Genomic DNA, 135,708 nt, shown 5'->3' on the forward strand with positions numbered 1-135,708 from the left:
TGTGAGTGGTAAGTAAGGACATGAGACTTCATGCAGAGGATTGGTACCAAGAATGCAGGTGCAGGTCCTGCAGCACTTCAGAAGATGCTCGGTCTGGTGCACAGCACAAGGGAAACAATTCCATGGCTCATCCACTGTGCTCATGTATCCTGTCCCACTAACCATGAAGAAAGGAGTTTGGGAGAAAGGGGCAGTTACTAGGCAAAGAAAATAGGCATTTCTGGTTTTATTGATAACAGGAAAACATATTCATTCTTTCTTGAACGTGAGTGGACAGAACTAACATACAGAAAAGCTGTGATGATCTCCTTTGCTTTTCCACCTCAATCCCTGATCTCTTCATTTCCTCCTCTACGGTTTAGCAGATGCACCTTCTGCTTTCCACTGGGCTTTCTTCTCCAAGTTTATTTTCGTAAGAGATTCATGTCTTTTCATGGCCTAAAATGTAACAAGATCATCAGTTATCACCACGTGAAGGACCACGGAGCTGAAACTTGAATCAATAACTTACAAAATACCTGACCTATCCTTGCCAAGGCACAGTTCTGTCAGCTTTAATGCCAGGAAGCCAAGACAGTTAAAATAAAATATTGAGAGATTATTTTAGCTGGAAGTAATTAGTTCTCTGGGAATAAATGAAACCCTTTTTTCAAGGCACTAGCAGATCCATTCTGTGCTTCTGGTCAGCATTTAATACTGATCTTATTTTCATGAGACAGAGGTACTAGAAACAAATCAAAAGTTAAACATAATCCCAGACTCACAGAATATTTTGAGATGGAAGGGACCACTTGGATCATCAATTCCAGCTCTTCAGTGAATGGCCCACTGGGGGATCAGACTTGGCATTACTAACACCATTCTCTGGCCAGCTGAGCTCATTGCAGGAAACATAAATAATTCCAGCTGCTTTGAAAACAAGGATTCCAAAGTAGCTGTCCTCTCTCTTGGTACTTAAATTCATACTCCTCCAGTACAGAGGAAAATGCTCTGGGCATCATCAGTGATTGATCTCTGCTGTTAAAACCAGGAAAAGTCCTTCCACTGTTTCATTTCAGAGAGCTGCATCTTTTTCATTTAGTGGCCAAATTGTGTCAGAAATAGCAGGTGCCACTCAGTAGCTCCCAGTGCTGGGGTTAAGACTCACTGCTTTTAAGGTTTCTCTAGAACACAGAAGTCCATAGGAACCAGAAGTGAACACTGTCATCAGAAGAAAGGCAGCATAACACGTAAGGTTCTTCTGCCACGCGGATGCTTTAAGCTCAGGGGGTTTTGTTAGGTTTTGTTTTGAAGGAAGCATATTAATGGTGACATCATCCTTTTCTGATGGAATTAGTCAATGAGGGTCACTTCTGGGGAACCAGGAGGACTTGTTAAGATTTTGTTCAGTGATAAAATGATAAAAAGCCCCAAAACAAAAAACCAAGCCCTCAAAGCAAGACAGTACTAAAAATCCACAGAGGAGCTAAGGAGTTTAAATGAAGATTCATTTGCCCCCACTGACTCAAATTTTGTGCTTACCTCCTTCCCTCTGATCACCATGATGATGCATCCCACTATTGTCAAGGCAATCATGACATAGCTGAACTTCACACGCAGCGTGGTCTTTGCTGCTCTCACCGTGTCAAGCCTCAATAAAGAAGAAAAGAACAGACTCATCAGAGACCCAAATAATTCACTTGGCTAATTATTTAATTTCTCCTAGCGTGCTGTCTTGGTAGCTTTGTGTAATGCTAACAGCACTTGGCTCTTTGCACAAAAAAGTTTTACAAGAACAGGAAAGGCTGGTCCCTAAGTACCTCGGGAGATACTTGGTGACAGAGGCATTCCTCTCAAAGCTGGAGGCAAACCCAACTTTTTAAACATTGGTTACTCAATTGTTGAAATACTGCAAAGGCAATGCCAAGGAGGAGGGCTGCGGTGTGCAAGTGTTCAGGATGGAAAGAACAGGAAAATGAGAGGGATGGTTTTCCTAACAGAATACTTTTCTTACTGTCAGCTCCCTCTGTGCTCGCTACCATGTTCCAATATCTGCAAAGTCAGAACTCATGGTATTATAATTGTGATGTATTTAATATAGTAAAACATGTGATTTCTTTCAATAGCAGGAGTCTGGTAAAACCCCAAAATACCGAGTTCCTTGGGCAGAGGGAAGTGTTGGCACAGCTTTGCAATTTCTTCTGCCTGAACTTCAGAATGGTTTCATTTACGATGCAGTCTCGTTTTCCAGCAAGGCGCTTCCTCTGCTACAGGACTTGTAAGTGCAGTAAGTGACACCCAGGCTGCTGAATGCAACACTCAGTCCTATTCCGAATAGGACTTGGTAAAAGACCAGTGGTCCCCACTCCTGCTGGAGTAAATAGCCTTGAAGTGATCTGCTTCCCTGAGGAACTAAGGAGGTGTGGAGATCCTAAGCTTTCCAGCATCAGCTTTGGACAGAGGAACTCTTGAAATATTTTTTCTTTTTTTAATTCCAGGGGGCTTAGCTAACCACACCAGTAGCTATACCATCCTTTTGGGAAACCTGTTGCCTACTCTCCTGTTATCTTTTAAAAACCAGAAGTCTTCCAGCAGAAGAGTAGCAGTTATTAACACCTCCCAGCTGTACACGTGAAGAGCAAAAACGAGATCGTTTATTTTGAGTTAAACTCTGAAGATCCTTCTACCCAAATGACATCTTGGTTACAGCAGGTTTCTCTCTGTGTTAGAGAGAACAAGGCAAGAAGGGCCAGGGCATTAATGCTTTTTAGAAGTGCTTTCCACAATAACCAAAGACCTACAGCCTGTACATTTAGCTCTCCTTGCAGAACTTAGGGCAGATAACTCCATTCTCAAGGAGGGCTGATATTCTCACTGATTATATTTGGCACATGATAAAATTCCAGAAGAAAAGCAGCAATGTTGTGTGACAAAAAGAATAAACGCATCAAACTAGGTTCATTATACCCCAAAACTTAACATGGAGAATGGATTTAATGGAACTGGGAAACTATTACTGTACATAAACATGAGTGAATATGGAATCTGTTACTACATTTTGGCCCTTACATTTGGAAGAAAAAAAAAAAAATACTTAAGGATCCATGGTAGGTCAGTGTGGTAAATCACACAGGACCTGAGAGCTGAGAAGTTTTGTCCTTGTTTTTGTCAGAGTATTGATTTGAGTACGAGATTTCTGATCATAGGGAACAAACACATCCATCTACAGTGAAACTAATGGTTAACTTTAGCATCCAGGTTATTTGCTTCTGCTAATAATCTGCAGTGAAAGCCTTGAGTGCAGGCTGCAATTAAGCTGAAATGCACAGTAGTAGGATTTTAAAAAGTTTGCTAGTTAATTTTGGAAATACCTTAGATGTGTTAAGAATTTACGTGAGCAGAAGGTAGATATCTGAACACAACTTGCATTTTAAATCAGTTCAGTGGCTGAGTTTAACATTTGTTTAATAAATAGGTTGCTTCACCACGTTTTACAAGATTACTGAGTTATATCACAAGCCCTTACAACCCACAATTAATCTCAGATTAATTAATTAATCTCAGAACAGGAAAACAAGTTTTTGTGCTTTTATAGTTCTCAACTGTCTTCTCAGATTTGGCTGAATTATTTGTCTAAATAAAAAGAATTCCCTATGCACTTGCAAAAATGGTCAGCTTTTATCAGAAGTTGGTTTGTCCTTTCAATAAACTACTGAAATCAATCACTCTGCTACCTCTGTTTTCTTAAAAACCCTCATGACAAGTGTTTGGTATGCAAAAATACATGAAGTAAGTTTTAATAATTTACTCCTGTATGTATTTCAAATGTAGTTTAAAGAAAAATGATTTAATACGAAATGGAAGGATTCCACGTTTAGCAACCTTCATTGTGCTCCATTTAAATACAGGGGTGGATTTTCAATTCCCATGCGGTGTATCCAAACAAACAAAAAATATTTAAGAGGGCAGCTACATCATTTTCTTACTTAAGTAGTGCAAGATTTACTGTTTCTTTTAAATTTAAATAAATACATTTAAAAGCATTACGAGCATGTTTTAAAAGGTAACTACACTACCACTAGGAGTGTTTTCTAGACTAATAGTTGTCTTGTTAACAAGTTTGATCTTCATTTTTGGTGTGCAAACCAGAACATCCAGTTTTGTTTTGTACTTTTCACACTGGACACAGCTTTGACATTTGGACTCAGCAGCGACAGGGAAATTTTGACCATATATAGTTTGGGAGCCTTAGCACTGTTTGTTAGTTTAAATTCCAACAGTAAAGGAAGTTGGCCCATGCCCTTTAGGTATTCATTAATAAATACTTTACACGAGTTTCAGTTATTTTATAGCTGCATATGAAAGTTTCCCACAGCGAGAGACTGACATATAATGAAAAACACTGGAAAAAGTTCACATTAATGTTTGAAAAAAGCTTTCTAATCGTGAGAGAAGAGTAAAAATGAACTGATCTGACACAGTTTTCTAATGAAACAACTGATAAATGCTGGTCAACCCTTTGCAAAAAAGAAAAACAACAAAAAACCCAGGAGGGGTACATTATCCTAGCACAAGAGAATTGCTGAGGTAATTTCATCTCCAAGGACAATACACAAAACACCGCAGGGGGAGATTTTTCAGCTGTGCAAACCCATTCCTTTCTGGAAAATTACTCTGGAGTTGCATTCAAGTAACTTAGTTCTGTATAGACAAAGTCTCTTACAGCTTCAAAAGCAGCACTTACGAGACAGTCTCTGGTATATCCTCTGGCTTTTTGAAGTGACCTGCCCACAACAGAAACCTCCTGTCCCACTCTGTGGGCTTGTACCCAGGCACCCCCGAAGCAGATCGACCTGGAAAACGCCAACAAAACGCACAAATAAAGACAAAATAACAAAACCACCAAAAGCCCCAGTCAGAGAGGCTGGAGGGTCAAAGCTGTGACAAAACCAGTCAGGGTGAGCAGTGCAGAACTCTAAATGCGATTGCCAGAGGTACTCAGAGAATGAAATGTGTATCACAGATTAATGAACATGTAAATATGGATTAAACTGAAAGCCAAGTCCTTCCCAAAACCTTTGTATCTGCAGGTCTAAATATGCAGAAGCTGCTCCACTAAGCTTCTTTAGGTGCTGCTTTTCTATTTCATTTAAATAGGGTTAAAGAAAAAATCAAATGGAGCAGCTCTAGAAAAGCCACATGCTGCACAATAACAATGAAAGCCAATATAACATCACAGAATGTTAACTTTTTCAGGCAGTGTAAGATTTTAAATTATCTGAAGGGATAAATAAACAGCTGACCATAAGCAAAGATTGGACACATAATTTTCAGGTCAGTCTTTCAAACTCCATATACAAAATACTCATAATTTAACAGGGGAAGCTTTTAATGTATAACATACCATTAAGAAACAAAGTGCAAGATAGACAGCTTTTTCCTTTTCAACCACAGGCAGTATCCTGTATGGCCATGTTCTCCCTCATGGATTCATGAATTATCAAGGAAGTGGGGTGGATACAGTTTGCTGATAACACCAGGTTATTCAAAATCATGAAGAGGGCTGAGCCCAAAATGCGACAGGCTTCCGAACCCAGAGTCAATGAACTGGCCCGGGAACTCCCTTGTCCATAAACAGGAAGCAATTCCAGTTCCCACACAAATGACAGACTTTGCTCTCGCTCATGAATCGTTACCCTGAGCAAAGCCTTGGGGTTTCACAGTGGTGTTGGCAAGATGCTCAGCAACAGAAAGAAAGGAGTGTGACTGTCCATGATCAGGGACTCAGACAAACACAAGGGCATTGCTGTGCCTCTGTAAAACCGTGACTCCAGCTTTTTGAAAAGCATGGGAAATACTTAGAGGGAGCAGAAATAGAGCAGGCACAGGGAACACTGTCAGGACAGCCACAGGTCTGGAATGGTCATCATGTAGGAAACAGACTTGTTTCTGTTTCCGTCTAAGTGTCTGACACCGTGCAAGTGTCACAGACTGAGACCCTTCGGCCTGGCAAAGCAGTGGCTGGAGCTCTTGAACCCAGCAGAGCACTGCAGGAGACACTGGGAGTGTGGGTTATGATGAGGTCTTGGCTTGGAAGGGGGGCTGAACAGAGAAAAATCAGATTGTAAAAAAAGTGCACATTGGGTTAAAAATCAAACACACAGCTGTAGCTGAGGAATTTCTTCTTAGAGAAGAAATTCTTAGGGCATTTTAGTATCCACATTCTTAGAGAATGTGGATACTAAAGAACTTCAAGAAACTGAGCAAATTTGTGGGAAAAAAAAGTCCAGTGAGGACTATTAAACAGCAAGATGCCACCTCTGGGGCGGCAGTATAGCAGAACCCTCTTCCCATTGACTTCCTTAGGTTCTTGCTGTGGGTCACCATTCCCACTTCACAAGAACACAGGGGACTTCCTTTACTGGCCCCTGCTGGAGACATCAGTTTTAAAGAGACTTTAGTCCTGCCCAGTACAGCTGATTCATGTTTTTAACAGAGTCGTGCCGAATGCTTCACCTCTGTGTGTTCCTTGCTCCTGCATGGCCGGGCCATAAGGAACCTGTGACACAGGGAGCACAGGAAGTGTCCCATATACAGTGAAAAAATGGCCTGAGCTTTCCCTGAGCAGCTCCACCCTTCGCCATGACCAATTCAGACTCTGCCCTGCAGTTTTTGGAACGGCTGGAGCTGGCTGCACTCTGAAACTGCCAAAGTCTTTCAGCTCACACAACATTCCTAAACTATTCATGTTTACAGTGGGGCTGAGCAGGCAGCTCCGAGCAGAGGAGCCCTGGTGTAGGAGTGTGCACTAGATAAGGCTCTGGTGCTCTGCTACAAGGTGAAAGCTCTGTGACCGTCACAAGTGGAGATATTGACCCCGGCTTTTTGTTAGAAAACAAGACTTCACCACAATTAATGCTCCATTTTTCAGTCCAATAGACCAGAACTCTCACAAAATCAGGGATATGAGCATCTATGCCAGCCAAATTCCTGTTCAGATGATTGTAGCGTGGATATTCCATGGCATGAAACATTCCATGACCTTATTAAAGACTCTTACCCTTTGGCTGAAGGTCTTGCTGGGGTTTAATGCACAGCCTTCTGCTTATCTTCAGGTCCACTCCCTCAGTCAGTCTCAGAACTGAGGGAATATTTCTTCCCAGCAGTTTAATAGCCCTATCTGGAAGAGAAAGCAGAGGAAGAAAAAAGGCCAAATTTAACTCAGAGCGGGAGAAAGCGGGAACCAGCTTTTCAGTGGAAGCATTTGGGGGTTTTTTAACACAAGAGGAAAAAAAGAAAGAAAACCAATAGGGACAAATGAAGGCAAGAAGTACCAGATTTAGTTATAACAGCCTACCAAAGAAATTAAAACTTGTTTATAAGGTATGCCTTGAGCTGGCTCTGTAATCTTACGTAGAAAAATGTGAACACAAATTAATTTAGGAAAAAAAAAAATAAAAGAATGCAAGAGAACATCCTTCCAGCAATGTCTACAACACACCACACATCACAGTTTCCAGGAACTCATCTATACATATGCTTCAGATACACTTTGGAGGGTGCTATTTCAAAGACTGCACACCAGCATTCTACCAATCTTGTTACATCCCAAGAGCATTGACAGAGTCAAGTCAAAAAAGCAGAATCTTTAGAACTGAGAGGTAACTACCTTGTTGTGCATTAGAAAAGGCCAGGGCACCTTATCTACAAACACATACTTTAAAGAAGGTGTTTTAATGCATTAATTAATATAATGAAAAAGTTCTGGGAAAAAACCCCACAACCACGCAAACTAACTCAGAAAGGCAAAAAGCGCATTTCTAACAATATAAAATTACTTCCTTTTTTCCTTCGTTATACTGTCTGAAGGTGTCCCTCCTAAGGGCCTCTACTTTCCAAGGTATAATACACTCCCGCTCTGAAAAACCTGCGATTTACATTTACAGGCGACACCCCCAACGAAACCGGACCCTTTCCAGGCTCCTTAGGGGCGCGGACCCTCACGCTCGGCTGCGCTCCCGCCGCAGCTCCGGCCGGGCCGCCCCGCTCCGCGCTCCGGGCCGGCCCCTCGGGCTCCCGGGGCGGAGGCGAACCGAGGGCGGCCCCGGCCCGGCCCGGCCCGGCCGCTCGCCGCCCCTCACTCACCGGCGCGGCCCCACATGGCGCTGCCTCGGGCCCGCTGGGCGCTGCTCAATGTCACCGCTGGGCCCCGCCCCGGGCCCGCGATTGGAGGGAGCCGCGCCGCGGGGCTCTCGGGGCCGCCGGGGCCGGCACCGCCTCCGGTGGGGCGGACGGAGCTCTCCCAGCGGCTGGAGGAGGCCGAGGAGCCGCGAGGCCGCTGCCGGCGGAGATGCCCGGCCGGGGGCCGCTGCGCCGGGGGCCGCGCTCCGGCGGGTCCCGCCCCGCTCCGCCCCGCGCGTCATCCCGGCTCCCCGCCGGATTGGGCCCCGCCGCGCCCTCGGCCGATCCAGGATGGCGGCGCCCAGCGGAGCCGCGAGCTGCGAGGACTTCGCCGAGTTCCAGGTACCCTCGCGGGGCGGACGGGCCGGGCCGGGCCGGGCCGGGCGCTGCCGCCGCCGCCGCCTCCCGCGCCCGCGCCCCGCGCGCTCCCGCCGCCTCCCGGCGAGCGGCCCCGCGGGAGCGCGCGCCCCGTGCGCGAGGTCACCCCGCTGGTGCGGCCGGCGGGAAGCGGCGGGAGGGGAGCGGGAAAGGAGCGGGGTCCGGCCCGGCCCGGCCCTGCCCTGCCCTGCCCTGCCCTCATCCCAGCGGCAGCGGCGGGGCCGGGAAGCTCCCCTGCCCGCGGGTGCCTTTCCCGGCACGGAGCCCCGCGGGCGGCGGGAGCTCCGTGAGCGCCTCCGCGGCGTTCAAGGGAGCGTGAGGGGCGGCCGTGCCTTCGGCGGGGCGAGCGGGGCGCAGGCCGGCGGGGCCCTGGAACCCGCCTGGTTCTCGAAGGCGAAATCCCAGAACATCCTGAGCAGCTGGGGACCGTCGGGAATCACCGAGTCCCGCTCCTGGCCCTGCGCAGGACGCCCCGATGGTCCCACCATGTGCCCGAGGGTGTCCAAACACATCTTGAACTCTGTCGGGCTTGGTGCTGTGACCGCTGCCCTGAGGAGCCTCTCCCAATGCTCAGCCACTCTCTGTGTGAAAAACTTTTTCTTGAGATCCAACCTAAGCCTCCCCCAGAACGGTGCAGGGTTTTATTCAAAGTTTGGCGCAGGTCGTGCCCAGTTTCCTGTGTGGAAGCCGGGACGGGACTGGGCAAAGGCTCTTCAGCCTCTCCTGCTGCCTGCATGGAGGCCGGGGGACTGCAGGGAGCATGAGTTACCCCTGCTCTGGTCTTTGCTGCCGAGGAAACTCTGTGGTTTGCAGCACATACTCCCAGAGGTGGGATTGTTCCTTTGGTGTGCTTCCAACTCTTTGTAAGGAATCCTATTTAGTTTCTATTAAAATGCTTAACTATGCTTTTTTTTTTTTTTTGTCATAGGCTTTTCTGAGAGATATAACCAAGTATTTCTCTTTTTTAATACAGGAGCTGCTCAGGGTGATGAGGACAATCGATGATAGAATTGTTCATGAATTGAACACTACGATTCCAACAGCTTCCTTTGTGGGGAAGGTTGATCCTGGCCAGACGTGTAAAGAGCTGTACGAGTCTGTGAGTGTGCACACCTTCCACTTCCAGCTCCCTTCCTGCTGATTTGTTGTGTGCAGTAGCCACCAGTAAAGCATCCTCAGTGTCTGAGGAAAATGCTGCCTTGGTAGAACCTGCGCTGTGCATTCCTAACTGTCCTGCTCAACATCTCCACACAGTGCTTCAGTTTAAAACCGTGCAGGGAAGTTCTTTGTTCTGCAATACTGATCCTTTGAGGATCTTTTAAAAACAGTGCTTGCTTTTCCTGCTGCTCTGCAAGACTCCTTCCCATGCTTACCTAAGAGCAATAACAGCAGGATAGCATGAGTTGAGAGTAGCTGCTGCTCTTAGCAGTGTTGTTTCCCATGTGTGGATTATGAATTCCAAGGGATTTCTATAGAACAGCAATACCATGTCTTCAGAAAATGTCTCTTTAAACTTAGGAGGGTTTTATATTCTGATGAGTCACTGTGACTTCCCTTCTCTCCCCACTTAGTTGATGGGTGCTCACACTACTAGAGAAAGAATCATCAAAAACTGCATCTCTCAGACTTCCGCTGTAGTGAAAACTCTCAAAGAAGAGAGGGAAAAGGTCCCTGAAGATGCAGCATTATTAAAGCAACTCAGGAAAGAGCAGACAAAGGTGAGTGGTGAAACCTTACAGTGGAAGAAGTGGGCACCTTTCCCAAATGGAAAGACCAGTGTGATGGAGAGAACCTGAAGTGGATCCTGAGTCGAGCAGTCTTTCCCAAGGTTCTTGTTGGCTCTTGTTGGGTCTTGTGAGAGTTATTTTCCCAAGGCCTCAAGGCAGAGAACTGCTTTTATCCTGCAAGTGGAGCATTTCCTGAGATTCTTTCGCACAAAAGCTGTAGAAAAACACACATTCTTTCCCATGGTGGATTCTAACCTTCACTGATTGACACCACTGAGGCACAGCTTTAACTTCCCTTCCTCTCTACAAGATGCTCCCAGGCAACCTTGAATTCCACTTACACAACATTTGTGCTGTTTGGTATTTCTTGGATTAATATTTGGAGTACCTTGTGATGATGTGAGAGAGACTTCTGGGTTTGCATATGCAATTCTAATGTGCAAATGCCCTCTCAACCTTCTGGCCAGTGGCTGGAAAGTGCACTAGACCAGAGGTGATCAGAGGGGAATGAGTATCAGAAGTGGAGGAAGGAGCCCCACTGAAGTTCTCACCCCACTTTCAGAGCCCTTTTTGTAAGGAAAAGGAGACTGAGAGAACCGTGTGGCAGATGAGCAGTTTTATTCTTAAAGCCTCACTTATTGAACTGCTAACAAGCATGGATATTAGTTTGGAGATCTACAGTGGTAGCTTAGTATTTTCTACAAATTTTGTAAGCAGAGCCAATCCTTTGAGCCCGAAATCTCTCACTGAAAACACTGTGAGGATCACAATGACAGTATTTAATGATTGGAGGTGGCTTCAAAGGTTAAAAGCAATCCATGATTTAGAAACAACTCAGAATGTTTTTATGAGATCACCAGATTTGTATTTGGACCTTATGGATCCCCCTGCTTTTTTTTTTTTTTTTTTTCTTTTGGCTCTCCAAAACACAGAGAGCTATGTTTTTTCTACAAGTCAGAAAAGCTATCTTGACAGAACATACCCTAGTTTTAAGAGTGGGAATTTCAAATATCTATTCACTTGCTTGCAATACAAATTTCTTTTCCCTTGTTATGTGTGTTTCTTATCCTGCTAGTTGTACAACGTGGAGAACTTCATGCAAAATTATTACTTCAGGGTCACTGAATGAGCAAACTTGGAGCAGTAGTTTCTTTGAACTGCTAAAGATTCTCTGAGGGTTTTTTTATAGAGACTTCCCCTGATTGTCCAGTCACTCTGGATGCTGGATTGTTATTTCAAGGAGACTGAAGTCCTGTTGAGTTGGGGAAAGTACATCCAACAAGTATAGCGTGTATCTGTGTCCCTGGATATCTTACTTGAAAGGTTTCTAGTGGGATTGCTGTCTTGGTTTGCACCTGTTCACCAGGCCTCGGATTGGAACCATGTATTGAAAATGGTTCTTTGTTGTGTTAAAGTCTCCAACAAGAATACATCCTAAATTTGGGCAAAAATGGGAGATGCTTCTTAAATCTTCTATTGCTTCAGGACCAAATCACCTGAACACAAGTGTCAGAACAGCCCCTTGGTGTTTCTAATAGGTGTGAAACAAAGAGATTCTTACCCTTCTCAAGGGATCAAGTGAGTGCTCAAGAACTGTATATTGGTGGTAGTTCCTGCCAGAGCTTTGGCATCTGATTTGTCCTGCAGTGATGACATAAAATATGAACTGCCAGGCAGCAGTTCAGACAGCACGAACAACACGTGGTCAGACTGCACACCCTGTTTGGTCAGCGCACTGAGGAGATGGCAGATGAAACAGAGAGGGTCTGTTCACAACTTGAAATCCAGAATCGTGGCCGGATTCCTAGCTTTGCTGCCAGCTGCATATATGACTGTAATAATGCAAGAGTGGCAACTCAAGGCTGCAGAGCTAACCCCAGCCCTGGAATCCCCTGTGCTGAGTGCTTGAATTAGGTGCAGTTATTTGTGCCTGTGAAGCCATCAGTGTTAATCAGTTAATTGCTAGCAAATCTTGATGGACATTATTTAGGAATAAGTAATGAGTACTCAGGACCCACTGCCAGGCTGGCTTTGTGAGTCTGCCTTCACTGTGCCCGTGCAGATGGGTGTGTGCCCTAGGGCTGACTGGAAGGGCCAGGCTCCCAGGGCGATTACACATCCTGCCCTTTGGTTTGCACCATCAGAGGAGGCGTGCCTCTGGTGCTGGGGTTGGGAGCTGGAAAGTTGCATTGGTAGTAAAGTTGCAGGGAGACCTGTTTGACAATAACCTTTTATCTGTTATTTTCTGCAGTTGAAATTGATGCAGTCGGAGCTGAATGTTGAAGAAGTGGTAAACGACAGAAGCTGGAAGGTACTCAGTCATTTAACAGGGATGGTGTTCTGTCCCAACAGACAGTCCTCTCTGGAGGTGTGGGACTGGTGCCGTATGAAGCAGGTTAACCAGAAATAGATGAGGGCAGTGCGGGGGGAAATGCTTCCAGTCAGTCATTTTCCCAGTTCTGGGTGCAGAGATGAAAGCTTTTTGGTTGCATGGCCAAGGGAAGAAAAGCATCTGATTTAGTGGGGAGGAAGGACTGTGGATTATTCCCTGTGTCTCTTTCTCCCCCTTGCCAGTGGCTGAGCACTTTGTAGGCTTTTCTATGGCGATTTCTCTGAAAAGCTTTGCAGGGCCTCTTAACAGTGTCAGAGAGATGGGTCTTTCACATTTGCCCGTATCTGGTGCTGATCACAATTCTGAGCAGAGCCCACAGGAGGGTGAGGCTGTGGAAGTTGAACCTTTTCCTGGTGGAATTTCTTCACGGCTGAATGGACACTCCCTGGTGCAAAGGGCAGCCGTGCTGTTGCTCTCCTGTGTCAGCAGAGGGTGCAGATCACCCTCTGAATTGATGGCCCCGAAGTCTGTCTGGTGATTTTAACACTGAGCCTAAATTCTGAGGTGGCTCTATTGTGTCACTGCAGCATTTCACATCTGGCATCCTTTTCTGGTTTGGTGTAGCTTTTCAGAGCTTTCAGTACTGCAGAGAGAACCTCTCTCCCTCTCTAAATGCAAAAGGGATTTGGCAAATAGCTAGTACCAGCTGCACCTTCCTTTTTAATCCCTGCTTCATGATTGTAGTCCCCTAGATTGCACCAGCATAAAACCAATACAGCTCTAAGTCTTGGGTGTTCGTCAGTAACCTCAGAGCAGGCTGATGAAATGAGCATTTACACATTTTTTCCCCGTATGCTTTGCCATGAGTACACCTCTGTACTGTCCCAAAAAGCTAAGCATGCACTTCAGTTTAATTTTAAACCTGCTCAGATCTGACTAAACAATGCCACAGCCTTAACAAGAACATGCTGCTGGTCACCAGGGGCAAATATTTCACAGTGACTCTGCTATAGGGGAACAGCCCCCACCCTAATCTTCATTCTGGAGCACCAAATTGAGTAATGATCCCAGAGATTTCTTGTAGCTGCATTAAGCTTTTACTGGTGATAGAACTGTCTGATTTTTCCTGGAGAGTTTATAAGCAGTGAGGTGTGCATGGTGCAGGGGTACTTTAGCCTGCTAGTGTATTCCTCAGCTAGTGTTCAGAGTGGGGCTTGAAGAGAGAAATATTTCTGGGTTTTATCTTCAGCTTTGCTGTCCTGTGCTCTGAATATACACACAAGTGCCTCCTTTAGCTGCCCATAAAAATGCCACTGATGGGATTAGAACCAGTCCTGGTTGCAGATCGAATGCAATTTGTTACATGGAAGTGATTACTGGTGTGCAGGCTGCTGTTCTACTGTTGTGGACTTCTGGTTGGGAAGTACACTTGTGTATTGCCATTAATCCTAAACAGCTGAAAACTAATTGGAAAAATCTGATGAGGAAACAGTTTTTTAAACACTGGCTGACTGTAGCAATAGTGGCATACAGAAGGATGACTTCAGAGAAACCACTTTAGAGAAATGCTTGCAAATGAATTGACTTTCAAACAAGACACTTGCATTAGTCTCTGTCCAGCACCTCCACACTGGAGTTTATTGTTGGAGTGGTTTATACAAATACATAAAAGCCAGCAAAATCAAACTTTTGTGTAGTAACATGAATTTTAAGGTTTCTCAGCCATTGCTTTTCCTGAAAAATGTCTGAAAAATGAACAGCACTTCACAGGTAGACCAGTGGAGTTAAGTGGCCTGAATAACACACTGAGATCTGTGAGTTAATGATCCTAAAAGAAGGAGGCAGTCTTACTGTTAGTAAGACTGCAGTGTTGATCTTCCTGACACAGGCTGTGTCTTTGATTGTTGAAGATACTTTGAAAGTTAGCATGATAGCCAGCAACTGGTGTGTTGTTTGATGCTAGAGACCCTTTAGAGAGTATTTCCAGCACCCTTTTAGACATACATGCCATTAAAATGTCATTAACAGACAATGGACAAAAAAAGGTACAATATGTTAAGTAGTAAAATGTTTCTGAATTGGACTTGCTGTTGCTTTTAAACTTCTACAATTTCCTCCTATCACTGATCTCAAACCTTCCCCTTGTCTGAACTCTTCCAGAGGTGTTTATTCCATGTGGCAACATAATGGCCGCACACTTCTGTGTGTGAAAGAAACTATATCACAGCTTTTGTTTTCTGCAGTATGAAGCACTTTGTAATACATGTCTGTTTCTTAAAATAAATTAAATTTGATAGATAGTTGAAAATTACTCCAAAATTGTTGCAATGCTGTAACTAATGTGTGCTCCAGGCTTCACTTTTGCTGAAGTTGCCATAGGTTCTGAACTGTGAATAAGATCAGCTGTAGAAGATTCTAGGAAGATAGAGCTTGAAACAGTGTATTTATATAAAGTGTTAGATAACTAAAAATTACAAGATCACTCACTTTGCACATAAAGCCAATGGGAGAGTTCATGAAACTTCATAGCCTGATGATCACAGGCTAATGATTTGGGTCTGCCAAATCCCTGGACGGCTTGGCAAAACATGCTCTTGTGGGAATGCTGATGGGACATCCAACTCCTGCCAGAGCCTCAGCTTGGTGCCAGGTGGTGCTTGTGTCACCTTCAGGACTCGTGCTGAACAAGTTTGGATAAAAACTGATAAATAACTAAATGGCTTGTGAAGAGCACCTGCAGCCTTGGTGGGAACCTGTGTGTTTCACTTTGGATTCAGGCTGCCTTACTTTAAATAGTCACCTTTCTTGGCCCTCCTTAGGGCAGGCCGGCAGCAGCTCAAGCTAAATACACACGATCCTCAGTATCCAGTTCTGGAGGCTAAATTTTACCCAGAGAAGGTGTCAGAGGTGAGTGAGGCTGTGCCCTTTGCAGGGAGTGCTGGCAGCACTGGCACAGGCAGGCAGATCACTGAAGTGTGCATGTGGCTTCCAGGAGCCCTTGCCCCTCTGCTTGGCCATCATGCCAATGTAAAATGTGCCTGGTCAGGAAAGACAGGAATGCAGCACCCAGATTTGAATGCCAGAGTGAACCTAGCAGAACACAACTATTCAGGAGCCTTCCAACGATTATTTCCCTCCCTTTTAAAAACAAAAAGACATCAGCATTTTTGATGATAACAGATGATAACAGGATTAAGAATCTGCATTATCTGAGGGAGAACACTTAGTGCTTTGCAGTCTCCCAACATCAGCCTGCAAAACTTGGATTTGCTAAGCCAGGAGAGAAGATGAATGGAGATGGATGTCTTGGCAAGTGCCATTTATTGATACCTCAGAGCTGGGCAGCTTGAGATGGGTGCTACACGAAGAGGTAGTTGCCTGAACTGTCTGTGAAGTTCTGCTCATTTCCTGGATGGAGCTGATTCACTTTTGCTCTTCTGTTTTGGTGTCTCAGGTATTTAATGAGCGGTGCCGAATTCACTACAAGCCTCCGAAGAGTCAATGATGATGTGGGGTATTTTCCATCAAGGTGGTCCGTAACTGTGAGAGCCAAACTGGAAAGAGACCTTGGGTGAGCTGAATTGGGACCCTCCAGAACCAGTAGAACCCAGTCTTGTTTTGTTTTGGACCTACTTAGCTGAATTCTCAAGCCTGAAATGATTCTCCTGTAATTAAGAGAAAACAACTCATCTTTTGTACAAAATATGTGAACAAATGAGTTTTATAGTATTAAACAATTTTCAAACAGAGTGCAAAACTGGCATCTTTTTTGAACTTACACAGCTTCAGTGATCCCAGAGGGGAAGAAACAGTAAAACCCATCATGAGCAGGGAGGACAAGGCTTTCCCTGAGCTGGTGCCTGCTAAAATATCAGTGAACACGGTCTTTTTGTGGCAACAATCTGCTGAAGTCTGAAAGGAAATAAAAATTGTAGACTGATCAGCAAATGTAGTAGGTTCAGCATCAGTGAAAGTAAGAAGTAACCAGCCTTGTTCTGAACTGCTCAACACAAGCAGCAGTGGTTAAGAGTTATGTGTGGGTGAAGGTTTGCCATTGCTCCTGCATTGCTGACAGGCAGAATCTGTTGCTTACTGCCCTTTGGTCTGTGTTCTGGAGTTTTCCTTTATATAGGGAATGTGGTGTCGATTAAAACCACTTTGGATTGGAGCTGAAGATGTGTCTCTGGCCATTTGAGAATGAGACTGTCCAGGGACTCTTTTTTGTCCCTCCCTCTGAACCTTTAATATTAGTTCTAAAGGTGAATTGTGTTTGAGCTGAGGAAACAGCTGTGCATATATCTGATCCTGTTGGTCCTGGCCATGGGTGTTGTGTTTAGAAAGCTTTAATGCAGCACCCCTGCAGTAACACAGCATTTAAAGGCAGATGAGTAGGAGGAAAGCTGAATTGCTGTGATTGCACCTGTATATTTTACTTTTTATTTTGTAGTTATCTCAGATAGGCTGACAGTCAAGTGACAAGGTCTGTGTGGTTGCCAGCTGATCTGATCTTAAGAACCACTGAACCTAAACAGAGCCCTAAAAGTACAGGCCCTATCTTGCAAACACTTTGGAATTCAGCAACAGCAATGAAATTACTGGATATACTCTCATATCCCTAAAGCTTCGCATATACAGGGAGTGGGAAATCAATGAAGGAATGTACCTGTGTTACTGAGAGCTGGCAAAGATCTGTGCAGCAGCATCTGTTTTACAGTTGTTTGTGCAGTAGAGACTCAAACTGCTTGGAGGCCTTTTAATTTTAGGCACCAGGGTCATTTAATCTCACTTTTTTTGAGAATGAGGTAGAAATATATTTTAAGTCTTTGAGGATGTAAATCCTAATGTTAAAACTTCTTTTTTTTTCCTTTTTTTCTCAAGGTACTGCAACTGCTTTATGCAGAACTTTGAGCTGAAGTACTCATTCTTGAAGATTTCTCATTGTTTTTCTGCAGCTCTGAAAGCAGAAAATGTGTTTGTTCTTCAGTTGTTAAATTCTTATAATACTTATGATTGTTTATCATCAAAGTGTAAATTAAATACTGCTCATAACTCTGGGCTGAACTGGCACTAATGAAATTTCAACAAGAGATGATGGTCAATTAATGAGATGTTGAAAACAGTAAGTTTTGATTTCAAAGTTGGTACTTTAATATTGACCTCTAGTCTAAAATATTCTCTCCAGGGCTTGGATCAACTGCAAGGACAAATTTTCCTTTTAAGCCAGTTGTACAATAGAAACTTCTATGAGTGTGTATAGACTTGGATCAATAATCTTGAAATGCAATTTTTTATTTCTGTATAAACTAGAGATCATAATGAGAATTAATCATTGTCTTCCTCTATCCATCCAGATGTTTGCTCAGCTGTTGTGGAAAGCTTCTTCACTTAAGCAGATTCTGTGATAAATGACCTATGAAATGGATGTGATACACAGATTTTTTTTTTTCTGCATTTGTTAGGAGGAAACTATGTTTAAAAACCCCAAAACCCACAACCCCAAAAAATCAGCCCAACATAGAGTTATTTTCAGTTTGAATATAAGGCCAAGCAAGTAGTCCTGTACAAACCTGAGTATGAAAAACTGATGCCATGAGAAGACTCCTAAGTGCCCAACCTCCCTTCTTGGGGCGTTTGCAGCTTGCATACAGAGGGTTGCACTAAGACGTTGAATTGCTTTATTTAGTTTGAGCACAGAGGGCTGTCTCTCACAGTAGTCCATGGCAAAGCAGGTGCTCAGAGGCTGTTTGATGTTGCTGCTGAGCTCCATGGAACACGAAGGTGAGTACATGGAATTGCATGCCAGGCTTCGGGCGCGGGGCAGGAGAAGGCGGCTCCGCTGGTCCCTCAGTGCCTCGGAGCTGTGCGTGGAGCGGGGTGTTTTGGCGTGTGGGCAGAGGGCATTGGTGTGAGCTGTGTGCCACGCTGAACCTCTACAGGCAGGTAAATTCTGTGGCTAGGGATGCCTGAGGATTCAAGGATCCTGTTTAGTCAGGGATTGCACCTTGCTTCAAGGTTACCATTGAGGTGGTTACAAAATTACTGGGCTGTTTGCTGTCATATGGGGGTCAAATAGTGGACCTTATGAACAGCAGGATTTCATCCTTTCTCTGGTTTTAACTTCTGTTTCTGCAAGTAAATGCCTGTGTCCAGAGTCCTGTGGGTGCCTTGCCTCCTCTGCTGGGGCTTTCCCATTGCCTGCAAGTGGTGAACAGAGGTGGGCAGATCCCACTTGCTTGGAAAGTCCTCTCAAGCTTGTGCACCTTTCCTCCTGTGAAATAGAGGTGTTCTTTTTCTACCATTCAGTGCTGTTGTCTTCTGCAGCCTGTAGGCATGAAAGACTGATGAAACAGGTAACTTCTTCAGAGAGTATTTTTAACAGTAGATTTCAGTTGTCTTGAAGCAGACTGAGAGGAAGAGGCTCAGCATAGGCTGGGTATGAGAACTTTGTGCTGCTGAAGGTCAGGTTCCTGTTGATCCTTGTTCATGTACAATGTCAGAAACCTTTCAAAATCAGGATGGGTAGCAGCAGGGGAAACCTTTTTTGCAGACCAGCATGTTGAAAATCAAGGCTGTTGTTCCTGTGATGATGAAAACAGATCTTCAGCTGGTATGTAGAGGGTTGCTTTCCTCTAGAAGCTCTTAAAGACATTCGACCATGTGTCGTGTCCAGTCACAATTACTGTCTTGTCACTGTGAAACAGAAGACTGACCTTATGGCTTGGCTTTCACAGTAGTTTCTACAGAGCTGACTTCATTCCTGGTTTAAAAATGACTTGTAAATACATAACCCTGGGGTTTGGATTTTGGTGGAGGCTTTTTTAATATTTTATTTTGTTTGCTTTGTTTTGTACTGGTGTTTTTTATCAACAATAGCTTGCACCTCTTAAAATTGCTTAAACAGGGCCAGGGAGTAGTGGTCTGCAAGAGGTAAAGATCTGTTTCTACTGTGTTGGAATAGTACATGGTGCAAGATGTTACTGGGCTTCAAAGCTGTACAGAATGCCAGTAGTGGTGACCCAGCAGAGATTCTCCAAGACAACAGCAGCACGGTGACTTGAGGGGAAGCTGCCAGCTGTGCTGATGGGAGTGGAGGCTGGCCTGCTACGTGATTCCAGCCATGTCTCTAACACTGCAAGGAGCACACTCACTTTGTTGTGCAAGAGATGGCCTGGGGCTCTCTGTTCTTCTCGTGGCAGTGTTCCAAATCCTGGTTCATTACATCCAAAACTCAGTGTAGAGAGGGGTGGGTGGAGGTGGGGGTTGCCCAAGATAGGGTTGATCAATTGCCTCTGATCATTTTTGATCACAGGTCTGTGAAACGTCAGCACTTCAAAGCTGTTTCATTGAATACTTGTGCAGGATGAGTACTGCATCCCAGTCTTAGAAATATCGCTGGATTTTGGGACAGCCATTAGCACTGCTGTGGAAACAGTCGGATTTGCCTCTGTAAACTTCAGCATCAACTTGCTGACAATTAGTCTTGATTTTTTTCCCCTTCTGCACAACTGTGCATTCCAGGAGGAAAACAAAAAGTTGTTATGCTTTAAAGTCAAAAACCAGCAAACCCAGAAATATGGAGACCAGTGAATGATTTCCACACAACATCTTTAGTTTCACACCTAGAGTCTTTCCAAGATTATAAATTAACCCTCCTAGACTTTGTGCTCAGTGTTGCTAGACAGAATCAAGAGTACTCCAGGAGTGTACTGCTGCCCTGGGGATCTTAGCATCCCTTCCCAAGGAAGTTAGCAGGATCTGTATCCTGGTGAGTGCACAGGTTTATAAAATACCCTGTTTTAGCACTGGTGCTGTGCAGTTTTTGGATTCTCTGATTTCTGGCCTCAGTAAGGTGAGCTGGCTCTTCCAGTTCCTTATCTGTCCTGTCCTGCTGAATAAGACACAAGTGGTGAACCATGGTCAGCATTTGAGTGAATCAGCATCTTACACAAAAGAAGATTTGAGTTGTCATCAGCTTCACGAATAGGGCTCTGAGGAACTCCTCATCTGGAGAGGAGAGGTTGATGAAAGTAGCAAAATTCCAGTTTTAACAGCTGCCTCTCCCTTTATTCCTTCCTTAACAGGAAGGATTTTTCTCTCTGTTCACAAAAATGTTGTCTCAGGACGATTTTTCCTCAAATGCTTTTTGTCCACTTCCACTTGAGACTGCTGGTCAAGTTTGGAAAATTCTGCAATATCTTTTTCAGTAACATGCTGTAATGCTCATCAATACTGTTGAGTGTAGGGCCCCAGTTTCTCAATCTCATGGGCTTTGTACCAATTCCAGGACTTGAAGTCAGATCTTAAGTACTTTTTAACAGTGTCTTGCATCACTTGTTATCTGTGAGAAGGAGGGTCAGTAGTATGGGTAGGACACAGATAAGTTTGTTGCTTTGGCAATAAACCCACCTGCTCATAATAAATTCCCTAATGCTGGTCCCAGCAGAAATGCCCATTACCTGTGTGCAGCACATTCTCATTTCACCTGCTCCCATGGACCTGCCCCTACAGACTAAACAGTGTCTGGTCTGTTGCTGCTTCTCTGGTCCTCGCTCTGGAACAACATTCCTCTCACTTGCTGGTGAGGGGGATGGCAGGAATATTGATGGGGAGTAATTTTTCTGTGGTCTTGAAGTGTTAGTTCTCCCTTCCCAAGGAGGGCTGCTAGCAGTTGACAGCCTTCCCCAGTAGGTTTTGAGCTTTGTACATTTGCATTCATCAATGTTACTGTAAGTGCAGAATGAATACTTCTGACTATATGGTCTCATGTTTCAGTAGCATACGTTGAAATTGGGACAGCTTTTGTGGTTTTTTGATTGTACTCTGTCTTCCAGGAAATTGGCACTAGAGTTAAAAAGTGGATTTTGCTGCACATTCAGTTGCTATTATGATTGCCTGAATGCAGCTCTCAGTTTTATGGGATAGAAGCAGAAATGCCTTATTTGCAATACTCATCTGAAGCTGGGATTGAATTATTTTCTACTTGTGGTGTTGGTGTTTACCTTGGTACCTTTTTGGTCAGGCAGAGGGAAGTCAATTCACTGAATGTAAGATGCCATCTGCTCCCATTTCCCCACTTAGAAGGATATTGAGAGAATAAAATTTCAAGTTGAACAGGACCCATGCTAAGGCAAATCCTGTATCCTTTCCTCTGATCAGGAAAGGTGTTGGGAAATACTGGGTGTGTCTTTGATCTGTTTCCCAGGAGCTCAGCCTAGTCATCTGCACATGGGTGGAGAGGCAAGAGGTTCCAGCTGCAGCCCAAACCAAATCTTTAAGATGTGGGTGACTGGTGGCTGATGTTTGCTTTTCGTTTTGATGTGCAGACCATAAACACTTCTTTAAGTGCTTTTTACATTTATTAATAATACTGCCAGTGCTTTACATTGCTTTTCCCCCCTTTCCCCCATTTGTCTCCTCCAGTTCAGTAATGGTAGGCTCCATGTGTTTGTTGCAGGTCACATGATTCCATGACGTGTGTGTGTGTGTGTGTGTGTGTATATATGTGGGATGCCTGGGGACTCTGCTCAGACCACGCTGAACTTCCCTCTTCAGAGCCACTCATCATTTCAGAGAAGTCACCCGCCACCATGATGCCTGGGGGCTTATCTGACACCAAGCCAGCCACTCCAGAGGTTCAGCACCTTGTTAACCAGGTGAGTTGCACCCTGTCTAGAGATTAAGTTACTTGTGTGCAAAGAGGCCATTCCTGAAGCTTGTGTAAAGCCTGGGAGACCGAGGCAGGTTTTAAACTGAAGAAGCTCATGCTGACAGTGGGAATCCCCTTGGCTGGCAGTGTTTTCTCAGCATTCTGTGTAGGAAGTGTCTTGGTAAGACAGAGACAAACCACTTCTCTGTCTCCTCTCTGTCCGTGGCCAGGCATGGCATTGGCTACCTTCAGTTAATGTCCGTGTGAAGTTCCCAGCCCAGCTCTGCCATGCCAGCAGTGAGGTCACTTGTCTAAATGAGAGCTGGCATACAGGAAGGGAAAAGGTTGTACCTGGTAGAATTCATTCCTCAGTCAAGGACTCCACAGGACAAACCACATGCTAGTATGCAGTAAAGAATTACATATGCAGGACAAAGCTATTTTAAAATTGTGTGTTCCCTGCTGGCATTAAGGGTTTTCTAGAGTCACAGCTGTGATGCAGGGGCTGTTGGTGGGGCAAGGTGAGCTTGGCACAAGGCAGGCCAGTGAGTAGCCCAGTAGTCAGGTGGTTGGTTGCAGACAGTGGTCCTGTCCTGGAGCAGCTGTGTGAGCAGCACCTCTGCAGATCCTCTAATGCCCTGCAGGGCAGCAGCCCTTTTAAAATAAAGTCTAAAATGCATCCTGAGGAATGAAAGGGGAACCATACATGATGGGAAAACTCCCATCTTATGTTCCCACCCACCCAATCATCTTCACCCTTCTGGCTCTGAAAGATGAGCTCTTCTCCCTTTGGCAATTGCACTCAGGCACTCTTGGAGGAAACAAAAATAGGAAGTAGCAGGGCTGAATGCATTGGCCAATGCTGCTGCACACTCTATACCTGATGTGCAGGGCTCCCAGCTCTCCTTTGCTGTGCCACCAAGGACAGAGTTTGCACCAGCATCCTTCCACGTCCTCTGCAATCTTGCACGCTGAGACCAGGCAGCCAAGTACTGTGACAGGGCTCTTTTCTGTAGTGCACAGGAGGAGGGGATAAACTTTAACATCCAGTTTATTCATTAGGAGATACTCCATGTTACACCAGGAGTCTGATTTAGCAGAGTGATACAAATGTACTGTAACTTGATACTGGTCTAAGTTACTCTTAGCAAAATGTAGGAATTGCAATCCCAGTTCCCTGAGGATCCCAGCCTTTCTGCACTCCTGGTCTGTAAAGAAGCTCTGTGTCACGGCACTGGGCATCCTCAGTGACTGGGAAGGGGGATGTGGGTTGAAGTCAGCTCTAGCTCGTGGTTTTCTTCAAAATTCTTTTGTCAAGCCATTTTGTTTTTATACTCAGGATTGGGCAGAGCCATGTGTTCACTCCCCCCATGCTGGTCTGGCTAACTCAGGGGAGTGTTCACTGTCTTTTATTGAACTGGGGGAGTTACACCATCCCATAATCCCCCCCACTGACAGAGCTATTTATCAAAAACACCCTGTGATCAACCTTTGTCTTGAGATAAAGTCAGCTTATTTCCAAAAGTTGTGGTCAGTCACACCCTGCATTATTCCCTCAGTTTCACTGGTGGCATGTCATCCTCCCCAGCTCCTCTGAGCCACCTGGGCCACCTTCCATTGTAGGGCTTTATTAGTCAGTCACAGCTGGGGTCACCACAGCTGGGGACATGTACATTAGGGAGGGCTGGAGTGTGAGGTAACAGGTTAGTCAGAGATGATTTACTGCAGAGCAGAAAGAGAAATTGATGATCTACAGTTATTTGGGGGGCACTGACTGAATTACCTGGGAGCAGTATCACTGTTCCTTCTATGCTGGCAGGAATGTTTGAAGGAGCAGTACTTGCAGAGATCAGAAATTCCCTTTTACCTATGGAGGAGAGACCCTAGCAAGGGACTTGTAGCACCTTTGTGTATTTGCCATTCTTGTTTCCTCATGCTTAAGATGGGACCAGCTGAGGGCTGTGAAATTTAATTAATGAATCTGTGAAATGGCTCAAGCACCATGCCAGATACTGAGCTTTGTTTTCAGTGCTGGACTGTGTTATTTATGGGTCATCAGAAGTCTTGCAGTGCGTACTGGAGGTGAAACCACAGCACTGGGGTGTCCGTGAGCAAACAGGCACTTGAAGATGGGAATGCTGGTTTCAGGCAGTGCTAATGTTCCCAGAGTACAGGGCTCCTACAGAATCTGAAATGTGGATAGCACAATGTTTCTGTTTCATTCCAGAAAAGGACTGATCCTCATTTTAGTGTTCTTTGGTTCTCAGTAGCTGTGGGAAAATGAAAACAGATTGTTCTTTGCTCTTTATTTTCTGCAAGATGAAATTTCTGCCCCATGCTGAGTGCAGGAGAGAGAATGCTTCCTGGTCCTTTCCTCCCTTGCAGAGGCTTTGGTATAGTTCTCTAAGGAAAATATTCCTATGGAAACTTTACACTGGGGAAATCCTGCTACCCTTCCAGCATAAGTGTCACCCCTTCGTGAAGCAGCTCTGTGGGCTTTTATGCTCTGCTGAGCAGAGAAGCAAATCCTGTAATTTCAATGAAGTTGTGAAGAGCGTCTGCAGATCTTGGGATGTCCAAGGTCTGTCTGTGGGATTACATAATTACTTACTTACACTTGTGCCTTGTCTCTAGCCATCATTAGTGAGCTGAGGAATGTTATTTATTTGGTCTCCTTGTTTTACAGCTTTGCCCAAAGCTGAGGAATGTTTTGGGTTTAGGATGCTGTTAGACAAGAGCTTAGGAATGTTACATTCTTTCACCTGAGGATTAAGAAGCTGTTTGCCTGCTTGATTTTACTGAAGGCTCAGTCTGTAAATAACAAATGGGGGACATAGTGGCCAGAGGAGAGAGAGAAAAACTCGAGAGAAGTGGCTTTGGTTTGTTCTGAGAGAGGAATATGGTGCACTAAAAGTTGCCACTTAGGAGCATTCTAGGAGGCCCCTGCCCCAGTCAGCTGGAAGGGTGTTGGGAATTAAAATTTCCCTGGTTTGCCAGAGTTAGCAGCTCCTCGGCTGAAAATACAATTGTCAGTTCCTGGGATTAGAAGCTGCTCAGCAGAAGAGCAGAGTAAGAGATCATGAGGAAGCTGAATGGGATGATAATTTCTGGCTCTCTGGAAACGATCTGGATGCTCCTTGGGTGCTTTCTGTGGCCTTCCTGCTAGGAGCAATGTCATTTGGGAGTGGCAGCCAGCTGTAGGCACTTGTGCTGGGGAAGTAAATTAATTCAGTGCATGCCTGTGGAACAGGTGGGTGGTGAGAAGCGCTGAGGTGCTGCTGCCCCGCCCAGGGCAGCCTGAGCAGGCTGACACTGCCACTGCCCCTCTGCCCAAACTCAGGAATGCACCCAGTCATCAGCATGGGTTCGTGTGCACCCAGCCCAGGAAAGATTGTCTCTGCTTTCTGTGTGGTGCTCATGCAGAGATCATGAAATGGGAGAGTTTTTAATTCTCGGAGAAGTAAGGAAAGGCAACAACAAAACCACTGCCTTGGACTTCTGGAGGGAAGACTTTGGCCTGTTTGGCAGACTGGTTGAAAGAGTCCCTTGGGAGGCAGTCCTGAAGGGCAAAGAGATCCAGGAAGGCTGAGCATTCGTCAAGAAGGAATCCTAAAGGTGCAAGAGCAGGCTGTCCCCATGTGCCAAAAGACAAGCTGGTGGGGAAGAAGACTGGACTGGCTGAACAGAGGGTTTTGCCTGGAACTCAGGGTAAAAAATAGAATTTGTAAGGTTTGGAAGATGGGGCAGGCAACTCAGAAGGATTACAAAGGTGTTGGGAGGTTATGCAGAAAGTCAGAAAGGCAAAACACCTATTAGAACTTAACTCTGGCCTCTGCCAAAAGCAGTGACAAAAGGTGTTCATATAAATGCACCAGCAACAAAAGGCTGATGGCTAAGGAGAATCTCCATCATTTGATGGATGTTGGAGAAAGCATTGTCACATAAAATAAAGGCTGAGGTACCTAAAGTCATCTTAACTGCAATCATTAACAGTCGGACCAGTTGTCCTAAGGGTACCAGCTCCCTGAGCTGGAAGACAGAGACAGGGAACACAATGAAGCTCCCACAACCCAGCAGGAAACTGTGATCTGCTTCTCTACTTAAATCTGTGTAAATCTGTGGGGCTGGATGGAATTCACCTGAGAGTACTGAGGGAGCTCATGGAAGAGCTCTCCAAGCCACTGCCCATGATTTACCAGTGGTCTTGGTGAACCAGGGAGGCCTCACACAACTGGAGTTTGTCTAATTTGATAGCCCTCTAAAAGAACATCTACAAGAATGGCAGGAAGGAGGATCCAGGGAACTACAGACTTGTCAGGCTGACCTCAGTGCAGGGAAGGTCATGGAACAGCTCATCCTGAGTGCCATCACACAGCATGTGCAGGGAAACCAGGCATTCAAGCCCAGCCAGGACGGGTTCATGCACGGCGTGTTCTGCTTGACCAACCTGATCTCTTTCCACGACCTGCCTAGTGGACGAGGGAAAGGCTGTGGATGTTGCCTTCCTGGATTTTAGTAAAGCCTCTGCTTTTAACCAGTTCCTGCAGCGTTCTACTGAAGAAGCCTGAACAGGTGCACTGCTCACTGGGTGAAAGACCTGGATGGCTGGGCCAAGGGAGAGGTGGTGGAGTTACATCTGGCTGGTCAGAGGTGGTGCACCTAGTGCTCAGCGTTGGGGCTGGTCTTGTTTAATACCTTTATTTGTGATTTGGATGAGGGGTTTGAGGGTGCCCTCAGTCACTTTGTGGAGTTTCGTTAAGGGAGTATGTTTGAAAGGATGAAAATTGGAGTGATGTATGTGAAAGAAATCCCTAAATATCAACCTGCCAATCATTCTTCCCTTTCATTTTACAGGTGAAGCCACAGTTTCAGAGCCGGGCAAACACAAACTGTGCTGTCTTTACAGCCGTAGTATATAGGACTCAAGTGGTTGCTGGGACAATGTACTTTATTAAGGTTTGTATATATTATAAGAGGGAGTGTTTTGGAATTAAATTATACAGGTGACTTGCAGAGTGGCTTAAAGGCTAGAAGGAGAGGCAAACATCATAGGAAACCATCTGATGTGAATAACAGAAGTGGGAACTACCTCCAAATGCTTATAAAATTCCTCTGTTTGGCACTACTGTAAGCAGGAATATAAATATTATAAAACATGCCCTGTGCTTATTCAGACGTGACTGGTAAGCTTCTTGGGATCATCCCCCTCAAGGACTATAGATCGCCTTCCCAACTCAAATTATTTCAACAAGTCATAACTGGTCTCCTGTTCCCTTTCAAGGAAAAATAATGTCTGAGTCCTTCAGTTGTGTTTGTTGGGATGACATTTAAGACAGCTTGAGGGACTACTGGAGAGATAGAGTCAATTTTGTAATGCAGTGCACGCATGTCTGCTGACTAGCTTTGCATGCAAGCAGGTGTGTCGATGTTTTGGTTGTGTCAGGTGCTGCAGAGGTCCAGCCTGCCTGCTGGTTCTTTCTGTATTTTCAAAACCCCCTCTCTGCTGCAGAGGAAAAATGGGTAATGTTTATTTGGAGCCCTCTGATAGCACCATTCCTCCTCTACTGGAAACCCTGACTGATGGCTGTGAGCAGATTTCTGTGAAGCCATTTCTTCTTTCACAGAAGAAATGGCTGGGTTTATTTTTCATTTGAAGGCCAGCAGGCACTGCTGAGCAGCAGGCTGGCCTTCTGGAGCAGAGCAGTCATGGCCTGTGATTGCTGAAACCCCACATCTCTGTGGACATGTGCCTGCCAGGGTATGTTCCATTGACAAGGAAATTGGAAGAATTTTTTTTATCAAAGAAATTTTCCTGTAATGTTTAGGGGAGGGTAATTCTGCAGAGAGACACTGTGAGCATTAGCTCCACGTTTCTCACACGTACTTGATCCCAGGAAGGGCAGATGCTGCCAAACCTGCTTCTTTCCCAGGTGCTCCTTAACAGAACTCTTAAGTCAGAAATGAAGATTGATGTATTACTGAACTTGGAAGAAATCCATTTTTTACACTGGAAATGGATGATTTGTCTCTTCTTTCCCAATTTTACCAGTGATGGAAAATAGTTCCTCATTTTAGCATTAACTGGAACAAACTCTGCCTCAAGATTCATTCTTTATTATTTTTGAATCTTCCACCTCAATGACGTTTTACCAGCAGACTTAACAGCTGAGATCCAACCCAGACCAAGCATAGTGCCACACTGCAGCCACCAGAAAGCATGGAAAAACCTCTTGGAGTCTAAGGCATTAAAGTTTCCATGTCCCTCATCAAGGGAGAGTTTAGCACCTGTTGTGCTTGGCTCTGTAAGAATGAATTTTTACAGCATCCTACCAAGTCTTTATGTGAGAACTTTCTAGGGGGGGAAGATGAATTTCTTTGGAATAGTATTTATTCCAGGCACTCCCATGCACTCCCAAAAGCACCAGGATGAGTCAGGTTCCCTGTTCAGGCACTGATGTATTTGGAGTAACCCTGCAGACCAGGGATCCTGGCTTTCAGGTTCTCACTGCTGCTCAGGAACATGCTGATCTTTCTGTACCCTTTGGGAGCTGACGTGGTGTCTGCGCTGTGTCCCACCCCCAAGTGATGGAGGTTTCCTCATTGTCTCTTGTCTCCTGGAGTATGCCAGGAAGCTGTGAGCAAACATGCTGGCATCTTGGTGACTGAAACAGGACACCAGCAAAACCTTTCTCCTGTTGCATCTTCTGGTGCTTCCACACCAAAGCAGTTCTGCTCATTTTCACTTCACCTGAGTCTGAGGGTTTTTAATACAGTTTTCTATGGGTGTTTCTGCCACCAGTTACTATCCAGATTTGGATAAGAGCTGATGAAGTAAAAATGAAGGTACATCTAAAATTAAGATCCTGAGCAAAGACGTTATTTTAAGATTGTAAAGAACAGCCTTTTGTTTGAACCTACCTTGAGCCCATGATCCTGACTTCCCTGCTCTTTTGGTTTCTAGGTCCAAGTTTCTGATGATGAATATGTCCACTTAAAGGTGTTTCTGAGTCTTCCTCATGAGAACCAAGGTCCCAGCCTTGTCGATTTTGAGACTGGCAAAACCAAAGATGACCCTCTGACCTACTTCTAAAACATGATGAGGTGCAGTGCCTCACCTCTGCAAATCCCATGGGGGTTCTGCCTGTGACAGTAAATAAAATAAGTTTGGAAAGCTATGGTCCTTTTGCTGCTCATATACCTGCAGAGGTCTTTCTTGTTATCTTTCATGTCTGTCACAAGACTAAAGTATTTCTAATAGAGACATAGAATAAACATAAGATTATCTGGAATATAAAACACACTTAAGGAAAAAGGGCTGAGAAAGATAATAATCAATAGTGAAAACCAGTGAATAGAACAGTACGCACCAGTCAAAGATGCCATCTCCAGTCAAAAGAAATGTTTATTGTTATAAATGCAGAAATGCTTGTCCAGCTGAAGTTCCTTTCCAGGACTTTTCCACGGGACTGAGAACATAAGCAAGCTGGTTTGGTATTTTAAACTCACACACCCTCTACAGGACATTACATGCTACTGCTGCAAGAAGATGAGCATGATTACCAAGGGAATGTTTGGTTCAAACTACTGTAAGCCTCTTTCTCTTCCTTGCAAAATTGCTTCAGCTCGAGTCTCTCATCAGGTCTTTGCCCATAAAATACAAAGTGCCATTTACATCTACACATATATTCACAATTGCAAAACAGCACAGAAAAGACTGAGGCTTTCTTCTTGTTCCTTGCTGCAAATATATGAGTGCTGGTGTCATTCCCCTTCTGCTTTCCAGACCACGGAAGTCCACAAACAGGACTCAGCCACAGTATTCTGGTTAAGTTGCACTAAAGCCTAAGTTAAGTTGCAATAAAAGTAGGGTTTACATTAGTGCAGGTAATAGGAGAGCCCTGTGACTCTCAGATTTGGATATTGCACAGGAAGGGAATGGCATAAAAGAAATGGATTTTTTCCACCATGACGTTTTTCCACTTTTTTCTGCCTTTGTTGGCACAGGAATCAACATTTTGCAGCCTGTAGAAAATGCACGTAAGAACCAGCTTGGGAAGCACAGCAGAGAAGGTTGCTAGAAATAAGCCAGTTCATCGTGCTTTGTCTTGCTGCCCTGGTAACTGTGGAGGCTCAGCTGCTCATTCTCGTGAGGGAGGCTCTTGAACACCCGCAGGTGCATGAACTCGTCATTCCCAACATGGACCTGCAAAGCACGGAAGGCAGTGAGACCCCTGCAGGGGGAGCAGCTGCGGCAGGAGGGGTGGCAAGGCTGGGCTGGTTTGAGATGGAGCAGCAGATAGGCAGTAAGAAAAACCACAGGCTTGTTTTAAACCAGACTAGGAGCCGTGACTTTGCAGAAATACCACCTAATCTTCCCATGAAAATGGAGAAAAGAGAATCTCTCTATTTAACAGACAGGGAGAAGGTTGGAGGTGGATATTTGTGGGTTTTTAATGCACAATTTTTTTTTCTTATTAAGGTCAAATCGTAAGCATTCTCCTCTAGTTAGGAAAGAAAAAAACCCCATCATTCCAAAGATTACACACATTAATACAAGAGAAACAACCCAGCATCCTCTACCTTGATGAAGTAGTTTGTTCCAGCAACCAACTGAGTTTTAAACTCCACTGCAGTGAAGACATCAAAGCTTTTCCCTTCTTTTTCTTCTAGCTGAGCTTTTACCTTAAGGAAACAATAGGTTCTTTAAGAGTGATGCAAGATTCAACTATTTAGGACTTAAGGCTTACAGTTCACTGCTGCTGAATTCCCAGACACAGAGTTCATGCTTTTCCAAGACATTAAAAGATCAAAATGAATCATGTTAAGTTTTGTGTGAAAGCAGGGCCAGGAATCCAGGGAGGTGGCAAAGCTGAGACCGAGGTGGGAGTCAGTCACTACAGGCTGACACCCAGTCTGGACAACACTTGACAGTTCTTTCAGTGAATCTGCTGGAATCTGTGTTCTCAAACTGCAAAACAATGCTTGAGAAGTCAAAATAACCTGTCCAGTACCCTAGAGGGAGCCATGAACTCCTGAGATGCAGCTCTTCTCTCCTGCACTGGGCACTCTAGCACATAGTGGCTCTATGGAAAATTCTTGGTCAGGAAAGCAGAGGATTTCACCCTTTGTTTTGCAGGGCAAGATGAGTTAGTCTTGGAGTCCTTGTTTGCAAGTCCTTGCCTGCTGCAGGCTGCACCTCCTGCACTGCACCATTGCATAGCCCTCCCTTCACTCCCAGGGCAGGAGTACCAGCAATGAGTGCATCCTCCAGCTATATGATGTACTTCTCCTTCCTCCTAAATTCAAGGAAAATAGACACTTCTGCATTCCCACCGAAATACCACATGCTTCCCTGGGAAAAACAAGTGCCAGCTTGTCCTTGCTTAGGTACTGTAGGTGACACAGGAACAGAAACAATTCCTGAACAGGGTATGTTCTCCCACCTCCCCAACTCCTAGAAGTCTGGTGCCTTTTCAGTAACCACCCTGTCCCTGCTTTTTATCTTCTTTTAGAGGCCATAACTCTGCACTTCCTCCAGGCTATGACCAGTATGTCATAAGCAAGATAATAATGTTTGGGTACTTCTCTGTTCATTTTTTGCCATATGGAAATCAAAGCTGCATTCTAAGAGCACTGAAGGGCACGGCCCCAGAGAGCACCGTGATTCAGGCCTGCCTCCTTCCCTTCTCCTGCGTCAGAGGCTGGAGCAAGTGGTTTCTGTTTTCATCACTACAGATACTTTTACGAATTTTAAGCAGAGGGGAGACATAAGTCTCCCACTGACCCTGTTCTGTGCTCCCTTAGCAATCCTTGGCACTGTGCAACTTTGGTTTCTGAGGTCACTAAATCGCCCCAGCTCAGCACATTCTGTATTTCCACCAGCAAGCTGAACGGGGCCCTGGGTGCAGACAGCTCAGAGTCCTGCGGCTGCAAGTTTGTCAGGGTGTTATCACTTGTGGCAGTGAGTCACCACAGCATGTGACTAACCAGCATCCTGAGTCAGTGTGGAGAGGGAGATCCCAGACAAAAATGCTCTCCCAAAGACGTGGTTCTTGATCTCAGTCTGGATCTGGGAGTCCTGGTGGTACCAAAGTTAGTGGCGTACTGGGCTGCATCAGCAGGAGCCTAGCCAGAAGATGGGTGAGTAATTATTGCCCTTTACTCGGCCCTTGCTAGAAAATGTGGAACCCTGTGTCCAGTTCTGGGCCCCCAGTACAAGCCAGACACCAATAAACCGTAGTGAGCTCAGTGAAAGGTCACCAGGAGCCCTCCATGAGCACACCAGGATGGCTGGAGCACTTGTGCTGTGAGGAGAGGAAGAAAATGAGCTTGCTCAGCCCAGGGAAGAGAAGGCTTTGAAGAAAACTTTCCAATACCTTCAAGAAGCCAGGCTCTTTCCAGGGATGAAACTTTCCAGATGGCAGAAGAATGAGACACAGTGGTCATAAACTGAAACTGGAGTTTCAGACTGGATATAAAGAGAAACATTTCCCCTGAGGACATTCCTGCAGCACAGCAGGAGTGTTCAGAGAAGCTGCACAGTTTCTTGGAAGTTTTCAGGACCTGACAGGACAAAGCTCTGAGCAGCTTGACGATGCTGACCCTGTGCCCAGGCAGGAGGTGCAGTCCCTTCCCACTCAGACAATCCATGATTCAGTCACAGGGCTGGAAACAATCATGCCCTGAAGGCTCTCCACTGCCCTGCAGGCCTATCTGCCATGCACTCCCAGAGCAGTTAACTAAAAGCAGATGGTTCAGAATCACCCTGAATAAGCCCTGCCACAGGTACCGGTGAGAAGCCAAAGCTGAACAGGCCCGGGTGGAAATCCTTGCTATGAAGAGGCTGTTCCTATGGGAACAGCCAGACACTGCTGAAGGAAGCCTTCCTGCCCTGTGTGACACTATACCCGCTCTGGGTCACAAAACTGAACAACATTCGGCCATCACAAGGATTCTTACGAAACTGTAAAATGAAGGCAAGAACTGGAAAGGCAGGAACAGGGAATATGTTTATGGCAAGCAAACTGACAGGCTCTAACAAATCTCCACAAAGGCCTGACTTTAAGCAAACAAAACGAATTGAGAAGACTACATCGATTTAACAAAACTAATGTTTTCTCCAGCAGTGTCTGGATGAGGATATGAGTGCATGGGCAAGTTTCAAGTCTGGGTTTTCCCACCTGCATTTCATTAAAAGAAGTAATTTAAACTGGCAGTCAAAACAAGCTGGATGAACTTTAAAGTATTTAGGTGATTTAAATGAAAACATGAGATTTTTGGTTAATTCGGTTCACTTCTGAATCCAACAGGGTTTTGTCTTTGAATTACCAAACCACGGCAGTCTGCTACAGAACAGGAAGTCAGGATTTCAAACCTAGTTTTAAGCCCATGCTAATTGCATATCTGCATTACCTTTAACATGACATGTAGGCCTTTTCAGGTCAAAGCAACAATCAGGACTCTCGGCAATTCTCAATCATGTGCTTATTACAGCAAACTTAGGCTGGTGCTTAGCAGATGCACATCTCTCCCTTTTCCTAAAACACAGACTCCTCAGACTGAACAAGCTAAATGTTAATTTCAGTGGCTGCTGTGCCTTTGGGTGCTCTGTATGTGTTTGGGAACTGCTCCTGCCTGGGGAACAGGCCCAGGCAAACACAGAGTGTCAGAACTGGAGCGCATCCTTCATCTTTGCTCTCCAGGTTACCACCTCCTAGCCGACAGTGCCAAAAAGCAGAAGGAACTTGAGTTTCCATGACAAAAAGAAGAACACGAGCTTTGACACAACTTAGTTGCACACTGGCACTTTTAGAGTAAAAGCATGTGTTCCAATAACATGAGCCGTAATCTAAGGTACTGTAAGGAGTATCGGGATTTGGAGCTGGCAGTGGCTGGAGCTGAATTCTGTGTTGGGGAAAAGCAAAAGCAGGAGCAGCAAAGAAGCTTTCTTGCTTATTCCACGTTTCACCCCCTCAAAAAACCTAAACAATTCCCCCCCCCCCCCCCTTCCCACGCAAACAAAAAACCAAAACCCCAAACGTTTGCACGAGGTTCATTCAGCTTTTGTAAGAAGCATGCAGCTCCTTCCCCGAGCTCAAGGCAATGGCTCCGTCGGGCTTCCCCGCGCACCCAGCGCTGCCCACGGGTCCCTCAGGAGTCAACAGGGCCACGCCAGGCGAGCACAGGGAAGGAGAGCCCCGGGAGCCGGCGACTGCTCCGTGCCTTGCCCGTTCCTCCCCCCTTTCACAGCGGGGGCGGTCCCGGCGCTCGGCCGCGCACAGCGATGGCCCAGCGCGCCCTGGGCCCCGGACAGGCCTGCACGGCCCTTCCCCGCCGGCGGGACCCTCGCCCCGGCCCCTCACCTGCTCCGCGATCCGCTGCGTCTCGTCCGTGGCGGGCCGGGCCGCCGAGGCACCCCCACACAACATGGTGGCACTTCTCCGGTCTTCCCCGCTCGGCTCCGGGCCGATCCCGCCTGTGGGGCGGTGCCGGGCCGGTGTCGGGGGCGGTGCCGGGCCCGGGGCTGGAACCCGCGGGCGGGGGCAGCCGGGCCGGCACCGCCCAGATGGCGGGGCCTCAGCGCGGCCCGGCGGCCGAGTGAAGCCAAAGCAGCCCAAAGCGGCGCTTGCAGTGAAAGCTGCCGGTAGAATTGATTCCGAAGGGCTGCAGCCGCAGCGGCGCTCTGCGACAGCCCCGCGTGGGGACAGGGCTGCCCCCGCCGCTGCGTTCCCCCTCCCCGTGTGCCGCCTTTCCCCGCAGCGGCGTGCTCGCTGTAGCCGCATGGAAAGCTCCATCTCCAGACTCCCTCGTCCACCACGTTCATCATTCCCTCTCCCAGGCTGATTTTGCCGCTCCTCAGCTAGCAAACCGAAGGCGGTGGTGAATTAACCAGCCTCTAGGGAGATTCCAGCCTGAATGTTCAGGTCTTTACCTAAATTTCCCCCCAGTTTAAACATCCCGACTCTTGCAGAACCAACAACAAACACCTACCTTCCTCCTCCCGCTTTGCAGCACCCCTTGGTAAAGTTGCTCAATATAAACTGAAATTTAACAACAGCAGGTATTGCAGACTGAACAGAGCTCATGGACCGACAAGGAGGGCATGGTGAGAAGCATGAAATATAATGTAGAAGGTTTTCATTCCTCTAGTATCATCTATAAATAAATTCTCTACTGGGGCTTTGGGCAGGCAGAGTTCTGCCAGGTTTGTTAGGAGACTGAGGATGAAGGGTTGGACTCTTCACTGGGATGGTTCCCAAGTTTTCCAGTGGAAATCCCACCAGAAATCCCACCACTGTTGTTGCTCCTCTACTGGACTGTTCAGGAAACCCCACATTGGGACAAGTTTTCCAGAGGATTTTTGAGCTATGGTGGGTGTGATGAGGCAGCCACTCCTGTGGCATCTTCTGGTAGAAATGTCAGTGGAGGTTCTCAAGCTCGTGCATTCAACAGAAGAATGTTCCCCAATCTTCATCAGTGTTGTCATGTGTGATACACCGACAGGCTTTTGGACAGGTGCCTGACCAAGCCTTCTCCTCTCCTGGACTTGACAGGATGAGAACATATCCTGCTCTCCGTGCACGGGAAAAGGGGTTTGGTTACAAAGCGCCTTCCCAAGGGGGTCCTTCTTTACTGAGCTTCCCTTGTGTCCAGTGTGTGTGTCACCGATCGGCCGCAGCAGCAGCAGCTCTCACCAGCACTGGAGCTGGAGGCTTAGGGCTCTGCCTAAGAGAGCAGGGAGGGTGGAAGGGGCTTCCCCAGCAAATAGAGTTGGCCATGCTAAAAAATGATTGCAGCTCTTGGACACTCATTGTGTGCCAGGGTATAAATTCCTTTTAAGAAAATGTAAAGAATGAAAACCACCCCAGGAATGAAAAGCACCCAAATGTGAATATCACCTACTGTAGACATAGCTAGTGAATATTGCTCTCCCAACAAGGCAGCTGATGGTGACTTTCTGTTTCTTACATTGCCTGTGTTCGTACACAGTCTTTGGTTTGTAAATCGTGTCGTTTTCATTTTACTCATTGAACTCTTGCATGTTTCAGTGCTGTCAGCTTCACTTCAGGGACTACTGAGCTGGGTTTGCTCTAATAGGAATGATTCACTAGCACCAAAACTACTCTGTTATTGGTATTTTTGGAAGTGTAGGCCCTAACCAAAAGGCTGTTTTTAGCCCTTTCTGCCATCTAGTGCTCATCCCTGTTCGTGCAGTTAGACTGAGGAGACCCCGGGGCTCAATTCCATACTCCGAACTGAGTCCACAGTACCAGCAGCCTGGGGAAGGGACCTGGGTTTCAGAAGCAGTAAGCAGCTCTTACTGGGTCCAGGGGTGAAATGTGGTTTCCAAAATTAGGGCTAGAAGGATTTGTGTTTTCAAAGTCACTCTTTTTTTTCCCCAACCATCTGAGCCATAGTTTTAATCAAATAACATCATTTGCAAGCCTTACAATTATAATTGGGTTGGTTCTTATGTGGTGTTAAAATTTGAGACCACTCCAAGGGAGATGTAACAGATCAGCAAAAGGGTTAAAATAATTTGTCGAATAGCCTGCTTCGTGGAGTTCTGGACTTCCACTTTGCTCCTGTAGGTCAAAACTCCTCTTCCTCGTCAACAAGTGGAGGTGGCAAAACAAAGTTTTTATACAGTAATGTCACCTGTAAATTTTATTTGCCTGCCCTGGCAGAAGAACAACCAAGCAAAAACAGTAACAAGAGAATTGTGGTGTTTTTCCCAATGCATTCGAACATAGTCCTTTTTTCTCTGCTCACATGAAGCTGCAGGCCCATCTACCTTTCTATAAGAGCTAGACTACCTTCATGCTTAATGAGCAAGGGTACTGACATCTTCCTGACAGATGCTTGTTCTTCCATGGGGAATCTGAGAAGAGGGAATTAAATTCTGCAATGTAACCCTATCCCCTCCCACCAGGCTGTCCAGGGTGTTTTTTTGTCTCATCAGGCTGCACCAAATCTCTCTGCTAATGACTCTCTTCAACTTTTCCAGCATGAATCAAAAAGAACCAGGCATGCCTTGAAAAACCAGGAGCACTTTTGTCTGCCTTAGGAAGAGTGGAACAAGAGTAATCAAGTTTTGCTATGCTCTCTTCTGAAGACCCTACTGTTTTTCTTTAGGTACAGTCCACCATTCTTGTGCTAGGTGTCCTGTCTTCAAAATGGGAAATAACCTAGTAGGTGGCCTTTAGGAGCAAAACTGTATCCAGTTCATCCATTTGTCTCCATGTGTGTCCAAGAACCCAGGCCTGAATGTCTTTCTCACCCAGTCATCTACATTTCAGATATTCACCTGCTCTGGTGATCCTATTACCACAGCTGGGGGCTCCTCCTCCATCCCTAACTCCTCCATTTCTCCTTGCTTCATTTGCTGTGTCAGGCCCACCGGTACCGCCAGGACTGGCGCAATGCTCCGTGCAGGTGTGAGGCACATTAATACGGCAAAGCACAACACTGACTATGGTGTGAAAGGGTTAGCCTTGTATGCCGTGTGGGGTAGTACAGCAGCAACACTCGGTTAAGCATACAACTACTAGCGGCATAATCAATCAGGGATACATCTCATTGTGCTTCTGCAGCGTTCTCCAGGAGGGATTTACAAGCTGTTCTCCCCCTCCACCAAAGCAGGCAGGCTGGAGGTAAAGCTATTCCAGCTGGAGGAAACCAGCAGGAACCTAAGTAGCTTGGTCTAGTGCAATGGAGCCTACGGAGAGTATTGTCCAATATTTCCTGTTGGACAGAAAGGAGAGACTGGGACATTACTAAATATAAATAGCAGGGCGCTCTGTCACATTAAATACTTTACATGTTCACACCCTTGGCTGTACACAGCATGCAGGATGCTGGGGGCTTTTTTATTTTCCCCATGACTGTGCTTTCCTGAAGTGAAACCGTGTACCTTGCTTTTGTAGAGCTGAGAGTTCTGATGCACATGGTTACAGATCACATATACTGCATAAAGAGGGGATATTATACATAATGGGAAAGAGGAATATTATACATAAATGTAAAAGCAGGGTATAGTGGAATTGCCTAGTGCCTCCCATAGTCAGCTGAGTTGCAGTCTGGCAGAAAAAGCTTACGGAGGCAAGGCAGCATACAGATTTCTGCTTAAGCCCCACCAACGGTGATCTTCACTTGTCCTACTGAGATGTCCTGGTTTCAATAAAGCAAATTCAATCCAAGGCTCCCCAGACACAGTCCTTCCTCTGGAGGCACATGTGTTACCCTGCCGGCGCTAACATTATGTAGTGGGGCTGTGTCACAGCGGTGTGTCTTTGTTGCCTTTCCCATTCAGAAGCAAGAGGTGAGCAAGTTCCTCTTGGGGGTTGGTGAACTTTTCACAATCTTCTTTCGTTAGGAATGTACCGTGTTCTCTGTGACAGAGCCACCTCCAGTGCCTATAAAATTTCGGGAGTTAACCGATGGCAGGGAAGGCTCTGCCTCAGGGCTTGGTACCTCTTCTTTGTTGTCTCCCACCACTGACTCCTGCGAGCTGGTCTCCGGGCTGGAAGCTGCCTGGAAGCTGGGCTCAGCCCCGAGGGGCTCATTGATCTGCAGGGGAAGCAGGGCCCGGTGCCGCATCAGGCTGTCGTCACTGTTCTGGGCCTCCAGCGAGTTCCGGCGCTTGGCGTTCCTGTTGGCCATGGCGTTCTTCTGCGGCTCCTCGAAGCTCAGCGACAGGGTCACCGTTCCACTCCCAAAGCTGACTTTCTGCTTGCAGCCGCGCTGCTGCTGGCGCTGCCGCTCGGCGCAGGCTGGCAGAGGGAAAGGGTCCTCGTGGTTGCTCTTGCTGCTGATGGAGGAGGAAGGGGTGGAGCCGGTGGAGCCCCCCAGGCTGTTGGAGCGCTTGCGGGACACGTTGCTCCGTCGCAGTGTGGCCCTGGCAGCCACTTTGAACGCGTGAGCAGCTGTGCTGCAGCGCACCTCCTCGATTGTGTTGCGGGAGGGCTTGAAGAGGATGATGTAGACTTTGTTGAAGAAGATGCAGGCCAGAAGCCCAAAGCTGGCAGCCAGTATTGCAATCACCTCCACGGCAGACACAAACTTGCCGTACGTGCTGGCGTAAGCAGGGATGAAGGAGATCCACACGATGAAGAATATCAGCATGCTGAAGGTGATGAACTTGGCCTCATTAAAATTCTCAGGCAGCTTTCGAGACTTGAAGGCGAAGAAGAAACAGATGGCCGCCAGTAGGCAGGTGTAGCCAATGAGGAAGCCGAGAGCCATCAGGGAGCCTTCATGGCAGGTGATGAAGATGATCTCATCCTCCAGTTCATGGTTTCGATAACTGGATGGTGGGGCCGTGTAGAGCCAAATCACACAGATGACAATCTGCACAAATGTGCATAAGAAGACCAGGAGGAACTGAAGGTTGAGGCCCCACCACTTTCGGTGGAGACTCGTGGGGATCTTGGCCTCGAAGACAAGAAGGACACGGTTGGTTTTCACCAGGATGCAGGAGATGCAGAGGACAAAGCTGATGCCAAAAGCTGGCTGCCGCAGACGGCAAGTCCAGTTCTGAGGCTCACCAATGAAGAACAATGAGCTGGAGAAGCAGCATAGCAAGGAAAAGAGGAGAAGGTAGGATAGCTCCCGGTTTGTGGCCTTGACGATGGGTGTGTTGCGAAATTTGGTGAAGACTCCCAGAACAAAAGAAGTCAGGAAAATTCCAAGCACAGCAAAGAGAGTCAGAGCAATCCCAAAGGGCTCAGTCCAGGCGAGAAACTCTATCTGCTTGGGGATGCAGGATGTGTGGTTCTCATTGGACCAGTAATCCTCAGGGCACTTGTCACAGGCACTTGCATCTGAAAAAGAAGTGATAAAGAGAAGGAAGGTTTGTCAGAATTAGAGGCTGAAGTGTGGGATGACATATATGGCAGCTACACACTGGCCTTGATCTTAAATGCACAGATGTTCTGCTCCTGTGTGCTGCTCCCCGGTGTCATATATTGATGTTTCGGAGTTTCTCACCCTGAAACAACCAACCTCCCATGGGCTATATAGCAAAACCCAAAGCATGCTTGGTTCCAGTTTAAAAGAAGTCCTGCCTCTGCACTCATGTTTTTTGTAATCCATTTCTTTCCAAAACTTTGCAAACTTCGATTGCTATCAGCTCTTACACAGGTTCTGTTTTTCCTTCTTCCTTGTTCCTTCACTTTTATCTTCTACTTCTGTCTGTCTTCATACCTCTCGCACTTTTATCATCATTTGAATATCCTGCCTTTTTCTATTACAGAGAAAATTAAAAACGTGCTTGCCTCCTTAAATGCTTTGAGAGCCTATTTCATATTCCATGGAAGCAAGTCTTAGTGTTTAAATTGCTCTTCCCTGAAGGCAGGCAATGCCCTTGACTCCCAGCACATTCTCATTTCATGTTGCAATGCCAGGAAAAGACATGTCTTAATGATATCACTCTCCTTACACCCAGCAAATGTCCCACTAATACTTGCAAAGGGAAAACTGTGCCTCCATCTCCTTCATGAAGGTAGTTGTGCTTGCTGTGATGGCATGGTCATGCCAACGGCTTGCATCATCAAAAAGCAAGGACCTGCTGCCTCTGCTCTTCTGCTTTGACTCAAATTGGTCTTGTGTTCCAGCAGGGAGGGTGACGACTCTTTGGATGGCAGTAGAAATGGGTTGAGAGCAGACAGTTGGAGGTCTCAGCTTACCTCTGCTTTTGGGATCTCAGCAGGATAGCAAGGGGCTGTAGTGAGTCCACAGACTCCTTTAACAGCAAGCACCCTGAATTTTGCACCTGAGCACAGACCTAGACTCTGACCATAGCTTCCTGAGCAGAGATTGATGCTAATGAGAAAGTCAGGAATGCCCAGCTAACAAGGCCAAAGGTTTTCAAGCTCTCTTGTTCTTGAGGTGTGGTTGGAGAGACCATCCATGACCTGATATAACACTGCTTTCCTAAGGACTTCTTGCCTCACCTCTAAGGTGTTTATTTGAAAATCTGGCACTAGATGCAGAAGGTCAGTCAGAAGCTGTTATCACTGTTATCACCAGGTCATTTAATTTACATCCATTCAGCCAATAATTCTTACTTTTCTTGTGCCTTTTACCTGGAAGCTCATTACAAACTGCAAGCTGCAGAGAAAGCGAAGTTAATTTCGTGTAGCAGGGAATCCAGCAGCCTCTGCCAGAGACAGGGGCAGCTTTCTAGCACTGAGCTCTAAACACACACTTTCACTGCTGTCTTGTGGTGGCTTTGACACCATGCTGCCACTGAAGGGAGCAAACCAAGTCTCCCTCGTCCTGCAAGGCTGCTCATTCTTTCCCCCTCCTTGGTGTTGTTAACACTAGAGGGCACGCAGCTTCTCATTCTAGTTGGAAACTCAGCCTCCCAAGAGCTTGTTTTCAGAAAGGCCAAAGACCTGATCCAACTCGCTCTGTGGTCACACAAGTACCAGCACTGCTCCCAGACAAAGTGTGGGAGCAAACAGCTAGGAAAAGACAGATTGTTTCCTCTGGCAGCATCACTGTCTCAGCTGGATACAACTGGTTATAAAACTGCTCTCTATGCCTATAAAACTGGCAAGCACAGGAAATAAAGACTATTACTGTCAGCTGAAATTGCACCACGAAACTGTAGTGTCAGAAAACAGTCACAACCTCAGCCCTGTAAATTTCACCTCCACACCAGAGCTAGCTCCCAAAATTTTGTGAAAAACACTAGAAGACCCCTATTACATATGACCAGAGTTGTTTCTTTTCAATCTGAAAATGCTGCTTCCAAGCATCCTGTAGTACTATATGAACATGCTAAAAAAATATCATTCCTGTCTGATAGGACACAAATTAGACTCTCCCAAAAACCCAGTTGTTCAGTTTTGCAAGCAGCTTGCTGAACTGTTCATCTCTGGCAAGGTCTGCAGTGTTTGCTGGGACCAGTACACTGGCGAGGGTATGAGGAGGTCCTGAGTGCCTTATAGTGTGGAGAGGATTGATATCCTGAAAGAATTTACTTGTCTTCATTACTCTGGGGATGCCCAGCACTGAGGGAGCACTAGTGGCGTTGGAAATCCAAAATTTTTCAACCATTTCTAAACCTGAGTTTATCTTTTTAGTCTCCTCCAGAACCTGAGTGGCTTGATCCAAACTCCCAATGAAACAAACAAAAAACATGTCCATGGGTGCTTAGTAGGATCCACAGATTCTGATCTTTTGCAGTGCTAGTGATCAACAGAACCTGTAGTTGGTGAGTCCCTAAAGGGAAATATTCCTCTCTGCTTGTGAAATCTGGCATGTAATGGATTTTGTTTCTTTGTAAAGCTTGAAATAAAACCCTGACAGTTTGAGGAAAAGATGGAGGCAGACAGATAACTGCAGAATTCAGGATGAGGAATCAGCTACAGTGCAATAGCGTTCCTTGTGGCAGCCTGAGACGCTTTCTATATGCAAGTTGTTTTTCAAGTTCTCTGCCTTAATTTTCCTTAAGGGACAAGCAGGCTTAGCAGTAGTCAGGACCTGAGGACCACAGGACTCAACTCCTGTAAGCTTTTCAGAAGTCCCTCAGACTTTCTGTGAAGCCTCCAGCCCTGCAGGGAAGCGGTTTCAGCCCAAGTGCAGGGAGCAGCTCTGTGGTGTTACCTGTCTCGTCGCTGTACTCCCCGTCGGGGCAGTCCACGCACTCGAAGCAGCAGGTGGGCTCCCCCTCAATGATGCCCTTCCTCGTGCCCGGCAGGCAGTCCCTGCTGCAGTTGGAGAAAGGCACCTGCAAAACAGGAGTCCAAGTCTTACTATGCCAATTGCTTGGCTGGCATGCTGGATGAAAAGCCTCAAACGCTCACCTCTTCCTCCCACAGAACAGACACATTTTGCACAACAGTCCCTCCCCAACCCACCGCAGTGAGATTTCTTTGAAAGAACACATCAAGGGATACTAGGGAAGATCAGCAGATCTTTGTAATCCCTACTGTGTTGTGGACATTGCAAACTGGAGTGTGACCATGATATATATTCCCCGAAACAGTCATTATTAGATGCTTAGAAGAAAAGGCAATCAATCTGTGCTGGGCAGGAATTTGAGTCAGCCTTGGAGATGATGGGCCCTGACGATTGATCCCCAATCTGATATATTGCATATTGTCTGCTAATTTATGGGAATCAGAATGGTTTTCTGAAGCTCACTTCTTCTTTAAGAACACTGAACATCTAAAGATGCTAATCAGTAGCACTTTACAGATCCAAAGGTTTCCAGGCCTCTGCTGCTGTAAATGATGTCACCTGCTGGCTGTGCACTCCTGCTGTGCCTGAGCCCACCTGAGCTGTTGTGTCCCAGCAGGAAGTGGTTGTATGGGCCTGCTCACTGCATGCCTGAAGTACACCGACACAAAGACTTCAGCATCATGAATGGAAGCCTGGGCCTTTGGCACACAGAGTCATGACCCGAGGCTGAGCTCACCTTTTCCCAGCTAAATTAAGGAAAGAGGGTTGACACAGAACATGGCTTTCTAATCTCAGGAGAGTTAAATCTACAATTTCCACTGCTGGCAAAGCACCATGATCCATACATAGTTAATGGCTGTTTTCTTTGGAAGCCTCCATTCACCTTTTTTGGAAGTTTGATACTAGTTTACCCAAGTGCTGCCAACCTGTTGATCTGCAGGAACCTCCTGTGTTGGTGCAGTTATGTAATGAGTCCTACCTATGGCTTGGAAGTCACCTATGTGCAGGCATCAACCTTAGCCACAGGCGAAGCAAAGCCCTCACTAATGACAATTGCTATGCAGAGATGACCGCTCTGTGGCTCAGGTGAGGGCAGTCTCTGTTGCCTATCACTCTGAAGTGCAGCTGCAGCACAGTTTGGGAATGTTGTTCCTAAGCTGTTCATCAGGATTACGTCATTGATGGGTCAGACATACACAGGGCAAATCCCTGCAGCTCCCAGCTTGAAGCACTCTTTGCTGTTAATGCCTATTGCTATGAACACAGTGATCCTATTCCTTGGGACAGTCTCTGAGCAGGCACTGCATCCATCAAGAGGACTTATCAGTCTAGGCTGTCTTTCCCTAGGCTGCCACCAGTGATTTTGAACAGAGCTGAATTAAAGGCCTGATGAAGTCACACACTGCTTCCCCATTATCTACTAAGTTGATTGAGCTTCCAAGGAGTAAAATTAAAGTGGTTTGGCATGATTTTATCTTGACAAATACATGTTGCTTTGCTCTTATCAGTTTATTATCCTCTAAGTGTTTATAAACTCTTTTTTAAATTTTTTGTTATCAAGTATTTTAGGTTACTGAAGCTCAACTCAATTGTGTGTAATTCCCTTGGTTCTCCTACAACTGCTTTAAAAACAGGTATTACGATTGCTCTCTGATCCTTTGAGACATCACGCATCCTCCACATTTCTCAAAGATGAATTGCTAGTACTTTTGTGATTGCTTTGGCTGAATTCTTAAGTATTCTGTGGGGAATTTCATCAAGTTCTGCCAAAATGAATCTATCTATCTTACCTACTCTAACTCATTCTTTTTGAAGTCTGCCCAATGCTGAAGTTCCTGAATGTTAAAAATACCTACGTTTAAACTTTTGTTGGGGATGACAAGAGGCACAGTGGGTGAAGTGCTGGCTACTCTTTTTGAACACAGCCTTTTATCTGAAAGAAATCAGAAGTCTATAAACTGAAAAAAAAAAAGGCTGCAGCAGACACAGAGATTGCAAACCCTTCCACTGCACAAAATTTACATGCCCTGGCATTATACTCGGCAACACCCTGTCACATTTTTAACAGTTCAGGACAGAGAATGAAGTTAAATACTGCACTGCTGGAGAAACTTAGACCAAGAGAACACAATTACTCAGTTTAAGTAAAAAAAAAAAAAATCCTAACTGTTGGAAAAAGTGCAAGATGCATTTGCACTAAATCAGAAGGAGGGATTATAATATCAGGGGTTTTTAAGTTCCATTTGTAGCTTGCGCTTAGAGACTCCAGCTGGGCTTAGAAAAGCTCTGAGTTCAGTATTTCTGTGGTAGTATGCTCTGTTCAATTCATGTCTCCTTCAGAGTGCTCTGGACTTGAACCAGAAGGGAAGTTGGAGTAAAGGAAAGGCTGAACTCATGCTGTAACTGTTTTGGGCAAGTAGCTACGGCAGAAGCATTACCTGATCTGCCAGCCAATGTGAATAATCAGCTGGAAGTGAATTGCCTGGTTCATTAATCAGGTGCTGGTTTAACACATTGAAACATCGCAGCAGGGCCTGGCAGTGACATTTCTGAGCTAATTCTACTACCTGTGTCAGCTCCCAGACCACAAACCATATGCCCACTCAGTATTCCCTCTGGGAGTCAGAGTTTCTGCCTAGCTGGCTGCTGCCAGCTATGACAGCAGTTCATCTGGCTCTGCTCTGGAGATGGCTGCAGCATGTTTCCAGCATGTGGGTCAGACACAGCCTGGCTGCGAGTGACAATGATTGTGCTGAAAAGATTTAACATATGCAAGACAGTGGAGAAGGACTCTGGCCTGACTGAAGTCAATATATACATCTTGAGATCACTAATTCTGAGACTGCAGAAGCATCCTCAAGGAGAATACAAAAAATAGGTAGCAGGTGCTGGCATCTTCCACTATTTGAGCACCATGTCCAAGTCAACCCAGGCAGATTGACAGGGCTTGTTCTGTTGGTTTGCAAGGCAAGGGTGTGAGGAAGGCTCTGGGACTTGGTGGGTGAAGCCAGCAGAAAGAGTTGTAAATAAAACTAAGAGCAAGAAGAGACACTTCTTGATACAGAGATAATGGGAGTGAAAGAGATGGCTCTTTTCATCAATGAAACTACTGAGCTCAGGAAAAATTGATTTAGTCAACAAACAGACTTGAGTAATGAATTTCTCATCCCTTTTGAAACACTGCTATAAAATTCTACTCTATCTGCTTGAGCCAGGAAAAAAAAAATCAATTAAGAGATTATGACCCAGGGTCAACAAAAGTACAGAAGAGGAGGAGACATTGTCTGTTATTTCAGTGCATAAAGGGTATGAAAGGCTATGATGGAGACTGTGTATACAGTAAGGTGAATGGATCCTCTAATGAGACGTGGAGCCATAACATGAGGAGTGTGCAGGGCTAGTTCAAATTTCAGGCTGTGGATCTGGAAAACACTGTTGTGAGGATTTATGCACTTACCTCCTTAGAGAATCCACCCCATAGGATCTTGTTTTCATTGATGAAAAGCCTCTCCCCTTTCTTGGCATAAACGTTGTAGTGCCCAACCTCTTCAAAGACGACTGAGCCATCCTCCGGAGAGAGATGCCAGTTGATTATTGAGTAATTTCCTACCAGGTCCCCAAACTCATCAAAATCCACTTGCTCCCCCATGTTATTGGTGAAATTTAAGTGTCGCAGATGCTTGAGAACCTAGAGAGAGACAGAGAGACAGTATGAATGCCTGTGTTTTACAATCCTACCACAGCACTCATCTGCTACGGGGACAGAACTGGGAAGAATCACTTCACTACAAACCTTATCTCTTCAAATCTTTTAATAGCAGCAGTAGACGGTTTTCTGTGAACACACAGAGCCTGTACAAACCTTGTAGACAACACAAGGTATCGTGGCCCTCTGGGTGGTTGGCAACCCACTGATGTTACCCCATTATCCATTTAGCATTCCTCTTTGGTCCTATGAGTCACCTCTGCATGCCTAGAGCTCCTTATTAGGGCCAGGGAAGTGGGAGCAGCCTCTCATGTGTTTCAGTCACCCATGCATCACTCTCACCCTGCTCTTGCAACCACTGCACGATCACACAGAAACAGGAGTGCTTGAGAAACAACTCAGACCTTATTCTGGATTGAAAAAACCCAAGCCCAATGCACATCAGTAAGAAAACCCCAGCAAATCAAGCTCATTTGCCACATGGCAGACCTGGAGAATTCTTATCACTTTTTTTGGCTTTTGTCTCATGGTTGCATAGTTGAAAGTAATCACATTCTGCCTGTTCCCAGGAGTTCTTCCCTGTAATTTTCACCTCATGCCTTAAAGTGTCATATAGAATCATAAAATCATTAAGACTGAAACATACCTCCAAGATCATCAAGTCCAACCATTAACCTGCACTGCTGTATTTACCACCAAAATATGTCCCCAGGTGCCATCTCCACATGTTTTTTGAGCACTTCCAGGAACAGTGATTTCACCACTTTCCTTGACAGCCTATTCCAATGCCCAACCACCCTTTCAGTGAAGAAATTTTTCCTATTATTCAATCTAAGCCTTCTCTGGCAGAACTTAAGACCATTTCCTCTCATCATGTTACTTTTCTCACCTGTGAGAAAAGACCAACCTCCTCCTTGCCACAACCTTCTTTTAGGGAGTTCTAGAGAGTGATAAGGTTCCCCTAAACCTCCTTTTCTCCAGCTAAACGGGCCCCTCCTTCCCTCAGTCGCTCGTCATCACTCTGGTTTTCCAGACCCTTCACCTGCTCTGTTGCCCTTCTCTGGATGTGCTCCAGCACCTCAATGTCCCTCTTGCAGTGAAGGGCCTGGGACTGGGCACAGCACTCGAGGTGTGGCTCCACCAGTGCTCCGCACAGGGGGACAATCCCTGACCTGGCCCTGCTGGCCACACCATTGCTCACCCAGGCCAGGTGCCCTTGGCCTTTCTGCCCACCTGGGCACAGCTGGCGCATGTTCAGCTGGCTCTCAACCAGTATGCTGCATGTCCCTAATCCCAGGGACAACTGTAGTTGTGAGGTTCATGATCTAGATAGCCTGACAAGTAGACCTAAGAAACTGCAGCATGAAAGAAAGCCTGTACTGACAACTGTGATACAATTCATCCACATCGTATTTCTATTTAAAAAATAATTGCTGGTTTATGCACTTATCAGATTTCTCCCCAAGCTCATCTATGGAAAGATGAGGTGACTCTGAGGGCACCTGGCTGTCAGCTGCCCCTAGACCCCAGCAGCATAGTTGCTGCTGTGGTTCTACTGCCTGTGACAGTTTGTAAGCCCAGTCTCTCACCTGTAAGTGCCCAAACAGACAACTCTGGATGGCAAAATGTAAGAGAAACCAAAACTAAATCAATTTGTCTGGACAGGCAGAGCCCTCTTCACCCCACAGACAGAACAGACAATATTGTTTTGATAAATCCTTTTCCCCTGGAAACACAGGGACAGGGGAACAGAATCACTTCATTAATTCCTGTCAGTTTTGCTAAATTGTCTCATTTTTCGCTGTTTCCTTTTGGGGTACTCCTATCTCAAGCTAAAATGCTCAGAGCCACAGATACCCTCCTCCCACTGGCTGTTTCAGTGCCAGCCTGAGACAGTCTGGAAAAATCACTGTAGTACTACAAAGGATGTGGCCAACAATACCTTTTCAGCTTGTGTGATGTTGATGGAAGGATATCAAAATATTGCCACAGTACTCAGTCTTTGAGTAACAGGTGAGATAGAGAAGGCAGGATTTTTTCTGTCTTTCTCATCCCTGTTGCCCCTCCTTTGGAGACCAGCTCACCCGCAAGATGTGCAGCTGGAATGATCTCACCAAAGAACCAGGACCTGTCCCTGGAAGATCTCACCCTCTGATGGACACAGCAAAAGAAGGTGCTCTGTGCTGGTACTTTGCTGTGGAGAGCTGGGGCATTGCCCACTGTGGGTAAGGAAACAGGAGACTGCTCCCCTCTCATTCCTCTTATTCCAGAGTGGTACCCAGGAACCTGCTACTTGCCCAGCTCCCTCAGGGGACAGTGAGAACAGAGCAGAAGCAGCTCTGAGGTCAGAACAGGTGACAGGGTCTGCAGCTCCACAGTGATGTGTTGTACTGCCTCACCTCACTTTGGCCTCATCTGCACAGGGGCTTCAATCTTGGTCTGGTTGTTACCAGACACTTTGTCCATCAGCAGTGCAGGTGCTCAGCAGGGCAGCTCACATTCCTCTGCAGGCTCTGGCACCTACCACAGGGTGACAGCTGCAGCTTTGACGTCCAGATCAGGTTTGTCCTTATGCTGAGCCTAAAGCCATGTTTCTCCTCACTCCGACTCAGTATGACACTCTTATGCAGCACTACCGCATCCTTCTGAACAATACCAGGATATCCTGAATGAGTATCACTGCTGGGTTGATTGTTACCTCTATAGACAGGAGACCTTGCCCTTGTTTTGACTGCAGTTGCTACACACACTAGGAGACAATCTTGCAAGAGCCATAATGAAGATTCTTCAGTTCAAGTCCTGCCTCTCCTGGCCAGCTGCAGCAGCAGAAGGCTCACTGATCTTAGGGTCAGCCAGATTAATGGTGGAGAAGCTTCTGGATTCCCTGAATGCAATTTTTTGTTTGTTTAATTTAATAATATTCATATCAATTAGTCTGTTCCTTTGCCTTCTCTCCTGTCATCAGGTTTCTTAAAAAGTATACATACCCCTGGCTTTTAGTGGGGTTTTGTAGGATTTGACAGGATCTTTCCCTTGGTCACACACACTACACCTGAGGATTCAGGTTATAAATGATTTCATGTATGATCTGATACATCTGTCCAACTATTAATTCATATAAAAGTGCTGATCTACAATTAATGTTGTCTTTCCCCAGGCAGAGAATAACAGCTTCAGCTCTGCAACTGTAGCTAGTGGGTACAAAATGTGTATCAGTTCATGCACGAAAGTCACAACACCTAATTAAAATCCCCAATGGAGAGGTAACAGGAACAACAGAAATAACAAAGCCCGCTAGTTTTTTTTTTTCTTTCCAGGAAACAACAAAGTTTTTCTGGAAATCTAAATTTATGAGGGGCAGCTTGTAAAATGAACCAGAACATGTTCCTTTTATTTAGAGAGCAAGAAAGTCCCACGATCATATCTCTGTATCTCACAAGTTCTGCTCTTTACAGGGTTAACAGACAAGGAATATATAAGCACTAAACTTTGAAAGAGGAAGTTGTAGACTCTGAATAACCACAGCACTATTTTTTAGTCACCAGTCCATCAATGATTAGCTAAAGGCTTTACAGTTAAAAATGTGTCACTATGTTTTGTAAGTGAAGATAGAAATGTACATAGCCAGGACTCAATCCACAAGGACCTAAAAGACCCTGCTTCAGCCAGGCCAAGAGCATGTGTCAGGGGTAGGACTATCATATCCTGGAACCAAGAGTATATGAAAGATGTGCTGACCTGGTGGCTTGGATACACTGTTAGGAGCTGGTGGAAGCCTGTGTTAAGCATTGTGCAAGCTGCTGTCTTCAGATATTTCTTTCTGTAATTTTTCCTTCTTTTGTCTCTGTCATAGACTTCATGTTGAATTGCAATACCTTTTAATTAAAACACCTATTATCGGAAAGGGCTTGCAAGCTGCCCTCTAATTTACCCTCCCTTTATTCCTGGTAAAGCCATTCCCAGCCATGCAGCATCCCATCCTTTATCCAGGCTAGATATTCTGGGTCACATGGTTTCCACTTTTATGGGAGGATCATAAAGCTGTAACATAAGCACAGTTGTATTAGACCAGGCTGGCAGCTCACCTGCCCAAGGCCTGTTTCGGACCGTGGCCAACAGCAAATACAACAGGAGCACAGGGGCTGTGATACTTTCCCTGAACACTCGCACCTGTTTTGCAGCTGAGTGACTTCCTGGGCCAGAGGTTTTGTACCCAATAACTTTCGAGTGGATTTTTCTTCCATGACACTGCACATCTGTGCTCTGCACCTGTGCCAACTTTTCACATCCACAGCCTCCTACAGCAGAAAGACCTACATTTTATGAGACAAGCACCTCTTCATCCCTTTAGGAACAGAGCAGCTATGAACCTCTTTTGATGACCTTTGTGCTGATATTGGCAAAGAACTGTCATTTGCCCATCATCTTTTCCATGCCTCTCAAGACTTTACGATCACCTCTCTTCAGACACCTCCTTCTCAGGCTGCTGAGCCCTATCTGATGTTGCTACATCTTGTACAGAAGCTGTTTCACTGACTCTTCTTCAAATATTCCTGTCTTCTTCATCAGTTCTGAGTCTTGCACATGACACTGAAGTGAGATGTGCCAGAGGGTGGAGAAAGTGGCCCCAGGACACTCTGTTTACCTCTCTGTCTCTTTCCAGTGTGACTGTTCTTAAAAGTGCATTTGCTTTTTTTGACTACTGTTCAGACAGACCTGAGGAGTCCACCCAGACTTCATAAACTTCATTTGTGATAAGTCAGGTCTAATAATTTATTTTTATCCTCTGCTAACTATCTTTCAACCAACACACACATAAGTTCTGAATTTGCTGACAGACTACCAGAAGATGCCTTCAAGAAGCCTGAGCACACTCTGTGAACAGAAGTTCCCTTATCCATACACATCTCAAAGACCTCAAGGCACCTCAGGAGGTTTGTGAGGTACAGCTTATCTTTGGAAAAATCATGGTCACTCTTCCTCAGTATATTTTTTTTCCTTCCTAATCTTTTGAAACTCCAATTTCTAATAATAGGCTCAATCATGCTCTGCTGGTTCCTTGGATCTCCTCCAGAACCCTTTCAGAAAATTGACGTCTCATCTGTCAGCTTTCTAGGCCTCAGGGCCTAAGATTTTTTAAGTGAGGAGATGGACACCCAGCCAGCTCTTCAGCCCCTTCTGTGAGCTCTGACAGACCCCTTGGGTGAATATTGTTCACTTGCCCTGAAGTATCAAGGTTCCTCTTGCGACCCATAGTTTCCTATATAGTCTGATGAATTAGACAGATCCTCCAAAAGTCCCCCATAAATTAACTAAACCTTCTTAAGTTTGTCCATGAGGAGCACACTTCTCTTCTGTCATGGCCTTACCTTGTTTTTTGCAGTAATAATCTATGGCTCAACAGACAATCCTACTCCTGAAATGTTTAAAATAGGATTTATGAGCTTTTACCCCATTTCAGGATGTTGCTCATTCATTTTTCTGGCCTGCCTTATTTTATTTTTGCATTTAATCTGCCAGAGTTTATGATCTTCCAATTTTATTCACTGGATGTAACTCAGTTATTTGAAGGATGCTCTCTTACTTTTAACAAACACCATCTAATACCTTTGTTTTGCCTTGCCAGCTTCTTTCTGCCCCTTTTTTTAAATCTGCAGTATACACTCATATTCTGTCACTAGTATTGAGGCTGGTGGCAGGCAAATACATCCATTTTAAATTTTTGATGCTGTCAGATAGCAGAGAATTTTGTGTGTGCATGCATGCCCAAAGCTGAATTTTGAGTTGTTCCTGGAGCACAAGCCACAAGACTAGTTGTACATTTTGACAACAGCTGGACTAAATAATAGTGGCATGAACTAAACACTCCAATTAGTAACAAGATAGGAGATAGATCCTATCCTTTAGGAGGCTGATTGCAACCAAAACCCAGGGCTCAGGGGTAGAAACAAGAAAGTGAAGATCATGTTTGGATGAAAAACACTGGAAGTAGGGCAAGATCCTGGAGATGAAGATGTGTGGAGACAAATGTTGGGGGATGCTCAGGAACCCTGGCAGTAATGCTTGAGAAAAGCAACTGAGAGGAGCTGCACAGCACAAACAGAGAAATTCCACCTTGACAGACCTCCACCATGTCCCTAGCTGGAAGGGAAGGTGAGACCTGGTGATGTAACACTGTGGGGAAACCAAGAATGTGTGAGAAACCAAACAGTTAAAAGTTGTAGTCTTGTTAATTCTTAAATCAATGTTAATTCTTAAATCAATGTTAATTCTTCAATAAACATAAATAAACGTCAGTATCCACATGTGCTATGGGCTCTCCTTTACTCTGGCTCAACTGTGACAGGTCCTTAACTAGTCTCCATATGCAGTCAAAGGTTTAATATCCTTGGCTTCTTTCTGCAGTTTCTTTCTGATGTGTTTCCTCCCTAGGTCAAAAGGTCCTGCAATGGAAGAGAACCTGGGCACATTATAGGTGTCTGTCACCATAAAAGACAAACAATTACCCCTCCTAACACACAGTTGCAAGCAATCCTGTCTTGACAGTTAACGTACATTTTCCCATGGTTAAGTTTTAATTTCTGTCTACCTGTCTCTCTTCAGGCCTGTAAAACAGTTCTGGACTGATAGGTACCAAATGTTTTTCTCTTTGGTTTGGTAGAGTGCCCATGCTGAGAGCAGCCAACAATACCACATCATGGCTCAGTGAGAATGAAGATGAAAGCTGGCAACTGTCCTCAAGATAGCAAGCCCTGACTTCCACTTTGAATTGCAGAGGGCCCAGTCTCCTCTCTTGTTTTGGATCTCTCATCAAGCACATGGAGAAGGTGCCTTCATAACGCTGTAACAGGCGTAAGGACTTGAGAGATCAGCTGTTGCACAAGGCCAGGGGTCATGGTGCACCAGACCTTGGTTTTGCCAGTGGTCAAGTATCATGAGGAAATATGCCCAGGCCAGTTCTGAAAGAGCCACTCATAAAGCACTTTAAGAGAAATGTTGTCTGAAGCAGTAGTTTTTTGTTGGTTTTTTTTCTGTCTTCCTTTCACTTTCAAGTACCGATGTGTCAGTCTTTGTTTACAGTCTAGAAAACTCAAGTTTTTACTTTTTGTATCAAATCCTTAATTCCCACTGCATTCTCTAATCTGCAATATCTTGTTCTGCCCATTTTTTATGTAGGGCCAACTCTTTAGCTTTCTGACAGGCAGTGCTGTCATGCCAGCATCAACTAGTTCTGACACACAGGAACTGAGCAGGCAGGAAGGTGCTGGCCCTGGCCCCTTGTGTCAATAATACCTGTTTCCAGAAGCCTGAAGCAGGGCAAGAAGAATTTCACCCTTCTGTCCAAAGCATTCTTCTTGCCAGCATGAGCTGAACTTTCCTCCCCCTCTATAACCTCTCCTCTTTCCCTGCTGCCCTTTGTACACCAAGAGGGACAGCATGTAATGCTGATGTTGTTTCTAAAACCAAGATGTCAGAATACGCCAACACCATTAATCTCACCTTTTTCCAAAGGCCATCCAGAAGATAATGGAATTCTTCAGGCAGTGAAGGATGTGATTCATTGCCTCACACTACTTGCTACATTCACAGAGTTGTAGAATATTCTGAGTTGGAAGGAACCCACAAAGATTATCAAGTCCAGCTCCTGGCTCTGCACAGGCCACCCCAAGAATCACATCAGGTGCCTGAGACCATTGTTCAAATGGTTCTTGAACTCTGTCAGGCTTGGTGTTGGGACCACTGCCCCAGGGAGCTGTTCCAGTGCCTCATTATCCTCTGGGTGAAGAACCTTTTCCAAATATCTAATCTAAACCTTCCCTGACACAGCTTCCGGCCATTCCCTTAGGTCCTGTCTCTAGTGACCAGATTCCACCTCAGCTGCCTGGTTTCTATTGGTTTACTGCTCCGAAGAAGTGACTGGTAATACTTTTATCATGATAAGGGTAGCTTAGGTGGAGAAGCTGGAAGGTACCCAGGAACAGAGCTGTGATTCTCACTGTAAATATCTCACAAAAAATTTGTATGTCTCCCTGTTATACACATCCAGCTTCATGCACAAGGAGTGCCTGGTGTGTAGTTGGGATACTGAGCACTTCATCTCAAAATGATGAAAACCAGTCAGCACCTACTGTGCAAGGCCTGGGCTGTACTCCAGGATTGAAACTGTCAGGTTGGTAACAGGGCAGATGAACAGAAGGAGATAGACTCTGGAAGAAGGGCTGGTGTAGAAGAGAGAGGAATTGATGGTCAGCCAGAGATACACAGACAATACTCAAGGGAAATTTGGCAAGATGGGATGGACATCACAGCTCTGGAGAAATGCTAGATCTGCACTGAATTGAAAAACAGAATGAAAGCAAAAGTTCATTCAATACTCAAGAATAGCTGTGTGAAGCCTGAGAATAACCCAAGAACATTCAATGTTGTTATGCTTTGATAAGAACTGAATGATTTCCTTGTAAAGCTAGGAAGGTCATTGGATAACACAATTAAATGTGTATGACAAAAACAATGTGCCATATGTTAGAAGTAATAATTTAAGCTATTCATAATCTTTATGGAAGAAAATCAACTAACCACTGAAGCCAAAGACATGTTCATTATTGTAGGCAGCTCAGTAAAAACATTCTGTGCCCTATGCAGTGGGAAGAGCAAACAAAATATTAGGATATGAAAGTAAGAAAAAATGGTACTGAAAATATAGCGCCAGCAGTACAAGTGTCCTCTAAAAAAAGCTGTTAGTTCTAGTCATTTGATCAGAAAAGAAGAATTAAATTAAATGAAGATAAGAGATGTCCATAGGTGGTGATGATAGCTCTTGGACAGTCTTCCATTTCAAGAGAAATGAAAGCATGGAATTATTTAATTGTTTATGACACACGTAGTGATTTGTGGGAAAGAGGTGATATATTCTCATAGAAGTAGAGACCCCTGTCCCTGCAAAGGCAACTGACCTTATTCAGGTCTCCAGAGAAGTACAGGATATCCAGCTGATATGATGAGATGTGCTGATTGTCATATTGTAACTGATAATTGGATCTGTTCTGCTTCTGTCAAGGATATGATCCCCAGGCAGATGAGGGCTGGATCTCTCTCTGCCTCTTGCACTGACCAGTGCCCTGTCCTTGAGGAGGGGCAGCACTGGTGCTGACATGGGGGATCCATGCACACATGATATCCCTTCTTTGTGAGAGCAAAGCGGGATCTCCAATAGAAACTTGAAGAAACTGGGAGAGGAAGGAACTCATGGACTGGGTTGGAAATACTCTCGCTGCTCAGAGGAGGGCGCTTGGTGCTCCCCGTGTCTCATTCGATGCTGTGAGTGCCTCGTCTGCTTGGAAGCTGGTGAAGCCTAGGGTTTCCTAAAACAAGGACCAGTTTTACTGCCTGTAACTGGGCTTGATGGGTCAGCTTATGTGGTGTTCTCACCAGCGACCAAGTGACCCTGCTCTGCTGCTTAAAATCTGCAGCAGCTTTGATGCTTTCTTGCCAATGAAAGGTGACAAAACAAATGAATTAATGGCTACTACCACAGCAGTAGAAGGAAGTAACTTAAACCAAAAATGCCAAAGGCAAGCATTTCTAAATGGGACTTGATATAAAATGGGACTAATCTGATTCAGGATTAGACTTACTACTGTATCATATTTACAATGATATCCAGAGAGAAATCAAACCTCAAGCCTAGTGGATTTCATAACAGAAGCTTCACAAGTCAGGTCCATCTGTGATACTTCAGAAAAACCCATTTGGTTTTGCTGGTGGTTGCAGATGCCTCAATTGATTGCAAATCTGAGTCTGAAAGACTTCTGAAAGACCTGTCTGATGAGTCACAGAGGTTCCCAAGGGAATCAAGAAATGATCTTGCAGCATTTTGGCATTGCATGGCTGCTTTTCCAGACTGATTTAACCATCAGTTAGGAGGTTGTAGGACACAGCAAGGATGTGACTACGATATTTTGTTTCCCCAAGGTCCTCCACAACTCCTGCTGGCCCTGTGCAACCTACAGCTCTAAACACAACTGTCCATAGAACACCAGTCCTGAGCCTGTACTGTGTAATGCTTAGCTGGTAGTAAACAGCACCTCACATAGGTGTGCTATGGTAAAGAATAATGATTTCGCCCAGTGTGACCAAAGATTTACATGGAGAAACATGTGAAATCCTGTCAAATGAAATTCAGCACAAATGTATTTTTTAAAGTCAAACTCATAAGTATGACCTTCAAGTGACAGCTCTTTTTTAAACTGTAATTACTTTTTTTTTTTCAGTGGGAAAAAGCAGAAACAATTCATTTTGAGTCTGTCAAAATGCTAGTTTGGACAGTGGCATTTCCATTAACTGCAATTACTGACTTTGACAAGTTCTAGAGTAGAAAAGAGATACTCTTTTACCTCTAACATTTTGCCTTTTTCTGTTTTAAATTAAGATCCAGCTGTATGATGGTACTCCAACATATTTGTATGGTCCAAAGCATGATAGTGTAGTATTAGTTCCCTGGAGTCCAAAAAAATCCTTTCTGCAAGCAGCTTCAGGAGTTAGGACATCTGGAGTAGCCTCAGTCCCAGTTCAGTGCCATACCAAACAGACTTGATCTGATCTACTGAGTGCAGTAGGCTTCTTCTGGGGAGAAATAGCTGAAGTGACAGCACCTCTCCCCTCCTTAAATTCAGTGAGCATTAATTCAATTCCTAGGAATCACGACAAAAATTATGGTAGCAAAATGAAAAATAATGTTAGTGGAAAACCTCTAAATGCAGGATATAATGCTGTATAAAATCAAGGAGGCTTCTGACTAGTCTCTGCTCTGGTGATGTACAAGCATAGGACAGTGATGATGGAGGCCTCTGAGCTCCATAGAATGAAAAAAATCCACGGACAAGCTAGAGGAAAGGACTGAGTGACTGTACCATGTGCATAATAAACCCATTATCAATTCAGAATATTGCCCATGCTCGTTAAAATAAAAGCTCATTAATTAGAGAATAATGATATGTTGCCATCCTCATCATACAAATAGAGCTCAAATAGCAGTATTTATTATGGTGGGCTCTAAAAGCACTAATCCAACACAGAACATTCAAATAAGACTGAAAAGCACAGGTGTTGTATTGACAGAAAGCAGAACATAAAAAATCCTGGAGAACAAAGAAGAAAAAAATCACCAGGCAATGTATAAGAAATTCCTTGAGCATATTAAAATTGAAAGGTGTCATGTATGGCAGATCCTCATTACATTAAGGCTGCAAGAGACTGCTAAAGAGGATGGAATGCTAAAGAGAGAGCTGAGGAGGAGTAGGAAAGCTAAATGAATGATGTGTTAGTACCCTTGCTATCAGAAAAAATCACAGACATTCTTATCTCAAGGGCACTTGTTTTGGAGCCATAAAGTGACATTAACTAAGGTAGAAAGTCCTTAAAGAGAGATTAGAGGGCAGCCTGAGCAATTTAAATTGGATCTAAAAGGCTGACAGAACCAGACAGTTCATCACAGCAGTCCATGAGCAATAAAGAGAGCACTAATACAGTAGGTTTATGATATACACATAAAAATGCCACTGGCTTTGAATGACAAAGTCAATATGCTATCTAATCTTATTCCACAGCAACCCCAATCCACCTTTCTGCTACACCTGCAAGTGTAATGCATTCTCAACACTTATGTCCAAAGTTCTGCTCAGTGTCAGCCTCTGGTGGGTGCAACAGCTGCCAAGAAAAGACAATACTGTAAAAGGCAGAGGGAGGTCCTCTGAAGCCAAAGGCTGGTTAGCCTGACACGAATCCCAGGAAAAACAATGGAAAACAAGAGTTTAGAGCTGAGGAGCAATTAATATATAACTGCAGGACTAAAACATAATTGCTGCCACCTAATAACATTTGAGGAATACAGATCTTCTTAAACTCAAGTTGGGTTGACAGACTTACCCCTTCAGAAGTGAAATAACTGAGCTTTATACTTCATATAATGTGGACCAAGAATTGCCCAGCAGAGATCAACAGAGGCAGATCATCAATTCATGGGGAATTCCTCCAGCCTCAGTAAACAACTCACTGTTTCCCAGTGTGCTCGTCAGTACCCTGGCAGCAGCTACAAAAGCACCGCTGGGAAAATTTGCAGAAAATTCATGGATTAAGGGAATAGTAAATAATATTCAAGAAAAAGCATTTCCCCTCAGACTGCTTTCAAACATCTGTGTTTAATACAATGAAATTCAGGCTTCTGCATCAGGGCATAAGGAATTCACACCAGGCACAGGAAGGGTACCACCTGCTGCAAAGTATTACTGGCAACTGAATGTGACCTTTCCATTGCACATGGTAGCATGGAAGGCTCAGTGCTCCTACAAATGAGGAAGTAATAGGAGTATGCAAATGTGGGATTTTTTCACTGTCTGGCTGTGCTGAGTCTGTTGAAGGAATACTGAATACGTGCCAAAAAGAGGGATGAGTGAATGGACAAGGTACAGAACTAAAGCACAAAACATACCTTATGAGTAGAAGTCCACTCTGTTTAAATTATCAAGGTAAGATCGAGGAATAATTTGATCAATGTGCATAAATATTATACGGAGAAAGATGATGCATACCTCATCTCGACTTTTAAATCTAATAAAGCAAGACCAAGTAAGGACCAATGAAACTAAAGGTCAGTAAATCCCAGCTGGAAATCAGACATGATCTGTGACAAGAGACGTGGCCTGCCATGGATCATACTAATTAAAAAAAAGGTCTACTAGTTAGCATGTCTTTGGGGAAAATAAATCTTGCTAAACACAAGTTTGGCCGTCAAACACAGCCCTTCAGAAGTGAAATACCTAGGTTTTATATCTGATGTGAAGCAGCCTTTAGCTGGATCAAGATTACTTACTTTCTGAACGTGGCATAAATTTACATAATTAATTCTGGATTAAAGGATTTCAAGCTGCATGATCATTTGGAAAGTGACTCCATTTGAATGTTTTAGGTTTCTGCTGAGATTTTGTGGAGAGAGATGGTCTCTGAACAGAAAAAGACAACTGTACAGGTACAATGAAACCTAATTGTCAGTGCTGGTAGATGGTATTTTGTGCTGTATGCTCCTTGTCTTTGCCTTACAGCCATGGCATGAAAAAAAAAAATCAGAGCCAGACTTAATGCCATAATTGCTTTGGCTTTCACTTGCAGCAAATCTAACACGGAGAAATTCATTGGGTGCAATAGCCCAGGTTGCTGTGTGCTAAGGGTGAAGCATCTGCTGCCAGGAGTCCTAACTGAGTAAATGATGTTTTAATGTCCTTGGGACATCACCATACTGCACAATAACTGTTATGGTGAACCACCTAACAGCTGAAGATAGGACACTTTTTATTAATTTAAGTTTAATATTAAATAGAACATTAAAATTGTCCTATTATTAAAGCTACTAGTAGACCCGAAGGTTCAAGTGCTCAGTGTTTTCAAGTAGTATAATTCACATATGTTGTCTTGTGTAAAAAAAGTCTGATTGACATGTTTTTTTCTGGGAGGTGTTTAATGCCATCCCAACCCAGCTGTGCAGAAAACAATTGTGTAGATGTGTCCCTTTAGAGCCCTTTGCTGTCTCTTTCTTCAAACAGTCCTTTATGGATCAGTCTCTTCAAAGCCCTAATGAGGTCTGAAACTGCATCCTGCACTGAGCACTGCTGATACTGCTTTGAAGACCTGTGCTGCTCTCTAGGCCAGGAGTAAGTCATAGCTTTTGACTGTAAATTCATTCCTATTTGGAGCTATAGGACAAATCACTTCAACGCTTGGGTAAGCTCTTTGTTAGAATGAGAACCAACAGATTTTGCAATCTGGGTACCCTTTCTTTTAACAAAACCATGGTAATTCATGAAACCTGAGTTCAATGCTTATTTATAATCTATTCAAGCAATATTATCCATGGGAAAAAAAGAAGAAAGAGTCTCAAAGTTTCCTATAGTCACAGTGAGTTAACCGAACTCATGCAAGTGTTTCAGACACTCAGAATGGGCAAGCAGAGTCCTAGGTCTCATCAATGTCAACTAATGTTCCAGGGGATACAGTTACTGTGTCTGGGCACATGTTCCACTCAACTACTGGCTTGAATCTGTTTTTTCCATTTCCTCTGTCAATGTAAGTCTTGGCCAACAAAGAAATCTCACGTCAAGACTTTGATTTCTTCAGACTTTCATGTCATTCTTTCTAGAGACACTGGTAAAAGTCCTTTCAGAACAAAGTATTTCTTCTAGTCCAGCTGGAAGATCATTCTTATAATTCTGCTAGGCAAAAGGGTCACCACAAAAAGTAATTTGTTCTCATTCCTCCTAACTTCTGTGTGGAGCAACATCAGTCCTTCATAGTGCACGGAAGTTCACTTTGGGGATAAAACTCTGTGACTGGTTAGTAAAGCATTTGTGAAGATAGCTGACTACCCAGAAAGAAATGAAATAATAAACTATGCTATGATTATCATGCCTTTGAAGTCAGATCCTACCTTGGGATAAATGGAATTTTTTAATATATCCACTTGTTTCCTCATCTCACTTTGTGAGTGCCTTTAGGAAACTCTCAAGATGCTCTTTGTCACCAGCTCCATTTGTGAGAAGTATCAGGAAAGGCCAGTCCTGGAAGAATCTTTACATCCTTTTGTGCAACAAAGACATGCTGTGTCTTTGTAACAGATACTGGTGTCTGACATCTTGGTAATTCAAGGGATAATTGTCACCTGAAGTTGCTACAGAGAGACATTATATGAGCATTTAATGGAGCCTTCCCTAAGATTCCCACTATAGGCTGAAAAATCGACTTTTCCCCAACTGATAGAAGTACTTCATAAATGAGCTTTATAAATTCAAAAAAGTTCTTTTCAAATACAGCTTTTGTTGAAAAGCAGCTCATAAATGACTGTATTAAAAGTGACTTTTATGAAAAATTCAATGTGTTTGAGGGCAGACAAGAATACTGTGGGTTTGGTCATCAGGCAGTGTGTGCTACCACAATTCAAAAGAATCTCAGCCATTCTTTACTTAGTAATTAATAACCACAACACCTTTGTTGTGTTTTCTGCATGCAGTTTATTCACCCTTCTTCTACCAGCCTTGTCAGGGCAATCATTTCCCAGCACATTTTCTAGTGGTGAGTCCAGTTAGGTCTTTCTCCCTTTAGCTGTAGAGATATCTAAATAATACTCCATCTATTGTCTGCTTAGTTGATGCTCTCAGCTGATGGCAAGCTGTTATCTTCAAACTGATGAATAAGCAATTGTCTCTTATTGCCCTGGTGGAGAAATAGCTGTGTTTGCTCTATTGACCCCCATATTTCTGTGTGTGGCTCAAGTTGTGTCCCTCTCAATTCTGTGTCCCACAAAGGCACACCTCTTGCCTTCTGTTCACAACAAATACATCTCCAGTGCATTTGTAATGCAGAGTAGGCAAGGTTTTGCAGTTGCCTGGCATTCCTCTGTTTTCCTTGTGATTCTTCCCAAATGACTAATTTTCCCACTAGCCATAGCTAATAGCTGTTCTGATACTGTTTAATTCTGTATACCACAGATCAGCTGAATTTTTCAGACAGACCTCTAGTTTAATAGACACAAAAATTGATTAGATAAACCATTAGGCTCAAAGGTCAATGTCATCTAAGGCATTATTTACTTTTTTAAAGCCTTGCACTGTCAACTTCCAGCCAGGCAGGCAAGCCTAAATGTAAAGCTGGAGAAGGGGCCAATTCATTTTTACCTCTTCACAACGTTCATCACCAGCATGGAGGAAAGAACTGTTGGCTGGGAGGTGCACAAGTGTAATAAAAGACTTTAGGTGTTGCTAGGTGAAGCCAATTTGTATTTGTTTTTGTTTTGTGGAACAGCATATGGCAGCTTTTCACTGACTCTGAGGTCAGTCATAGAGTAGTACACACCACCATGTCTCTAACCTGCGAATCATTAGCACAACACATTTTTCAGCCCTTGCACTGTGCTTTGCCTTGGTGTCTAGAAGAGCTCTTATTTTTCACTCATGCCAAAGTTCAAAGCCTCCAGTGTAACAGCAACCTGCAAATTGTCTGGGAGTCAACCCAAAGATGCTCTGCTCAGTGACCCTGCAACTTCACACATTTGCCTTCTAAGATCCTTGGGAGCCTGTCTTCCCCATTTAATCACAATGCTTTTACTGCAAGACACAAAGAGAGGTCCAGCAGCTGCTCATCAAGAATCCAAATGAATGGGCAGAAACTGAGTGACCTCAGCCCAAAGAAAAGACAGGTCTTTCATCCTCTCACACAGAAATAATATGAAATAGGAAATATTTGCTCTGAAGGATAGATTAGGATTCCCTAATGGTTTTCTCCCTGTTTTTTGCAGGACCACACAGTGCTTGCAGTGAGAGAGAAACACCAGAGAGGCTTCTGTATGTGCTCAGAGGGCAACTGAAAAGGGAACAGATGGGCATTTCCCCAGAAGTGACCACAGAAATAGCCTCATGAGCTATTTGATTAAGAAAATGAAGGAATTTGAGGGACTTAAGAAAACTTATCAGGGAAGATATTAAGAAAAAAGGGCTTCAAAACCAGACTGTTAAAGCAGTTATGGAGAAACAGGCCAAAAATGCAGGGAATTTTGTCAAAGAGGCAGCATCAGTACAGCAGTTCTCAGCCTGTATCCCACCTCTTGCCATAACTTCCCACTTCCATTCCGTAGCTTATGGGAAAGCCCGTATTTGGGGTAGACAAATCCATGAACCAGAGCAAGACACAAAATTAGCTCTACTTGATATGGTCTCCCGAAAAGTCACAATACCCCAGCAGAAGAGAGTGGTCTTCTGACAGCCAGAGGTATTGGAAACCTTTAGGAGGACTTAATTTCTTATCTTTTTTCTTTTCATTATTTTTCTGTTGTACTTATTTGCACCCACACACTTTAATTCTTAGTACCTTTTGTAAAAAAAGCACTGCAAAAAAATTCAGTAAAATTTTGCCTTGCTCCAAAGTGATACACATTTTGTTCGGGATTGCCCTGCACCTTTTTTTTACCTGAACAAAAGAGTGCAAAAAGAAGTAATTGATCTGATCTTGTTCAATATTGTGCAAGACACAACAATGGCACATGCAGACAACACAGTCTGCCCTTTGCAGGCATCTTGCAAAGGTGTGCACCTTGATTATCTTCTGCCTTGCAGCAGCATAGATTCTTAAAACAAGACAGCTCAGATCACTCAGAATAAGGGCAGCACAGACATCCTAATAAAATCTACAATTTTCTGCAGTGCCAGCTGCCCTATTTTCAGGTAAATGATTCTGAATTTCCTGGCCAGCTCTGTATGTGGAATGAATGGCACAGGTTCCTCTGGGCATAGCCTGGAAGCTGTCCTGCCTGCTCACCAGCTCTGCCTGTGCCTGCATCTCTGCACGTTCTGGGCAGCCAGACACCTTGGCCTGGCCAGTCCCATCTCTGCTGGAATGCCCAGATACAGCTTCAGAGGCACTGGTAAAATAAATGGAAGCAAGACTGGGTTTATGGACAGGATCTGTCACAGGTCACTGACCCAGATGGAGAAAATGAGGAAATGGATTCTTAAACAAGTAGCTATAAATAAGTAAACATGAAAGTTAGTAGTATCTGATATTTCACCCTAGGAGACACATATCCTGTGCTGTCCATGCTGAAACACACCTAGAGCCTTCTTAAACTATAGATGGTAAATTGTTAATAGGAGAACTTTGCCCAGTTTAACCAACTCACAGTGATTTGTGCTAGGCTGTCCATTTCAAATGAACTGATCACCGAGGTAAAAATTCTGGCTTTATAGATGGACCTCCACAAGCATCCTCCACAAATGATACAGAACACATCCCCCAAAAGATTTGTTTAAGTACATAAAATTAGCAATTAGCAAACAACAATAAAAACTCATATGTGTTAAGAGGATAACGCCATTGAAAAGCAACAAAATTAAATGGTACGTAATTAAATAGTGGAATGTATCATTTATGCTCCCCAGCCACCAACCCTGCTGGCAAGGGCTGCTCCAGACAGGAGCTCAGGCTAATGGAGCCACGAGTTCAGCAGGTTCACCTTATCTGTACCACACAGCACCTGGCCAGTAATTGCACACACTGTGAGCAGCTGCCCTCCAGTCACAGGTATGGGGGCCTCCCAACAGTGTCCTTGCTCTCTCAGGCCACTTCCCATCAAGAAAGCCCTGACCTGACTATGAGAAGGGGAGAAGGCAGTGAACACTGGCAGAAGCACCACTGAAAATGAGATTGACTTTATTGGAAATATTTTCTTCTGTGAGATTGTCAGAAAACCACTCTGGAAATGCTGGAGGCTGCATGTTTGTGAGGTGAACTCATTACTCCCAGGGCTGAGGAAAGCTTCCTGAAGGCAATGAGCTGCAATACCTGGTATGAAGTAGGTGTGCACACAAATTTGGCATTTACCTGCTATTCATGTGTTTGATTTTGAAACGAAGTGAAAAAATTGCATAAGTAGGCTTAAAAGCCACCGTATGATGGTGGTCATTGTAAGTATAGCCTGTTCCTGGGTAGCACTCTCTGTTCCTGCCCAGTGGGGTTGTTCTCTACATACTCTTTCTTGATGCTGATTCCCTCCTCTCAGGCAGGTATGTATATCCAAATGCCTGGACCAGCAGGATGCTTTACATGTTGATGTGTATATCCTTCAGCACCCGACATGCAACACAGAAATGAGAGGTCTTTCTTCCCAACCATGGAACCTTCAACAAACACATTATTTTACTTAGCAATGGCATGAACATCCAGCTTTACTTTCCAAGCTGACAAGGCATAAAGGAATGAATTAAATGACATTTATTCTGGATCATTTTTACTGACAACAGTGAAAGTTAAATCTGTCTGCAATTTACCCATTTCTGCCAGTATCTTCCTGAAGTGCAGAATGGCTTTGAAAGACAGAAACTTTGGAGACAGCCAGCAATTGCAGGATTCCTCTAAATCAGGGTCAAACCTTGCACTCATCAACAAGTAAAGTGGTTTTGATAAACCTATTCAGAAACCTAGAGAAGCACAAGTTTCCCATAAATGCAAAGACAAAGCCTTTTACTTCGATCCGACTGAGGTTTTTGAGTTAATTGTGACTAAACAGGAATGAAACTGCAGTTCCCATGTGTGAATGTCATCTGACATCTGCAGTTTGTGGCAGAGACAGCCTTTGCTTTGGTCAGACTACCCCAAAGAGAGGAAAACCTCCATGCAAATGGGGAGGTGATCTTCCCATTATTCACCTGTGTTCTGATTTCAGGCGTGTTTGGGCTCAAGTGTTTTGTGACAACCAGAATGAGGTAGACAGAATTTGCTACATATTTGACATATCATCATTTGATAGTACATCTAACTGTGTTAAGAGTGCAGTAGATATTAAAACCACAAAGAACACCACATTGGATAGCATGATCAAACACATAGTAAGGTAGAGAGTATTCATAAAGGCTCAGAAGACAAAATACCAGAATGTGATCCACGTGCCAGTGGGCAGAATGCATTGAATGAAAGGGTAAATGGGACTAAGTCATTAGTATCATTTCATCAGTGCACAAATACCACTGCCAAATCAAAGCAGCTATCTATTTTCTGCCCAAGAGCCACACATTATTTTCCTTCATTACTCAATCTTCTTTAGTTTGATCCTATATAAGTTTAAAACTGTGGCAAAAAAATTACAGCCTGTATGGAAAATCGCTGTGGGATTGCAAAAGATATAAAGCTTGCCAAAGAAAATGAACTCTAAAAACTGTTTTCTTTGTTTATGTGTTCTACCCAGGCCCTCTTGTTTATGTAAGGCTCAACATATGATCAAGTTACCTTGCGTCAGCCAGGCTGTGGTAATTGTCTGTGTGTGCACTTTTGGCCCGCAGCAAACGCACGAAAACTTAACCTGGTTTAAGCCCCTTTCAGTGCAGGCCTAGCCCAACGTAACTTATATTCCCTGTGGGGTGGGAGCATGCACCTACCTCAGACACAGTCACACACTGCATCTCAGGAGCCTCATGCTCTGTCTGAGACCCAGGATGATGAAAGGCACCCTAAAGGGCATTTGGGACAGCTTGTCTTTCCTTCTGCAGGTACATTGCACAGGCACAGGAATGAAGAGCTTACCTGCCATGCCTCCACCTTCTTTATGTCTGCACAGGACCCGTTGGTGAAGAGTCCCTTCCCAGGGGTACAGGTATAAATATCCTGCAAGGCGTGGGCGATGGAATACACTGCCAAGTACACGTTATAGGATATCCGCAAGTGTGTGTAGTCCATGTACGGTGTCTCCACGCTGGTGATGTTCTCATCCCCTGTGCATGGAGGTCGGAAGGCAGACGTTCCATTTCCAGCTCCCAGACCCTCTTCGTGGCCCTTGTGGAAAGAAGTTGCAGCAGGAGAATTTTTGGACCCATCAGGGAGATAGCAGTTAAATGTCTCCTCCCAAAACTCCTTGGCAAAGCCGTTGTTGGTGGACTTCTTGGGATGCACCTTCTGCAGGAACTCACGAAAGCCTGGGATCTGTCCTGCCTTCAGTGCAAACCCGATGGTGCTGCCGATGACACGGAAGAACTCCGGCATGGCTATTAGGGAGGAGCTGGCCCAGGCCTCGCTTGCCAGCCAGATCTTGCCAGTGATATTCCTCCTGACAATCTCTTTGATGAGAGGCTCCAGATCTGGGCCACTGGAAAAAACAACAATCACTCTTGCTGTGGAGTTCTGGATGACCTCTACCACCTGCTGGATCTCCTCTTCGTCTGAGTACTGGGAGATGAGCTCACTAAAATCAATGCAGATATCTCTCTCCTCCGCCTCTTCCCGAAATTTTTCAATCCCTGGCCGGCCATAGTCATCATCAGCTGCGATGGTTCCCACCCAGTTCCAGCGAAAGTACTCGATGATGTCTGCCATGGCTGTGGCCTGATGCTCATCGTTGGGGATTGTGCGCAGGAAGGACTTGAACTGGTTCTTATTGCTCAGGAGACGACTGGATGAGGCATAGCTGACCTGTCAGAGCACAGCAAACAAGCAAAACACACCATAAAGTGAAATGCCTGAAATAAATTGCCTGCATTTACCTAGCACCACTGTCAGCCTGGGAACCACATGTTCTTAGCCTGTGTTTGCAGGTGATCCATTCTGATCCATTCCTGCACGTTCTACTAGCTGTGCCTGTCCTAGAGAGGCACTCATACAGGAGCAGCTGCTCGGACCTGAGAGGCTGGAGCCAGCTTGTGCCCACCTGCAAGGTCAAGGATCTGAGGGAGAGAAATGGACGCTAGACTGGAGGAATGACAAAGATTTCTGTCAAATCTGTAAATAAAAAGAATGCGCCATCTAGATAAATGAGGGCAATGCACTGAATTAAGACAAAACACAGGCTTCCTCTGTCCTGAACCAGACATGAGATAGCAGGATGGTATTGCCACCCCAAAGCTACTCTGTCTTTCTCTCCTTGCCTTTGACATCCATCCCCATCTTTAAACAGGCTCCATCAGACACCATGTGCCTTCTATATACAATCCCTCTCAGTTGGCATAAGAGGAATGTGATGTATATCAGCCTCCTTGATCCTGCAGAGTATTATGGTAATGCTACTTTAGCAGTGTTTCCTGATTGCTGGCCAGAATCAGCAAAGAAACCAGTGGGCAGTCCATGCCTCACAAGCCACCATGTTTTATGGTTAAAATTGGATTTTATTTCCTTTTCTAAAACTATCAAGAAGCATTTTATTTTTCTAATCAGAACAAGTGCCACGTGCTCTTAAGATATAATTTGAATTATTTACAAGTAGGAAGAAAACCATAAACCCCAGATAATAACAGTTTAGAGAGCTGGAGAACTTCTAAAACACATTTTGAGATTGGTATCTGAATTCTTTAGGACTGACTCTCATTTGAAAAAGTCTTCTATAAACAGTTCATTCTGTACAAAGTGGAAATTTACAGAAAACCTTATCTTCTCCTTAAACTCTGTTATTTAATGTTTCTGCAAGAAGGAAGAAAAGGCAGTCTCATAGTGCAGTTTCAAGGGCCACAGGAGTAAATCCTCCTTCCACAGAGCTGTACTCTACCCTGGACAGGCTCTTGCCCAGTGCCACTCTCACCCCCATCAACCTTTTGCCAGCAGGTACAGGCAACGTGTCCCACTGCCATGTGGGCTGTGAGGGGACACTGAGGTGAGGTACTGAGAAACAGAATGGAACTTGTAACATTTTCAGTGTCTACGTCAACAGAATGAGTAATGAGCCGTACATTAATTGTAAAATACACCTCCAACTCCTGCTGAAATGCAGAGCCTAATAAGCCTGGATTTGCTAATGGCCTTCCTGTAAATGGCAGTGACAATTTCACTCAACATCTGCCAGTCTAAAAGCCTGCTTTCAGTTGTCATGCTTCAACCACCTGGCTGAGACTTCGTTCCAGAACTGAACCTCCTGACACCTACCCTTTTCTGCAGCCTCTAGATAAGGCTACTGCCTCACAGGACAAATGTCATTCTCTGTTTAAAGAGAAAGTCTGAGAACTGCAAACATCTCTTAAACTCAGCTGAACTCTCCAACCCTTCTGGGCTGCCCTCGTTCACCTGGTAATATGATGTGTAAATCAACAATGCTCCATACGGTGTCATCAGGATGTTTATTACATGCCAGCCCCTAATGCCACTCGGGGCAATACCAGACAGCACAGCTTCAACCATTCTTGTCCTGCTCAGAGACCAAAGGTCCAGTTTTTCAGACTCCTGCAAAGGAGTCAGACTGGTAAGTCTCAACAGACAAGACATATTACTGTGCACAGGGCAATCAAGAATCCTTCCTTCTTCATTCGTGGTGCAAATGGGAATTGGAGCCGTGGCTGAAGCAAAGATACATTTCTCAGGACAGACTGAGAGCACATTCTGACACAATCTTGTTATAAGGGCTCTTGTGAGCTCTGGCACCTCTATTAATTTTGGAAGAGGGATTGGAAGTGTTAGGCTATACAAGGTAACACGTAAATGGATAAGACCAAGCACCTTTTCCAAAGCTGACTTCAGTGTAGAAATCTAAAATCAAGAGCAACAACATTAAGCCAGCCTTGTACTTTGCTTAGGGTCTTGGCAGATCAACAAGACTCTTCAACAAAAGGATGGGACCATGGATGCTGCACTGGCTCCAACAGAGTCAGAATGCAGCCCAAAGGAAGCTGTGACACGGGAATTGGCACAACCACATCACCATGCAGATGACCATGGGACAAGGGGCATACCTACATGATTTCACAAATGTTTTGGATGCCCTAGGGCAAAAGAAAGGCAGATCAGCTCAGAAGAAACCTCCACAGCATCTGATCAGCATAAGCAACAACTTCACAGGTCACCTACCTGAATGATCAGAGATGCTGAGAGACCTAAAGACCAGCTGGCAATGACAAAGCTCTGCCTTAAGTGGGCTCTGTGGGACCTGGACCGGACCAGAGAGACACTACCGTGAAGTAACGACACAACTAAGGTGTCAGGGCTGGCAACCGTCATTGAGTGACCTAAAATACCAGTATTCACAGACTAAACCACTCCAGAGGACTCCAGTCCTCCCATACTAGGCTGCTGTTGGCCAAATGTTATAATGGCTGCTCAGTAACATTTGTATTTGGGGACTGCAAAGTGCTATTAAGACACATTTCTATCGTAACAATGACAACCACCCCTCTCCCACCCCCCATTTTATTGTTTCTCTCCTTAAAGTTCTACTGGAAATGGCAAAGATTCAGCAATCTCTGCAGAGTAGAGGAGCCGGCCACTTCTTTAACCTAAACAAGTGAGGTGGAAGCGTACCTGAGGTATGTAAAAGAGTCCCAGCAGATTGGCCACAGCAGTGGAGATGCCAGAGCCAGTTGCTCCCACAACTGCAATGGTAGAAGGGATATGTTCTGAGCAGTTACAGAATTCGTCCAGGTTCAAGGAGTCTATCTTGTTCTGGGCCACAAAACTCAGTGTGGCCTCCAGGGCTTTTGAGACTGTATTGCAAGTGTCAAATATCCTGTATCCCAGGGTCATGTTGGGAAGGAGAGTTGGGCTACTGTTTATTTCTTCTATGGCAAAGATCATAGCCTGGAGCCAGCGGAAGCCTCTGAAATTATACCTGGGGGAGCAAAAATAAAAACAAAATAGAGTGAGAAGGAGGAAAACAGAGGAGAGGAGACCAGGAATGAGGCAGAGTGAAAAATTCCAGATACAAAAGGCAAAATCAACTTATGCTATTTCTTGCATCCTTCAAAATTTGGAAAGTTTTGCTTTTGTCTCTACTGGTTACAGAAGAGGAGTGTTTATGCTATGAGGGTTAGTTCTGGCTTTCCACTTTTTGGTTTGGGCACTCACTCCAGAGAGGAACTTTTCTAAGTCTCCTAAAATCTGGGAAAGTTGAAAGCTAGCATGTCTGGAGTAATGACTCTGGCCTGTCCCTCGTGCTTAGGACCCTAAACTTGATCTCACAACCCCTGAGGCAATTGATGTTGTGATCCTCTGACTGAAAGCTACACCTACAGGTTTGCTTCCAGGCTCCTCTGACATGTTTCTGAATGCAGATGGCAGTGTCTGCTAAGTCTGTGCTGATGCTGCCTGGGACTTAGGCTCGGGGATACTCCCAGAGCGTGTCAGCTCCTCCTGGCTTTGGGCAGGCAGAGCCACAGCCCTGGCATACTTCTGGATGCAGAGGTGCCTGGGAGCTGTGCTCAGGGAAATTCGACCCTTCACATTGTGAGAGAGAGCGCAGTCAGACTGTTCATACCAGAGAACTGAGACATGCTAGAAATAGAAGTCCTAGTGCAAACTGATAACTTGTTAATTAGATACTTCAGTGCCTTCACTGAAGGAGTAACTTTTCTCATTATCATAGTTCTCTCACACATCTGCTTTAGACACGAACTCAGAAGATGTCCTCAGAGCTGGCCTGTGAAACTGAAGCTATTTTTGAAGTCTCTTCTCTAAGATGGAGAAGCTGAGTTTTCTGAATATCTTGCACCTGTGCATGGAACTAAGGCGGAGCTGCAGATTGGTGGCAACTGTCCTGCAGGAGCTGGGAGTCCGTGTTATGGCATCAGTAGCCGCTGAAGCAGGATGATTGCTTATCCAAAAAGGAGAGAAACTGCTTTGTGAAAAGCAGCAGCAAGAAAGTACCTTTGATACACATTATTCTGAAGTTTTACTGTGTTTTCTCCCATAAAGTCACCCTGGCAGCCAGTTGTGTGCTTGTGAAGCTGCCGTGTTTTAGGGCAATGCAGCTGGAATGGCAGAATCTTTCATCAGCTCAAACCCACCCTTCCTTGGAATGCACTATGGGTCAGGATTCCAGTTAGTTTGCAGTTTTGTGCTGAGTTGCAGGTGAAAACAGGAAAGTGTCAATGCTGCTATGCTTGAGATCCACTAGGAAAAGTGACAGGTCCCCAAACTGGAAAAGCCTGGGAAAATAGCCTGCATGAAAACAGACTCTATATGAAACGGTAAATTGTAGGTTTCACATGAGTTACATTTTGAAATGATTATAGAAATGTTTACATTACTGAAGTGAAGATTTCTAAAGACAAGCTTCATGAAATCACAACCTTTCAATCTCTGAGACGTATGACCTGAACATTTTTAATTGCTGGATTAAATTAATTGCTTCCAAAGTTGATGTTAGCTATATCTGACTTTTTCAAAGCTGAATGAACAAAGCCACATTACTTCCATTCCAGAAGTCTTATCTGATTCATCTGGGGTCAGAATTTCTACAGATATCACATCTAAGGTTTATCTTTAAGTTTTAAAAACTTCAATTATTCAATCTGATTTCATCTCTCCAGACATCTTTGGCCAAATTCCAAATGAGATTCAGCTCTGAGGTTATACCTCAAAGCCTAGACAGCACAATTTCAGTACAGATCTCTTCAGGTCAAAAAGTTGGAGTCCTTAGTTATCACTTATTACCAAAGGGACAGTTAGCTTTGTTAAGATTAGTCTTCGGAAGCTTTGGGACTGTGGGTTACGGATAGAAGTAACTTGGTCATTTAGAATTTTTTTTGCTTTAGTTCCAAACCATTAAAGAATGAGATGCAATGACAGAGCTCTGAAATAAAAGGGCAAGGCTCAGAGGGATCAAGTCAGTGAGTGCCGTGTACAGGAAGATGATGTGCTGGGCACACCATGTTGCCTCGTGGTCAGTAATGCAATGGGAAAATAAATGGATACAAGGAAGGGTTTTGCGACACATCTTTTTAAAAAGCTACACATGTTTACAGATATTTTAATATGACTAGGATTTAAAGCAAGGAGCCATATTCAGGCTCCTCATGTAAAAGAGAAAAATCTGATCACATTTTCTATAATTAAAGGGAAGGCTACTGAGAACCTTTGAAGTTCAAAGGTACCACTGTACTACTGGGAAAGACTTCACACATTTGAGTATATGTAAAAGCTAATTTAAGCCTGCTCACTTTAAATTATACAGGTGAAATACGACACAAAATTATTTTGCCTGTTTGAAAGGAATTTGGTTTATTTTTTTTAAATGCCACAAGGTGGTATCTTCAGATGGTACCTTTGAAAGCAGTGAATTGGATCATCTTGCCCTTCACTTTAAAGAAATATTTGGCATTTAATTCATAAATGCAGACTAAGGCCCATGATACACAGTTGCTTTTGTTTTCCTTTCTGACATGCTCCTTATTAGTGTATATTTACAGTATAAGCCCTCTAGTTCAAGTACTTGCATTTGAAAAGATTTTATTTTGGAGGGGAAGGAGAGTAGGGGCTGTTTTCTGGGACCTAGACTCCAAAAGATCTTTGAAATGCTTTCAATAATTTATCTTAAACTAACCTAGGCAAGAGACCTGCGGTTCTCTTCACTTGCACCTCTGCTGACAGTAGCACCAGCAGCTCAGGAGGAGGAGATCAGATGGGATGCAGACAGCACTCCTCACTCTGTCTTCTCTAACACCTGACACATCTTCAGGCAAGCTGTCATTTTGTCATCTGAGACAGCGTTGTATTGGTTCTGTAGCACAGATGTAGTCAGACAAAGGCCGTGCTGCTAAACTGCTCTAAATGAAGCAAGATCCTTCCAATTTCTGTGAATGGATATTTTGTGGACAATTTCTTTCCCACTGTACTGTAAGATCCCAGCAAGGGGCTGCAGATAGGTTCCTCCTGGCTTGATGTGCATGAGGTATTGCTAAGAGCAGCCTTTGAACCTGGCAGTAGGTCTCACTGATGCAGCTGACCTCCTGTGCTAGGCTGCTGCTGTGATTAATATGATCAGTCACTGGAATGCTCTGTCAACCATGCAGAAATTTGACTGGTAATTTCCATAAAGAAACTGTACAACATTTACTACCAGCAGCAAGCTTTCATTAGACTTCCAGAATATTTAAATAGCCACTGGTGTTTTCTTGATTGAAAAGAAGCAGCCTCCAAAGCTCATTTTCTGCCATATTACTTACAGGTATGTTCACATAGTCTTGCATTTTGTGAGATGTGATGCTATGAAAAGTGGCCATTAAGCTCTAAATGTGAGTTTAATGTAAATAATTCAGAGCCACAGGTATAGAGGGGAATTTTTATTTACACTTCTTCCTTAAAGCTTTCCCTTCTGATACTTGTTCTCCCACCTCTCAGAATATTCAACCCACTGATCTTTCTATTCCCAAGGAGGAGCACAAACTGGGAGAGGGCAATGGAAGACGATACCTCTCTGTAAACTGTCACCTCTGCAGAGGACAGCTGTGCAGCAGACCAGTTTGCCAGAAAATGAACATGTCTGTCAAACGCTGCTCAGGATGGCTTAAATGTCCCAGTCAGTGTTTCAAAGTAAGGCTATGCAAATCAAGCTGTCTGCATGGTTTAAGCTCCCCATAGCTCCACACCCTGTTTGTTTGTATGGTTTGGTTTTAACCTCTCCTACTGTCTGGATCCAGCAGGGAAATCGGTCCTGATCCTTGCTAGTCTCCATAAAGAAATAATTCACAGCCTCATGTGTATTCATGACCTTCATTTATCACACTTGCAAGGTACTAAGCAATGGAATATGAAGCAAAAAAAGAAGAAAGTTGTGTGAAAGCTCCAAATACAGCTTTTGCTTACCCTCCCATATCTGACAGGTACTTATACTCAGAAATGGTGGCAAAGCCTGCATACACCCTTCAATCACACCAGCACTCCTCTTTCTCTAGTGGTTGCATGCACATACTAATTTCTCTGTCCTCTCTAGATTTCCAGTACACTAATTGCATGTTATTGCTGCTACTACCACTGTTATTTCTAAGCTATGCAAGGGAGAGACCTTCAGTAATTTGTTGGATTCCTGCAGTCATAGGTATAATGAGTTGCTTAACTCATATACATAGGTATATGAGTTGCTCTTACAGTCAAGGACTGTGGGTGAGGGGAACTATGCAGAACAAAGAAAATCAAAAATTAAAAAATTACAATTCAAAAGGTGAATGTAAGAGAGAGAAAATGATATAATTACATCTAAGGGAAGAAATTCCAAATATCTTGTTATACATTCAGGTCTGCAATGGGATTAGCAAATACATTGGCAAGAGCTAGAATTAAAATTCTGTTCTCTCAGAGGACAGAGAAACTCAGTGAGCTGAAGAGTCCTGGAGCCATGCTCCGTGAAGTCTTGCACTATGACATGGGGACAATGTCTCACCACAGTTTCACAGCTTGAAAGCTTTGTGTCACAGTGTGGGACCTTGGCTAGACTGATGATCGGAATACAAGAAAACTGCTAATCTCCCTGAAATCAAGAAGGGGCAGAGAAATCATGTTATGAATAAGCCTCTGGGGGTGCTGACAGGGATGGAATGGGGGTCAGAGCTTGCTTGTGCTGTGCTCAATCTCTGCCTCCACCGCACATCAGATATGCATCAGCAAACGTTATAGGGAAAGTTGCTGCAGCAGCACCTGAGGCATACAAAGACAGGAGGTGTATTTATATCAAATGCAGGATCCTTGAATGCTGAAACAACAAACAGGAAACAAAACTGTTCTTGCTCTGTGTATTCCTATCTGACATTTAGTGTAGCAAAATCATGGGTATGTGTTCACTTCGGACTCTACAATTCAGTGTTTAGAGCATAAGGATGCATTTTCAGTAGCAACAGCACAAAAAGAATGGGGAACAGATTGTTACTGTTCCCTTTTCCTTTCACTGCTGAATTATGTATATAGTTTCTAAATAATCATGTGCCAGATATGTACAACAGGTTCAGGCCAGATATGTTTGCTGAGCTGGACAGAAAGGTGCTGACCAACAAGTGCATGAAGAACATAAAAACTGAGAAAGTGGAGAGAAAACTGTCCGCTTAGAGAAGCCCCCACTGTCCTATCCATTGGGAAGTCCATTTTGGGAGCACAGGTATGGAACTGAACACAGCTAGATGTCCAAAGAGCACTGATCAGGTTGAATAGTCCTCAAAAGAGAGGAAAACCACATTATCTTAAGTTGTTTGATTCTGAACTCTAAAAGAGACCACCCACAGGGTTTCAGTGGGACCCTTAGGTGTCATGGAGCTTTTCATATGGTCTGATGACTTGCTGCTGCAAGAGAGCATGATGAAAAAGAGAGTATGCTACTTATTCCAAAGTGATCTGGGTCTAATTTTCTTATGTGATCTGAGACACATTTTTCTATGTAGTAAAGAGATTAAAAACTGTATGCAGCCATCTGAAAAAGGGCTGGGTATAAAACTTATTAGCCTCAGCTTTGAAAAGATACAGCAGTGCTGGAGAAGGCTCAGAGAAGGGCAACATGGGCTGGTAAAGGTATGGGACAGATTTAGCACCTTTGGTTTGACCATGTAGAATCACATTTGTGCTTCCCTACAGATTTCTATCTTATTTGCTAATCTATTGATTTCCCACCCTACAGAAGTTTTTGACACTACAAGAGCGGGGAGGTTTACTTTGTGAAGAAACTAGAACCTATATTTTTTTTCTGCTCCCAAAAATAAGTTTGATAATTCCAGACTAGTCAGTTACCTGGAACTTAAGAAACTCACGTGTTATAATGTAAGATTTTAGCAAGCAACTTGAAGAATGTATTTGACTTCTAGAGTCAGTATGCACAACCCTGACACAGGCTAATGCCTGATCACAGGGCCCAAAACCAAAAATGACCACCATGGTTGTGTTGAGAGATTTCTATACAACTCCAGCAGGAGGAATTTTCTGACTTCAATACTGCTTAAAATAGAAAATCCTTTCAGGAAAAACATCTGCTCTCAATTTGACGTGTACCAATAACAAGGAATACACACAAACATTCCCACGTATTTATTACCTCCTTTTAATGACCTCCATCAGGTCATTAAAACCTGATGACCAATCTCAAAAAGTCTTCTCAATCCAATTTCTTTTGAATTAAACATTTCCTGCAAATGGACATTTTCTGGTAAAGAAGTGTGCAGTGAAGCAACTTCCAGTTATTTCTGGTCCAATCATCTCCTTGTTCCTTTTGTAGTTTCTTCTACCTCTGCAGCTAGATCTCTGACCTTCATTCTTTCTCCAACTGCATTATACTATCAACTCACAATTTATCCAACTCTCGAAAGGATATGTGTCACAAATGCCTGCCTCTGCAGACACCTTTTTACCTTTTGCACCTACATCTTCTTCGTGCAAGGGTAGGAAGAACAGGGATTTTATCCAGGCAAATTTCAGCTGGAGAATACCTTTTAGCAGATTGAATGCCATCCAGAAGGACCTCCCTTTGCATCCTTAAAACAGCTAGTCTGGCTTTTCAGGATTTGCCTGTTGTTGGCAGTGCTACCTCATTAACATGCCTTTTGGCAACCACACACTTGTAGTACTTGTGGCAGAACATTTCCCAGCCATCTCTTCCAATAATGTGACCATGTCAAGACAGTCACTGAGGCTGACCCAGAGTCAACAGAAATGAAAGCTGTTTAGTTTGCAAATATCTGCACTGTCCTGCCTGCCAGCTGGAGCAGAAGACAATACAGCTGAAAACATCCAATGCTTTCTAGCACTCCCTTTTTAAAATGATGCATTTGGGAGAGAAAAAAGCATGCTGAAAAGCTGGCAGAGATTCTTGCTCCATGAATTAGACAGTGCACATACATTTAGTTCATGACTTTCCTGTGCACACACAGAAGAAGCCAAAATAATCCCTGCTTATTGACACTTGTGTGTGCTCCCTGTGACAGGTTCATGGGGATGATCTCATAACCTAGATGGACGTGTCTTGCTCAGTGTCTCAGTGGGAAACCACACCTGAAATCTGTAACAGGAATGCTCTCGGCCATCCTTCATTGCCATTTGCAACAAAACTGCACTAGATTCTCAGCCTAGGACGAGAGGTCCAAATAATTCCAGATACACAATTCTTCCCATATGATAACAGTAGAAGTCCCATAACACTGAAGTGTTTTCCCATGCATTGATAATAAGAGAAATTGTTTTCATGTGCATTTCTCACTCCAGGGTTAACTCCCAAACACTTAAGACAAAACAAAGATGTGTTGTTTACACAAAAGAGAAGAACTCTCAGAGAGGAAAGCCTGGGCTCAAGTTTGTGGCTTTTACAAAGTCCTAAAGAGACATTTATATGTCATTCACTGGGATTTTTCAAAGGCCATGACCTATCTCACCTTCACCTATTCACTTGTTCAGGCAACTTAACAGTTTGTAAAGTCGTAGAAGACGACAGTAAAAATTGGAGAAAAAATAGATTTCTAAACTATTTGGCCATACATTAATTTAATCAAATGAACTAAAGGGCACTACTGGTAATTTTCTGTCCTGCTAGGGAAGCTAATTTTCAGATACTATTCAAGTGTTCCCTGTGAATGGCCAGATAGATCAGTGTACTAATATTTTGGCAGCTTCAGGTAGTAAAAAGATTGCCCTCTTTTAGCGTCCAAATAGTATTTATATTACTGTTTAACATACACACTTGTTTTTTTTCCCATTATTTACATAATACCTTCCAATTGCAAGCATCAGATTACAGACCATATTTACACAATTCAAAGTCAAGAAATGTGAAAACTTCCCCACCAAAACTTTTTATTTTCCCTTTTACCAGCTTACCTTATACATTCCACTGATTCCGGCCTTGATTTTAGATCCTGGTCTTTAGCAGCCACTCCAAAATGAATGGGGAACAATCCTCCAAGAATAATGTCTCCCTTCTTCTGTGCCCGTTGGTTTGGCCCATAGGCAGAAGTGTTCCAGGTAAACAGCAAAAGAATCAAGCAGCAGCTATATGAAGTCATTGTTCCTCTTTTCACCAGGGGGTTATAGGATGTAAAATTGGAAAAGATGGTGTAAGGAAGCAGATGTCAAAGCTTTTCCTTTCCTTAATACAGCACAGAGAGGATTTGGGGCACATGTTGGCAGGGAGATAAGCAACAAGGTGGGAGCCGCAGTGCTGGTGTTTCTCCCTCAGTCTTCTCCATTGCAGAAAATCAATTCAGCTGCCCTTCTCCCTTCATAAGTGAAGCATTATGGAGAGCCCATCTCTGAGAACTGTAAGAGAAAGATTTGAAAAGTGATTCCAGCTATACACCAGGATCCCACATTGCCATGATTGTTCTGCTTTATCAAGCCAAGCCCTCAATACATCCCTGAGGTTGCCCTCACTCAATAACCCACCTGGGATTTATCATAACCTTGGCAAAATCACCCAGGCACCCTGGTGACACAGTCACACCTCCTCAAACAATGTCAGATGCCCAATTCTCTGCCACATACCTAAAGTGGGTTGCTTAATCTTCCTATGGTTCTGTGTGACTCTGGTCATAGTAGATGCTGTAAAACCTGTGATCTGATCGGTGTCCATGAACAGAGCACACTGTGAGACCTGGGTGGGCAAGTGGGGAACAAGGAAGCATCAAATGCTGTAAGAATCAAGCCTTTCTCTTAAGCAAATAACCATAATAATCTTCTGGTGTTGGTCCATCTTCTCCTGTCCATTAATCATTCTTAACCGTCTAACTTTGAATTTATCCTTGCTAAAAATAAAACCAGGTCACCAGAAAGAGTTCTTTTGCATTGACAGGAAGAATGAATTCCAGGGAAGCATTTGAAACCAAGGTACTTCTCCATAATGAATCATGAAGGCTTGAAAGGTTCGGCAATCATGCCATTGAAAGTTCAGCTATAGCAGCCTTTGAAGCCTGTTTCCTGGGGATTAGAAATACTGCAGCTTCTCCATGCTCAATATATTTTCTCTGCACCACATCTACAGGCCTCCCAAAAGAAGAACTAACTTAATTATGGCATATAAAAATGGCTATGGCTACAGGAGAGGAGACAGCACAGAAAATTCACAATGACCAGCTCTTCAGGCCATTTGAAACAGGTCTAAAAGCTAGTAGTAAGAATCTGAAGTTAGTTAAATTTAGAGTACAAGCTAGGCATACATTGCTGATCCTGAGGACAATTAATTTCTGAAGCAAGTCATCAAGAGTTCCTAAGTGCTGAGAACCCTTTTATGAGGCTAACTTATTATCACTAAATGCAGCTATATGGATTTGATCTTCACCTAGGTCAAATAGAGAAAAGGAAAAACTGCAGGGAAAAACAGTGAGGCTTCTTCTGGTAGCCAGTCAGGATGATCATGCATGCTGTATGACCACCAAGCATGTGGAACTATTTCATACATTTTCATTACAATGAAGGTTCAGATGCAGCAGTCAATGAGAGAGGAGAGACAACACTCCTGTTATCATGCCTCTGTGGTCACTGCACTTAGCTGGGCAGACACTGCAATTCTCTGTGGCAGGTCCACTCTAAACTGTTCTTTGGCCCTGGCTTGAGCAAATGCATTTTTATTGGCAAGGGCAATCAAATCTTTGGCTAGATATCAAGATATGTCTAGGTATTGGCATGTGGCCCTTTGATAGTTGGATGACAGAATTTTAACCAGAACCAGGATTAGGAGGAGACAGAGCAATGCAAGGATTGAATGTAATAAAGTGTTTGGGTTTTGATCTTTTCTGGCAGATGGATGGTGGTCTTGACTTCTTCAGTGCTGAACAGAACAAAGAACAAACCACTTTTCCATATTGCAGTTAGAGAAATCACCTGTGGTTTCAGGAAAGATACAAACACTAGTGAAGTGCTGATACAGTGTCCTGAGGTGAGGACCAGCACAGGCAGGGCCAGCACTTAGAGGTGAGACGTTTGAAACTGGGTGAGTAATTTCTGAAGAGACACTGCAGAGACGTGGGATGGTCTGACAAATGCTCTTTAGCTCAGCTCATCCTCTCCCCCAGCTCCCTCCAGGATGGCAGGGACCTGGGGGACTGCATGCTGTGACAGGTGCAGGGATGGTGTCCCCAGAATCTGGGCAAGGAACCATGCGTGAGACTCAACCAAGGTGGGATGGGGTCAGTGACTTCCCCATCTGCTGTGGGAAGACCACAGCTTGCTGATTTACTACTCAGTTTTTCTGCTTTTACTTTAATAAAGCTTTCCTTTGCCGTTGGGGTTATTCACTTATGAAAAAGGAAACTGTTTCCATCAGCAGCAGACAGACAATATAATTTAGTTTGTTGGGTTGCTGTGTAGGGGTTTGGGCTGATGCCATGGAATATTTAGGAACTCTTCATCACAATACAGTACATGGCTGAAGGATGAAATGTAGAAAAAGTAAAATTCACATTCTTATTTCTCTTTTGTCACAGCAGACAAAGTCAAAACATCCAAACTGGTAAAATACAGTAAATTTTAAAACAGCATTCACAGCACTTAGCAGTCCAAGCTGTCATTCAAGAGCGTGACAATGGAATAGACAATCAAAACAAAATTATTCATTCATGGTATAGGGAATAAGCTGGTATCCCCTGAATAATTTGGAACCAGCAGTTCTCAGGGACAGGACACAGAACTAAAGCAACATCAGAGGTGATGTCTGGGAACAAGATGGGCTGTGTATATATAAAGCACACCCCTGAGGCAGCAAACTGAAGGATAAATGTCCAAAGACGCACTGGCACAGGAAAGCAAAACTAAGTGTATGCTCAGCTCCTCATAAATCTCAGTGTCCAAATTTACAACTCTCCATACTTAAATTTCAGCTATAGCTGGAAAACCAAACTCATTGTTGTGGCAAATTTTCCTTCAGTTCTCTTTTCTTTAATTAGATTAAGATTATGAGCCTCTTCCTTATTATAGGAAAGCATTACACAGCCAATGATTAAATTACCTGCTGATGTATGCTTCCAGACATAAAACGTAGCATAGTACTGGTGGAAATTGTACTACTAATAGAACAAATTACTGTGGTCCTGCAGTTTTCAGCTAATAAATAAAAAAGGATTAAATTAACAAGCAATCGAGTTAGGATGGAATCCATTGCTATTTTTTTCCTTTGCAAATGTTTTTACATGTAGAACATTATTTAGTCTTAGCACATAAATTCCTCGATTATGAACTCTTCAATGCAGAACACCTTTTCCCTGTACATATATTCAGCCAATAAGATTCCATAAGATTAATTTTGCAAGAAAAATATAAAAAATGAATAGTAATTGTCTCTTTTTTACTTGGCCTGGTTTCTAATCCCCCTCCCCTTTTAAAATTAATTCTCAATAGTTTTTCCACTCTGTTTCATTAACTATCATACATTTTGATTCTGAAGAGAGTTTCTAAGCTTCCATAGAGGAATCTGAACTGGTTTCAGGAACAGAATGAGCTATTAGGCAATTATTGTCATGGTAGGAACAGTGGCTAAGGTGGGGAGGGACAGTATCCAGGTACAGCTGGGTATTTGAAAAGCTTCCAGCAATTGGCACCATTTTGCCAGTTGAATGAAAGTTGTCAGAATAAATCAGGCAGAAAAGCCAGAAATGTTCAATAAATCTTTGGATTTTGGGGTGAAAGGAAGCCGAATGGCACACTCATGGCATGCATTACTTATGAAGTAATTATTAATCAAAGAGCACCTAACCACAACTCTCAACAGCAGCTGCTACGGCACATCTAAGAGCTGGCTTGGGAAGGATCTCAAGGGACCATGAAGCTGCCCCTTAGCCCAAGAAAGGCTCAGCAATAGTAGTGCAGTTCCTGGCATATTTTCTCTAAAACCTTGTCAGGAAGAAAACCAATTAGACACTCAGGGCAGCCTCCTTCAATGCCTCTCTGCTCTTACCAAAGTAAATGTTTTTTCACATCTAACGTCAATGGGTTTTGTTACAACTTAAGCTTGTCTTCTTCTCCCATTTACCATCTGAAGGCCAGTGCCTCCCTGCTCATAATCAGCTCATTTGGGATTTGATTCACCTCCCCTTTTACTCTTTTTTTTTTTTTAGACCAAGCAAATTAAATTAACTTTTTTTCCCCTAAAGATGGTTTCCTGAGCTCAGATTATTCTTGTTTCATTCTTCTGGCCTCCCTCCAGCATGTCTCCACATTTAGTGCAGACCAGTGCCCAGAAATGGACACAGTGTCCTTGTTTGGCCCTTACAAGCACTGAGCAAAGTAGTAGAATTACTTCGTTGTCTTGCAGGCTACAGCCCTGTTTGTACATCTCAGCATGGCATTTGTCTTTTTTGGAACAGTATGATATTATCAGCTAAACACAAAGCAAAGTTCAGCATGTTTATATTCACAAGGCCATGAAACCTCACAAGAAATTATCATTTTCCAAAAGCTTTTCCCTCACATTCAGTTCAAAGGCAGAACCTGCCTAATTTCACACGATCATCCTAGACACTGACAAGGAACCAGCATGGACAAGCTCAACTAAGTCTCCTGGACTTTCAGGACCTTTTCACAGCAGAGAACTGGGGTAGATTCCTTCTTAGGGCTGTGGAAAAAGGGCTGTCCCAGACCCAAGAAGACCCTGGCCTCCCACACAGCAGGTTTGTTCTGCTTCTGGGAGGCCTGGATGTCCCAAGGAAGCTAAAGAGTGACACTTCTCTGGGCAGTGGACACAGAATATGCGTCTTCATACTTCTAAGACCAGACTAGACTTCTGGTGCTTAGGTACCATGACAATTTGAGAAAAAGTACATTGTTCACATTTGTCGCCAGAGCAAGCATTAGCTCAACCTTCCTGCACCTCTTTGAACAAAACGAGGGACAAGCACATCAAAGACGCAATCAAAACCAGAGTGTTGAGGTTGTCCTCCTCAAATGGAGGAGCTGTGCTTGCATTTTGTGGAATTAAATTGCTCCATCTTTAAACAAGACAAGTGTTAGCTGAAAATTTACTGCAAAGAACTATTTGCCTATGCAGAAAAAGACAATTCTTACACAACACACTGCCTAAATTAAGGAGATTTTTATTTGGACATACAGCATGATTGAGAGATGGAATCTCAGCCTTGGAAAAATTTGGAGATTTCAGATGAGCGTAGAGAAAAATTAAGATCTAGAATAATGATTCTGTTCTAAAAACACTACCCACACACTTGGTTTTGAACTAAATACAAAATGTGAGTTCAAGAGCTTTAACCAATAAAAAGATTTTACAAAATCATCAAGACCATCAGGGTCACCAGGACAGTATTTCCATACCCTGCTATTAGCTTAAGGGCATGTTATCTGTTACAGATGGTATTTTTCTGGCAGAAATCAAGATGGTAATATACTATTACACTACAGCAAATGCATGTTGAGAATGATATATTACAGTCTCACCTGGCATTGCAAAAGCTAAGAGGTGGCCAAAACCACAGCATGCAAATCAGCCACAGTGAGCTGCTGAAGCTCATACATAACAAGACTTGGCCAGTTCAAATGAAGAAAGCCATATACTCAGCACTGGGAGGAAGAGACTGCAGGAGAAACTTGGACTAGGAAGAGCTGGTCATGAAAAATCTGACCACTTGATCAAGAGTAACAGTCTCATTTCTCCAGGATAAACTAAATATTTAAAACAACACAGTAAACCAGGCAATTATAACATTTATTCTGCTGCATCTCATATACCCAATATTATCAAGTTTGTCTGAGAGTTACCATTTAGGTTTCCGGAGTTTTTGTATCTATAAAATCATTTTTATGTAGCAGCCAGGTCTTTAGCTTTCCTTTACTCCTAAGGTCATATACTGGTGTCTAAATAATAAAGAGCCTACTGTGAAAGTGTGGAGTCCCACCCTGATCTGTTTAATGCTACAAAACACCAGAGTGACAGAAATATGCCTAGGATGTCACTGCCGATACTCTGGTCAACACAGAAACTTGAGATCAAGGTAGCCTAAAGTATTAGAGGCTGACGTCCCAGACTCTCAGGATCTGCAGATATGGAAAATGGAGCCAGGAATAAGCAGAACACTTGTTTCATGGAGTCTCACACAAATCTAGTTGTAGCAACAGCAGTCAAAAGAGCATCGGCTCCTGACTGCTGCATAACCAGGTAAAAAATCCAAACCTTCCCACAGGCAGCATTTACTGTGTGTTGATTTAACATGGAATTACAAAGCCTCTGATCTCCCTCCCACTTCAGCGCAGGCTCACAAAGTGCACACAATCCCTTGTCAAGCCATGTAGCTGCACTTACACTCACTACTGCTCACTACAGCTTTGTAGTAACCACCTTTCCATCAGGACTGTACCTGGCTTTGGGGTTCACGTAACATTTCTCAAGTAACTTGCATCAGTATCATGTTCAATATCCCTGATCAGTGTGATTTGGTATGTGATAGCCCTCTGTGGAAATAATTGTGTTTGCTGATGGCAGGAAGCAAAAACCCCAGAAGTGGCAACAGAAAATACCTTAGAGACTCATTGGATGCACTCAGCGAACACCATTAGCAAACACAGAGCTGTAAGTGGTTTTTGAGGGGTGAGTGTTTGGTGGAAATCCATGTGGAGGATGTCTTATGTCTTTGGAGTCATTTCTGCACAGGTGTGGCTGTAAGTCAGGCTGAGGAGTAGCTCCAGGGACCTCACAGGTGTGACTGGTTTTGCTCCTCTGAAGGGTTTAAGCGTTTTCCGCAATAACAATCAAGGCTCATTTCTACAAGCTATATCACAAACCTCTGAAACAAATACTGGAAAGGAATAAGACAATTGTACAACTCCTCATCTTTCCTGTACCCTCTTCAGTACAAGTGTGAAAAGTGCATGTGTGTACACATGCAAGGGAACCTTGGAATGCACGAGTTTATCGAGGCATCTTGGACAAGAAACAACCCATGACAAATTCATTAGAACTGCTAAGGCATGCTAAAGAGCTACAGCACCAAAGGGGATCCATGCAGAACAGGTGGGCTAGGAGGGATTGTCAAGTCCTAGGAAGTTCCAAAGCCACAGCAGCCCATCTGCAGCCTTTTGGGAAATTGCCATAAACCCACTGGTTATTGATTACCCTAATTTATGCTGGGAGCTGCACTGGACCCTTGAACAATCTCAGATTTAGAGACTACAGGTACCAGGGAATCCATCTTGCCTACATCTTAAAGGTGTCCTGTTTCGCCTCTCTGTGTTCCAGATTCTGAACTTCTGTTGCTGTGCCATGGTTTGCTAACTTGGTTGTTTCCTACCTTGTCTGTTAAAAAGCCCATAATTTTATCAATTGTTTAAAGTGGATGAAAAGATGCCTTTGATGTAATACCAATCTAAAGGCTTCTTGGTAGTTTGAATGATTTTTGTAGCTATATATGGAGGAGATTAAGGGAAACCTGTAGGGGCTGCAATAAAATAGGAAGTGAAATACTTTGCTAAGGTAGCATTCTTTATTAAACTATTTCTCTGACTTTCCTCACTCATAAAGAAAGTCTCAGCCATGCTAACCATGCTAACACGTGTGCATTTCAGTCAGAGATACTTTACCCCATCCTATATTTTTGGGATATGACTAGATCCTCCTGAGCAGATGGAGAAAGAATGCCTGGGCAATACTCTGGAGAATGAAGACAATGTACATCCTTGTGGTATAGTACATATGGCACTGGGATGTGGTTTGTGAATTTGAGTTGTTCAGACTTTTGCCTGCAGGTGAAACAGCTGTGCACTCACCCTGTGTGCCTTACAGGGCACCTTACATTTCTGAATGTCATATGTACATTCCTGCATCTCAAGCTAGTCTTTCCTGGACATCCAATGCAGGAGCTTTGCTAGCAAGTGTCACCCAACCAAATTGCTCTTAGTTCCTGATTTGCAGAATTTTTTCTTTTCTGTGTGTCTGGCCTTAGGAGGCACAGAAGTGTTAACAGGTGCAGTGGTCACAGCCCACAGAAGTGAAGCCCACCACTGTGAAATGACCCTGGATAGGTAAATGAGAAGTTTCTTCATCTCTCCAAGCTTCTAATCTATCTTCTTCCTCTTTTATAAGAAACATCTCTGGGGCTGAGAAAAAGACTGAATCCCCCTAGCAAAGTCCTTCTTCCTTGCTCAGCATGCCCATAAAACAACATGATTGTGTTATGCTCTTTGCATAAACCCACCTTTTTTTTTTAAGATGAGCTTTTCTACAAGAAAATTAAAGGTCTTCAGCTCAGTTCTTTCATATCAAAAAATGCTAGTCAAAAGACACAGTTTATGAAACTCTGTTGCTGTAGTCTGTCTGGAAAGAATAAGGAGGAACCATCATTGTGATCAACTTCTGGTTGCTCTATACCTTACATTTCTCTCCAATTTTTGTCTCTCTTTCTTCTCTTTAGAAAATAATAGATTAGAAGGACTGGTCACCAGGAGAGGACATCTTGAACTGCCTTTTTTTTTCTGTTCTACATTGTGAGGCAGGAAAGAACAGAGGAGGGGTCAGGGAGGTGCCGAAGTTGTTAGTCAATTGTGAGTAGCTAGAATTAAAATTACACAGTTTAGAGAAGTGTTATTCAAAAGAGATGTCACACTTTTTGATTGGCCAGCATTAGATCTTCTGGTTAGCAAACCAAAAGGTCATGGAAGATGAAATAACAGAAAAAGAATACTCAAATAAAGCAATGCATAATTATCTTTCCATATTTCTCTCTGTTAATCAATCAATTTTTGATCATTCTTCTACAATACAGCAAGAGCATGTAAGCTCAGATCATGTAAATAAACATGAGAAGAATCTGATTTGTATCAGCAAAATTTTTATTTCCACTATGATCCATCAGGATTACGTGCAAGCCCCTAGAAAAGTCAATCTGTCTGTTAAGTGCAGCTTTTCAATAAACTGGGAGAACATGTTTCTGATTACAATTTGGTATGAGTTTGTTGGAAGTGGTATTCTCCCACAGCTGGTGTGGGGAAGGACCCTTGGCATGATACCTGCTTCTTTATCCTGCCTGGCCGGGCAGCCGTGTGTCAATTACTTTGTCCGAGACTTCGCCTCCCAACTTGTAATAGTGTCCAGCTATAATTTTAGAAACTTATTGCAACTATGCTTCATCCCTGTCCACAGATGTCAAACTGAGTATCAGCTGAATCAAGGCTGATTCAGGCTTTTCTCTAGCAAAAAAATAAAATACAGATCTGAGAGCTGAACACTTTTCCAAATTTTCAAATTTGTCAAATTGCTTACAAGGGGAAAACGTATTTTGCTTAGTAATTTCTTTTAATTTTACTTGATTTTATTTTTAAAAAACATCTGCTCTTGAAGTAAAATGCTCTATTTGATCACATTTTTTCCCTGCAGAATCTGCAGTGAACCAAACAATGACAACTGTAATTCTGAGCCAGTCTCAACAAAAACCCAATTTAGAAAAAAAATTTAAGTATGTGCTCAACTTTAGTGAGACTTTTCTTTAATGAAATTTAGTAGATTCTAAAAGCTTAGCATGTATTTTAGTGGTTTGCTGAATCAGAGACTAAAGCAGCCTCTGGCTGGTTGCTCCTTTCTAATTTATACTATTACTAAAAACAAATAAACACTTCCTTTGTGTTGGATAATTTCTTTTTCTCCTGAGTCCAGCATGATCTATTCATAAATTCTTATGGATTTTAGTGGCATTTTTTTCCCTAATCTTTTCTCTTATATTTATGGTTCTCCACTGTCATAGGCTGCCTTTTCTTTTACTTTTTTTTTAACATTTTATAACCATTTAAACAATTTTTAACATTTTATAACCAAAATAACCACTGCTTATTTTCTCTTCATTAAGATTTTCTGAATGGAATAATTGTTGTTCCTTCTCCAGTTTTCTTCTCACTCCTCCTTTCATTCTAATACCAAAACATTCTTTTTTATTTTTGTATTTCTTTTGCCTGTACACGATGTGTAAACTCTTCATGTTAGAGACGGCAGCAGTGAATAGGGTCCCCAGCAGATGAAAACAGATCCCATGTAAAGGGAGTCTTGGAAAGGTCATCAGAAATATTGGACTCTAGTAAGGACAGAAGTTCTGCTAAACCCATTAAATCATTAAAATAGATCAGTGAAAGGCACTGAAGAAATTCAAGGGTAGAATTGCAAGAGTGAGGGGAGGTGAGTTACGGGCACAGACAGGCACATGTCCCACTCTAGTTCTACAGTGAGAGAAGGCAAGTTTTGATGAATTTTCTTTGCAGAGCTGGCTTGTGCTAGCATGTCCCATGGAATGGGGCACAGGGAGGAATATAATACTGTATGCTATACACTGACCCCTGGAACTGGAACAGTGACCCTCATCTGCCTATGCAATGCGCTGGAAGATCATTGTGATATGCAAGAACTTGTTATCAGTTATGACTATTTACTTTACTCACCCAAGAAATGCTGGCTGGGCCTGTGGGGCTGCACTTTGTGGCTGCAGATGTCAGGAAGATGATACCACAGATCCATGACATGCAGCCAGGAATGGCAAGCAGCAACACCAATGCAAGCAGCCGGCGCTGGTCTCCCCTATTGCACCACCTGCCCTCTCCAGGGATACATCATATTATTTACAAGTTTGTAGGAAGCAAACTTTCCACAATTATTTGTAAAAGATGGAGTGGACAAGTGTAAACACTTTTCTCAATTTTTTACAGAATTCATCTTGAACCCTACAGATCTGTGTTATCTGCCCAATGATATAAGAGGATGCTGGAAATCACTTTCCGGACTCAAATCACAGTCCATTCAGTATAAGAACCAGCCTCCAGCAGTATTCAGTGATGCCTGCTTCAAAAATGGTGTGTTAAACAATTACAGGGCTAGTGTCTAATAAAGGGCATGTCTAGCTCCACTAGCTAGCAGTTGATTAATGTCCTAAGCAAATAGGACAAAGTTTTATGAAAACCAACCTTTTATAAAAGAAGAAAAAAAAATCAAACACTTCTGTGAACAAGATATTCTCCACTGGAATTTCCCTGTTACTCTCCTCAGCTGATACAATCACCAAAGATACCACCATGTTGCAATGATTTTTATTGCATCACTATTGGAGGTCATCAGGAGCTCCAAATAGTCCACAAAACAGATCTTGAACCCTCACCTTTCTCCTGCAAATTCTGGCAGTTTAGGTTAAACTGCTGTGATGACTCAACTGAATCAGCTGGATTTGGCACTAAGACCAGGAGCGTGGCACTTGCTGGGGAGACTGCCCAGGTGAAGAGCATGCTCTTTTTAGACTAGCACCTCAAATAACTAAATCCAAAGTAGCATGTCTAATAATGCTCAAATGTGGGCTTCTTTTGACTACATCTGTCTTAACAGGTCCACTATCACGCTTTTAAACCAGAAAAAGTCTAGAAATTGTATCTTCCTCACTTCTAGATTTATTTAGTTGGTGAAATTAGTATTACTACTACCACATTCTTTAGGAATTTTCATATGATTTAGCTGGTAACTAATGTATTGCTCAGTGAGAGTAAAGACAGCAGAGCTCAGGTGAAGGTAGGGACAAGCAAAGCTATTAAGCTTTCAAAATAATCTGTATTCACAGCAAAGGAATTCATCCATTATCTTCATTGTACAAAAATAAAATTCGCAAGAGTGCATGAGTTATTTTTCTTTCAGCATACAACACCTTATGTTCTTGAAACAGCATATGATGGAAAATAACCATGTTTTTTGGCAAAGCTCCTCTCTGAAATAAAGCAGGGGATTCCAGGCTTTAATGAATTGAATTGCTTGGCTTTGTGTCCTCTGCCTTTCTAAATAGGGCCTGTTCCCACTGTGTTAGATATTACAACATAATTTTTTCCAGTTCATAATTTAAGCATGATTGGTGAGGAATACCAGAGCTTCAGGGCAGAAGCTCCTCTGTATCATTTCCATATCCAACAGAAAATTCCCAGCAGTTTTAGAATAGAAGCAAATACAGGGTTTGTGTCATGGAAAGAACTGAAGAGCGCCCTGCGTTATTGCAAAAACTGGCATGATATGAATGATTGAAGGCTCTCAGCTGGATAGGAAGCCTGGATGCTGGAACTCCAGCTGTCTGTCAGGAGAGTAGAATTGCCCACTACAGACCTAAGGGCATGGAGGGAGCTCTTGACCAGCAAGCAAAAAACTAATACCAGAACTACTGGAAGAAATGTGAAAGCTTTCATGGTCTTCATGGCCCATCCTGCAATACGGTCCAGAAATCAAAAGACACCGTGGCCAACACTTTCTCTGTGCATCCCTGAGAAATACAACTGTGTTAACTGACCACAATGTGGCCACTTCTCATTAACACAGCTCTTTAAAAAATAATATTCTTTTATTGACTTCCCCCTCACTCCTTTTTGAAGGTGATCTTTTTGGAGCAGAAAAACACCTGGGGTCACACTCTGGTGAGCCCCAGCCACCTTGCCTGCCTGCCAGCTCTGCAGCTCTACGCGCTTCATCTCCGGGACGACGGTGTGACTTTTGGAGGCTCTATGCCTCATTTAGCCCTGGTAATGGCCTAATTGGGTTGCAAAAATGCAGGAGCAGGAGCATGATAAAGAAACAGCTCTGCTGTGCTCTGCTTCAGCAGGTGGAAAAAAGAGAGGAGACTCGAGGAGAGAAGAGAAGAGAAGAGAAGAGAAGAGAAGAGAAGAGAAGAGAAGAGAAGAGAAGAGAAGAGAAGAGAAGAGAAGAGAAGAGAAGAGAAGAGAAGAGAAGAGAAGAGAAGAGAAGAGAAGAGAAGAGAAGAGAAGAGAAGAGAAGAGAAGAGAAGAGAAGAGAAGAGAAGAGAAGAGAAGAGAAGAGAAGAGAGAAAGCAAACCCACCAAACCCGTATTTTCTGCCTCGATTAGATATTTATGCGTCTAGTTTCATTTATAATGGAGCATTATGCTCACTAGTTCTGATGGTGGCAGGATTAATGTCTCAAATGAAGGAGTACCAGAAGAGGGCCAGATTTGGATAAGCATTTCCACTTCCAGTAATTTTCTATAGCAGTTGGCCCCTACCAATGGGGCTTCACTCCATCCTCACTTAGATCTTAGTAAGGGTGGAGATATTGTGCGCTCTCATTATTTAAGCGGGAAGGGAAAGGTGGGTGGGAGAAAAGGTGAGAGGAAAGTCAGGTGCCAAGAGTGACTATTTCAGGAACAGCAAAGGAAGCAGCTCATACTACTAGCCAAATGTTCATTCCCCATTTCTCAGCCATACTTTCTCCTCTCCTGGGAGGAATCTTAGTATCTACACAAAGAAAACCATCCTATCCTCTTTTGAATGATTCCATTTTTTTTTCTGGCATCCTATAAACCACTCAAAGAAGGAAATCATACCCCTTGCCTCAGAAAATCTCAAAAAAAGAGAAAGAAATATAGACCCTTTTATAAGTTTCAAGAGGTGAGGAACCTCTTCCTTTAGGGATCTGTTCTTCAGCAACAAGAAGAGTGCAAGACCAGGGGACGAACCAGATTCCCCTTCACCTAAAGTGGTAAACCAAAAAATTTACTTCACAGTGGAAAGGTCAGCCTTCCCTTTGGATGGTCTATTTTTTAATGAACTCTCATCATCCCCAACAAAATTCCAGCTATTTACTGATTTGTTTCCTCCCTTTCCTCTCTGAGTCCTATATTATCTCTGAGTAGAGTCTCCTTAAGCTGGAGCCAAAATTGCTCATGCAGCATTGAAGTCACAGAAGCGCTCTATACTTGCCACCATGTAAAGGACAACCTATATCTATTTTAGTTCTCTGCCTTGGGGACTGGTACAACAAACCCTGTTTTATTCATGTCTCGTATTAAAACTTCCAAGAATAGATATTTGGCTGATAAAAGTTCTAGAGGATCCTGCTGTAAATCAGAACTCATCCTCACTGGTAATACTTTAAAAATCTGATTGGGCCTTGGTGCTCTTATTTACAGCACAGCCCTATAAACATTTCCATCAACACAAAAGCAGGTGCAGCAAACAGCATGGAACAAGCACCAGCAGCCAGTGGGAGAAAAAGTAACTCAAGAATTTTCAGGCAACCTCTCATGCTTCCTTTGGGAAACTCACTGGAACTGTTCCTAATAAGCTTTTACTCATGTTTCCTGCCTGCTCCTTATTATGATTTCCTTGCTAACTTGAAAAAAATGTGTTGGGGGGAATTGCTGAACCCATCAAGTGGCCAGCAACAAGATGATTTTTAAGTTTCTCAGTGTTCTAGTGGTAACATAAAAATTTCCCTGTGGGAGCTCAATCAGCTCAGCCACAGAATAGTTTTTGATGTACTAGAAATTTTTAGTGGTTGCCTTCATCTGGTAGTTGCCTGGGTACCAATACTGGTGATGTGGTTACAATTACAATATTCAAGCAGAATGTAGCATCTGCCAGTAAGAGGGGGCTGGTTTCAACCAGGCTTGGAGCTTTAAACGGGACAAACAATCATCATTCCCACTGACTGGTAGTGTAAAATCAAATGGGAAATGTAAATTAAAGTGTTAAGCTTATCCAATCATGGACCAAAAATGCACTTCCAGGCACAAAAATATTCACACTAAACCCAAAACTGTCTGAAAAAAAGCTGGCAAAAAACCTCCCTAAAAACCACTTATTTGTAGCACTGAAGAAGGGGGAAAATAAAAACCATTAGTAAATACTAAGATTCTAAATATGTAGGGAATTTATGAGGGAGGTTTATAAGATTGAGGAAGTACTAAATAGTTAACAGAGGTAAAAAAGCAAAAATGATATTTTTATAAAAAGTGCCTGAGACTGGCCGTGAGCCCATTGCTAGATGCGGGTGATAAAACTGTAAATGACAATCCAAAAAAGGCGGAAATATCGAATAAACATTTTGTCCTTCGCACATTGTTTTGTCCTTGGAATGAAGCTGTAGAAAGTATCATCCCATATTACGTCAGCCCAACAAAATTCACCGTAGGTAATAAAAGGAGATGTGAGACGAGATCTGCTAAAATTAAATGTTTTCAAATCAACAGGCCTGGAGTCTAACATAAACGAAATAAGGAGTTCTCCGAATCACTAGTGTTGATACTGAACAACTCATGGAAAAATGGGAAAATTTCAAAGGGTCAGAGAACTGCAAGTGTATGCAGTTATTAAATAACTACTAAAGAAGGAAGGCCCAGAAAATTATAGACACCATACCCCAATATCAGTCTGGGTACAATAATGAAATGGGTTCAGCCAGCAGTCTTTCTAAAAATCAACGAAGATAAAATATTATTAATTTGAACCATATTTTTTAAAACCTCCACTGTTCTTTTTATGAAATTATGAACTTGATAAAGACAACTATATAGAGTACAACATGGACATGTCCAAGGGATATGATTGACCAGATTAAAAGTTGCAATTGAATAGATTCAAAACTAGCTTATGGATAGATCTTAAAGATTTTGTTTAAGGGATGGTATCAATGAAAGGATTATTTTCTAAAGACACCACTCAGAGATCAATCTCATTCTGAACCTATCCCATACTTTTAATCAATCCTCTAGATTGTAAAATGAAGCCATGTTTGTTAAAAGCTGATAATGAACACAAAAGCTAGCGGTGAAGAAGACAGTTTTAATGTATGATTTATCACTAATGTTGGCATGTACAAAACTAAACTCTCCCCTGGGCACCAGTGATTTTCTTTGCTCAGCATACTCATCTTCCTCATGGCTCTGCATTGAAATAACTCCATAACTCAATCTCATGTTTCAAGGCGTCTGTGGACAGCCTGCAGGAGGGAGAGGACTGCTCTTGTTTCTGATGCCCAATTTACCCGCACGCTCTAGGATGCTAGAAGGAAGACAAAGCTTCACTGATTGGCAGCAGCTAGAATAAGACCCTGAAAAAGTTGCACCAGTGTCCTGCTAGGACACAAAGGATCTATTTTTTCTTAAGTGCGTATGTTGGTCTAACTTGCTCACACGCTGAGGGTCAAATTTAAAGTCAGATATGGAATTAGGAAGGAATTTTCCATCCCACAAAGACTGGCGAGAATCCCAAGTGCAACCAACTCACTGTTTTCTCTTCTTATCTCCCTAGACTTGTACAGGGAGATGCACACAACAAACTTAAACCCCGAGATTTAATAGACTAACAAGATCTTAAAATAAAAAAGGTACATATTTTTTCAAAGAATGCAATCACTTCATGACTCAGAGGCTTGATTCTCCTGAGTCAGTGTGGGGCAGAAGGCATGCATAGTGTTTTGGTAAGGAAGGGTCTATGTGATGTTGTGTATCTCACAGCAGTTGTATTCAGAGCTCCTCAGGACACAACACAAGCCTCAGGGGATAAGCAGAGACAGTGTGTATAGACGGTGCTGTAGATGTGCCACTGTCATAAAATGAGAACAATGTGATACTGAATTCTGCTGCAGATCATCTAAACTTTGGTTGTTGAGGAGTTCCTCCACATAGATGTTTCAGCTATTTATGGCAATCCTCCTAGAGTCCCTCTAACCAAAACAACCAGAAAATCGGCTAAAAAGTAGCCACTAGTTAGAACTACTTCTGGTGTTGACAGATCAGCTTGCTGACAAGGAAAGTGTTTCCTATAGTGTCAGCACAGTAAAAGTTGAAGTCTAGGTCACATGTATACTTGTCTCAAGCATAAACAAAACACCCTGATAAATTCCACATCTAGAGCCCTTTTCCTGTGGGTGCTACTGTAGTGAAGCAGAACAAGCCTGGCTTGATGTTCAGATAGCACGCTAAACCTGCAGTGTTAGCAGTGGTGTGATGCCTTGTTTTGACTTACACACCGAAAAGAGCAAAGAAAAGGCCTCAAAGGGAGAATAAATATAGATGAGCAAGAGGTTATTTCATTGATATCTCACTTTTTAGAGAGCTGCCCACTCTTACAAAAGGAAAAGCAAACACTGAGCCTGGAAATGCATTCTCAAACCCTCACTAAAGTGACATCGGACTTTCTCTTGCATTTAACTGTACAGAATCAATACTCAAAATGTGCCCTTGCTAAGACCAAACCTACCAGATCTGTAGCCATCTAAAGAGTAATATGTTACAAGGTGAAAGGGAATACTGTTAAAATTAACCTATCAATGGATCTCCCTTCCCATTACTGAAAAGTCAGACCTAAGGTGTACCACAGGAATGCACTTCAGCAAATCTGGATTTCTCTAAACTACAAAACAAAACTACAAAACTATTAAAACAGCAGACTGGCAGTAAAAAAGCACCACCATAACAGTCAAGGCAACAAACATTAAAAAGTGACTGGGAACAGCAAATTTTAATCAAATCATTCAACCCTTTTGTTGTTGCTTACCTTGATTATGTCAGCCAATCTTTTTATTAAAGAGTCTTGCTAGAGACTCCATATCACCTTTCCAAATTACAAAGGGTCAAGGCAGGCTGCTTCTAAAATTTCAGAAGACAGCCTATTCCCCCCTTTCACTATATACAAAGCAACAATTTCAAACAAAACAAAGCACTCCTCTCTGGGTCCTTCTGCAAGGAATCAAGGAGAGCACAAAACTACCATTAGCATTTGTCACCCCTTTCTGAGCTAAACCCATTAGCTACAGAAACACTGCTAAGGAAACAGTAATAGGAGGCACTTTAGTAAACAACCACATCAGCAAGATTTCAAATGTTCACTGCATATGCCTAATTTCTTGCCAGCTTCATTTCTTGCTCATTTACTTCTTGTGCAACGTTGAATGCAGCAAAAGAAATCTCTGTTTCCCTAGCCAATGAATAGATAACAATTAGCTGTGACCACTTTTGTGGAGGATGGAGGATGTTGAGGCTGAGAAATTGTTCCTCAACAAAATGAAAGAACACAATATTATTATATATAAAATTATGATAATGATCTGTGTACACCTCTCATAGCTTCTCTCCATGGATCTAAGACTTCCTAACAAACATTAAATTAATCCTTGCCACTACACTCTTAGAAGACAAATGATACTTTGCTACAATTTGTTTGCAAGTGGGAGAATGTAATGAACAGCTAATGCTTACACATCTAATTTTAAAAAATGCTTTCATGATTTTATTTCTAAATGTTTATTTAATTTCCCAAAAGTGAAACTGAGAAAAGTGTACTATTTCATGCCAGTCTCTCTCCACCCCTTCGGCTCTTTGAAGCCTTACAACATCAAGCCTGTAAATTCAATTTCTCTGTCTGGAGGCTCAGATCTAATAGCTCTGTCTGGAACATCAGTATCAAGGGATCTTGTCTTCAGAGTTTAGAGGGAAACAGCAAAGAGCTTTCTGGAGAGACAGAAAGAATAATTCTATTTTTTATTTCAGAGAGAGATTATTAAGAGGTGACAACTACAGGAATGTATTACTTTTATTAGTGGCATCTCAGTATTACAGTGTATAACAAAATTTATGTACAAACACAGAAAAAAAAAAGAATGTACTCTCACCTATCTATAATTTGCCCAGGTTCTCTCTCCAGCAGAACTCATCACTGCTCCTTTCAGAACAGGACACAATGAGCTGGGATAGTTAACCTCCCACCTCAGGTCTTACCATCATCTCCAACAATTTTAAGTTCTTTAAGCACTGAGGCAAAAGGACTTCATGTTACTATCAGTAAGTGTGATCATTAGCAATGAATATTCTTACTGCTAAGACTTACAGATATTCTTACATCATCACTTTTTAAAAACCCATTTTTGCAAGCCTGCTGTATTCACTGGTGTTTAAATTTTCTGACATATTTACTTACATACATATCAAGGGTGTTTTTAAATACCCACACTGATTTTTTGTCTTCAGTCTGTCCCTTACAGCTGGGTAAGTTTCCCAACCATATTACTGTACACATGTTAATACCATCAGGAAGAGTTAATGCTCAAACTGTACTCAGGAGACAAAAAATGAGGACTGCTCTGCTGAGATCCAGGAATCGAAGTTCAACTCTTCCTTTTCCTTCTTCAAAGGTGAGCAATTTTTCAGCCAATTGTCTTTACCATGGGTGTTTGTCATGATACCTTCTATTGAGAGCTATCAATCAGACATCACCATTGCTCATATTTTTGTATTTGGGTGATTAATATTTCTGAATTTATAACATATGTTTATATTCAGGTATTTCATGTATTTATGTATTTAGAGACACATAAACCCATCAGAGTGTCTTAGTGTGTTTGTCAGTCTATATGCTATCAGCCTAGCTATTCCTGTTAACTTGCTGCATCTTCTGGGATCTAGCCATATTGAATAAAGTTTGCATCATGGCAGCCTGGCAAAACTTGCAGCTTTAAAACAACGCTGTTTTTTATGGAAAAAACCCCAATGTCTCATTTGCAAGGGCAGAGATTCCAAACCAGTATGGTTACATAGGTCCATCACCTTAACAGGTTCAGGCCTTGAGACAGGTTTCTGTTTAAGCACAATTTGCTGTTAATACATTTGACACATGTTGAAATGGATCAGTCATTGCAGTTAGAGCAGCTCTCCCTAAGCCAGAGCATCTTATATAGACCTATAAATAGGTAAACCTTTATATATAGATCTATTTCCAGCAGAGCTCCAGCAAAACACACTGCTGAATAAATACAGCCACAATGATTGATAATAGGAAATTAAGAAATTACCTGAAAGCAAGAAATTCTCTGTATAACTTTTATATGCTTCCATGACTTGATTTACATAATTTCAGTTTCTCTGTCAAATCCTACCCTCATTTCTTCTTTAGAGCAGTATAATACACAACATCCTCAGTCTCCTCTTCTATATTCACAGAGACCCACAAGCATCTGCTGTTTTGTCTGTGAACATGCTGGCAGTCTGCTCATATGCCTGGCTCAGGTCTCAAAAACTGGTGTTTTAACCCTGGCTGAAGAACACAGACCACGAACCTCCAAACATGCTCCGCCAATGGTCAGACCACACAGGTAGAGTATCAAATCAAACTTGCAGTGAGGGAAGGTGTGACAACAGGAAATGTAGGGAAAATGCACAGCCCCAGAAGCCAGGAGCTGGATTAAAAGAGGACATAGCTTTGAACAAAGGTTCAAACTCTGCTCTAATTTTTGAGTGCAAAAGAGATGTCCAGACAAACAACACTTGACGAGCTTCCTTTCTCCTGATATTGTATGATCTTAAAAAGATCCAACAGTCATCCACATGCTTTCTGATTTACAAACCAATAACAATTTAAGACCATGGAATAGCTAATATTACTTGAAGAACTGCAAACTAAATTGATTCCCAGTACAAATTTCTAAACAAATATTCAAATCTGTGTAAAGCTAATTAAAATTTCAGAACCTGCTTTCAATTTAACCTATATTTCTTTTGTAATTACCTGATTACTTATGCGTGACTAAATCACACTGTAGCCAGGGAGCAGGAGTTTTTCCTCAAAATACAACTGAACCTGAACGATTATTTTGCTATTTTATATAAATGAGTTGAAATAACTTCTGTCATGGAAACACATGACCTAGGACAGAGCTGAAGAAATAACTAGCTCAGCTTCACAACATGGGCTCAAGTCGGTATTGCTCTATTCATCCATTTTTTTCATTTTTCATCTCAGTATAGAATGAACGAGAATGACCTTTTGATTTTTCAATTGAGATTCACTTTATCACACAATCTGTGTTTACACAGTCATAGAGTATTCCTAGAATAATATCATGTCAAGCAGCTGTTACTGCAGTTTTATATGTATTGATGTAGAGTCTTGGAACATGCAGAATATTTCTGAGGAAATGGTCCAAGAAGATAGTGTAGGAAGGACAGCTCAATCTGCAGAGGAACCACAAGATCCTCCTTCTTTAGACATTTAGGAAAAACAGAGGTATAGTGAGTAAGAATTGGGATAAGGCTTGAAATCAGATATAGTTATGAATTTTGTTCAGAATGAGGACATCAGTATATTTTTAAATGTAGTTATTAGTCTTAACCATTTAAGTTGTACTGTAAACATACACCATGTTAAACAGATGTCAGGCCTGCAGAGGGCTTTACAAATGAAATAAACTGTGGGAGAGAGGTTTATTTTTGCCTCTTCACAATTTACACAATCCATGCAGATAAGGATTTTATTGCTTTATTAATAAAAATTAAAGATAGCAGAAAGCAATGAATCTAAGCATCTGTTACCACCCATAGTTTAAACAGTTGACTGAGAAGAGACTTTGTGCTGCAGCAAACAATTACACAGAAGTAAATGTTGCTGTACAAGTCAAGCCAAGGTTCTCCAACTGTTCCTGGCATAAGACCAGCAAAGGTGAAACAAAAATAGCTTTATGTCATCTTTGCAGTTGCCCAAATCTAGTAATACATGGAGAGGCCAGCCCCAGCCCTGCCTGCCACAGTGTAGCTACAGCACTGCTCTGTCTGTCACCCACTTGCCTGTGGTTCCAGCAGCGTTTTTGATAACTGAGGACCACAGGGAGAAGGTGAACTTCAAGTCTCACAGATGTTTTCTCAAGGCACAGGAAACATTAAGTGAGCTGGCTGGTACTAAGGCAATAGGCCTCTGGATTTCAGAAACAGCTCAACTGAAAAACTCTCCTTGGTGAACGTTTTGGATGAAACAATGCCATAATATTAACTTAGAGGACTTTAATTTAAACTGGGATAAGTATACAGGCAAGACAGGCAGAGACTACAGGCAAGGCAACTGAGAGCAGCTCAGGGAGGCCTTAGGGTGTCAGTGCATGGAAAGACTGATATAACCCAGCAATGTGGACTTCCAGCCCATAAAACCAACCACATCCTGGCTGGCCACCAGGTCAAGGGAGGTGATTCGCTCTCTCTCTACTCCACTTTCATGAGACCCCACCTGGAGCGCAGCATCCAGCTCTGGGGCCTCTGACATAAGCCTGGAAAAGAGAAGTCTGAGGGACACCACATGGCAGCCTTCCAGTAAAAAAAAAAGGGCTACAAGACACCTGGAGAGGGACTTTTTATGAAAGGATGTAGTGGCCATACAAGAGGTGATGGTCTTAAAACTGAAACAGGTTGAGATTAGGTATTAGGGAAAAATTCTTCCCTGTGAGGGTGGTGAGACAGTGGAACAGGTGTTCCAGAACAGCTGTAGATGCCTCATCACTGGAAGTATTTAAGGCCAGGCTGGACGGGACTCTGAGAAACCTGGTCTGATGGAATGTACCCCTGTCCATGGCAGGGAGGTCAGAATGGAATGATCTTCAAGCCTTTTTCCAACCCAAACAATTCCATGATCCCACAGGTCATTGTGTTCAATTTCTATCAGCCCACAGCATTGAAAGGAAAAAATGAGAGCCATGAGTTATCTAACCCTACTGCCCACTCTTTTAGTGAAATCATGTTCTCTTAATTAAGAGATATAGGTCTCATAATCCCTCTCCTCAACAGGATGTGAGATCTTGCTCATCTAAAATATATAACCTAGGAAAGACATGTGCATTCTTAAGCACACAGCAGCACTGCTGCACTACATGCATAACTAAGAATTATGAACTCTCTTTCCTTCCTAGTTGTAAGGTTATTAGATACCTGAATAATTATTAGTGCTTTGCTTCTGAAGAAGGGGTGTAATATTAGTGTGAGCAGAGATACATTAACTGGCAATTACTGTCTAAAGCCAGAGACAAACCATCAAAAGAAAAGAAGAAAAAAGGATGAATCCCAGTGAGGAACAAAATATTTAGGCTTTTACATGTTTCATATGCTTATCAAAAATTCCTCCTTTCAATCTCTGGGCCTGGAAATCAGATCATTTTTCAAAATTGAATGTAAGTTGCCATCTAAACCTATATTTAGATCAAGGACGTGGATATGAGTATAAGCATCTAACAATAGAAATCTGAACCTGAAAATTACAGTTGTGCATTTTTTCTACTTTAATAATCCTTGATACAAAATGGTAAGTCATTACACTGCAATTAGACATTTTTAAAAGCTCTTTCAGATCTTTGGATGAAATAGAGCATCTCAATGCCAAGCTGTTGTCAACATTTTTACTGTCTGGAATTGTATATTTAAAACTCTATCAAGTGAACCTTCCATATTTCTGAGACAGCTATTTCCATGTGTTTTGATTTACTATGAAAGACCTTTCAAACAAGGCCCTATAATGTAGGGTTGTTTCAAACACTGCCTATACTAACAAACTCTTAATAGTCCGCATGTGCTGCGTGCAGTGTACTCCTTTTAATTTACAAGATGTTGCTGTGCCTAATGGACATCCCACCAAACCTACCTGCCAGTTTGCAAATTGCTAACAGCAACAGGAAATTGTGAGGACAAACTGCACCCTCGGTGTCACCTACAGTCTTCTGCATCCCCCTGGTTGTTGGCACAACTGTCAACAATTCTCAGTTACACGTCAGTCATTCTTTGGGCAAGGTACACAAAGAGAGAGGATACAAATTGTTGTGTCAGCTCTGCTTGTTTTGCAATGTTAATAGAAACTACAGCACCAAGATTTGTTTTAGATTTTAGAAATTGCAGCTATTGCCCTGATAAACATCACAAAAGACATATTGAGCAAGAAAATGTGACTGCTACAAACCCCCTCCCAGAATAAGATTTTCACTTTAAAACCTGCAAATATTAACAATATCACGGCATTGCTTGTAGAAAAGACATTTTGGCCAAACTCTCAAAAACAATTGTTTTTTCATGAAAAACAAGTAATTTCAGAGTAAGTAATTTACACTGTTTTGATATAATGGCATTAAAATAATATTTTCCTCCATTATAATCCTTGTCAATGGTCTCTTCTTACAGGATGTCACTGGTATTTTCAGTGTCATCTGCCAGGCACTGTCACCAACCTAAAGGTTCTTAGAAATATGATCATATGCAGCTATAACTAACAATAGCCCCTTATCTAGACTCAAGGAAAATGACATGCTATGCCTCAGTGTCAGTAGCAGTCAATAAGTCTATTTCTACAAATACATTTTGATGTATAATACAAGAAATAAGTTATTAGTGGGGAAAGAAAACAGGCATTATATAGGGAAAGCATCTCATCCTCATACAAACAGCAAACAGGGAGCACTCAGCCTCACAGTCCCTTGTTTCACCTTGTTGACCCTGTTCACTCCAGCAAGGATGATGTTCTTCCCACATTTCCCTCAGGCAGGCCTGTAGAAGCACATAGTGCCAGCTCTCTGCCTGCCTCAATTCCCACCCCACTGCTGCCTCTTGTCAGGTTTCCCCATGTACTCCAACCCTCTCACTGCTGTTGGTTTCAGTGCTAACCCTGCAGCATCTCTCATTGCCCTGTGCTGCCAGCTTTGGACCTGATGATAAAACATCAGACATGTCCTACTTCAGCTAGAGCAATTCCAGTTTGACAAGTAGGGGAAAATGGCTGGATCCAGGCTCCTGCATTCATACCTTCAGCTCTATCGCTGCACACAGGAAGTCCAACAGCACGGAGAACCACTGCACTTCTCTCCAAATTGTTCACTAGGCCAGAATGTATGGCTATTTCTGATTGTACTGAGTTCCTTTCCATTAAGTGTGTCCAATTTTTCTTGTTCTTCATAAAATGCCTCAGTTTACCAACTGAAAACTGAAATAGACTCTACGGAAGCAATGTAAATAACTAAAGTAAAACAATTACCACATGCCTAATCTACTTCATTCTATTTGCAATATATGGCTATTTGCAATATATGGTGACTGATCATGCCTGTGTCAGATTCCAGCCTGTCAGATTCCAGATTCCAGTTCCTGATGCACTCATGGTCATCAGGAACTGGAATGTTAAGAGCACAATCTTAACAGAAATGTACCTGTGACTTTGGGGATCAGACACCACATGGTTTCATTTGAACCTCAGATTTCAATTTAAACTAAACACCTCCACCTTTCATGGCTGTGAACCAATGCTTCAGTGCTTAAGTAGAGTAAAAAAAATAGAGCAAGTGTTGCAGAAGCTCCAGAAGAAGAAGAGGTTGCAGTTACCAACACTGAGGAGCTAAAGTTTAGGTCCTCAAATGTTCTTGAGATACTCATGACCCTCTTAAGCCACAAAGAATTTTCCACCTCCAGAAGTGTCATCCAGCTGTTACTTAAGCCTAGAGGACTGGGTTCTCATCTCTGCAGCCAGTACACTGACACTGTGCATCCTGCACCACTTCATGGACAGACACTGCTCAAATCTCTCAGCTGAAAGGTCCCAGGCAGAGTATCCAGAGTATGTGATCTAACTGTGGAGGAGGGAAGGTAAAGGCCTGTTTAAGATTACACTCAGCTTTCTGATTGACTGAGGCTTTTGAAGGCTTTGGTGTGAAAATGGACATGACATGTCAGAGACCATGAACTATGTAAACACTGCTTCTTAAGAAATGAAAGCCGCAGTAACTGTACCCTAGCTAGCTGCTGAAATTACTCAACCCACGACTGTGCTGGGAAGTAAAAGAAACACAATATGCTACCAATGTGTTCGTTAAAGACAGAAGTCTAAATGATATGAAGAATTCATGTTTATACATACGTATATATATTCACACATCACTGATGATATTTATGTTTGTAACCTCATTAATATGCTTTAGACAAGGATATCACATGAGGTAATGTACTGAAAAGACATCAGGGCACAAAAAGTGGAACCTATTTCTGTTGTTTAGAAACCAGACTTTTATACTCAGTTTGTCACTCACTAACTGGATCCAGCCCCTTCAATATCAAATACATAAACCAGGAGAATTACAGTTGCCTCCCTAAGGTGAGATAAGGACTACAGGCAGGTTCCCTGAAATAATAAACACAGGCAGCAGAAGATTTAGTATTACAGCTTGGTTTATAAATCTATGTGTTTTTCCCATACTGAAGGCCACTAAATGGAGGAAATTCATCAGCAGGGTATGACATTTTATAATTTGTGCAAGAATATGACAGTCTTACAAAATATATGGCTATGCAGAAGGCATAAAATATCTGTGGGATTTATATGTGGCATAGATTACTTGTCCTTTGAGCAGATTGTTGTCTTTCCAACACAAAGTTCCTGTAAGGAACTACCTCCACAATTCAAAATACTAACAGAACACTCATATAGAAAGAATTGCCTCTGGTGTAGAGAGTACTGCTTGGTTTTGTCAGGGTATAGCTTAGTTAAATTTCTCCTCAAAGGCTAAATGTAGAACATGTTATCAGAGAGATCTGAAAACTGGATCTTTGTTGCAGGGCTTGGACAGCTGGCTTGCCCAGGGTTAGTCAAAAAGTCCTGGTGAGTACCAATTACAGTACGTTCAAAATATTTAAAAACATATAGAGCTAGATCGGTCATCTTGGAAGCAACTACCATAGCAGGCTGAGTCATGGCTTCCCACAACAGGGTTTCAAGTAGTGTCAAAGAACTGAGCAGAAATGTTTATTGTGCGTAGCAAAGAGAGCAGTGAGGTGAAAGGTGGAGGAAGATGGGAATAAGGAAAAATCCCTGCCACAAGCACCTACTGTTGAGGCACTAGTCCAGACATTTAAACTTTCCTGCACTGTGCCTTGCTAGAATATCAGAGACAACTGCAGCATCTGGCAGAGGTGACACAGGATCTGCAAAAGATCTACTCTGTGCACATAAAATGGTACTCACTGCAAATTTTAAAGGCAATTGAATCTTTCTGGGAGCAGAAAGGGTGCAAACAAAACTGTGTGACACCCAGGTCCCTAATCTGTAAATTCACTGACGAATCATCACCACCAGACCTCAGCCGCTCTTTTCCCCGTCACTGTGGAGTTTTGTGCAATGGTTCGTGTGAACACAGCCATGAGTGGATGGTTCCATGGAGCTCCTGAGTTTGGTGGACACTTTGACACTAATAGAGAGTATGAGAGCCACGTATCAGTTGCATTCACTGGAACAATCAGTCTGCTCCCAACCCTTATGCTTCCATGTCTAGTTGGTAGTAGAGGAGCCAGGAATAATGGGAACAGAGGAAATCCCCCTACAGTATTACATTCATTCAATAGTCTTCAGAAATGTTCCTTTACACAGGCAGTTCTTAAACAAACTTCACAAGTAAAGCCTAATTCGTGGTGCCAGGCCATGGGTGAGCTGGAGGGTAGAAAAACAGGAATGGGGAATGAATGTCTTCCTTCTCAGGAAGATTAGGGCTACAAGGTAAAAAGAAAGCACAGAGGACAGAAAGCAGAAAATAGAAGTTAGATAATGCTTCTTGGAGGAAAGGACAGCATCTGTTAAGCTCTGTCTTGAGGAGATGACATGAAAGTGAAAGATGAAAAGTCTTTCACCTCCTTAACTTAATCTGCCTGAGACAACTTCAGCACTCTGTGGCACGGACCAGTTCTCTTTTCTGTTTGCAGAGCATGCTGTAGACCACTATTTCGGTTTATAACATGTTCTCCTAAGTGAAGACAAGTATCAGGTCAGGAGCCCCATTGCTTGCAAAACCCAGCAGACTCTGAATGGTGTAGTGGTGCTGGAAGGTCCCACTGACTGAAGGCAAAAAGTCAGCAGAGCTTCTTACCACAAGAATGATTTCCAGCGACATTTCAATATCAGATTTTACTTTGGGTTGCTCCTAAATATTCTTCTTCTCATAGTACATATGTAAAGAACCCCCAACCCCTAATTTCTCAATGTTTTAATTCAAGATATCAAGTGTCCAAGAATATCAGCAGCCCAACAAGCAAAGAGAAGCACTGAAGATCAAATTCTTTCAAGTAAAAGTGATAGTTCTGTAGATTAGCAGACCTATATATATATGTTGATTATTAATGTTTATCATCTGAAAAAAAATCTGAAATCAACTGTCTTAAGTTTAATGCTTTCCTGTGTATTTGGTTTGTTCTGACAGGTTGGTGCATCTGTTATCTATCTTTTAAAGCTCCCATTGTTATTTTCAAGTAGAAAGTTTAATTAGGAAGACTTACTGAACGGATTCCATAACTTAAGAAAGTGTTGTAGTGAATTCATTGTTACTCATTAGAGGTCCGTGAATGTGCTTCTAACTTATTAAGATGAAATATCTAGTTTTAGATGCTGAATACTCTCAGAAGTCTCAAAAATAGTGTATTTGTGCAAACGATTACAGAAAAAAGAAAGTCCATCAAGGAATTACTGTAGGTGCTAGCATGGACACCAAGATAATTTTTTTAAACAGATGCAATGATCAGAGTATTCACGTAACTCACCTACTATTTTGGTTGTGAGATGTCTTTGTGTTGACTGACTTTTATCATTTATTTCAGAATCATGCATGTACCTTCTGGCTGACTCACAGCTATGTAATAATTTTTTGAGAGGATTAAATTCCATTTCATGACTGGCTACAGGCTGCATCATAAATTCAAGACTCCACACTCTCCACTGATCTCCCACAGATGCCAAAAGGAAGCTTGTACAGAGATCAAAGGAAGAATTTGGGCTCTGTGTAGTAAAATAAAACTTTCAGTTGTTATTTTTTACATCACATTCAGAACTGCTTACTGGAAAATGTTCCCCTTGCTAGGATCATTGCCACCCTTGCCTCCTCTCTCTCTTCCCTTCCCCATCCTTCTTTCTTTTCTCTGTCTTCCTTTTCTTCTCTTGTGTATGTCATCACAGATTCCCAGTCCCTGTGCACTGTGTTGGAATGGTCACTGTAACACGCACAGTGCCGTCACTAACCACAAGTACTTGCATTCTGACTACTCCAGAGGAGCACTGGTTCAAATCTGTCTCCAAACTGAGGACATGGCACAATGGCCCTCACTTTCTGCTCAAGAGAATACTGCATATTTATATCTGCAATGTCACAGCTGGGTTCAACATTTCCTTCCCCTTCCTTCCCCCCCAGCATTTTTCAAGCATCAATAATCATGACCCAGGCACTTACTAACTCCTTTACCCATATCAGACACTCACCCAGGTGTTCTGTATCTCATCCACCAAAGTATTCAACACCAAGCAGTCTCTATGCCAGGCAATGGAGGCAGAGGCAGGTTAATATGCCAGCCCCAAGTGCCTTAAATTAACTGTTAATAAATAAAAATTTAAAGTTCAGTAGTATAAAGTTTTCCCTCCAACTGCAAAATGGATTTAGATCAGTAAAGCTGGTTTCAGACACAGGTGTTCTAGTTATAAGGACCATATGAAGGCTGCAGATCAGAGAAGTGATCAACCAACCTTATGCACTTCAACAGTCAGTTGAATCATCCTGAAAATGGAGGGAAAAATTATCAGATACTTTCAAACCCCTCTGCTTTGCCTGTTCTCAAATGTCAGCCATACCATAAAACAATGCAAAGTTTTTTGCATGGAAATTCCAGTGTGCATTCAAACCCCCTGTTTCTAACCAAGGTATTTCTAACAAGCTGTGAGATACAGCTCTTATACTCACTTTTTTGAAACCAGAAAACTGAAAGAAAATCGTTTGTCTGGGTCCAAGCCCAGAAGAGATTCTGGAATGATCTTTACAACTGAGTCACTAGATTGTGTTGCCTTCACCATCATTTCATGTAGGCATGAAAAGATTATAATTTCTCATGTTTTGTGAGTTGGGCCGCTCATCTTACCTAACTTTCTCAGCTGAACAAAATAAAAAAGTGCTTACATGGAATTAGCCTTGAAACATCATCAGAGAAGATTTTGGTACTAAAGCTACCACCTCTCTGTCAATGTCCCCCCTCAGTCTACTTGGTGTCAATAATGTTCTCAAAATCATTGGCACAAATTAGTGCAGGTAAAGAATTCTGCACTCTTGCAGTTAATAAGTGACTGAGAAAGGCTGTCAATTTATGCAGAAGAGGTTGTTTGCAACCAACAATAGATGCAACAGCTTGCAACCAACACGCAAATGGAATGAGAATGAGCTAAAAAGGTCCTTCTGTCTTACTTGACATTTCTGCTTATAATTCGGAAGGTAATCCTAATAATCTTATCAAACACCAAGAAAATATTGAGGTTTGAGAATGGTAGAATGTGTGTCAGGCTGACAGACCTGGGATCTGAATTCTCCCACTGAGCCATAGGGTTTAACACAGGAGATAGCTGTTCAACATTTTCTGTCAATATTGGTCTATTGACACTTTAAGAATGATGTCAAAATTCTGCCTGCATGTCATCCACTCCATCATTAGCCTTTCTGAGAAGTTAAGGGTAGGACAGTGTGGTGTCAAATACTGTAATGAGATTAGACACACACTTGGGCACAGAGCTAGGATCACCCTAATAATTTTATAGATATCTCCAAACATCAGTCTTGTCAAGTTCAAGAACAAAAGAAATTACTTTGGGATGCTTTGTATGGTTTCTAGTCACTAACCTGCCATAATCAATCCTCTTTAAAAATAATTACATTTCAACAACTTCAATTACATCAATTAAATGCAAACTAGATTTTGGAATAGTATTTCATCTGAACAGCCATCACCACTGCTCAGTTAAACATATTACCAATAATCATCCAGCTAATTTTTCCACTCTCACAGCTAGAAAAGATTCGGTCTTCACAACACAGGGATCAATGGCCAGATCTCAGTGAGTGCACAGGGCACAGAAACAGATTCGGTTTTTGGGACTGAAACTTCTATTTCTCATTGCAAAGAGAGCTTAGTCCTGCAGTGTGGTGAGGGGAGAAGCATAGACCGGTAAGTGAAAAAAGTGCACAACTGCCCAGCCTCAGACTAAATCAAGAACAGGAGTTAAGGTCTCTAATTTCCACAATTAGCATAAGCACTTTCAGGGGCACTGCAGTGCCTGGGAAATAGCCTTAGCAACGCCTCACTGATACTCCCCTGACCTTGCCCCTCCCAGCACATCCTCTCTGCGTTGACGCCGGATGGTGAAACACGAGTAGGAGGCAAAAAAGTCCCAACTGTGATAGGGACGCTACTCAAAAGGGGAAATCGGGAAAAGCCTGCAAAGTCACCTGCTCCATGATGTATGACCGAACAGGAGAACTGCACTGGCAGTGGCTGGGAGATGTAGGACTACTACCCCCCTCCTCTGCTTCTCTGAATCCGGCCCAGAGTGTCCAACAAGGTTAATCTAATTTGCACCATGACTGCACAGAAAGGAACACAGAGGTGGTTCTGGGGGGCAGAGCCTGAGAGACAGCAGGAAGGTGGTCCAAAATGGATCACCTGTTTCAAGTAGAAAAAAAAATCAGTAAAAAGGGAAACACTTCAAAAAAACCTGAAAATAATTTTTAGTATCATATACTACATCTACAAAAGGAAAAATGAAGATTTTAAGGGCAGATTCAGGACTTCTCAAAAACTCTCTTCAGACATACAGTGAAATTTGTTTTGAATAGTGTTAAGAAACTCGTAGTTGTGATATAAATCGGTTTTCAAGATACTGCTATTAGCCACTTTCTATCAGGATCAGCAAGGTGATTTTTTTTCCCAGCGCGTCTGATTTCAGTAAAACAACTTGTTGCTCTTTAAAGTTTTGTTATGAATTACTGTTCTTCTTCCCCTCAATATTATTTCTAGATAACTTGAGCCAGAGAAAACACCTCAGAGCTCTACGGAAATTTCTCCTTTCTCCTGATCCTACATGTAGCAGAAACCACCCTCTCCAAGATTTGGGGAGGGGAAGCGGAGGGGTCCCTCCGTGAAATTACGTCTGCATCTGGCACGGCCGGCCGGGCTCACCCTGAAGTGCCCTCGGCTCCCATCGCCCTCGGCTCGCTCCGCACCCCGCCTGGCCAAGGGCTCTGCTTCTCCAAGTCTCTGCACCCCAAAGCCAGACCCGGCGCTGCGCAGCGCTCCCCGCCCGTCAGACCCCGCGGGCTGCGCCCCGTCCGTCGCTCCCCCGTGTGCCCCCAGCGCGGGCGGGCTGGTCCCGGCGGGAGCGCTGCCCGCCCCGGCCCCGCTCCCGGCCCCGCTCCCATCCCGGGCGCGCACCCACCTGCCCCGTGGGCCCGCGCCCCGCTCACCTCGTCCCGCCGCCGGCGCCGCTCCTGCCGCCACCAGCTCCTGCCCTCACTCCGGTGCTGGGCAGGGCGGCGGCAGCAGCATCCCCCGCCGGCCCCCCAGCTGCTGCGGCGGCACTTGCAGCCTCACGGGAACCGGCGGCGAGGGGAGGAGGGGGTGGGGGAGAGAGAAACCCCTGGCCAGGGCCCCGTCCCAGCCCTCCCCGCCGCCTCCGGCACCCGGGCCCGCTCCCACGGGCCACGCAAGGCGGGGCGGGCGGCGGCGGCGACCGCGGGACCCGCCCGGGCGCTCGTCGCTCCGCGCCGCCCCGCGCTGCCCCGCAGGTAGCGGCGGCGGCGGGCGGGCAGCGCGCGTTCCGCCCCGGAGGCGCAGGGAAGCCGGATACCTCTCCGTGAGCCGCCCTGCAGCCGGGCTTCGGGGCGCCGACCCTGAGGTTCCCCGTCCGGCGGCACTCGACAGGTTGGCACTCGGGTACTTAACCCTGCAGCAGGACGCTACTGTGGGGGAAGAAAAAGAAAAAAAATCATTGCTTGCTCAGTTTTCTTTTCAAGACTGGGGTCTTCTTCCAGCTCACAATGAAAAAGTCTGACCTCCCGGTTTATGCTGTTCCCTGGTACCTGAAGCTCACACAGTAGACACCAGGGACCTGTATTTCTTGAAGATGAAAAGCCTCATCTTGCTCTGTACAGTTAAATTTTGGTGTGGTTATGCAGATTTTTACAGCTACGGATCTGCTATACCCACCAGGTGATTAAGAACTTAAGAATTGAAATGCAGAAAACAAAATATTTTCATTATTATATGGTAGCGCTTACATTATTACACTGCTTTCCAAGTCCAAAACCCTTTTAACACCGTTTGAGAGCAACAGTCTTTTGGGATCATTATACAGTTTGTATTTGAAAACTCTTGACATCATAAAATACTTTTTTTAAGGTAATGTAGCATGTAGCCCTATACACAGATTTTGGTGCCATTCTACAGCCCAGCCTCAGAGGTTTGGATCTATCCTGAGCATACAGTTTTCCTTTGTCAAATAATAACAAGAAAAATGTTGTTAGAGTTGCAATATACTGGTGAGAATGACACTCAGAATGCATTAAAAGAGTATTATATTTTTACCTTGAAGAGGTGATAGAGACTTTTATTTCTGATGGAGATCCATGAGACCTAACTTTAGTAGTCTATGTATTATTGCAGAATCACCCACAGACCTGAAGTCACTCAAATAGCATTTCGTGTATTAGGATACAGCTAATTTGGCTAAATAATTGGTTTTCCCTTCCTACTTCTACTGCAGTACATTAATTTTTCAAGAAATAGATCATCATCCTTTTGATAATTAATACAATATAATTGCACAACCATAATAAAACACCAGCAAATACTTTTCAGATTAAAAAAAAAAATTACTGGTTCCGAAGGTAAAAAAATAGCTTTCTTAATTCTTAAGTATGCGTAACTGGAGGTGGTTTCAGATACAAGGTCTACAAATTCAGAGAATGCCCTCCTAATGTTATATTAAACTTTGGTTTACAGCCCCAAGAAAACTTAACACTTCCCTGCAGCAGTCAAAAGTCTTAATGTTTCAAATCCTAAATCAAAATAAAATCTTGTTTGAAGAAACAATGCAGATTTCTTTGGACTCAGGCTCTTCAGGGCTATGCTGTAGCATGGCAATGAAAAAAACCTTTTTTTTAAGACTGTTATCTTGTGAAGGAACTTGAGGAGAACAGGAAGTAGGTTATTTTAAATAATCGTGTAATTGTGGGGCAGAGACAGAAAAGATGAAAGAAAACCTTTAAAATGGCAAACTCCAAACTTCTTCCTCAAAATCTATAAATTCAGCTACTGCTATATTCATTGCTGCACTACCCCCACATAGCCAAGCATGCTATTTATTCCACAGGGGTTTTTGTGGCCCAGTACTTCATGCATGGCTGTATCAAATAGAAAACAATTTAACAGAAAATTTAAATTTTAAATTTCTCTCAATATTAATTGTAGCTTCCCATTATCTGCGACTTCATCACATTGTGATGGTGGCTGGTGGAAGCCAGCCACCAAGACAATAGCAACAGAACAAAAACTCTTTCCAGCAATAAAAATCAGACAAGGAAGAGGCAGCAGGACAAGCCCCCTGGGACAGTCTTTGATCTTGCTGGACAACCCTTTGGCTTCTAGAACTCAGCAACAGAAGCCAAGGTAAGAGGATGACATCCATTCTGGGCCCTTGTATTTAAGCCTATGCAGCATGGCAGGCATTCTTCCTCTTTCTCACCTAGAGAGTTCAAGCAGATCATACCAGAACACGCTTTATCAGGGCACACTAGGATCCCAGTGTTTTGGGGAGCCCAGCCAGGAGGTAGAAGGCTCAGTTCTTTCCATTTCTATGCAGATTTGAACCTACATTGCTCACTTAGCAAGGAAATAGCCTAAACAGCTGACCACAGAGCATTCCAGAGGAAGAATTACCTATGCTGTCCTTTTCAAACCCATGTTATCCTTCATTTTGATTCACATTGCTTTATTTTATTTTGAATTAGGTGGGAGGAAAAAAAAAAAGAGTAAGCTACTTACACCAGGGAAATACTAACATTCCGAGTCCTGTGCTAATGACAGTAATTGCAGGTTTGACTGTATTCCCTTTTCAGATGAAGATGACATTTTTAATAGAGACTCTGGATCCAAGCCAGTTTTAGTAGTGACCTGATTTGGAAGTCCTTACACTTCAGCTTATCCCTGTCTTTGCCACATACAACAAACATGTATAATACAGCATAAAAATAACAAGTAAAATCCAAATACCGTTTTTAAAAATTTATTTCCTTCTCTATTGCAATACTAAACAGTGTAGGTAGCTCAGTGATACAATGCCTGTAAAAGGACAAAACCAACAAATACTGAGAATCACTTCTACTTCAAAGGCACATTTGAGAGCAAAAGGAAAAGGAATACACAGAACTACTGAACCTTAATTCCTTTGAAACTACAAGTCAAGCCTACCTTTGAATATTTCCTGGAAGTACCAGAAGCCATTAAAAAAGGAAAAGCTGGGAAAGGCCGATGTGGAATTTCAGACCTAAGGATAAAGGAGAGAAAAGCTGAGGTGGCAAGAGACTTCTCTGGCTTCCATGATAGTGTGGTCACCTCTACTGCACTGTGGCCTTCAGGGTTTGATTTCAAAGGCTCAAAGGCTGCATTGTCAGGCCAGTCTGCCAAGCTGCAGCAGGTCCCTTGTGATGGAAAGACACCTGCAGTGTCAGTGGACAGATTCTTCAGGGAGCTACCAAGGAAGTCTCACAGAACATGGAGAGAGTTCAGAACAACAGAAAGATGCTCAGACACAGCTACTTTCCTCTTGTAAAAGTGTCACTGTAGAGACGGACACGACACACTGTGCAATGTAGCAAAAACTTCTCATTTATTTGCTGTGTGTTCCCTTTTTATACATTTCTAAACAAAGTGTGTACTTAAATTATTGGTTAATTAAAACATCTCATCATGTTCATTGGTACAAAGCAATTAATGCCAATATATTTGGCAAGCATTCATAAAAAATCTAAAGGCATGTATTCATTTCTGTTTCTTTAACTGCAAAACTGCTAATATCCTTTTAATTGTCTCTGTTTTATTGGTTCTGATACTGACCTTGTCTTCTTCTTTTCACAGGTAAACACGAATCTTATCAACTTCTTCTTCTGCTAACTCAGTCATTTGGGTTACAGACCCACTGTCAGCCCCCACCCAGATAAAAGTTTGCTTGGATTGAAAGGCTGCTGTGGTTTTCAGCTGCATCTCATCAGATGCCCAGCTGCAGTAGCAACTTAGTCCAAAGCAGGTTGGGAGAGAAGATGGCAGCTGCTGGAAAGGACTCTTGGAAGAGATCATTGATTGGAGTGGCATCTGTAATCAGCTGGACCTATCAAGGATTTATGTATATATTGAGCAGAATTAAGGCAGATGTGGTCTCATGGTCTGTCTTTTAGGGCACAGTTGGGCAAGTTATGCTGGCTGATAATTCTTTTTATGATGTCTCTGATGACTCCTGGTCAGTAATAATGGCTCTGTTGGAAGGCATTGCACAGCCATCTTACATGGCTCTGAGAATGGTTTTCTCTATTCCAAGTTAATTTCCTAGTGAGTAGCCAGAGTAGAAAATGCAGATGCCATGAGGTGATGGAGTCTCACAAAGGTAAGTGGAGTGGTGAGGTCCTGTTGATGTGAGCAGGGCAGGTGACAGCCTGTAAGACAAACTATTGAAGGCTCCTCATTGCACACAGGCATTTTGTTCATCGATTGTCTCTAGCTGTGAAGGACAGACAAATACACAGAGGCATTTTCCTGCAGAAACTCTTCAGAGGGGCAACTCTTCCCATCATCTGGACAAAAATGTAGGACACCTCCCAAACAGAATTCTTGCAGCTCTCAGGTCAAGTCTCTCAAGTCAGACAGAGCTCCAAAAGGGCTTGGAAAGCTGCTTGATTCACCTAGTCCTTGTCAGGAGTATGAACTGGTGCTGGGACAGTCTTCCAGTTCTTGTAAGTTAGCCTCTTCCAGTTTACCTGCATCCCTTATCCAAGATGTGCATGTGGCTGGGGAAAAAGAAAGAGTCAGGAAGGAGATAAAAAGACTAGATGCCAAGGTGCATAGTCAAATGGGATAACTAGAAAGTTTTAATGTTCCTTCTGACAAAGCTTCCTGAGGATGCGGCTGGTATTTGTTAGAGGTATACTTCATACAATGCAGATGGATATAAGTGCCTTGAGCCAGTTGCTGGGAAGCTGAAGCCCAAATCTGAGCCAAATTACTCATGGCTGAGTCTTTTTCCCAAGGCCCAGCATGCTGAAGAGCATTATACAATGAGGCCTAAAACTGGCTCTCCACTGTTCTGTTCTGGAACATAAGTTCAGGGAAGTATGTGACCAGGAGAATGACGATGTCTGCCTCAACTTCTTAAGCTACTTTTATTGCAAATAAAATACGATAGATTCATAGTTTGAAGACTGACAGTCCAAGAGGCTGAGGTATTCTTCCTGTTGTACAAACTGAGCACCACAGACAAGGCATATCCCTGTCTCCCTCTACTTTAGAATGTTCCTCAGCTTCAGCTTGTACTGGAGAAAAGTTTTTATTAAAGCCTTCCTCTCTGCTGAGACTGAATGGTGAGTACTCAGAAGAAACATGTCAGGTGAGCTTTTATAGAGATTCAGAGAAAATTTGAGCTGCTAGGTTGTGAAGGAAATGCTGAAGAGAGACTGTGACTGTTAGAGGGGTGTGCTTTGGTGGTGTAGATGTGGCTATATCACTGTCTAGTGGCTGTCCCATGGAACACAAGTCCCCTTGCTGCAGCTAGACTTTGTGGATACACCACGTGCTCAAATAATGAGTTCTATGTTTTTTAAGCCAAAAATTTTTCTCCCCCTGCTGAGGAACATGAAGTTTGTGTATCTGCAACACATGGATCTCTTATAGAGGAGGAGATTTGCACTTGAAGGACAGTTTATGTTGTTTTGGTCAGTGCAGGAATGAAGAAAGGAATCAGCTTTTGGTTACGAAATGCTTAAGGATTAGACTGGTATCTACCCAAAATGCACTACCCAAAATGAAATCTACTGGTCCAACTAGGAGTGAAACATAAACAAGGCAAAATCTGAATTAAAAGCTGCTAAAGAAAGACAGCACCCAGTGTGCATAGGATAAAACCAGCAGCCCTGTGGACTGAGAACAATCCAACAACAACTCCAGCCCAGCTCCACAAATGTTATTGAACAAGTCTCATGAAGGTGTGTCCTATCTGAATTAGCCTTAAACAAAGAGGACTAAAAATCTCGAGCCTGTTCCTTCTTCTTCCCTGCTGTCTTGGTTTAAAAAGTTGAAAAGTCATGATTAAATTGGCTGCACTTGTTATTTAATATGTTTTATTTAGTTTGTATCTATGATTTTTTTAAATATTTATCATATTGCTAAAGAATGGTGACTGTTTTCATAGAAACTGGAGATGGAAGAGACCCAGTAAGTTCACATCCAGTCCATCCCCCCTGCTGCTGCTGCAGAATTGTTCTGCATGTACATTTTCCAGGACCACCTCCAAACTAATTTTGAAATGTTCTACTTTCTTGGCGAGGGTCTGTGCTCCTTGTGTACAGACCTAGCTGGTGATGCCCATTTTCATATATCCTTCACTCCTTTCTCGCTTCATCTTCTTTATTCTCACATTTCCTTTACTCCTTACCCTCTTCATCTTTGTTCTTATATTCCTTTTTCGGGCATAGGCACTTTTTATTTGGTTATCCTTAAATGTTTCTTCTCCCTCCTTAGATTTTTTAAAAGGATCTGCGCAGTTGGGCAGGGTTACTCTGGCAGATGCAAGCAGCCCAAGCAATATCATTTGAGCAGTTATTTGTTGAGCAACCCTACCCTGGAATATCCTGTCCTGGGGAGTATGAAAAACCAAAACAAAATCTCCAAGGTATTTGCTGAATATCAAAGCAGAAGCACACAGAGAACATTGGCTGTCTATTAAACACAGCCAAGCACACTCTTCTTAAAATCCTATTCTGTTACAATTCTTCGGCAAGGAATTTTCTGCTAAAGATATTATTTATAACTATTGCAGCTCCTTTGTTTATTACCCAGTCCCTGTGTTGGTTTGATCTACAGGTCACACTTGGCCTACTTGGGGCAGCTTAGTGAGCTGGCTGTTTTCCCTCATGACAGTCATCCTGTGCTTCAGGAGCTAGCCATGGATAAAATAACAGTTTCATGTCCACATTTTATGATTGCAAAGGAAACTTTCCAGATGTGAGCCAGACAAAATGGATGTGGTGATATCTGCACCAGAAAGCTGCCAGCTTCAAAAAATAATTCAAGAGGTAGAACTTGCTTTCCTCATTTCAGCTCCAGAGCCTGTGAATAACTATTTAAGAATTAATGTGGTTAACAACGTGTCAGTTTGATCATAAACTAAGAAACAACTTATGTGAAAAAACAGGCTACTGAGGATGAAGCTTTCCAGCACGAACACAATAACTGAACTGAAGGCAAAATCTACTAGTGTCTAGCTGTCTGCTCTTCTCAGTCAGGCTCCTCCTACATTCTTTGATCTTTGGCCTATTTTGTTTTGCTTGTTTTGTTGTTGTTTGGGGGGTGTTGGGGTGTTTGTTTATTTGTTTTTTTCTGATGTTAGTTCTTTCACTGTCTTCCTTTATTTTCACATCTTTATTTCTTCTCTGTATTTCCATCATTTGGTTCAGGTCATCTGCAGAAAAAACTTGCACACATTGCCCTGTCCTTTTTACCTTAGGCTGAAGCACAAAAGCAGCACATCAGCCTGAGGCAATAGTGATTATTAAGTCTGTAGGTCTATAAATGTTATTCCCTTTGTGCTAGTCTACAGTTAGTGAAATGTTGGGATGGAAAACCATCAAAGCTGACCTCAGAGGAGGCTTCCAAACATCTCTTTAGCACAGACAACCCAAGCAAAAGTTATACTATAGGGTTAAAAACAAACACAGAAATCAGAAATACATAGAAATCAGACTTCTGGAAGTTTCAGGAGCATTTCCCTCATATATTTGAAGGGCTTTTGGAGCACCTATATGTACATACTGAAAATTTTCAAGGTGAAAACTGAACCATAAGTGCTCATTTACTCTTAGGAAGCCTCTTGATCTTCTCTCATGTTTCCCACAGCTCCTTTCCACAGCTCCCATCTTTCCTATTATGCTGCTCTTCTATCAAGAGAATGAGTCACAGAAGCGCTGCATTTCAGTCAGATTTTTAGCCATATGTACATATGCTTGCTTTTTTGGGTTACTCTCCCAGCTCCTTTCTCTTGTTATTTCTATTCCATTTTTGAGTATCTGCCCCAAAACTGTAGCATTCTCTGAGAATTTGCACTTTGAATAATAAACAGCCCTCTAAGAACAGAAGAATCTTAATTAGCTCACACACTAACTATAATCTTAAAATGTGATTTATTCAAACAGTCAGTGCTGTTTCACGTGATTGCAGATGTGAGCAGCTTTTGACAGATTGGCTGGGTGTGGGTTTTGTGTTTGATTTTGATCAGTTCAGGTGTTATATGCCTTGACAAACATTAACTGGGATGAATCTTACGTTCAGCTGCTGCCGTTGTTAATTATTCTTGATGATGAAAATGAATAGCTATTTTTCTCTACAATCTTTGTAAGTTGAAATTTTTACTCTAGTAAAGACTGAATGCTAATGCACTGTTCTACACACATCACAGGGATCTGCCTTTCTACAAATTAGTTACCATCTTGTATTGTTATCTAACAGCAATAGACATGAAGAACTGGTGGAATGAGCAGTGTTGTAAAGCAGATCCTTTAGGATACTTACTGTATAACACATAACAGGAGGTGACTCAAAGTATGAGGCCCCATTAAAAGATCTGAACACCCCTCTGAAGGTTCTCTATGCATTAAAGAGTCAACATGTGGCAACATTTGCTCCTAAACTTCAGCCAGGACCTTAAAATTTGAATGAAAAACATCTTAAAAACAAGGTGAATGTAGTTCTCCATATATTTTTAGATTCACACAAAATGTCATCAGTCTTCCCTCTGCACTTTACTCATTCACAACAATGTAACCACTTTAGCTGATGTTGAGTGAGAAATGAGATAATAATAAATTTGCACACATTGACATTTGTGCATGTATTCACTAAGGGTTAGGGCTCAACTGCAGTGAAAGCACTTGGACACCTCAATGGACACGTAGATGAACATCAGGTTCACTTAAACAATGCTTCCCAGAGAAGTATTAATTTGTAAACTGGGGATCTTCTGCCTCTGATTTGCACTACTGTGGCAACAGATGGAATGTTGTATCAAGTGCAAGTGTTCTTACTTTGAGACAGATGGCCTTAAAACTGGAGATGAGCAAGAAAAAGGACATAAGAATGGTGAAAGATTTGGGGAAAAAAGCCTCAGTGGAAATTTGAAAGAGACAGATTTGTTTAGTTTATGAAAAGGAAGAGGGAGGCGTGAGCTTATCACAGGCATTCAGTACCAACATGGTGGTGGGCAGAGTGGTAAATAGAGTTCAGTTTCAAAGTCAAAGTCAGTTTTCTGGTACTAAAAGGAAAAAAGTAAATAACCTCTCCTGTTTGGTGTTCCAGGCTGGGGAGGATGAGATGGATAAGCTTTCAACTCCTCAGATATGGAGAGACACCCATTTGCCTGCATTTACACCCAGACACCTAGTCCAGCAAGACACACTTATTGGAATCTGAATTTATGCAAATTCAGACTTGAAATCAAGTAAATTCAGTAATACTGCTGACAAATAGTTTTTGAGTATTTAAAAATCAGAACAATTACCAACAATTACTCATGCAAAATACTTTCTATTAAAAACTGGTGGTTTTTTTAGTAGTTAGGACATTATAACAAATCCAACAGTCTCCGTTACAGAGGAAATCAAACTATATGTTCACAATGCTTCTGTCTTTATAATATCCCAGCCTCTGAATTTATGCTTTCATTACAGTATAGTTTCATCATCAGTCTTAATGAAGCTCTCATTAACCACCTCTGCTTTCCTGTGAAATGGTCGCATCTACTATTTGGCCATTACTGAATAAATCTACTCATTAAAGAAAGGAAATAATTAATCTCCTCTTGTCTTCTGTGTCACAGTTGCTAATGAGATGATATCTAAAATGTAGATTAAAAAGTACATTGTGTTTTTTTTTAAAAGCATAAAAAGTAATTTAAAACATTGCTATTGTATTGTACCTACTTCTTCTAATACACTTTCCCACTTTTATCATGCTTTAGAATGTTCTTCTTGGGTAGAGTGAGTCTTCAAGGTTTTACAGATGATGAGAAATTTCTGGCTGGCTTTTAAATACTCATGTTTTGGTCAATATTGACATTGTGTTTGAAGAGCAAGGGAAAAAGAGATAATCATGTTTAGCTATATGTCCTACTACATTTTTTTCTATGACAGTCTTATAATAGTTTCCATGACGAGATGCCTCGACTAAGGAAGTATTTTGCTTCTTGGAAAGCTCTTTGCTCCAAAACCACACTTGTTTAGTATTGCCTCTCCTTTGTACATAGGAATCAATTCACTTGAATTAATATCCTCATTCAGTATTGCAGAAATAATTTGCAGATAGTTACAAGAATGAGGAACTCCACAAATAAACAGTCTCTGTCCTGCTGGACATTGATTTATTCCATAGGCTTTTAGTACTAGATATTTGTAAACCTTTCCACCTTACCAGCTGTGACTTGGTCTAATTGTCTGTAACAAATCTTGGTACAATCTTGTTTACCTCATTATCTGTCAGTGAGTGGCCAGTTTACCTGACTGATTCCACAGGCACACCCACTTATCTGCCTGGTGGCAGATTCAGTAACTAAATCACTGTTGAAATAAAACAAAAGGACTTGACCCCAATAGTTCTGGATTTTTATCAAAACAAGATACTTAGATGAATATAATTTATCACCTGGTTGAATCTGAGGCTATGGCTCCAAGCAAATCCTCCCAGCAGAGCCACAGGGAGAAGGGATTCCTGTTTGCCTCTCCCAGAACCAAACACTCATTTACCCCTCTTTGTTGTGTGTGGTTGACTGTGGAGGTGGACAGGAAATTTGGGAATAGATCTGATTAAAGAGTCAAAATTAAAAATATGTACGTGTTTAATTTCATCCTGTCTGTTATACAGACCCACAAACAACACCATGACTAAAGAGGCTGGATAGGAGGAAAAGGGATTCTGCCAGAACCACAAGAAATAGCTATAAAAAGTGGCCTGAAAGTATCCCTCTATTCCTTGAGGTTTCCTGAAACTATTCTGTGTTCCAGACTGAAAATATTAGTATTCTGTCTTTTTCTTTATGTTAATTATTGCATAAGCCTCAATCAGTAGTTGTCACACTTACTGCTTTCACTGTTTTCCTTCTCTTTTAGTCTTTACACTTGCTTTGAGTTGTTTGCTTTTCTAGTAGCACTTTCAGCCCTCAGAAAATATTGTAGTTATTAATTTTTTAACTTTTCCCAGAATCCAATTTATTTTGCTTGGAGTTTGAAATAAACCCATCATCCATCATCTTGTAAGACAGGAGACAACTCTTGGCATTGTAGCTTGGTGTTAGCAACATTCTTCAGACTTATTTTTCTACTGCTGGTTTGTTTTGGGTGATACAAAAATTTTGTAATTTGCATTGACTTTTTTTCTTCTTTTTATTTTAATGGTAGTTGGTTTTATTTATTTTACTCTTTGTTTTTAGAAGTACTTATGTCATCCAAGAGGACTTAGAGTGATCACAACTACTTGCATCTCAGCTACCAGCTGTTTACCTTTCAGCTTCTTGTTGAATGTGGTAGGATAGGAGATGCCATGTGAAGATTAAAAGCCTGTCATGTCCACATCCTGAATGCTGTCCTCAGCTCTGGTCTTTCCCACTGAAAACAGGATATACTGGAACTAGAAGAGGTAGAAAAGAATAAGGATTGTCAGTGAACTGGAATAGCTTACACAGGCAGAGATTAAATATGCTGTTCAGCTTGGAAATGAGGCAGATGAAGAATGTTATGGTAGAGGTCTGAAAAATCATGAATGGGTTGGAAAAAGCAAAAGATAAATTTGCCATTTCAGTGCCTCCCTCAGGACTGTTTTGGCTTTCAGGGAGGACTAGAACTGGTGGATTTTAGAACCTGGGAAAGAGTTGAACTACATTTGGACTGTTCATTTACTCTGTCCCTCAGCACTTGTCACTGGTCTACAGGGGCAGTATGCTGCCTTTTTAAGTGGACCTTTAGTACAACTGAGGGTGGCTGTTCTCACCTGCATAGGCAGCCTGGAACCAGGGAAGGAGAGGTGGAGAGGAAGCCTGGATGCATTAGGCTGTGAGATCAAGTTATCAGTGAGACAGTGCTGAGTGATGTGATTGCTAGTTGACTGCTGGACAGGAAAGGCAGATATTAGGGTAGTGGGAAAGGAATCTGCCTTTTCCTCTCCTGCTCCTGCACTTTCAAGTGGCTTAGCTCACAGTTTTCACTGTAAGGCTGCTGTCTTGTTTCCTACCTTCCTCATGTTAACATTCTCTTTGTGATCCTTTGGCTTGGGTAAGCAGTTCCTTTTTAAAAAAACTCTTTCAGCATAGTCATCATATAAGTAAAGTGTTCATGGCCATGACTATTTCTGTTCCTGCCCCTTGCACAGACATACAACATTCCCTAAATCAAATATTAGAGGCAAGGTATCAGTTAAAAAATATCTGCCCTGAAATAAACCTTACACATTCCATAACATTTCCTTTGTCACCAGAAGCCCTGCAATAATTGAATTTCTTCTGCAGGCTGCTGCTCCTCTCTTCTGGCCATCACATTTTTCATTCCAGACCAGTTACTTCGATATTGCTAATGGCTTCCCCTTGTTGTGCACCCGATGTATAAACAAAGATCTTTTTGCACAAAACAAAGTCGAGTTATCATCTTTGATCAGCTTGTTTGGATCAGGTTCAGCTGACAACTACAGAGTTGTTTTTCCACCCCTATGCATTTTCAACATGCTGCAAATCCCTTATGCTTGTGGGATTTCTGTTTGTTTGCTTGGGTTTCTTCAGAGGTTAACTTCTCCAAAGAGCAGTGTGGAAAAGAGAGGAATGCAACAAATTTCCCAGATCCTGAGAAGAAAAGAATGTGTGTTGCTGGCAGAATACGATTGCTAAGAAACATCTTGGATGCCATCAAGCTAAAAGCATAAGGGCTCTGAAGTCAAAGAGTGCATCCACAGAAAAAAGGTGAAGCTGAAGCTGTCAAGCCTTTGAGCATATGGTGCACACATGAAATAGATCTTCAAGATCAAAGGTTAAAAGTTATTTTTTAACTCATGTAAACAGTTCTTTGTGCTTCCACGTACCTCTCCTTTTGTCTAGGGATGCTAAAGCATTTTTGTAACTCTGGGGACCATTACCTTATCTAACAATCAGGGACACTAATGTACAGAGAGCTGAGGGGCAAAGTCAAGTCACGCAATCAGAAAGTAAGGTCTGGCAAAAGCAGAGACTGTGCCTTTCTTTATGGACATTGCTTTTACAACATGAAGGATTTAATTTTTCAATGGGCCAAATAATTTTTAGTGGTGTGTTTATTACCAGGCTAACCCTTCCTATAGCCAAAAGATTATCAGAAGATTACTTCGTACTGTGATTTACCAAAGGGAAGACTGATGCCTACACAGGTAATGAAATATTATTATTATTATTCCCATTTTAAAGATGAATACTCAACACTCAGTCTTGTATTGTAATGGATGAGAAGCTACTTCTACCTGTACTCTGCCCACCTTTGTAAGAGTACACATGTCGAAACATGCACCTTTAGACAAAGCAGCAGTACTGTTGCTGAAATCTTAGCCTTCCTGCAGGCTCTGGTTTTGTCCCTGAGCCCTAACTATCAACTCTCCTCCTGGGACACTGCACATTGGGGTACCATCAGTAACAAAGAAATTATTTTCTGGACACAGAGCTTGACAACAGCAATGCTAGGCATGTTTTGTCCATGTTTTGTTCATATTTCTACTAAACATCAGTGCTCCAAGTTCAGATTTGATTTATGCTTTTAAGTGATTACGTATCTCTTCACTTGCCCTCATCAACCAAGAATGAAACTAGAAATGGCACAGTACTGAACAGATAGACCAGATTGCTCTTGCAGTAATATAGATACTGGAATTGAAATATGAAGTGGTTGTTTCTTTGATCTAGAAAGTCTGAATAACACCTACAGTACCAAAGTGATCTAGAGGAAAGGGCATGATGGAATGCATTCATGTTGCCAGATGTCTGTGATTTTAAATGAACCACACTGAACAGAAGCAGATGTTCAGAAAATAGGCAAAGTTGTTGGCAAAGGCCCCAGTGAGGACCACTTTAGAAGAATGCCTGATTTGCAGTATCTGGGTAGGCAGTCTACAGAGAAGTCTGAAGCAGTTTTGCATTCTGTGAAGGTCTGATTTTGAACTATCTCTTCTTCCTGAAGTGTTACAAAGACCCTAAGCTTACCAAAAATAGTGAATGGAAACTCTGTGGGAAAAAAATAATAAGGCAGATTTGAAATATTGTTACACTGATTTTGAAAACCACTTTTTCCATCTGAACTTCTGAATATTTTTAACCTTTTAAAACATAAATGTTGGAAACCAAAAGGTATTCCAGTAGAAAAAGAATGCCTAATTTTGAAATATTAAATTCAGATAGCATAACCACATAATTTCTTCCCCAGATTTTATTGAATCAATTAATAAAAAGCTGCACTTTCTTATCAGAAGGGTTGATTTTAAAGAATTGGCTTTTCCTAATAAACAGCGTTACTTCAGAAAGGCCATAACCACTTTTAAGAGGCACTGTGTTCAAAAGCAATGCAAAACTCCTCATGTAGGGGCCTGGGAGCCCATGCTGCTTGTCAATAACAAACGTGGTGGTGGTCACCTGGTGGTCACCAGCTATCAGCAGCTGCCAAAAGGTACAGGTCAGCAGGACCAGCACAGAAAAAAAGGTGCTGATGCAGGTATTCTCAGTACGAGGCTTGACCAGGTAAGATGAGGAGATGATAGCATGAGGGTTTTTTTTTGTTTTGTTTTTTTTGTTTTTTTTTTTTTTTTTTAAACAGGGGCTGGAATTACTGGAGACATCAGTTAGTCACATGGATAAGCACATAAGAAGGTTTGTTCTCTGTGGCCTGCAAATGAGACATGAAATCATTTACAAGGAAATGTGTCTATTGCTATATGGTCCCCAGCATGGTAAAACTCAAAAATTCCTGATCAGGTTTGGAAGTTGGTCCCTACTGCCTGCTGCCAGCTTCCTGGCACTTTCCTCTAGCTGTCTCTGCGCTGTATTGCAGATGTGATGCATTTCCTTGCATCTCTGGGAAGTGAGCAACTATAAAAAGATTATTATGGAAAATCTATTAACACCGCTGTGTACTGATTGCACATGTACAATATTTTAGGATTTAGAAGCCACGGAAATACCAACGGGTGGTTTAAGAAAAAAGGTTATTGATAAAAGATTTAATGTATTCACTTGGATGAATGACAAGCAGAGATATTTGCTTTAGACAGTACAAAAGCATATTCTGATAAGACTATGGGGTAATTAAACCAATAAACCAATGCTTCCTTTAGTCCACATTTGTCAAACTGCTACTTGCAAACTGACTTGACTTGTTTCCTCTACTGTGCTCCTTTTCCCTTGCAGATCAAAGTCTGCCCAGGTTCTAAATATGCTTATTATTCAATTGCCACTCAGAAACAAGCACATCCTTTTTTAACCCAGTTCAAGCAAAGCCCAGAATGCCAATTTCCTGTTGGAAAAGTGGTCTGCACTGTCTGAGATCAGTTGCTGAGCAGTTGGCTCTTCCGCAAGGAAGAATGGCCTTGTGGATCAGAGTCGAGTGATTCTCCAGGAGATCAGATTCTGTACCTTGCTTTTTCACAATTTTCCTGAATGACTTTGGTCAAATTGCTTAAACTTTGTGCTTTAGTTCTCTTGCAGTGTGGCAGTACTTGTCTACTTCTCTTGGGAAATGCTTGTATACTATAGTGATGCTGACAAATAAAGCACCTAAATGTCTAGGTAACTCCAGTGCCAATTTCTGCATCTGCGCTGAAGTAAACCTCAGTGCTACAAAGATACCAGGACATTCACAGATGCCCTCTCTCAGTTAGCTTTTTCTCAGTTTCAGTGTTTCAAAGTTAGTGTTTTCTCAGCTTTTCTTTGGAACCATTTAGATCCATTTTTTCAATTCCAGGCTTTCCTTATTGCTGAAATGTTTCATTTATACCAGATTATAAATCAGATTATAGCTAATGGAAACAGCCATTTCATTTTTTTCCTATCTACTTCCTAATGCAGGAAATAAGCTTCTTGGAATTTTCAACTGATCACCCATCTTTCTAATTTCATTTGAACCATTTCCCTGTAGGCAGTGTTAAAAATTTGCTGTGGTCCTTCTCAGATATTTCAGTAGTGAGTTAGTCCTACACAGAACAAATGTGACACACAGAGAACTAGAGCCTTGAGATGGCTCCCTCACTGAAGGTAACAATCTCCCAGGTGCATTTCCTTGTGTCTGAGACTCTATTGCAGCTCATTCTTGGAATGGGTTACAGTAGCAGAGGTCTACAACACCAGTGACTTGGTTTTCACTCATCAGGGACATTGCAGAGGACAAGCCTGCAATTCTTTTTCCTATGACTTAAAGTGGCAGATTCTTCCTTTAGTTTATGAATCAAGAAATTTTATTTAGTTAAAAAAAAAATCCCCTTTGTTAAATTTTACGTCAGGCTGGATGACCAACAGGGCAACCACCTCTCTTTTGCTGAAATCAATTGTACCTAACACTCTGCTGTAGAAATTGCTGAACAGAATGAAGCTTTGCACATCTTTATTCTCTCACGTATAAAAAACACAGAACACACACATTTCCAAATATGCAAATAGACACAGGTAAGTTTGCCTCCTTTTAGTGGTCTATGTATACTTACCAGAAAGATGAGCCTGTGATGTTTCTTCTAATGCCCAGCCACCATGGTTCATGCAGGATTGTTTCCAGGGCCTGTTGTATTTTCTAGTTCAAAGTTCCACAATTTTATCTCTTCTCATAGATCTTCTTCAGATCAGTCAAGAGTGGTTCTATCACTCACCTGCTTAAATCACATCAGCTGTTCCCTGCTTTCAGAAGGAGTAATAGAGTAAGCTTGTTCCTCTTCATAAGAGGCATTTTTAACCACTGGGAGAAGACCACTGGGCACACAGGTCAGAACAATCTGTGTTCTCTATTATGTGTACAATCTAGCTCACTTCTTCCTGAAACTGCATTTCTTCCAGCTATGTTGGACTACTTGCTTAAAATAAAAGCAGTGCATCTTCCCACTGAATGCTGAGAAGCAGTTTTGCCACTGAACACAAAAGAATATTTTTCCGATTTTTTCTCACTGAACTACTTTGACGGTCCTAATGCACCAAACTCTAGGTTTACCTAGCTAATGCTCAGAAGCCAGTGATGATCTGCTCTCGTCTTCACCTTTTCACATGAACATTTTTGTTTTATTTACATCACCTGGAAGAGAAAGGCAAAGACCCATTGCAGTTGCCTGCTGTCCAATATACCATATTTGTTGACAGACTTCTTAGAGGCTTTTTAAGGAGTTCACTTGAATCAGGAGTAATACTTCTCTGCATGATTTTCCTGCATATATTTTTGAGCTTCTTGTGCAATTTGCCTTTCAGGTAATGTTTTCTCCATCCACAAAGGGCCAAATGACTTGGTTTCTGAGCTCAAGAGACCTAAAAGCTCACAAGATCAGCCCAGAGATTGTTATTTTACTTCAAATTATTCTGATATTTATAGTGGAAATTAGAAAAAATATGCTCCTACTACAATCAAGGTATCAACTGCAACAGCACAAGTGATAATGATGGCTTTCTTCCAGAATATTGTGTATTCTTGGAACATGCAGAGCTGCTGCTACAACTAGATGGGTGGGATACTCCTTTTTGTTTTTTTCTTTTTTTTTTTTCCCTTTCCTGCACATGTGAGAGGGAGAGACATAAAAGGAGTAGGGGTTTAAAGTGTTTTTCAAATCTTATCAAGGCAAAAACTTCTGTTATTATTGCTTGTAAAGCCAGAGCAGGAATGAACACAAAGTGTCTCAGAGAAGATCAGTAACAGGTAAGTAACATTTTTATATAAAGCCAATAAATAACTATGGCAATATTTTCAAGCCTTCAAGTCCCATGTGCTCTACAGCTTACCTCCTAAAAGATCCAAGGCAGGCTAAAAATTGGCTGCTAAAAATCCAAAATCACAGGACGTCTTCCTTCATTTCCTTTACTTGTGCACTGTAACATTGTGTTATCATGTGAGGATATGATAACACTATCTTACACCTTAAGGTGTTAAACTCACGAAGAAATGCAGCGAAGAATGCTTTGCAAAATGTCATTTTGACTGCCCTACCCAGCTCAACACTTTCGTCAGCACCACTACCACACTGGATAGGGGGAGTCGCTGTGGGTGTGTAATAACTGTAACACTAGGGCCTTCCCCTTAGGGTTCATATTCAACTCACTTAAATGCTCGGGAATTGTCAGGGGCATGTAAAAGAATGGATTTCCATGTCTCAGATGTACAAAGTGTACATGGAAATGGAAAGAATTAGTACCATACCTCTTGGTTTCTCACAATTCTGTCTGATGGAGATTTTTTGTCTGACATCTTTTATTGCTTGACATTCCTCCTTTTAGTGGTATTACTTTCTTTTCATATTATTATTAATTTCTGAAATTTACACCAATAAAACATTTAGGAAACAGCTGATGGAGAAGAGTATTCACAATGGAGTTGTACAGTACTATGGAGTTTAAAACCCACCATATACTTATATTGATACATGTCTAATGACCTGTGTTTGATAACCAAAATTATCAGGTCTCTTTATTCACTGGTAGATCAGTCTCCCAGTGCTTCTCCTTAGGTCAGTTGAAGTCAGCCCATAAAGAAAACTCAGTGCAGGGAAGTCTCTGGTATTAGAACAGAAACTTTCAAAAGATTTTTAAAATTTCTTTTGGAAATGCTGTAAACAATTTGCAACGATTGTCTTTGGAAGTTGGAGGGTGGGGGCACAAATAATTAAAAATGTGAAAGGATTGTTTTGATATTTTATCTATTCTCATTCTGTTCCCAATTTTGTTTGGATTGTACTGTACTGTCACTATTGAAATTACATGCTTTGGCTAGATTTTTTCAAGGTTTTACAAATAATTGTTTTTATGATTTCCCGTTTAGGAGTATACTTTAAATTCTTAATGATTTCTCTGAGAAGAAAACTGCTTTCTATCAGCTGCAATTTTCACCTGCATGGTTTGCAAGTTACAGTAAGTAGGAATTTCTCCCCTTAGAGAGTCTCTGTCCCTGTCTCTGATGTGCTATCATCCATTTTCTCATTTGTCTGGATAAATTCAATTCTTCCTGTTGCATTCAGTTTTAGCTGAATAGCTTTAGACTTTCAAACATACCTTATAATTAATTTCCTCTCTTTTCTAAACCTCAGTCTTGTCCCACTTCATCTTTGCCTCGACTGCCTCAGAGTTCTGTTCACGAGTCATTCTTTTCCCTGTATTTTCTTCTAGCTTCACATGAACATTTCCCAGAATGAGAATGGAGCAAATTGCAAAGAATTTGTTGAGAGTGGGCTAGACTTGTGGGATTGATCATGAGGCAGGCTTCACGAGTGGAGGGGGAGATGTGGCAAGAGAACTACAGTGCAACATTAAACATCAGCAGAGCGAATGCGTAGGCTCTCAATACCTCATGTCCCAAAGTGCTGTAGCTGCTCTGGGGGAAAGGTGGAAAGGGGAAGAGGATGGTGAGATGACTTCTGTCCATGTAGCACATGACAGAAGAGTGGCAGCAAACAGGGCTGATGGTAGCTAGAGGTATATTGACAGCAGCATTGCCAGTAGATCGTGTGAGGGGGTGACACTACTGCTTTTTGCTCAGCACTTCTTAGACCACCTCTAGAATAGCGTGTCCACTCCTGGGTTCCCCAATGCAAGAGAGACATAGATAAATTAGTGCAAGTTTGGTGGTGATGGGACTGGAGCACTTGCACTGTGAGGAGAGGCTGAAGGAGCTCCCTCTGTTTGGCCTGGAGATACCAAATTGCATCTTTCCAACAACCAGAAGGAGGTAATTGAGAAGATGGAGCCAGGCTGTTCACAGTGGTGCTTGGTGAGAGGATCAGAGATGGCAGGCAGAATCTGAAAGAAGAGCAGCTCAGGCTTAGTGTGAGGTAAAAAATTTTTTTCTAGGAGGACACTCAAGCAGCATAGCAAACAAGTACCCGTAGAAGGGTATGCCATTTCCATCCCCGAGTCCAGAGAAGGGCAAAAAAACTGTGGAAGGCAAGTAAGTCCTATGAGGAATGACTAAGGGAGCTGAGGGTATTTAGCCTGCAAAAAAGGGGTCTCAGGGGACACCTTACTGCTCTCTACAACTACTTGAAAGGAGTTTGTAGCCAGATGCAGTGTTGGCTTCTTCTCCCAGGCAACTAGTGACAGAAGGAAAAGATGTAGTCTCAAGCTGTACCAGGAGCACTTTAGGTTGGACATCAGGAAGAATTTCTTCTCAGAAAAGGTGGTTGAAACATTGGAATAAGCTGCCCAGGGTGGTGGTGGAGTCACCATCCCTGGAGGAGTTTAAGGAAAGACTGGATGTGTTTGATGTGGTGGTGTTTGGTCAAAGGTTAGATTCGGTGATCCCGGAGGTCTTTTCCAACCTTATTGATTCTGTGAGTCTGTGATTCTGTTTACAGGACGTGGCAGGACATGGCCCTGGGCAGCCCAGTCTGGCCTCAGCGCTGACCCTGTTGGAAGTGTGAGGGGGAACTGGAGCCCTCCTGGCACCGCTTCCAGCCCTTGGTGCTGTGACCCCACCACTCTCCCTCAGCACACCCAGATGACAGCCCCCTACCTGCCCAGTGCCTCACAGCCCCTCACAGCCCCCCACAGCCGATCACTGCCGATCACAGCCCCTCACAGCCCCCCACAGCCGATCACTGCCGCTCACAGCCCCTCACAGCCCCCCACAGCCGATCACTGCCGCTCACAGCCCCTCACAGCCCCCCACAGCCGATCACAGCCCCTCACAGCCCCCCACAGCCGATCACTGCCGCTCACAGCCCCTCACATACCCCGCCCGGCCCGGGGCCGCCGGGCCGAGGGAGCGGCCTCCGGAGCCGGCAGGGGGACCTCGCGCCTCAGCCCGAGGTGCCGGGGCCGCAGCCCTGGCTTTAAGAAATAAAATTGATGTGGGATTCGGGTGCAATTGATATGGAACCCAGAGGGTCCCGGGATGTAAGTTGAAGCCGTGCTCCCTGCCTCAGGGAGTCTGGGGGGCTGGGGGGCGCCAGAGCTGCTCAGCGTCTGTGGGGGCTACTGGAAGAAAAAAGGAGAGAGATGAAATAAAGACCCAAGCCCAATGGCCTGACTGCGGACCGTCACTGTATGGCAAAACTACGTTTTCCCTCTGCGGTGTACAGCTACTGCAGGTGTTTGTGCTGGGCTTTAGGGTGAGCAGATACAGTCAGCACCCTGAAATTCCCTGTTGATGGGTGCCTGGGATGTGATACCCTTGAATCCAGACTTCCACTCACTTTTTGCAATGAGAGGAAGCTTAGGAGTGCTAAAACTGATATGAGAAGATAAGTATGTGCCATGGTTCCTAACTGTGTGTTCTGGGATCAAACGGCTGCTTTGCATCACTTTAAGGGAAGCTGGGGTTTGATGTTTCAGTGTGTTATGCTGATGAAGCATTTTTGTATTTTCATTGATAAACTTTCTGTGTTCCTTTACTGAGTCGTTTTTATACACTTTCTGCTCTGGGTGCATACATAATACTGAGGGATTTAACCACTGACCCACTTAAAAAACACAAAAAACCACCTTCTTAAAAGTCTAATTGAATTTCTATAAAGGCTTAGGTCTGCAAAATTGTTTTCACTCCTGAGGACTTCTAGCCTGCTTTCCCATGATTTCAAAGTTCCTAAGAAATAACTTTACCTTTTAAGTATAAGCACTAACTCTAATTGAATTAAAGCAGAAGAAGGAATAAGTTGTTACTGAGGGGTTCATTATTTTAAATTATCTTTTCCAGTACAGCTGGACAAAGATAACTGACCATCCGTCCTGTAGTTATCCCTCAGCATAATTCTGCCAGCTTCAGACAATCCAATCCAATCCAATCCAATCCAATCCAATCCAATCCAATCCAATCCAATCCAATCCAATCCAATCCAATCCAATCCAATCCAATCCAATCCAATCCAATCCAATCCAATCCAATCCAATCCAATCCAACCTCAGCTGTGTCACTCTCCAAACAGTAGTTGGATGGTGGATCTTGCACAGTAGCTCAGGCACAGAAAGAAAAAATCTCTGAAGAAAGAAGATCTTGCAGTTTTAAGATCCTCTGCTTCTGGATGTCTGATCTACTAGGAAAGGCTTCTACCTCACTCACAATATGCTCTGTTGCCATAGGCAACTTGAGAAATAGAAGCTGTGGGTACCCATAATTCTTTCAAGAAACTATCTAGTGCTAAAGGAATAGGATACTGAGCATCTTTTTTTCTTTCCTTCGTTTTGTCTTGGCTTTTCTTTCTACACAGAATCTCTGGCTAGGAGTCATAATTTGTTTTCCACCTCATATTTTGTTAAATGAGTCTCTTTCTATTCCACAGTGCAAATATATTATATGCTGGATCTTTTTGTATACGTTCAAGAAACCTGATTATTCTGACTCTTTCAATTCAGCTTCTTTGTCTCCTTTCCATGCAGCAGCACATGCTGGGAGATGACAAGCTGGAAACAGCTTTGCAGAAACAGTCCTGGTAGACACCAAGCTGAACGTAAGTGACAAAGAAAGCTAATGGTATCTTGGACTGGATTAGGAGGGATGTTCTTCCCCCACTCAGCACTGGTGAGGCCACACCTGCAGTACTGTGTCGAGTTCTGGGCTCCCCAGTAAGCAGTCACTTAGCAGGAAGGATCTTTCACACCTTCTGTATTTAATCAGTAATTTCAAGTTTTGGAATACTGGTCAGATTCATCAGGTACTTTCTCCATTTTCTTCATCACCTGTATAGATTGAACTCCATAAACTCCACATTGTAAACATGCTTCCTAGAGACTTAATCACCTTTTTCACTTCTTCTCCAATTCTAATATTTTAACTTTTTAAAAAATATGACCTATGTTTCTGGGTATGGTAGTGCATTTAACAGTGCAAGATAAAGAAGATCTCTTCGTCGCTTCAGTGCCGTAGTCCCATTTTCACACCTGTACAAGTTAAAAGCATGTTTGAGAAGAGGGCACGCAATATACATGGTGCACCAGCTGTGCATGTGGTTATGTAACAGCAATCTGAGCTACTCTCAACTCATCTTTCCATTTTTTTCTAGGTCTGTACTCTTCTGAAATAATAAGCATTGCTTATTAGAAACACGTGGCTGGCCATATTTTTTATTATTCTCATGAGAGTGGGGTTTGTTTTGTTTTTGTTTTAAGAGATTAACAAAAGTAATGGGCGTAAGATATGGTTGTCTCAGTATCAAGAACACACTGAGTGCAGGATAATCTGAGCTTGCACATCTGCCATAAATTTCACAAGCATGTGAGGAGGTATGACAAGTCAATGTCTCTAAGAATATTCTGAATTTCTGGACCTCTGTGCAGCGTATTTCCTTGGTAGTGGCAAGCCTTGCCCAGCTTTCCTGGAGTCTGTGAAGCAGCTCTGCACTTGATGCATTTGCACTTCCTATTGCAAGCCAGCCTGGTGTATCACTCATCTCCTTACACTTACTCAGTCCTCATCCATCTCCCGTCTTTCTCAACTTTCACCAGGTTTTCTCTCTAATTGTAGTTTCTCTCTTGAAAACCTTCTGGCAGTCTATCCTGAGATCAGAAAACGTGTCTTGCTTAAATCCTTCCCTGTCCCAGCATTATGGTATTCCTAAGTGCAAAAGATTGAAAACAAAGGAGAGATTAGTTATGAATTACGACAGCCTGACATTCCAGTGTAGAGAAGTATATATATATATAAAAAATTTTGCTTTTTGCCTTCTGAGTTTGGAAAGGAGGAAGAAAGAGAATTTGAAACCAAAACATAGATAGATTTCTTTAATAGAATTACTGTATTTTTGTGGTTGAGTGTAATCTCCAGTAGCAAATAATTCACCTGAAAGAGGAAAAAGTGCCCTAAAGCATACTTGCCATGCTTTGTTAATAACAATCTCCTCAGAAGTAAGTGTAGAATATTCTGGAAATGCATCAGTCCACTGTTCCATCATTTGTTAACCATAGGGAAATATTACTTGTTGCAGTAGCACTGGCTGGCATTAAGGAATTTTCAGTAAAACTGTCTTTCCTTTTCACTAATGACCTGTATGCTGGGAACAAGTGTACACTCAGCAAGTTTAAAGATGATAAAAGGCTTGGAGGAGTGGACCCCTGACAGTTCTGTGGCCATCCAGAGGGGTCTCAGGAGGCTGGGGAAATGAACAGAGAGGAACTTCTGACAAAAATCGAAGGCAATCTAAAGTCCTGCACCTTGGGAGGAATAGCCCCATGCACAGGTACAGGCTGGGGCAATCCATCCGGAGAGCAGCTGAGCGGAAAAGGACAGGGATGGCCTAGTGGACAAGCTGAAGATGAGGCAGCAGTGCGCCCTCGTGGCAAAGGCGGCCAACGGTGGCTGGGCTGCGTCAGGGAAAGTGTTGCCAGCAGGGTGAGGCATGTGGTCCTGCCGCTCTAATCAGCACTGGTGAGGCACCGTCTGGAGTCCTGTGTCCAGTTCTGGGCTTCCCAGTATGTGAGAGACGTGGACATACTGGGAAGCCCGGCGAAGGACTACAGGGATGATTAAAGACTGGAGGATCTCTGACCTGGAGCACAGGCTGAGTTCATTGGGGCTGCTCAGTCTGGAGAAATGAAGCCTCAGAGAGGTCTCATGAGTGTGTATAAACGCCTGAAGGGAGGGTGCAAAAGAGACTGAGCCAGACTCTTTTCAGTGGTGCCAAGGCCCAAAGGCAATAGACACAAATTAAAACACAGAAGGTTCTCTCTGAACACCAGGAAATCCTTTTTACTGGGAAGAGTAACTGAGCCCTGTACCAGGTTGTCCAGATATGCTGTGGAGTCTCCCTCCTTGGTCATATTCACAAACTGTCTGGACATAGACCTGGGCAACTTGTTCCAGGTGACCCTGCCTGAGCAGGAGGGAAGAGCTGGACAATCTCCCTAGATCCATTCCAGTCTCAACTACTTGGTGATTCAGTGCTGGTTAATCAGTGAACCTGAAGCAATCTATCACAACTCTGAGTCTGATAACAGAATTTTATGTTAGGGCATTGGATGGGAGTTTGACACACCTTTGCCATTTCTTTGTTAATATTTTCTGAAATTCGTAATGTTCTGCCTAAAAATGAAGGAATGGTGTTTTTAAGTGAAGCT

General features: G+C 43.0%; 5 protein-coding genes across 7 annotated transcripts; 2 read left to right on the forward strand and 3 right to left on the reverse strand.

The window, feature by feature from the left end:
* Nucleotides 1-211: 211 nt before the first annotated feature.
* Nucleotides 212-8,284, reverse strand: FAM162A (family with sequence similarity 162 member A). The gene is made up of 5 exons (XM_063394260.1): nucleotides 8,125-8,284; nucleotides 7,040-7,159; nucleotides 4,724-4,832; nucleotides 1,522-1,630; nucleotides 212-438 (listed from the first exon to the last, which is right to left on the reverse strand). The coding sequence occupies exons 1-5, from the start codon at nucleotides 8,138-8,140 to the stop codon at nucleotides 352-354; spliced, it is 441 nt and encodes a 146-aa protein (XP_063250330.1). The 5' UTR covers nucleotides 8,141-8,284; the 3' UTR covers nucleotides 212-351.
* On the forward strand, nucleotides 8,173-17,613 carry MIX23 (mitochondrial matrix import factor 23). Of its 2 annotated transcripts, XR_010079962.1 has the most exons (6): nucleotides 8,173-8,502; nucleotides 9,512-9,637; nucleotides 10,110-10,256; nucleotides 12,517-12,576; nucleotides 16,052-16,168; nucleotides 17,476-17,613. XR_010079962.1 is itself a non-coding variant. In XM_063394259.1 (5 exons), the coding sequence occupies exons 1-5, from the start codon at nucleotides 8,173-8,175 to the stop codon at nucleotides 16,100-16,102; spliced, it is 714 nt and encodes a 237-aa protein (XP_063250329.1). In that variant the 3' UTR covers nucleotides 16,103-16,354. The 2 variants fall into 2 exon arrangements, 1 of the variants encoding a protein (XP_063250329.1); XM_063394259.1 differs by lacking the exon at nucleotides 17,476-17,613 and having other exon boundaries at nucleotides 16,052-16,354.
* A 4,451-nt stretch (nucleotides 17,614-22,064) lies between these two features.
* LOC134548972 (cystatin-A-like) lies at nucleotides 22,065-30,197 on the forward strand. Its single transcript, XM_063394261.1, has 3 exons — nucleotides 22,065-22,250; nucleotides 27,098-27,199; nucleotides 29,205-30,197. The coding sequence occupies exons 1-3, from the start codon at nucleotides 22,065-22,067 to the stop codon at nucleotides 29,331-29,333; spliced, it is 417 nt and encodes a 138-aa protein (XP_063250331.1). The 3' UTR covers nucleotides 29,334-30,197.
* On the reverse strand, nucleotides 29,628-34,764 carry LOC134548973 (cystatin-B-like). Its single transcript, XM_063394262.1, has 3 exons — nucleotides 34,606-34,764; nucleotides 30,824-30,925; nucleotides 29,628-30,446 (listed from the first exon to the last, which is right to left on the reverse strand). The coding sequence occupies exons 1-3, from the start codon at nucleotides 34,669-34,671 to the stop codon at nucleotides 30,318-30,320; spliced, it is 297 nt and encodes a 98-aa protein (XP_063250332.1). The 5' UTR covers nucleotides 34,672-34,764; the 3' UTR covers nucleotides 29,628-30,317.
* Nucleotides 34,765-38,405: 3,641 nt separating this feature from the next.
* Nucleotides 38,406-78,883, reverse strand: CASR (calcium sensing receptor). 2 transcript variants are annotated; one of them, XM_063393480.1, is made up of 6 exons: nucleotides 78,699-78,883; nucleotides 70,440-70,746; nucleotides 66,753-67,634; nucleotides 46,392-46,622; nucleotides 42,857-42,980; nucleotides 38,406-40,065 (listed from the first exon to the last, which is right to left on the reverse strand). In XM_063393480.1, exons 1-6 carry the CDS (start codon nucleotides 78,881-78,883, stop codon nucleotides 38,615-38,617), a joined length of 3,180 nt encoding a protein of 1,059 aa, XP_063249550.1. In that variant the 3' UTR covers nucleotides 38,406-38,614. The 2 variants fall into 2 exon arrangements, with proteins under 2 accessions (XP_063249550.1, XP_063249549.1); XM_063393479.1 differs by having other exon boundaries at nucleotides 42,857-43,001.
* Nucleotides 78,884-135,708: the final 56,825 nt, after the last annotated feature.

The sequence above is a fragment of the Prinia subflava genome, chromosome 3 (genome assembly GCF_021018805.1).
Source record: "Prinia subflava isolate CZ2003 ecotype Zambia chromosome 3, Cam_Psub_1.2, whole genome shotgun sequence".
Taxonomy (NCBI): domain Eukaryota; kingdom Metazoa; phylum Chordata; class Aves; order Passeriformes; family Cisticolidae; genus Prinia; species Prinia subflava.

What these genes read in the sequence shown, in the direction of transcription:
- LOC134548972 (XM_063394261.1), top strand. Translation starts at nt 22,065, where the DNA reads ATGACGTGTGTGTGTGTGTGTGTGTGTGTATATATGTGGGATGCCTGG. An exon ending in TTCAGCACCTTGTTAACCAG is followed by an intron (nt 22,251 to 27,097) that starts GTGAGTTGCACC and finishes TTCATTTTACAG; the next exon opens with GTGAAGCCACAGTTTCAGAG. An exon ending in GGACAATGTACTTTATTAAG is followed by an intron (nt 27,200 to 29,204) that starts GTTTGTATATAT and finishes TTTGGTTTCTAG; the next exon opens with GTCCAAGTTTCTGATGATGA.
- CASR (XM_063393479.1), bottom strand. Translation starts at nt 78,883, where the DNA reads ATGACTTCATATAGCTGCTGCTTGATTCTTTTGCTGTTTACCTGGAAC. An exon ending in GACTCTTTTACATACCTCAG is followed by an intron (nt 67,635 to 70,439) that starts GTACGCTTCCAC and finishes GTGCTCTGACAG; the next exon opens with GTCAGCTATGCCTCATCCAG. An exon ending in GGAGTACAGCGACGAGACAG is followed by an intron (nt 40,066 to 42,856) that starts GTAACACCACAG and finishes CTTCTTTTTCAG; the next exon opens with ATGCAAGTGCCTGTGACAAG.
- MIX23 (XM_063394259.1), top strand. Translation starts at nt 8,173, where the DNA reads ATGTCACCGCTGGGCCCCGCCCCGGGCCCGCGATTGGAGGGAGCCGCG. An exon ending in AGGACTTCGCCGAGTTCCAG is followed by an intron (nt 8,503 to 9,511) that starts GTACCCTCGCGG and finishes TTTTTAATACAG; the next exon opens with GAGCTGCTCAGGGTGATGAG. An exon ending in TAAACGACAGAAGCTGGAAG is followed by an intron (nt 12,577 to 16,051) that starts GTACTCAGTCAT and finishes TTGGTGTCTCAG; the next exon opens with GTATTTAATGAGCGGTGCCG.
- LOC134548973 (XM_063394262.1), bottom strand. Translation starts at nt 34,671, where the DNA reads ATGTTGTGTGGGGGTGCCTCGGCGGCCCGGCCCGCCACGGACGAGACG. An exon ending in CGCAGCGGATCGCGGAGCAG is followed by an intron (nt 30,926 to 34,605) that starts GTGAGGGGCCGG and finishes TGTTTCCTTAAG; the next exon opens with GTAAAAGCTCAGCTAGAAGA. An exon ending in GAACAAACTACTTCATCAAG is followed by an intron (nt 30,447 to 30,823) that starts GTAGAGGATGCT and finishes CGTGCTTTGCAG; the next exon opens with GTCCATGTTGGGAATGACGA.
- FAM162A (XM_063394260.1), bottom strand. An exon ending in GCAAGACCTTCAGCCAAAGG is followed by an intron (nt 4,833 to 7,039) that starts GTAAGAGTCTTT and finishes GGCGTTTTCCAG; the next exon opens with GTCGATCTGCTTCGGGGGTG. An exon ending in GATATACCAGAGACTGTCTC is followed by an intron (nt 1,631 to 4,723) that starts GTAAGTGCTGCT and finishes TTCTTTATTGAG; the next exon opens with GCTTGACACGGTGAGAGCAG.